Here is a 144,179-nt window from a genome sequence, read left to right as displayed (position 1 = left end):
GAGGTCGACGGTGGATGAACAGTAGCCCGTGGAGGCTGGAGGGTGTCGATGGTGGAGATGAACAGTATCCCGTGGAGTCCCGTTTTGCGGTACGCCACACCCCTCCCGATGAACAGGACCCCCTTTCGACCGTAGCGCTCCAACACAAGTCCGTTTCCTCCATTTTGTGGTACGCCACACCCCTCCCGATCAACAGGACCCCCGTTTCGACCATAGGAGGTCCGTTTCCTCCGTTTTGCGGTACGCTAGACCCCTCCCGATGAACAGGATCCCGTTTCGAACTTGGCCGGTCGAACACAAGGCCGTTTCCTCCGTTCTGCGGTACGCCAGGCCTCGTTTCCATCGGCTGTTCCGTCCAAGCCCTCCCGATGAACACGACGACGCATTCCATTCCGACCAAGCCGGTTGGCTCCCCATGAGCACGACGATGACGCTGTTTCTCCGTTCCGACCCAGCCATGTACACGAGCCCTGGCCGTACGTATGTGCGAGTAGGCGTTCGAGACCCTGCCCGTATGTACGTACGTGGCCATATTTTCTTTCTTGCACACTGGCCGCCGTACGTACGTGTACATGCTACGTGCGCGCCTCTAATACGACACGTGCGCGCCTCTAAATCGACCAGTATGTACGTACACGTTCGCAACCAGAATGACAACGCTACGTACGCTTCGACCAGGTGGGTCCCGACTGTCAGGCACTTCCTTGCCTGCGAAGATGTAGCTGGTGGGTCCCAGCAGTCAGGGGGACGAATCATTTTTTTGCCCGGACGCACTTCCTTGCGTGCGAAGATGTAGCTGGTGGGTCCGAGCTGTCAGCGGCGGTAACATTTTTTCGCGAAATAGAGAGGCCCTTTCGGTGGGTCCCAGATGTCAGGTGGAGGAATCATTATTTTGCGCGTAATAAGGAGGCATTTCCTTGCGTGCAGCCGTGGACCCAGCTGTCAGCCTCTCCACGTACAGTCCACTTCAGATGCATGTCGGTCGTTGACCACGTTGACCAGGCCGCGCCGAGAGCACCAGGGCGGTGGACGATGGCGAGGTGTAGGAAGGGAACGACACGGAGGTAGGGAAGACTCGGCAGTTGTTTCCCACGTGGAGGGGAGTACGACTGTACGAGGGTTTACTGATTCGTCTGCCGTCACCGGAGAATAACAGCAGGTGTGGGTGAGTAGAGGGATGGCTAGGCCAGCGATGGGAGTACGGTGGGGCGGTGAGGCCTGCGCGGCAGCACAGCCAGCCACGGGGAGGAGGGAGCAGGCAGTCCTGCCGGCGCTTGTTTGAGCGGCTGGAGCAGGAAGAGCAGAGATTGAAGAAGCACGACGCCCGTTGGATGGACATCCAACAGTCACTGCTTGTGCATCAACCTTTTTTTTAGGAAAGACTCAAATCTGTGGAAAACAGCATATAGCCCATTTGCCATTATTTCTAATAATTTACAGCCCATTTGCTAATTCTTAAGGATTTTTTGGAGCCCATATTATTTTTGTTAGCATTACAGCCCATATTGTGGCCACGGTTAAAAAATTATACGAAATGTTGCATATTTCGGTGCGGTCCGAACTGTTTTTAATCCCGAAATTTCGAGTCACATTCAAACTGATTTTAAAAATAAATGTATATCAATATAATATCCAACAAATTTTCCATGCATAAAAATTAATGCAATTTAAAATCTCGAAATGAAAAAAAAAGAAATTTGAAAGTAATTGCCGGTTTGATATGTTTTAAAAATGTATAACCCATTTCTCATTACTGATAGGCCATTTTCTCGTCCAGCCGAATGAAGCTCTCCTCGTCTTGAAAGATTTGCAGCCCAACAGGCCTGACAAAGCGACTTACTTGGAAAATCACAAAAAAATTGGGCTAGCCATTTTCAGAAAGAAAAAAAACTACCGGGCTGGTCTGTGGTAAACATAAAAGAGAAGGCTGTCTAGACAAGCCAGAGTGCCCCGCACAGCCCAGTTGACACCCTGCTTCCGTCTCAAAAACAAATTAGATAAATGCCACAACAAATATGGCGATTCATAAAAATGCCACTGCAATTTCCAAACTTTGAAAAATGCCACTGCATTTTTTGCAAACTTTGGAAAACGGCACTGCAATTTGCAAACTTTGAAAAACGCCACTCCAGACTTCGAAAAATGCCACTGGAAATGGCATGAAATGGCATTTTTCAAAGTTTGGAAATTGCAGTGGCATTTCTCAGAAACACCAGATTTGGAGTGGCATTTATCAAATTAACCCAAAACAAAAATAACTGGGCGAGCTGCTGGGTCCCTGGTGTCAGCCGCTCGTTGTGCAACTCTCTCGTTTATTGACTATGTTGACAATGGTATGGGACCCAGATGTCAGAAATCCATTAGGAGGAGCCATTTTTTTTATTGGATTGAAATAAGGAGGCACTTGCTTGCGTACTGCCATGACCTTGGCGGGTCCCTGCTGTCATCCTCTCCATATACAATCATCTCCTGATTGTGTACGCGTCAACTTGGTAGGCCCACAAGTCAGCCTCTAAACCCGTGGAGGACAAATACAACCAATTTTAAAAAATAACAGCCCATTCCATACGTTCAAACGGAAAGTTCAACATTCAGAGCAAAGTAACAGGTCTGATCCACATATAGAGTACTGAACTTCCACATTGACAACCATCATACCCAAGTTAAGTATCTACTCCCACTAATACTCTAATAGCGTACAAGTACTAACTAGACGATGCCGGCCGCCATCTGTGGTACACGCTAAACGCCGGCACCGGCGTCCTCTGCCTCGCCTCGGACATGCCAGAGGTGCGATAGGGCGTGTTGCTCTCGCGCGTTGGCCCTTTCCATGCCGGCGTGGTCCACCGAAGCTTCGGCTTCTAAGCGGGAAATCCACTTGACGAGCTGGTAGTAAAAATCGGCGTCGCGATCGCGTGCGTGCCTGGCAGCCTCTAGGGCTATTTGCCGGGCGCCGGCCTCCACGTAGTCGGCCCAGGTGCGGGCGCTCTGCTCGCGACTCAGAGCATCGGTGCGCTGCTGCTCCATGTCCCGCTGGCGGCGCAAATCGGCGATACGCTGCTCCTCCGCCAAGCGGTCGCGCTCCAACAACTCCTGCTCCTCCGCCAGGCGGTCGCGCTCCAACAAGTCCTCGATCTCCGCATTGCCATCTAAAGACCGATAGAATGCCTCCTCCCTCCATATGCCTTCCGGTGAAAAACCGAACACTAGTTCCGGCAGTGACCGCCTCCGGCCTCGCCTATCGCGGACGGGCGGGGGCATGGCGGATGTGGCGAGAGCGACGTCGGGCCGGTGGGGGTTATGAGGATAGGGTGAGTTGGGTCATGGTGCCACCATAGAAGGCCGGGAAACAGTACTTATAGGCGGAAGGTAGCGCAACAGTCATCGGAATTCAATGCATAATTAAGCAGGCATGGCTTATCGCGCCAGCTTGCCATGGAAAACTAGAAAAACTAAAATTCTGACTGTGCCGTCCCGTCCCGTCCGTGCTGGGTCGCACGCCGGCATGACGGTCAAACGAGTGCACTCGAATCATCTCCCTCCTTGTCAATAATGATTCCATGGATTTAAAAGGCCCGCAACAATTAAAGCGCATCTTTTTCGCATCAGTTAGCTGCCTTAATTACGGCCGGCTGCATGCAGGCACTCAAAATCGCTCGCAGCCAGTACGCGGAGCAGCATGCAACGAGTCGCAGCCGAGGGCATTAGTTGATGAACTTTAGCTGGGAGCTAAGGCATTTGCGAACGTTTTCGCTGGCAGTTTCTTCAGATTCGCATGGCATTTTCTTCAGAGCAGCTTGTCCGTTTCTTCAGAGGTAGGCATTTTTATTCAAAAAACTGCCACTTCGGATCTTGCGTCGCAACTAAAACAGCCAGGAGCGCATTAGTAGGCAAGCTAGTGATCGATCAGTAACTTGTAAACACTGAGCGAACAGATATAAGGAACTATTAATGCATCTCAATGATTCACAGATCATATACAAATATGTAGCTCCAAAAGCAAGGATCAGCCACAACTAAAACCAACTAGTACGATTCCCATACATAAGATCAACATGTTAATGCATCTCAATGATTCACAGATCATATACAAATATGTAGCTCCAAAAGCAAAGATCTAGAAAAAACATAGGTTCTTCCTACTAACATGGATGCTTCTCTTGGCCAACATTCAGTACAGACTGAAAGACAAATTTGTTTGTGAAGTCTACAATTCCTCTTGCAAACGTAACTGGTTTCACCAACAGCTGGAACCATGAGAATGAACCACACATGATGGAGGAACATCCACTGCAATATGATTTGGTCTTCTCTTGATCACACGGCGAGACTATTTTCGGAATACAAACTTTAACTTAGGCAAAATGATGCCCATTGTATAATCAGACCAAAGCAATGAAGCACCTAGTGTTGGCCAATAAATAGTACAGTACTACTTTTCTGTAGTCCATGAAGTGACTATCCAATCTTTCTGTGTCTATTTTCAAATGGCACTGCATGCAGTGATACTATTCTCTTGTGCAGTTCAACCAAAATTGCGGTCACTTTGTGTGTTTGCCAAATAGCAACGGGCAGACATCTCTGTCTGCACAAATATCAAGCAGCTAGTAAACATATATCCCACCTTGTATTTTCGGTTTAAACATGTCTCTTCCGCTTAGCATCTGTCATGTTTTGCACTGGACAATTTGATATAGTCATGTTTTTCCCTGGACAATTTCATACTAAATTGATTTGCTTGTTCAGAGCAGAAATATAGCGCCTATTCTTCATCAGACCAAGGATATCCATGTTCACAGTGATGGAAGAGGTGAAATCGATACAACTGAAATTGAGCATCCAATCATTGAATCATGTCCTGCACCTCCAATGTAGGTCCACCCTGCCAATAAATTCACATGCAAACCACTAGTATTACTATCTAATGACAGTACAAAAAGAGTAGCAAGATAGTAGCAAACCATGTACCTTCTTAATGAACAGCTCATAGTGCCACCAATTGGATATAAAGGTTTGGAAGAAAACATGCTCCTAATGTTGAACCAGTTGGACTTTTTGTGCAGTTCCACTAAAATCGAGCATCCATGTTTGCATAGATATTGAAAGTGTGATTACTATAAAAGTGGCACTAGTTGAAGCATAGAATCACAAATTAAGCATTCCAATTTCTTAATGGGAAAAGGTAGCAAGACTGTTTCTAACCACCTGTTTGAAGGAATAAATAAGGCAACAGAGGCTGATGTTAGAAAGGCATATATAGTTCTTTCTGAAAGAATGATCGATTCCTGATCTTTCCTCTTCTTTTAAGCATATTTTGTGCAGTTCAACTAAAATAAAATGCCATCACCGCCTTCACAATTCAGTGACATTGTACAAAAGGAAATGACTTAACATTACATCATGATGTCAGGTATGTAGTCGACAGGCATTGGAGACAAACTTACAGACCTCCTCCGATAACATAATGAACATTAATTTTAACAAAGGTGTGACTAACTTTATCGGGACAATTTGAGTGAACTCTACACCCTCTGTTCCTTAATATAAGACGTTTTCGCGGTTCAATTTAAAGTACCCAAATGTCTACTAGTATTTAGAAAAACAGGTAGTAGTTTTCTTGAGCACATATCTGGGAAAGCTTGCCACACTTTATTTATGTCCATACGCTAATGCAACACCATTCAAAATTTTGAATACTAAAAATATACACTAATCCAGTGGCTAGTGCAACAGTAGAGTAGTTATTTTATTACAGGGTACAGTACAATGGTTTTACTGAACAGATTTCAATAAACTCTGGCACTGGAAGATTTCTATAAGAATTAACAATACAAAATGTAAAGCTAACACGTTTCAGCATTGGTATACTAGCTGTGCATGAGCATTAAACCAAATACAAAAGTCAGAAGGTAACTACCATTATTAACTAATGACAGTATAAAAAATTTCAAACCATGTACCTCCAAGGTAAATATCATTTCGAACTCGGGGGGGGGGGGACCTTAAAAATTGCTATCCCAATCTTGATAATCGATCAAACATAAAACCTTTATCGAACGAATCAAGAGAACACCCGGAGGAGGAGGTGCCCACTCTTGACCTTTCCTCTTGTCTTCATAATTTTTTGTGCAGTTTAACAAAAATAAAATGACATCAGCGCCTTGGCATTTTGGTGATACTGTAGAAAAAAATTAACTTATCTCATGAAAGTGAGGTATGTAATCTATAAGCATTAACAGTGGAAAAATCTGAAGGTAGTACCAAGTTTCATCGTTGGTATACTGGTTGTGCAACAGCATTAGAATGCCTTAGCTGAAAAATCTTTGATACATCCACAATCAACAGCAAACCCTGAAATAATCCAGTGACATTAAATGGCATTGCTTAAATTTATTGGTGGCATTAGACTAAGTGCGGCATTAGTTAAATGTGGCATCACTTTAGAAGTAGCATTGCTTGACTTGACTGCTGGCGTTATACTAATAGAAAAAAAGTGACACTAAGAGCATGGGAGGCCCATTCGGACAGTGGGCGCACCAGTACGATGTACCTCCATGGACGCATAGAGTGGTGAGGGAGGTATGGTTGCCCAGAGCAACAAATATCCAGGCAGCATATGTGGATTACGTCCCATTTTTTTATGTTTAGCCACCTTTTTCCTATGTGAGGACAACAAACCGATCGACATGGTCATTCTCTATTGTGTTGTCATGCCTTTCTACCCTTCTTCAACCAAGGGACACGAGACTCGTTCCTTAGCTACTGATTTTCCCCTTTTCAACTTAGATGCGGGTTTGATGCCTACTCTCTTGGACAGTACAGTCTCCCTTCCTTTCCTTATACAACCCAGGCATGGATTAGTCTGCATGAAGTAGGGTTTCCTTTAATAGTGCAAATTAAGGTTTTCGTCTGCGTGACCAGCAGAGCAGAGGATAGCAAATTGGGAAGATGGTGGAGTGGAAAAAGATCCACATGCAACGACATGGTAGATGGGGCAATAGAACAAGGGTATGGTTCGAAAAGAGGTAGCATACCTGAGGGTCAGCGGGAAGTGGCTTCGCTCGTGGTCGTCGTCCTCCGCACGCACTACGGTAGCGAGCTTGGGGATGGAGGCCATCCCGCGCGGGCACTAGGTCTGAGAGGACGACCTTGTCGTCAGTGCGTGGCCTCGCTCGCCGATGACGAGTGCGTCAACATTGCACGTCCTTTTCTTCCCCGGCGGATCTGTGACCACCGGTGAGGGAGAGAGAGGTCGTCTTTTTTAGATCTGGAGAGAGGGTGATAGTGTGAGAAGCAAGTGGGCAGCCCTTAGCAAGAAAGCTCTGAAGCTCCAGCCTATATACTACTAGTACTAGAGGTGGACTAGTGGTAGAGTAGTTTATATTTTCTCTAAAACAATACCAGTTAGTCGTGCTTCAAAACTGAACGGCATGCCATTAAAAAAATAAAGTCAAGAAATAATGCGGCACCTCGGGCCAAAGCGGCCAGATCACATTTTGCACGAGAAATTACACACCATGTTTCGTTGTCATGTGGTCCCGTTCCAACATGTCAGTGAGACGACGGCGAGTCCTTTTGTACAATTTCCGAAAGGACGTGTAGGCCGGGGCGCCTCTTTGTGTACCGTGGCAAACTGGCAACCATCCACCGACTCTTCGCCTTTCCTCTCGATTTGGAATTGTTGTCGCACGCTCTTCCTCCCTCCTCCATTTGCCTTCACCCTTCCTTCTGCCACTGTTTGATCGTCTTGTCCATGGAGGGAACAAGCCAGAAACGACCCCGTTATTCTTGCCCCGATCTGAAAGATGATGTGGTGGGGGAACTCATTGATCGGTGCGACGTCATCACCTCGGCTAGCATGGCAGGTTCGTTCAAGAACATTCTCGACTCAACTAATAACATCATTACAAGGAACCCAAGGGTCCAGGAGCGGTTTGATCTCCCCTATCTTCTTCGCTATAAGCCTGTTCGCATGGGCGCGGACGACGGAGGCCTCGCCTTGTGCAAGTTGATGCCGCTTGATAATAATACGTGTGATGTCAAGATGTCGTCGCTTAAGGGTAAGTTCTGGGCTGGCGCAAATGGAGATTGGGTTGTCTATATTGGGTACAATTGCGAGTAGGAACTTGTGAATGTGTACACTCGTCAGCGGATTCCACTTCCATAAATCTCCGAGTGCCCTGAGGTTGAGCACACAGATGATCTACGTGTGTTCAAATACGATCATGGTGACTGTCGTCTACTGAAGATAGCAATTTCTCGAGTTCCCAACCGCTCTTGGAATTACAAGAACTATCAAGTTGTTGCTATCTTCGACAAGCTTGTTGCCGTCCTTCATGGTTCGACTGGATGGATATTGCTCAAAAATCAGTTTCTATACACGGATGTGTACTGTGATGCAATTGAATACAAGGATCTTGTGTTTGCTGCCACCACACATGGCACTGTTTTTGCATGGAATCCTTATGATTTCGGTACATTTGTCTTCCACCGTAATTATAATTGTTTCATCCACATGCATGCGGGTTAGCAAGTTTCCCTTTACTAATTAACCTTCTTCTTGTGTTTCCAAGGTTATGTGAACATTCCACCACCTATACTTGAAAAATTTTATAAGCAAGGGGGAGATGGCGATGGTGATGATCACGACCATGAGGAGGAGCAGAACTTATATACTCAGTGGCGCCTGCAACTATTTCCGATGGATCACCTCTTCTTGTCTGTATACAGTGCACTCAGACTGTTACTACTGAGGAAGCAGGTGTTGTCTCCCATGGTCGCCCTCTCCTGACCTATTCCAACACCCATTGCATGGTATTCAGGATGGATACTAGTGTGCTAGCGCCAACACCTTCTCCCTGGTTCAGTATTGATAGTCTTGGAGCAAACTCGCTCTTCCTTGGACCAAACTATCCAATGATGGTGAAAGGCGATCCAGCTGTTGTTGACACAATGTTACTACCATTTATGATAAGCAAATGTATCTATACCTCGGAAATTTCGGTGGTTCCCTACCCTGGTCCTGATATATGCCGCTTCAGCCTGGATGATCAGTCCTGTGTTGCTCTCGATATTGACAATAGTTGGACCTTCCCAGAGCACCTATGGTTCAAAGCAAGCGTTTCCAACGCCGAGGATTTGGTTGAGTTGAAGTTCATTTCATTGCTTGTTATTTGTTGTGTGATGAAAACTTTAGTATTTGCTAGAATGTTTTGTTGGAAATAATCTATAATCCAACATGTATGCTCGTTGTCGTTGTGTGTTGATGACTTGTTGTATTTAACGAATGGTACATTTCAGTTGCAAATGCATGTCATAGACTCAATTTATGAATGGTTTTCGAGTCACTTCTTGGAGTGTAAGTAACGTAGTAGTATAGCCAGCATCCGGTTAGTATATGAAGTTGCCACATCACATAGAGCCAACCTACTATTGGAGTATGCTAGCCCTCCACCGGCGCGCCGCTTCAAATGGCGGAGGAAGTGAGAGGTCGCGTCACCTTTCGTCCAGATCTGAGATGCCACGTGTACCAGATGAATGACTCCAAGTTCGACCACCGTGATGCTAGGTGCGAGCCAAGGAACACTGTTGGAGAGACCCCCCTCATAATTTTCCTACATTGGTCGTTTGATTCATAGGATAGAATGCTATAGGATTTTCTTTCCTATGTAATCATGTTTTAATTGGCAATCTAGCATCCACTCCAACTTTTGTTTCACTTCCTTTGTTCCTACGAAGAGAGTACTTGCTCTAAATGATGTGCCGCTGCAAGAGCCGCCTATATTTATTAACCATGCTCTAAAACGGTGGACCAGCTTTGGCTATAGTAGTATTGTACTAGGTTAGTAGGTGACCTTGCGGTTGGCTCTTCTCCTCTTCCGGAAGTCGAACAATAATGATGGTACTATAGTAGTACTTCTGTCAATCTGACACCAAATGAACTGATGCACGTCCACCGCTTGTAAGCAAAAGTTTCTCCTCGTGCTGCGAGCCACCGCGCACGCGTTGGCGAGGGAGAAGGCGTAGTAAGCAAGCTTCTCATCATTTTGCGAGTTGACGGGACACATCAAAGTTATTTATTAGTACTCTCTTCAAAAAGGGCCGACCATGTCCATGGCTACCATCCCGTGCTCTGTCATTGGCCCTGTTTGGATCCCTAAGTTAGAGTTAGTTTTAGTTAACTGCGACTCAAATAACCCAACAGTATCCAAACATGATGGGTTAGTTTGGGTTAGTTAGATCTAACCCACCCCCAAAAACTAGCCCACACTAGAGGAGCTTATTTGGGTTAGTTCTCCTTGGCCCACTAGAAAAATTAGTAAAAAAAGTTACCCCTCCCATCCAAACAGGGTTCAAAGTAGTCAAATGATTCAGAAAGAATATTTATTGTCAATCTAACCCTACCATCCAAACAGCTCTTTGGTTAGAGTTAGTTTAGGGTTAGTTCAGGGTTAGAATCTAACTCTAACCTCTAATTGAGTTAGATTATCCAAATAGGGCCATTGAGTATATGCACTATTCACGTGCCATCGAGGAGAAAAAATATTGCGTAGTACTAGGTGCCATCGATGTGCACGACTCACTTACACACTGCATATCTCAATTTTCTTGCATGACACGCCACCTTGATGCTAGATGTCCCATGTGTCATGGAGGCATATAGTATGATTTTGTAAAATGGAGGCATATAGATGTCCCACGTGTCAGCAACAGGATGAACAAAGCTCATGTCTTGGACGAAAGAGTGGAAGAACATAGATTCCCGACGACCGAGAAGGAGCTACAAACCTCGGAGTGGAAGAACATATAAAATCAACCAAATCTCTCCACGTTCCCATACCATTCTATAGTATGAGAATATGTTTGAACGTAAGCCATTGATTCACTCTATCCAATGGTCATAGTTGGAAAATCCAAATAAAACCAAGCATTGGATCAACTCTTTTTTCGAGATCAACTCTTTTAGCACTTAGATTGTTGCCGCCTGCCCACCTAGCCCACCTATATATCCGCTCACATGTGATGACCACAGGAGCTATCCACTCAGATTGTATGTTAAAAAATAAAGGTCGATAACTAATGCGGCACCTCGGGCCAATGCGGCCAGATCGCATTTTGCACGAGAAATTACACACCATGTTTCGTTTACATGTCGCCCCGTTCCAACATGTCAGTGAGAAGACGGCGAGTACTTTTGTACAATTTCCGAAAGGACGTGTAGGCCGGGGCGCCTCTTGGTGTACCGTGGCAAACTGGCAACCGTCCACCGACTCTTCGCCTTTCCCTCTCGATTTGGAACTGCTGTCGCACGCTCTTCCTCCCTCCTCCATTTGCCTTCACCCTTCCTTCTGCCATTGTTCGATCGTCTTCTCCATGGAGGGAACAAGCCGGAAACTACCCCGTTATTCTTGCCCCGACCTGAAAGATGACGTGGTGGGGGTACTCATTGATCGGTGCGACGTCATCACCTTGGCTAGCATGGCAGGTTCGTTCAAGAACATTCTCGACTCAACTAATAACATCACTACAATGAACCCAAGGGTCCAGGAGCGGTTTGATCTCCCATATCTTCTTCGCCGTGACCCTGCTGGCTGGCGCGGGGACGAGGGAAGCCTCGCCTTGTGCAAGTTGATGCCGCTAGATAATGATACGTATGATGTTAACATGCCATCGCTTGAGGGCAAGGCTTGGGAAGGCGCAAATGGAGATTGGGTTGTTTATATTGGGTACAATTGCGAGTGGGAACTTGTGAATGTGTACACTCGTCAGCGGATTCCACTTCCAAAAATCTCCGAGTGCCCTGAGGTTGAGCACACAGATGATCTACGTACGTTCAAATACGATCATGGTGACTGTCATCTAAGGAAGATAGCAATTTCTCGAGTTCCCACCCGCTCTTGGAATTACAAGAACTATCAAGTTGTTGCTATCTTCGACAAGCTTGTTGCCATCCTTCGTGGTTCGACTGGATGGATATTGCTCAAAAATCAGTTTCTATACAGGGATGTGTACTGTGACGCAATTGAATACGAGGGTCTTGTGTTTGCTGCCACCACTCGTGGCACTGTTTTTGCATGGGATCCTCGTAGTTTCGGTACATTTGTCTTCCACCGTAATTATAATTGTTTCATCCACATGCATGCGAGTTAGCAAGTTTCCCTTCTCTACTAATTAACCTTCTTCTTGTGTTTCCAAGGTCCTGTGAACATTCCACCGCCTATACTTGAAAATTTTTATAACCAAGGGGGAGATGAAGATGGTGATGATCATGAGCATGAGGACGAGGAGGGCCCATATACTCAGCGGCGCCTAGCAACTTCCGATGGATCACCCCTTCTTGTCTGTATACATCCCACTGCTGATGTTACTACTGAGGGAGCAGGTGTTGTCTCCCATGGTCGCACTCTCCGGACCTATTCCAACACCCGTTGCATGGTATTCGGGATGGATACTAGTGTGCTAGCGCCAACACCTTCTCCCTGGTACAGTATTGATAGTCTTGGAGCAAACTCGCTCTTCCTTGGACGAAACTATCCAATGATGGTGAAAGGCGATCCAACTGCTATTGACACAACGTTACTACCATTTATGAGAAGCAACTGTATCTATATGTCGGACATTGCGTTGGTTCCCTACCCTGGTCGTGATATAGTAGGCCGCTTCAGCCTGGATGATGAGTCCTGCGTTGGTCTCGAGATTGACAGTAGCTGGCTCTTCCCAGAGAATCGCTTGTGGTTCCAAGCAAGCGTGTCCAACGCTAAGGATTGGTTGAGTTGAAGTTCATTTCATTGCTTGTTATTTGTTGTGTGATGAAAACTTTAGTATTTATAATGTATCCTCGTTGTCGTTGTGGGTTGGTGACCTATTGTATGTAATAAAATGATATGTCTGTGATAAACTTACTAAATTTATGAATGGCTATCGAGTCGCTTCTCTGAGTGGGTGCTGTGACGAGGCAAAAAATATATTTTCCGAATACATAATTGTACATGCATTGCAACAGGTTATCGGATGAGGCCAATCAACAATAGTACACTATTTGTACTAGTTTCACATGCTGCACTATCTCTACGTCTACGTACGTAATACGACAAGTTTTAAACTTGAGACCAGCCACCCATCCTCGCAAAGAACACTTTTTAACCTAGCACAGACTCCAGGAGTAGTAGGAGTAGTAGGGTGGCATGGGCCAAAACAAGCATTCACGTCCAGGAGTACGGCACACGCCACTAGCACGACTTCCATCTGACACCATATTTCTTGGAGTCCGTGCTACAACAATCTCTTCAACCTCGTCGTTTCTCTAACTCAGCCATCGCGCGGCGGGCGAGGTGGGGCTTTGCCGATAGTCGGTTTCCTCAACTGCGGTCCCACTTGTAAGGCCAACTCCAACGCACGACCCCAAACGGACCCCTGTTTTGCCCGGATTCTGTCCATTTGGGTAGGGCAATGGGGTCGTGTCCGGGCCATTTCTCGGATGCGGTGGTCGTGCGCCGAACGCGCAGACGCATCCCGGCCGCGTACATCTTTCTTTGCAAACACATATCTTTTTTCATCATTGATTTTTTGGTACATGGAAATACATCACAAAAATTTTGACTAGAAAAGCAAGACCAAAGAAAACAAGAACCACAACAATACATTTTAGAAGATATCCAACTTTCATAACTGCTCCTGTAAGTTGGATTAGTGCCTTCTCGATGCATTCATTGTTGATCTGCGGAGGCTCGATCTTGCGTGCTTCTTTCTTCTTCGAGAATAAAGAAGTAGACATGTCTAGCCTCTATTCTATCAACAAGTGCACTAGTCTCATCTCTAAGCCTCTATGCTAGCTAAAAGTGCTAGAACATCTACTAAATTGCGTTGTATCAATATATCGTTGTACTCTTCTTCCCAATACCAAAACATGCATCCATTCTACACAATAACATTTTAAGTTAGCACAACTAGTCTAATCCGAGAGCACAACCGAATATTTTGTCGAGTTCATCCTCCTTCTACTGACACGTGGGACATCCAGCATCTAGGTCGTGTCATGCAAGAAAATAGAGTGGTAGTTGAAGCCACGTGATGTGCATCTTGGGTTAAACTGTAAATAGAATCTTACTACTCTTGAGTAACTCCAAAAGCAGCCACAGAACATCTTTATTGGATTTGTTTTTCATCACCAGCACGTCGAGGTGAAAGATGTGCAAGTTCAGTGGGTCCTCTTGCGTTTTCATTGACATGTGGGACCGCATATGAGCAAACAGACGATGGGCTCCGCGCGTCTGCTGGCTGGCTGAGAAGGGAGATAGAGGAGGGCTGAGCACGGACTCCGGGAAATTTGTTCTACGTACTCGATATAGTGGAGTAACCAGCACCTCGATATAGTGGGATGGCATGGGCCATAACTAGCATTCATGTCTAGCAGTATGGCACACGCCACCCACACGAGTCCCATCTGACACCAATTTTCTTGGAGTCCGTGCTAGCTGTAGCCATCTCTTCTCCCTCCTGTTTTCTCAGCCATCGCGCGGTGGGCAGGGTGGGGGTTTGCCGATCGTCGGTTTGCTCAACTGCGGTCCCACTTGTAAGTGAAAATGCAACACAACACGCATTCCCTCTTGAGCGGCGTGCCGGACAAACCGTGTGGGAGTGCGACGCGAACACGTCAGGCTTTTCCTTTTGAACTTGTAACTTGTAAAATTTTGTTCTGCTCCATGGCGCGACCGATAGATAGAAATAACGATTTTCCCTAGAGTAATGAGAAGTTTGGTTCTGGTGCGGTTCATGCATGGAGTACGTAGGAAAATTATGAATTTGATGCGAAAGGTAATATAATTACTAGTAGTACCATATACTACTACATGGATTTGACGGAAAGATAAAGATACATACGGATCCATCAACAACATCCTCACGCCCTAGTGCACTGGGTCACCAACTGACGTGTGAGGAGCAGCGGCGTTGGCGGCAAGCTCAACGTGCTTCTGAACAATGCCATCCAAGGTTGCCCTGCGGTCCAAGAAGGCCAGTGTCCTATTGTCCTCCTCTTGCATGTAGTAGTCCTTGTGGACGATTTGCACGTAGACGTGGGTGATTATGTCGATGGTGTCTTGCTGCGCTAGGCGCTGCACGGCGAGCGCGACCTCGAGGTGGACATTCTCTGGCGCGACGGCAAGCACTCGCAGGGCCACCAGTGCATCGAAGAGGTTGTCACCATAGAGGCCATTGAGGGTGGCAGGCATCGCAGAGCCTGGGCGCGTGGGCTGGAGGCGTACGTCAAGGTCGTCCGCGAGCTTCTTGACGACGGTGAACTTGTCGAGGAAGCCGACGAGGACCTCGTCGAACAAGGAGACGAAGCTGTCGTCCAAGCGGCCCCTTGCCTTGGCGGCCTCAAGCACTACCTGGAGACGTTCCTCGGTGCCGGGCCGCAGCCCGGTGTCGTGGACCATCTGGCACAGCCGGCTGATGCTCGCGCTCATCGCCTCCATGGGTCTAGCTTCTAGTCAACTGATCTTGCGATTGGAGTGATCACTCTTGCCCTTGGGTGCGTAGGTGCGTAGGATTTCGTAGATTGGACTGGCGGGAGCCTTTATATGAGAAGTGCAGACTGCGTTGAATTCACGTGCGTGTTGGCCATCTACTCCTCGCCCCTGTACTGCACCTGCCTTTGGCTGTATGACAGGTTGGCCAGCCACCCGTTGGGCCCACGTGTCATACACCCAAAGGCAGGTGCAGTAAGTCAATGAAGTTGCGTCCCCCTCCGTGCCCGTGCATGCTTTCATTGACTTGAGACTACCAAACATCACATGCAGTGGTTAGTTCATTGCATGTAATCCTATTAAGTAGCAAAAAGACATTAAGTTATCTCGCCGATAGGAATAAAACAATACACCATGTATTTATTTATAGAGGGAGTAGTACAATTTTTGTGACATGCATTACTAGATATTGCTAGTCAAATACTAAATCCAGATGGACGTGGTAGTACTACTAAAGCCAGACGGTGGTGCTAGTACTACTAGTAGTAGTACTACCAATGTAGTAGCATTGTACTACCCGTTGGTCAAATTATTACGTGCTGCTCCTCACAGTGAAGTCACAAGACCCTACGCCGGAGATGACACCTGAGTATAGGCGCTGTGTTTGGCATACCATAGTCAGCCTCACCGTCTACAGTCACTATTATCATGGCTGTAGACCTAGCCTGCTTACAACTAGCCGTGTTCGACATAATTTCCCGTGCGTAGATGCCCGTGCATTGCACGGAACACCAAGATTGGGGGGTGGACGGCGCCGGCAGCGGCCATCGCGCCAGATTTTTCCATGGCCTTCTAGATGTGGTGGGGAGGAGATAAGGCTGATTGTGAGAGACAAGGAGTTGTTTGTAAATAGGGAACAAGTGCAGGCATCTTTTTGCAAAACTGGAGAATTTTGGTTTGTATGCATCAGATCTAGATCCGACGGCTATTGGTGAAAGATGGCAGGCACAACATCATCACCAACTCAGGACCTGTTTGATTCGCAGGATTTTGAAAACGCAGGAATAGGACACGGCAATAGTACAAGTTTCAAACTGATATTACAAATGTTAGGAGTAATGCTGCACCTACAAAGAGGGAATTACTAGGAAGTTTACGTAAGAACTTTCGTTACTTTAGGTGGATGCAGCATTATTGTACAAACTAAAATCCACCGCCCTGACAAGTCACTAATGGGCAAATAAGTTTTCGAGTTTCTGGCCACTTGATGTTTCAAAACCAAATTCAGCTTCTGCGGAGACTTTGTCATTTAGGCTTAGACGCTTGCGGTGATCAGCACGCCATTCATTGTTGTGCCAGAGAACGCTAAACCTCATTACCTTGAGCACACTTGCCTCCAGAACAAAGAACCTGGCCAATTTAATCTCAGATGTGCTGCCTCAGTAGTCGATCAAATCAATTTCTGTAAGATGGAGATCAAGGCATTCGATGAGATTGTTATAGTGCAACACATTTTTCACTTTCGGGTCTTTTTTTATCTGCAAAAGAAGAGAACATATTAGAGCAGCTGGCTGTATAAGATTGCCGTGTCATCAAGAGGTACCAATATCATTCGCCCATACGATAGGGTTGGCTGGCTAGTGATATTTTTTCACTCTCTCTTTCTCTTTCCTCTCATTTACCTAGGAGTACGTGAAGAGCTTGGGCATTTGTTGCCTTCCACTATGTGGCCGATGCCATAATACGCATCGATGTCAAATCAAAAGATTTTGGCACCGCTCTCGCGATGTGAGAGAGTTAGCACCGCTATGCACACAGACCCACATGTATAAACAAATCAATCAAACCAACTACACCAGCCTCTCACTCTCCCAAACAAGTGTTTTTTTATTGCCTCAGTCCTCTCTCTCTCCCACGCAAGTGTTTTTTCATTGCATGAGTTGATTTGGCACCGGAGCAAATTAGGTGATCCAGATTGGGGCACCAGGTGAGCAATGGAGGGGCATCGATGCCAAATGCATCACAAGTGAATTTGGCACGTGTTTTGGCCTACATAGTGGAGGGCCGTTATAGCCCACTTTTGTACTACCTCTTATTTAGTATTAAATTTTGACCATATATTTATGAAAGAAAATGCCAATGCATGTCACTAAAAATTACACCATTTGAAATTATGTTCAAATACGAATCCAACGATATAGTTCTTAGTGACATGCATTAACATTTTGTCAATTAAATCTATGGTCAAATTTTGATACTACAAAATAGGAAGAGTAAACCAGTACGGAGGTAGTACTTGCTCTTAGGGTAACCATGGAGTTACTGGAGTAGTCTAAGTTACTTTCCACTATGACTAGCCTAGGCTACTATAGTAGTACAACAAAAAACGATGCAGGTGATCACTTGAGAAAAAATACTAAAAACATTTCTTTTGGTGCAGTGCGTAGATGCAGTTTTGAACACTACACTTGTCATCGTAATTTGGGAAAATTATGAAAAATTTGAGCTACGTTGTGATTACCGTTTACTAATAGGAAAGAAGTTTCACCTCGATGAGTAGCTTCTCCGTGCACGGAAAGCATGTAAGGAATCCAACAACTTGATCCAGATTGGGGCCGATAGATTTTATTGCCAAGATCTTCACTGTGCGCATAGACTGGCTCAAGCTTGTGGGAATCATTTTCTGGAAGACGGTCGTAAATACATCAAGAAGAAATTTAAAAATGTGAATTTCAAGAAGACGAAGAAGAAGATGAGTGATGTACCTGAACGATTACGGAGCCAATAAAGAGTTCAGAGAATTTGGCAGAAGAGTGCACCAACGCTGTCAATTTCGGCGCGTCAATGACCCTGATTTTTGTTGGACCTTCTAGATCTGATACAAGCTATCTCTCAAGGAAAGGCGCATTCTCAATGACCATAACGTGGAACAGCTGGAGTGATCTCTTCCCAATTGATGTCTTATTGCGGGGCCAGCAAGACACATAAATCCATCGGAGATTCCTCCAGGCGATGTGGAGGCTAATGAACCCGTGGATCTGCTCAAGACGAAGGTACTCGAGCGCAGTACAGCTGCGGAGCAGGTGCTCCATGGACTTCTTCGAGATGATAACATCGAAGAGGTCGAGCTACATGAGTTGAGGGAGAAGAAGGGCGGGCGCGGCATTAATCTGGGAAAGATAGCAGGAGCTGAAGCTGGCGCGGCGCAGCGTTGGCGCGAGGCAGAGCGTGGACGGCGGCAGAGAGCGACATCATCCAGCTTCAAAGCTGAGCTCCTCGAGCTGATCTGGGGCGGGGGATAAGAACAACTCGTCGAACTTGGGTTAGACCTTGCAGTTGGTACTGAACATGCGGATGTCAAGGCGTCTGGCTGGCCCAGGGTGCGATGAAAGGATCTTGGAGACTGCGGCCATGCGTTTGCAATCCCCGTCGTAGAGGCAGCTGTCGACGGTGAGGTTGAGGGGGACGCGGCGCCAGAGGGGGTGCCACCACTGGGAGAGCAGGGCAGTCCGCATGGCAGATTTGGTGGGGAGGAGGCCGATGATGATGAGAAGCATGTCGTTGGGGAGGCTGCTGATGAAGTCCAGGCTCGCCGGATGCGGTTTTGGCTCGAGCCGCCTCTGCTTGTTGGCTGCCTCGCCGTCCATCTCAACCGGCGGCGACGCCGGTGTATACGTGTGCTGGTGTGTGTTGTGTGCTGGGTGTGCGCGAGTGCGTCCTTCTGTGCATGCCGCCGCGTAGTGGTGAATTGTGCGAGAGTGCGTCCTCCACGCGGAAGAAGTGTGTCCTCAATGCGCCCTCAATTTACTAGCGTGCGGGGTGCTACCCCGAGTGGTTTCAACTTTGTTTACTTCACTGCGTGTCAGATGGGCCTCTAGTTTACTTATTTTCACCCACTGCCACATGGGCCAGCACACGAAGATACAGAACACGAGCTGACAAGGCAGCATGTGGACTAGTTGACCGATCAACCAAACAATATACGGAGCTATACACTGACACAGTGAGCGTATAATCCGTCGGTATAGAGTGTTCGTGTGAGAGGGGAGGCCCGTAAGAGATAGCAGAGAGAGAGAGAGAGAGAGAGAGAGAGAGAAAGAGCTACTCCCTCCGTTCGATAATGTAGTTCCAACATTTTTTTAAAGTCAAACTTTTGAAACTTTAACCAAGTTTATAAAGAAATTACTTATATCTACAATACCAAAGATAAATGATAGTATGAAGTAAGTACATGTTGTGATGAATCTAATGATCTTTCCAGATGTAAATGTTTTTCTCCACATATACCTGGTCAAACTTTTCTGAGGTTTGACTTTTCAAAACATCCATATGCTTATGGACGTGAGAGAGTCCCTAACTATAGAGAGAGAGAGAGAGAGAAATAGAAAAGTGAGTGAAAAAAGTGTGTGTGTGTGTGTGTGTGTGTGTGTGTGTGTGTGTGTGTGTGTGAAAGAGACATGGACAACACTCGATAAAAGTTGAGAAAAATGTGTGTGTGTGTGTGTGTGAAAGAGACATGGACAACACTCGATAAAAGTTGAGAAAAATGTGTGTGTCTTGTGCAAACATATCACAGATGCATCTTCGACAACGGAAGCAAGGTGAGGAGATAGTGTGTGGTTGTTTTGAACCGAGAGAGCAAGACCCCTAGCACGTGGCCAAGAGGGGTCTGACAAACAAGGGAGAGAGGTCGAGAGAGACGTACGGAGAAAATGCAGACATGGGGAGGAGCGAGTGTATGTTTGTCATAGAGAGATCCCCTGGAGATCATGATGGGACTACATGGGTGGGAGATCGAGTGACAAGGTGTGTGCGTGATAGAAGATACCTCGAGAGATATCGAGATAGACGTATGGATGGAAGGAGACAATACGTGTGTTCCTGATGGCTAGTGAGAGATAATCATACTTAGGGGGGGAGTGCTTGCGCCTATGATGGAGTGAGGGATTATGGTACTTATTAGGGGGGTGTGTGTCACATAGAGAGAGAACAAGGGCGGAGAGTGTTGGATGGGTCTATATGTATAGCGCGAGCGAGACATGTGTATGTGGGAACCAGGGAGATATAAAGTTTGAGAGAGTTTGAGGAGCCCCGATAAGGCTGAGTGGTGCATCAGATAGCTGAGAGGGGGAAAGAGATATTCCATCCGCTCGATAATGCAGTGCATGTAACTTTTTTAGAAGTCAAACTCTGGAAACTTTGATCAGGTTTACACAAATGTTATTTATATCTTCAATACCAAAGATACATCATACAAAACTACATCTCATGGTGAATCTAATGGTATATGTTTGCCGTTCCATATGTAATTGTTTTTCTCCACATACATGGTCAAACTTTGTGATGTTGGACTTCTCAATTAATCAATATGCTATGGATCGAGGAGAGTGCCTAAGTCGAGAGGGATCAAGTGCGTGTGAAGGAGAATGAGTAAGTGTGCACAAAGAGTATGTGTGTGAAAGAGAAAGTGACAACAAACGATAAATTAGAGAGAGAGTGTGTTTTTTCGTTTCTTAGGCGAACATATCACGCATGCATCTCCGAGATAGAAAAGCGAGGCGAGGAGATACACGAAGATAGCTAGTGTGTGATTGTTTGCAACGGAGAGAGACACCCCTATAGCACATGTCCAATAGAGGTCTGGCCAACAAGGAACAAAGGTCGAGAGGGACACATGGAGAACATGGACGCATGGGGAGGGCGAGAGGGTGTGTTTGTGATAGAGAGACCCCCTCAAGATCGTGAGGGGACTATATGGGTGGGAGATCGAGGGAGGTGCATGCGCGGTAGAAAGATGCCCCGAGAGAAATCGAGATAGACCATGCACATGTTTGTGATGGAGACTAAGATTAGCTAGTCATATACATATAGGGAGGACTGTGTGTGCCTACAATTGAGTGAGAGACCATCATACTTGGCTAGCTAGGCATGAGATTGTGTGTGTGTGCGTGTGAGATGGAGAGAGAACGAGGGAGAGAGATAGAGTTTTAGATGGGCCTATCGAGTGCGAGTGAGATATGCATGTGTATGTGTGACCCAGGTAGATGGAGAGTTTGAGAGAGAGGGGGAAGAGCTCCGAGACGACAGAGTGGTGCGTGAGACGGTTACGGGCAACGAGCCAAGGAATTTGCGTGCGTACGATGAGTGCACCCAAGATATCTAACTTGGACTAGAGAATCATACATAGTGTGTGAGAGAGACCTATAGATGGAGTATATATGCATGCGAACTAGAAAGACCCCCCCACCCACGCACACACACAAAGAGAGAGAGAGATGGAGTGAAAGAGAGAGGACCAACAAGGTTTGTGTGTTGGATGCGTGCGACAGAATTGAAGATTGTCGGCGAGAGAGAGAGAGAGAGAGAGAGAGCAGGAGTCCGGGAGAGGGGGAGGTCACGTATTATGCATCAAAGACTGATATAAACCATGTTTCGATATAAACTTGCATTCAAATATTTAAATTGGAGAACATGTTGTATGCAATCCACACATGAACGGATATATGCGTATATCAAACAAGTTCGTTAATCTGAGTTTCAACATGTTCATGGACTACTATAATACTGTACAACATGCTATTCGATTGAGGTGTTCAATTTTGGATTTACTTCACTATTTTGACCTGGTTAACGAGCTATTTCATTGAATCGAGATATTTCATTTTGGGTTTGATTCCCTTTTTTGAGTGGGTCAACTATTTGTCATATAGTAAATCGCTAGCAACAAGCATGTAAAAACACATTACTCCCGAGCATCATCTCTCCATCTAAAAAAGAAGTGGCAAGCTAATATTTCTAAATTTGATTCGAATCAACTCGGTAAGGTAGATGTGGATGCTCGTTCTCCCAAATTTTGAACGAACCGTTAAACATCCTCTGCTCGGTGGAATTCGCCCGAGCAAATAAATGGGAGACGCGAAATTACCGTCCTATGTGGGAGACGCATTAATTGGCCCGTTGTGCATCGAGGGTAGGTTCGTAACTTCATCCAAGCGCGCCTTCTCCTCGGTCGAAATGACATGTACCGAATAATTCATAAACCATGGTCGGCAAAACACGCTCTCCTCGCCCGAAATAGCTCGAGCCCACTTCTTCAAAACACGCTCTCCTCTCCCGAAATAGCTCGCGCCCACTATATTTCAAAACACGCCCTCCTCGCCCGAAATCGCTCCCGCCCACTATTTGGGGAGAAGCAAAGTTACTCTACTATCCCCGACCCTCAGTACACAGACCCAAGCCGAGAAGCCTAAAGGCAGGCGTAGAACCGTAACTCCCCCTCACATTTCAGACAAATGCGTCCGTAAAACATGGTTCCACTCCCCTCCCAATCCCCCCCCCCCCCCCATTCATACCTCGTGGGCGCCAAATCACCTTCTCCCCGGAAGCTCCCTTCTCCCGAGCCGCGAAACCTCAGCCCCTCCTCCATGGCGCCCCCACCGCACCAATTTCACAGCCGCCCTCCTCCCTAATGTCGGAGACGCTGTCCATTTGCCGTCGTGCATTGGGCCGTGTGCCTCTTACTCCATGCTGCTGGAGCTGCCTCGACGACGGCCGCGTGAACCGTACCGGAGCCGATTCACCCCCGCCGTTGTTCACGGCGCCGGAGCGGCTCCAACTTCGGATCCGTCCAGAGTCCCGGCGCTGCTTCCCCGTAGCCGTCGACCGTCGCGACATCGTTGTTTCCCTGTCGCCGGTGGCCACCGCAACTGCGCCGGCCTCACCGACTCGGCAGCTGGACCTGCCTTCTTCACCATGCTGCCAGATAGGTCGCACCCTCATCTCAAATCAATTTATTTAGGCGTCAGTTGTCTGAATTTTTATTCTGGGCCAATCGATTCCCAATGGGAAGCAGCACCCCTTGAGGCGACGGAGCTCCTAGGCTGCCAGTTGGCTGGTCTCTAACGTAATGGTGCGGGGCCGCAAGTTTGCCGCGGTAGCAGCGCTTAGATGGCTATCTTAGAATTGCGTGGGTTCAAGGTACTGCTGCCGCCGGATCTGGATGACGGGGAGTCTTTGTGGATTGGCCCGGGGGCGGCGCAACCACGACAGTGCGGTGGGGCGGGGAGCGGGGTTTTAGCTGGGGCCACGGACAGCGGAGGCATGCTGCTCTGCCGTTGGTCGCTGGCTCTTCGGGGAAGATTCCTAACAGTGTCAGCCGGGAGGCAAAAGACGGCCATCAAGCCATCCGGCGTAGATCGGACAATACCAAAATAAAATAAAATCGTGTGACCCCAATTTAGTCTCAGTCAACAGACGTGTGACCACTCTCATACCTTGCTGTTGATCTCTTAGTGTATTTCTTCAGATCAAAGAGATGTGTCGTTCTTAACATTATGCGTTATCTCCATCTTCAGCCACACCGTCTACCGACTCACCGCAGCTGCTCCAACAAGGGAAGCATACACCAGAAGGGAGCTATAGTCCCCACTCAACAGTTCCCTGCATCGAATGCGCGTGCCCGACATGGATAGCCACAAAAACTGCAGGGTCATCGACAAGTCAGCACATGATGCTCACTCCTATGGATGGCGGCCAGATATGTTGTACCTTCATCTTACTTGTGTGCAACATTTATGGCTTTGTTATTCATCTAAGCATGGAAAATGGATTATCACATTTCACTGTATATTCATACTGATCTCTTACGGGTCTTGTTCAGGAGTTAACGTTGTTCCATAGTTCAGCTAAGATACTTGTTCTTTAGGTAACGTTGTTCCATAGTTATCATCCATCAGCCAATGCTATCCCACAGGCTGGTGATTATAGTATTATACCACTTCTAGTATTACCTATGTTGTTCTTTAATACTTTTGTGTGCCATCTAGTTAATCTCAAGTACAAACGATACATATTATGTAGCTTTCATCTCTGTTCTCCCTTTAGGTTTTGAGACCTGTTGCTGCTAGTTAACCCCAGTCATACTATTTATGTCATCTCCTACAGGCACTCATTACATAAATCTAACTACTAGTTGTCTTCCATGCATGTCAGATATAATTGCACACACTGATATATCCACAAGAACCTCATGGAGCAATGTAAAGGCCAATAAACTTGATGTCAATGATACCCAATATGATGGAACATGTTAAGGCAGTTCTTCAGAAGACTTGCAGAAAGATGTTGAATCCTCTTCACCTGTAACACCCCGGATGTAACTTTCCATATTTGTAACTCCAACTCTTGCCATTTTCGGCTATGTGTTATGATATTCCCTTCGTGGTCGGGTTTTGTCTTTCGTTTTGCATTTTGTTCATGTCATGCATCTCATATCATGTCATCATGTGCATCTCATTTGCATACGTGTTCGTCTCATGCATCCGAGCATTTTCCCCGTTGTCCGTTTTGCAATCCGACACTCCCACATGCACCGACGCGCCCCTCTTGTCTCTTTTTGTGAGCGGGTGTTATACGTTCTCGGAATGGACCGAGGTTTGCCAAGTGGCCTTGGTACACCACCGATAGACCACCTGTCAAGTTTTGTTCTTTGGAGGTCGTTTGATGCTCCAACGGTTAACCGGGTAACCCCAAAGGCCTTTTGTGTGTTGCAGCCAAACACCCCTCCAAACAGCCCAATAACCCATCTAAGCCCCCTCCATGCTCTCGGTCGTTCGATCACGATCGTGTGGGCGAAAACCGCACTCCATTTGGAGTCTCCTAGCTCCCTCTACCTATAAATATGCCTTCCCCTTCCAAATTCGTGGTCTAACCCTAGCCTCTTCCTCCTCCCGCCGCCGGACACGTCCGCGCCGTCGCCCCCGGCCAATCCCACCTCGCCACGTCACCGCCGCCGGCCCCCTCTCTCCTCCGCCGCCAGGGCCCGCGGGGCCCGAGTCGCCGCCTGCCGCCGCGCCCGTGCGGATCCCGTACGCCGCCGCCCGCGGACCCCGCGCCTCCGCCGCCGCCCGGGTCTCCGCTGGCCGCCGCCGCTCCTCCGCCGACCACCCGCGCCCCGCCGCCGCCGAAGCCCGGCGCCGCCACGGCTTCCCCGCGCGCGCCGTCCCCCGCGCCAAGTCCCGGCGACCCCGCCGCCCATCGCCTCCATCCGCGCCTCGCCGCCCTTCGCCGCCTCTTCTCCGGCCACCGCACGCTCCTACTCCGGTGAGCCGCCCCGCCTCGGCTTCTGTGCCACCAACCCTAGATCTGGAGAGGTTGAACCCCGAAATTTCCTCCAAGTCTTTTCTATCATATTATGTTGCTCTGTTCATCATGGCATATATCTTTGCCTGCTGCTCCGTTTCATGCGTGTGATATATCGGAATGTTCATCACGAGATGCTCTTCATTTTGTTCCATAGTGCCATGCTTGTTTGAGTTCATCTTGATGCCAAAATCTCTAGTGCAAGAGTGATATATGATGTTTACTGCTGTTACTTATCAGAACTTGATGTTTTGTTATTTTTGTTGCATTTGATGTGTGCATCTTATGGTCATGAGCTCTACAGGTGTTTTGATCTATGCCATGCCATCTTTACAGAGTTGTAAGCCTTGAATTTTTGTGGTCTATGTGGTGACTAGCACAAGCATGCAAACTAGGCTTCGTGATATTTCTGTTTTCACGGACTTAGGATTTTGCTGTCTTTTACCTGCTGTTATTTTGTTGCCATGTATCCTTGTGTCTACAGTGAGATCCATGCTTCTTTTGAGTATGTTCAGTAAGGATGTTTTGTACATATGGTTATGCTCTATCCATCTATGCCCCTGTTTGCATTTATGGAGCAGTCTAGCATGTCTCAGTCTTGCTCTACTTTTGCTATAAAATGTTCCTGGCAGAATGTTAACATGATATTCAATTTTGCCAAAGTTGTTGTAGTTGATCCATACATGCTATGAACTTGCTCTTGCCATGGTTAGCTCCATGAACATGCCATATTGGTGTAGGTATGCTTGTTTTGTCATGCATTGCTTTGTAATGAGTGAATCGAGCTCACAAAGATGCCTTCATAATTCTATTAATGCCATGCTCTGTTTTCTGCCAAGTCTGGAACCTGTTAACGAAACTTGCTATGTTTACATGGGTGCCATCATATCTTCTGTGCCTTTTTGGCTCATAATCAGTAAGGGACTTTTGTTCTATGCATTAAGAAGATTCATGCCATGCCTTGTTTTGCTATGTTAAATTCCTATAGCATGTGTTTTGCTTGCTCTGAACATTGCTACCTGATGCCGTTTCAGCCATGTTCAGTATTTTCACCAAGTCTGTGAAGCTGATATCTTTTGCACTTTTGCCATGCTTGTTTGGACCTGTTATTTTGTGATCTAGCCGTAGCTCAATGTTCATCTTTTGTCAAGCATCTCTTGTAGATCACTGCCATATGCTTTGTTGCTATGTTGGGGTGCTGTAGCATAGTTACTTGATGTATTCTAAGTGCTATCCTGCTGTTAATCGCAGATTTATGTCATTCTTGTTTTGCTTGCCATTTGCAAACCGTGCATCCGTTTCCGGTGACCTTTATATCGATTTCGACCAAAATCATCTCATATTTCCAGTGGCATACTTGGTTTTCCAATTTGCTGCCTTGTTCATCCTTTTACTTCCGGAGCGCATACGCATCGCATATCATATCTCGCATATCATGCATGTATTGCGTCATGTTGCTTGTGCATTTCCCGTGATTGATTGTGGTTCCATTGCTTGTGTTCTTGCTGTGGGTAGAGCCGGGAGACAAGTTCGTGAACGAGGAACCTGTTGAGTACGCCTACGAGGATCAAGTTTTCGACAACTCTAAGAACCTTGCAGGCAAGATGACCATACCCTCGAAATCACTTCTATCTTTGCTTTGCTAGTTGTTCGTTCTATTGCCATGCTGCGCTACCTACCACTTGCTATATCATGCCTCCCATATTTCCATGTCAAGCCTCTAACCATCCTTTCCTAGCAAACCATTGTTTGGCTAAGTTACCCCTTTTGCTCAGCCCTTCTTATAGCGTTGCTAGTTGCAGGTGTAGTTGAAGTTGGTTCCATGTTGGAACATCGATATTTTGGCATATCACAATATCTCTTATTTAATTAATGCATCTATATATTTGGTAAAGGGTGGAAGGCTCGGCCTTATACCTGGTGTTTTGTTCCACTCTTGCCGCCCTAGTTTCTGTCATACCGGTGTTATGTTCCTTGAGTTTGCGTTCCTTACGCGGTTGGGTGATTTATGGGACCCCCTTGATAGTTCGCCTTGAATAAAACTCCTCCAGCAAGGCCCAACCTTGGTTTTACATTTTCCTACCTAAGCCTTTTTCCCTTGGGTTTTCGCGAGCCCGAGGGTCATCTTTATTTTAACCCCCGGGCCAGTGCTCCTCCGAGTGTTGGTCCAAACTAGAGCACCGTGCGGGACCGTCCCTTGGCAACTTGGGTTACGTTGGTACCTGTACGCTTAGCTTATCCGGTGTGCCCTGAGAACGAGATATGTGCAGCTCCTATCGGGATTTGTCGGCACAGCGGGTGGTCTTGCTGGTCTTGTTTTACCATTGTCGAAATGTCTTGTAAACCGGGATTCCGAGACTGATCGGGTCTTCCCGGGAGAAGATTTATCCTTCGTTGACTGTGAGAGCTTATAATGGGCTAAGTTGGGACACCCCTGCAGGGTATTATCTTTCGAAAGCCGTGCCCGCGGTTATGAGGCAGATGGGAATTTGTTAATGTCCGGTTGTAGAGAACTTGACACTTGACTTAATTAAAATACATCAACTGTGTGTGTAGCCGTGATGGTCTCTTTTCGGCGGAGTCCGGGAAATGAACACGGTTTGAGTTATGCATGAACGTAAGTAGTTTCAGGATCACTTCTTGATCATTTCTAGCTTCGCGACCGTTGCGTTGCTCCTCTTCTCGCAATTATTTGCGTATGTTAGCCACCATATATGCTTAGTGCTTGCTGCAGCTCCACCTCATTACCCCATCCTTTCCTACAAGCTTAAATAGTCTTGATCTCGCGGGTGTGAGATTGCCGAGTCCTCGTGACTCACAGATTCTACCAAAACAGTTGCAGGTGCCGACGATACCAGTGCAGGTGACGCAACCGAGCTCAAGTGGGAGTTTGACAAGGAACGTGGTCGTTACTATGTTTTGTTTCCTGATGATCAGTAGTGGAGCCTAGTTGGGACGATCGGGGATCTAGCATTTGGGGTTATCTTATTTTCATTTGGATTTGACCGTAGTCGGTCTATGTGTGGATTTTGGATGATGTATGAATTAATTTATGTATTGTGTGAAGTGGCGATTGTAAGCCAACTCTCATTATCCCATTCTTGTTCATTACATGGGATTGTGTGAAGATGACCCTTCTTGTGACAATACCTACAATGCGGTTATGCCTCTAAGTCGTGCCTCGACACGTGGGAGATATAGCCGCATCGTGGGCGTTACATCACCCCACAAGGTCCTTACTCTATCGCAATGCCATCTGCTTAATTTGGACATCATGCTTCTGAATATCTTATGCATTGTTATTCATCAGTATGTACTTCATCTATCTACCATACCATGTTTTTTACATTGAAGTGCTGTTCTAGTGCTCTGTTGCAATGCCATCTTAGTTTCCCAAACATACACGTGTATGTTGCCTTATTTTTTTTTGTATGTATTCCGCTAGCATACAGTTTTACATTCAACTAGTGCTTTTTTTACTGTGTTTTCCTGTCGTATCCATAGCTCTTACACCATACTCCCTCCGTCCGGATTACATGTTGCCGAAATGGATAAAAAAGGATGTATCTAGAACTGAAATACGCCTAGACCCATCCATTTTTTCCGGATGGAGGGAATACATGTCAATATGTCACGCCTTTCTATTCTTCAGTACCTATTCCATCTCTCTATTGTAGCATGTTTTATAATTGAAGCACCATTCTTCTATACAAGGCATGCAAGGGGAAGACGACTATGTTAGGATCTGAAGGGTTACAAACCAGGTCTTTGCAAAAGATCCAAACGCCAGGAGGTAATAAACCAACTCCAGTTTTTATAGATACGGCTCCAGCACAGAGAAACCCAACTCCTACTGATAATAAGCAGATTCCAGTGGCCAAAGAACTAGTCCGCTCTAGTCCAGCAAAAATATGTCAACTCCATTCTAAGAAGCGTGTGCGTATCCTTGCATCATGAAATTTTATAGCATGCTGATCATATTTTCTACATGTTTCTTACCCATCTCTCTTTTAGAAAATAAGCTTAACAGATAGAAGAATTTCTGCACTGGTATCGTCTCTGAGGAAAGATTCTTGCAGGAATTCTCTGTACTCCAATGCAGATGTAAGTACCTGTTGTATATCACTATTTTTTACATCAGCATGTATTTTGTTAATCGGCGTGAATCCAACCTTTATCTAATCTAAATTTAGTTGTAGCAAAATGTATGATTAAAGGCCACAATGTTGATTTTTGTAAGGAAAACTGCCTGGTAGTTTTGCATCCTGAGCTGCATGAGTGTACTATCTCATATCAGTGGGTTTGATTACTTTGGTTCTGCACTGGGTTTTCAGTGTTTTTTTACTGTGTTCTCCTGTCGTATCCCTAGCTCTTACATCATACTCCCTCCGTCCGGATTACATGTCGCAGAAATGGATAAAACTGGATGTATCTAGAATTGAAGTACGCCTAGACCCATCCATTTATTTCCGGATGGAGGGAATACATGTCAATATGTCATGCCTTTCTATTCTTCAGTACCTATTCCATCTCTATTGTAGCATGTTTAATAATTGATGCACCATTCTTCTATATAAGGCATGCAAGGGGAAGACGGCTATGTTAGAATCTGAAGGGTTACAAACCAGGTCTTTGCAAAAGATTCAAACGCCAGGAGATAATAAACCAACTCCAGTTTTCATAGATACTGCTCCAGCACAGAGAAACCCAACTCCCATTGATAATAAGCAGATTCCAGTGACCAAAGAACTAGTCCGCTCCAGTCTGCTCCAGTCCAGCAAAAGAATGTCAACTCCATTCTAAGAAGCGTGTGCGTATCCTCGCATCATGAAATTTTATAGCATTCTGATCATATTCTACATGTTTCTTACCCATCTCTCTTTTAGAAAATAAGGTTAAATGATAGAAGATTTCCTTCATTGGCATTGTATTCGAGGAAAATATCTTGCGGGAATTCTCTGTGCTCCAATGCTGATGTAAGTACCTGTTGTATCTCACTATATTTTTACATCAGCATGTATTTTGTTAATCGGCGTGAATCCAACCTTTTTCTGATCTAAAATTTGTTGTAGCAAAATGTTAAAGGCGCCAATGTTGATTTTTGTAAAGAAAACTGCCTGGTAGTTTTGCATACTGAGCTACATGAGTGTACTATCTCATATCATGCACATTGCTGAATTGTAGTGCTGCTCTGGTTGCCCATTCATTCATTGTGTCAATGTTGCTTTCGTATTACCTTACCTGGCTGATGATAGCTGTGTCATATTGTGTTAATTTGGTGTTGTCTAGTTGCCCAAACGTTCTTTGTGCCAATGTTTCTTTCCTATTATCTGACTTGGCCAATGATAGCAATGCTAAGTCTTAATTTGGTGCACGCTGCTGAAGATAAGAAGACAAATCTGAAAATAGCAAGGCAACCCCATTGTTTCTTTCCAATAAATCTAGGCCAGGTAATATGCCAATAACTCATGATTAATCTGTTTGGTTCCTCTCCTAATTTATGCTATGATGCAGTGGTCGAGACACTCTCCACTATCAATAATACAAGCCTGCCAAAATCGCCATCTGAATCTGTTCAGTATCCTCTGTCTCGAGTGCAACAGAAAAAATGTATGTTTGCGAACCAATTAATGGCTGAAGGAATGATGGAAATGGTGGAGGAATCAGAGGTGCAGAGTCGTGTGACACAACAACTGATCAATGTTTTCAGAGAGAGTGTAGCAAAGCCGCAAGAACTTGCCCACATGCTTATGGGCGTCATCCGTGCTGAGGTTGCAGATTGTGATGTTGTAGATCATTAGGTTATGTTCATTTATTTGCACAGGCATCAATCTTTGATTGCCTAGTGGATGTAATTTCCTGTAATATATGCTGGATGTGCAATGTTTTTCCCTATATGCTGTACCTTTGCTTGATCGGTTTTGGTCATGTGCATAATTGCTCGTCGTAATGGGCTCAAATTTTCTAATTTGGCCTAAAGACATGTACGAACTTTAGTGGTCCCATTAAGTTAATGGGCCGTTACCAGGCCGAAAGTTAATAGTCGGCCCTCTTAACTCCCGGGTCGTTAACAGGCTGACATCGAAGCGGGCAACAGGTGGGCCCAATTGATTTCACGGGTCGTTAACTGGCCGTTACTAAGTTCGGGGTACATATGACCCAACTATACTGTGGGCCTTTAGCAGGCCGAAAGAGACAGCGGGCTTGTACTGGACCATGTAGAGCATGGGCCGCTAAGAGGCCAAAAGTCAGGTCGTATTGTAAATGGCCCAACTGTGTTGTGGGCCTTTAGCAGGCCGAAAGAGAAACCGGGCTGGTATTGGACCATGAAGGGCATGGGCCGTTAAAAGGCCAAAACTCAGGTCCGACTACAAATGGCCCAACTCATTTATGGTCCGTTAACAGGCTGAAAGCCTCATAGGGCCGGGAATTGGCCCAACACTTAAATGGGTCGCTAAAAGGCCAAAACTCAGGTCCGACTACAAATGGCCCAACAGATATATGGGCCGTCACCATGCTGAAAGACACACCGGGCCGGGAATTGGCCCAACACTTAAATGGGTCGCTAAAAGGCCAAAACTCAGGTCCGACTACAAATGGCCCAACAGATATATGGGCCGTCACCATGCTGAAAGACACACCGGGCTGGAAATTGGCCCAACACTTAAATGGGTCGCTAAAAGGCCGAAAGATGTACATCGTGAAAATTGGCCCATCCATTGAATGGGCCGTTAACAGGCCGAAATCTCATCGGGCCAATATTGAGCCCAAATATATAGCGGGCTGTTAACGGGCTCGAACAGACGATGGGCTGCAATGGTGTCAAATCTTTAACGGGCCGTTGACGGGCCGAATTGGCACATCTCGTATGGGCCGTGGGCTTAAATGGACCTGACACAAGTAGGCCTTATATGGGTTGGCCTGCTATTTTTTACTAGGCCGGCCTTTTTCACCAGAATGGGCCACTGTTGGGCTATGCCACATGTCGACCTATCATAGGCGCCTCCTGTCCAATGAGTGGAAGACATCTGTCCCAACGGTGAGGCAACACGTGTTTCCTCCGGCCAGTGATGATTTTACACGTGGAAAATCCCCATTGGTCCGAGCTGCTAACGGGTTATCGGATCCAAAACCGGACCCGATATCTTAACGGCGTTCCGTTACGGCGGATGCCACGTGTCGGTCACCCTTGACGAAAGCACTGACGCGCGATTTATCGTCATGGAAGTGGACACTTCCGTGATCATAATTTTGGTAATGTCATGGAACACTTCTACGACAGCACAGGTATGACTATCTTGATTCTGTCATAAATTTGTCATGGATGTACATGCATGACAGAAAATGTGACCTACTGTGACAAACACGTATCATCAAGGAAGTGTCTTTTTTTGTAGTGAGAACAGTAAGTAAGAAAAAACCAGCGAAGAGCAAAGAAAAAGGAAAGATGCTAACAATGAGTGATCAAGTTGATAAAAGTTTGGGAGAAAAAATTGTTGTATGTTTTTACACTGATATTTCAAATTAGCCCATCAGGTTGTTTCCATACACTGTTGTGAAAAAAAAGTTCATTAATAATATATATGTTCTCCTTGACGTAGGGTGATGATGTTATGCTTGAATTTGACCAATATGTAATGTATCATGAAATGAAGAAGAAAACAGAGGTAAGAAAGTGAAGTTGGTGTGGACAATTTCTAGTGAAGTTCCTCCTTAGGGAGAAGTCATTGTTAAATAAACTTTTTAATATTGACTTGCTTGAATATTTTAGGAAGTACTAAGTAGTCAGGAATTGATGTTAAGTCAAGAAAAATTTAGCTCGCAGGACAAATTGGAATCATTAGCGCAAAAAGTTATTACTTCACAATGTGTTGTAGAACACATGATTGAGCGAGAGGATAATGAAGAATATAGGGATGCATCAAATGGTCAAGACATTGAAGAGGTATTTCGAAGAAGACTAAAACAGGTTGTTTGTAAAATCTGTTCTTTTTATCTACATGGTGTTTAATTGCATGTTTTTCTTCAAAAATTGTAGATAAATTTTGAACAGCAACAAAAGTGTGTTGGAGTTTCTTCAGGTCCTTCTTCTAGTGTCATAAGTGGAAATCAAGATGCTGAACTAGCAGGAGATATTATATCTTCTCTTCAAAATGAAAATGCAGTCAGCGTGGTGCTTGGTTCTGATAAGGTTTGTACTATGTATTTTTTGTTTTCTGTTGTAACTTCCTGAACGTTATTCAAAGAAATTACAGACTTTTTGTTTTTCATTGCTCATGTTGTATTTTTAAAATGTGTAGGATGCACTTTCTTGTGAGAAGGCTGTTGAATACGCAACGCAAGATATTGGTAGTAGTAGTGCGGATTCTGATGAAGATGATGATGATAGTGTTTCCAAAGATTAAGGGTATAAGTTTCCAACGCCATATGAAATAGAGAAGACAAATGTACCTCAAGTTGGGAAGGTGTTCAGTACTCTGGATGATGCTAAAAGGTTTGTTAATGTATATGCTCTGACGAATGGATTCAGAATAGAGAAAGGAAGAAATCACAAGAATAGAAAGATATCTTTTGTTTGCAACAAGAGTAGGAAGATTGTATCAACATATACAGGGGCGAGAAAAAGGAGGAGAATTGTTCTTCAAAGAACAAACTGCCAAATGCATGTTACTGTCAGCTTGGAAGATGGAAAATGGCACATTCAATCCCAATATTTGAAGCATAACCATGATTTGGTTTCTTCTCCATCTCTAACATAGTTCTTCCTTAGTCATAGAAGCATGAATGATGCTGAGAAATTATTGTCTAGGCTGCTACAGGAACACAAAATAAAACCTAGGAAAATCATGAGCATATTTAGGAAGCTGTGTGGTGGGAAATTTAGGAATATAAATTTTGATGTGAATAAACTTGACAATTTGAAGCAAGATGAGCGTTAGAAGAGAAGAAACATAGACATAGAACACACTTTGGATTATATCGAGAAGTTGCAAGTTGATAAGCCTGGTTTCATATACAAAGCACAGAGAGATTTTTCCAATTCCATCCTTAGTTTTTTCTGGACAGATTCAAGGTCAAGGCTGGATTACCTGTTGTATGGAGATATTATTTTGTTTGACACAACGTTCAGCACCAACAAATATAACATGCCTTTTGCGCCAATAATAGGAGTTAATGGCCACTCGAGAACAATTGTCTTTGGGTGGGCACTTTTGCAGGATGAGAAAGCAGATACTTTGAAGTGGCTATTTGAGACATTTGTTGAAGTGATGGGTGGAAAGAAGCCAAGAGTTGTGCTCACTGATCAAAATGCTGCTATGAAAGTAGTAGTTCCAAAGGTGTTTCCAGGTGCATTACACAGATTTTGTATTTGGCATGTTTGGAGGAAAGAAAGGGAGAATCTCAAAGTTTACTTTCATTTGAAGAAAGGGATGGAGAAGGACCTGGATGAATGTATCATGCAGTCATTGACAGTTGAGGAGTTTGAAACAAAATGGCATGAAATGCTGGAGAAGCACAGCTGTGGGAAACACGCTCACATCAAGCGGATGTGGGAGAATAGGGAGTACTATGTTCCTGCTTACTTCCAACGAGTGTTCTGTCCTTTCACTAGATCAACAAGAAGAAGTGAGAGTTTCAACTCTAACTTTAAGGATTATGTTTTGAGGAGAGACACAATTGAAAAATTTATCCATCAATATGAATTGCTCCAGGAGAATGTGATACATATAGAAAACAAAGATTGGTTCTTGTCTAATGAGAAAGTTCCTGTTATGTGGGGATATCAGCGGTTTGAACGGCACACAGCTGAGATATATACTAGAGCCATATACAGCAAGTTCCTGACAGAGATGACGAATGCCACCACTTTTGGAGTGAGAGAGATTGAGAAAGATCAAAAAATATGAACTTAAAAGAAACTTTGAGTATGAGTTCCCAGAATTTGACAGGGAGTTATTCACTGTGTATGTAGATCGAGCTGCTGAGCAATTTGACTGTGAATGTGGAAAGTTTGACAGGGATGGAATTTTGTGCTGCCACATTCTGAGACTGTTTACACAGTTTGATTACCTCAAGATACCAGAAAAGTATATACTGGCAAGATGGACAAGAGAATTCAGAGAGACTGAGCTAAGGAAGCACAAGTTTGATGTTCTTGGTGCACAAAGCCAAGACCAGTCACACAGTGTCGTGCGGTATGCAATTGTTATGAATGTTGCTGGTGAGGTCTGTTCGGACATTAGTCATGATTCTGGGTATTGTCAAGAATTATTAGATGCAGTGAAGACTATGCATAACAAGTATCTTGCTGGGAGAGAAGAAACAGAAGGGAACCAAGAAGTAGATGAGAATGAAGGGAACAGAAATAGTGACAACGGCCTGAAAGATCCTGCTGTTAAAAAGAACAAGTCTATCAAGACAGGGAATAGAATGAAACCTCATTCAGAAATTGAAGCTCAAAAGTGTGATGCGCGAAAGAGAAAAAATTCAATATGAAGGTGTGAGTACTAGTGCATAAAAACAGTTAAGAAAAGAAATTGTTGAAACACTTCATTTTGAAGTTGGTATGCTGGATATAAAAACTATGGCTATTTATGTAGGCTGTAGCATAGATTGTGGTATTACTATTTTTAAGGGAAATATATAACAAAACATTAATTTTTGCTGTAATTGGAAATGGTGTACTTATTCCTTATTGAAAATATTAGTGTGCAACTAGAAATTATTTGGTAGTATGAGGAATAGTAAATGCCTCACTATTTGTGTTTACAAAAATATATTTCTTAGTCGATGCCTTTGTGATGTATGAGATATTATTTCTTCATTTCATACTCAAGATTATGCACTCGAATTTAGACATGAATTTTGTTTTAGGAAAAACAAAATGGAGAAAAATAGTGAGACATGAAGAAGTACAAAAAGGGTAGTAAAAAGACAAGTTTATGTTCAAGGCAAACTTGTACAAATTGTGTTTTGAGTACAAAAAGGGTAGTAAAAAACTGAAAAAACAAATTTTTAGTTTTAGTGAAGTAGTTTTCAAAATTGTATTTTAGTTAACTAAATTTATAACATTATAAAGTAGGATTACTTTGGTTTATAATACAAATAAAAACATTCATTATGCTTATGTGGGCGTACAAATTGTGTTTTCAATACAATTTGAATATTGGATAACTGAATTATAGAATACAAATTTATTTCATCAATTTTCAATGTTGATGAAAAAGGTTTTGAAGTGTAGTGAAATAATTTGGTGTTCCATGAATTGAATTTGATTTTTGTGAACTAAAATTAGAAACAACTGAACTACTTTTAAAAATTAGAAACAACTGAACTACTTTTGATTACAAATTTGATGAATTGAATTTGATTTTTGTGAACTAAACTTTTAATCCAAGCGAACTAATTTTGAAATTTGATGAACTGATTTCAAATTTTGATGATCTGAATTTGAATGTTTGTGAACTAGTTTTGAAATCGATAAAACTAATTTTATGAACTAAATTTTGAATGCAAATTAGCTAAAATTCAAAAATTGATGATTAAGTGAATTAAAAAATAAATTTGATGAGTTGAATTTGTATTTTTATGGACAAAAATTTGAGTGTCGGTGAACTAGTTTTGAATTCAGGTGAATTAATTTGTTTTTGTCATGAACCATATTTTAAAATTTGTGAACTAAAACATGAAATCACATCAACGAAAAACAAATTAGTGAACTTATTTGTATCGAAGTGATCTAAAATATTAATGTTGCAGAACTGAATTTGAATTTGGTTCATTGTAGTTTGAATGTTGGTGAACTATAATTTGATTTTCCATGAACTAGAGTTTGGATTTTAAAAAAAAATTGAACTAACATCGGAAACAATTGAACTAGTTTTCAATACAAATTTGATGAACATAATAAGATTTGCATGAACTAAAATTTGAGTCCAGGTGAACTAATTTTAAAATTTGATGAAACGAACTTGAATTCAGTGAACTAAACTTTGAAAATGAGGAGTATTGAAGTGAACTGAATATGAATGTAGTTCAATAATCAAAACTAATTTTAAAAATTAGACTTTGAATTCAAGTGAACTAATATTATTTTCCATGAACGACTGTTTGGATTTAAAAAATATTGAACTAAAATCGGAAATAATTGAACTAGTTTTCAATACAAATTTGATGAACAGAATTAAGATTGCGTTAACTAAAATTCGAATCCAGATGAACTAATTTTAAAATTTGATGAAATGAATTTGAATTCAGTGAACTAAACTTTGAAAATGATGAGTATTGAATTGAACCGAATATGAATTTAGTTCAATATGCAATATTCAAAACTAGACTTTGAATGTTGGAGAATTGAATATGAATTTTTGTTCACTATAATTTGAATGTTGATGAACTAGTTTTGAATTCGAATGAACTATAATTTGATTTTCCGTGAACTACAGTTTGGATTAAGAAAAAATGAACTAAAATAGGAAACAATTGATCTAGTTGTCAATACAAATTTGATGAACTCAATTGAATATAAATTTAGTGAACTTAAATTGTGATTTGAAGAACCGAATTTCAACTTGGTGAACTAGCCTTGGAATGTGGGACAACTGAATTTGATTTTGGTTCACTATAATTTGAATCTTCATGAGCTGGTTTTGAATAAAAGTGAAAATTATGATTTTTTCCATGAACTATTGTTAGGATTTGAAAAAATGAACTAAAAATGGAAACAACTGAACTAGTTTTGAATACAAATTTGATGAATAGAATTAGATTTGGGTGAACTAAAATTTGAATCCAAGTGAACTAATTTTGAAATTTGATGACATTAGTTTGAATTCAGTGAACTAAACTTTGAAATTATGATGAGTATTGAAGTGAACTGAAAATGAATATAAATTTTGGTTCATTATAATTTGAATGTTGGTGAACTAGTTTTGAATTCGAGTGAACTAATTTTATTTTCCATGAACTATAGTTTGGATTTAAAAAATATTGAACTAAAATCAGAAACAATTGAACTAGTTTTCAATATAAATTTGATGCACAGAATTAGATTTGCGTGAACTAAAATTTGAATCCATGTGAACTAATTTTAAAATTAGACGAAATGAATTTGAATTTCGTGAACTGAACTTTGAAAATGATGAGTATTGAAGTGAACTGAATATTAATTTAGTGAACTAAAATTGTGATTTGATTAAACGAATTTGAACTTGGTGAACTAGACTTTGAATGTTGGAGAACTGAATATGAATTTTGGTTCACTATAATTTGAATGTTGATGAGCTATTTTTGAATTTGATTGAACTTATTTTATTTTCCATGAACTATAGTTTGGATCTTAAAAAAATTGAACTAAAATCTGAAACAATTGAACTAGTTTTGAATACAAATTTCATGAACTGAATTAGATTTGAATGAACTAAAATTTCAATCTAAGTGAACTAATTTTAATAATTGATGAAATGAATTTGAATTCAGTGACCTAAAGTTTGAAAATGATGAGTACTGAAGTGAATTAAATATGAATTTAGTGAACTAAAATTGTGATTTGATGAACCGAATTTGAACTTGGTGAACTAGACTTTGAATGTTGGAGAACTGAATTTGATTTTGGTTCACTATAATTTGAATTAAATTTTGATTTACTTTGTTAGTTTTGAATACAAATTTGATGAACAGAATTAGATTTGGGTGAACTAAAATTTGAATCCAACTGAACTAATTTTGAAATTTGATGAAATTAATTTGAATTCAGTGAACTAAACTTTGAAATTATGGTGACTATTGAAGTGAACTGAATATGAATATGAATTTTGGTTCACTATAATTTGAATATTGGTGAACTACTTGTGAATTCGAGTGAACTAATTTTATTTCCCATGAGTTATAGTTTGAACTTAAAAAAATATTGAACTAAAATCGGAAACAGTTGAACTAGTTTTCAATACAAATTTGATGAACATAATTAGATTTGCGTGAAATAAAATTTGAATACGGGTGAACTAAACTTAAAATTTGATGAAATGAATTAGAATTCAGTGAACTAAACTTTGAAAATGATGAGTATTGAAGTGAACTGAATATGAATTTAGTGAACAAAAATTGTGATTTGATGAACTGAATTTTAACTTGGTGAACTAGACTTTGAATGTTAGAGAACTGAATATGAATTTTGTTCACTATAATTTGAATGCTGATGAACTAGTTTTGAATTCTAGTGAACTAATTTGATTTTCCATGAACTATAGTTTGGATTAAAAAAATTGAACTAAAATCGGAAACAATTGAACTAGTTTTCACTACAAATTTGATGAACAGAATTAGATTTACGTGAACTAAAATTTGAATCCAAGTGAACTAATTTTAAAAATTGATGAAATGAATTTGAAGTGAACTGGATATGAATTTAGTGAACTAAAATTGTGATTTGATGAAACGAATTTGAACTTGGTGAACTAGAGTTTCAATGTTGGAGAACTAAATTTAATTTTGGTTCACTATAATTTGAATGTTGGTGAACTAGTTTTGAATTCTAGTGAACTAATTTGATTTTCGATGAACTATAGTTTGGATTAAAAAAATTGAACTAAAATTGGAAACAAATGAACTAGTTTTGAATACAATTTTGATGAACTGAATTAGAGTTGCGTGAACTAAAATTTGAATCCAAGTGAACTAATTTTGAACTTTGATGAAATTAATTTGAATTTAGTGAACTAAACTTTGAAATTATGATGAGTATTGAAGTGAATTGTAATTTAGTGAACTAAACTTTAAAATAAATTTGAGTCCCACGAACTAAACTAAAATTTAGTGAACTAAACTAGTATTGAAATGAATTTGAATTCAGAGAACTAAAATTTAAAATTTGAATCCAAGTGAGCTAATTTTGAAATTTGAATTTATTAAACTAAAATTTAAAATTGATGAACTGAATATGAATTCACTTGAAAAAAAATTGAATCTTGTTGAACTAGTTTCGAATTCAAGAGAACTAGTTTGGTTTTCCATGAAGTACATTTTAATAGTTGTCAAGTAACAATTGAAAATGTCGTGAAGTAATTTTTAATACAAATTTGACGAAGTGAATTTGAATTTTGTGAACTATACTTTTTAAAAAGTTGAACTAAAATTTGAAATGATGGGAACTACTTTTGAATACAAATTTGATGAACTAAATTTGAATTTTGTGAACTCAATTATGAATCCAAGTAAACAAAATTTGCAATTGATGAGCTGAATTTGGAAAATGATGAATTGATTTTTGATTTAGTGTACCAATATTGAAATTTGATGAATAGAATTTTGTAAACTAAAATTTGAATGTTGGCGAAATAGCTCCAAAATCAATTGAAAATAAATTTTTTTGAATTCAAAATGAAATGAGCGAATTTTATATACTTTTTGAAATAATTTTGAAATTTGATGGTATGGAAAATTAATTATTATGAGATAAAATTTGAATTGTTCTTGAACTAGTTTTGGACTAATTTGCTTTCACGGAGTAAACTATTAATAATGTGAACTAATTTATCTGAATTATTTTTGAATACTAATGAACTGAATTTGGATTTGGCGAGCTCAAGTTTCAATGTTGGTGAACTAGTACTAAATTCAAGTCAATTAATTATAGATGAAGAAAGCACGAACCATGACAAAAACCAAAAAATTGAAAAGTTGGAACCGCTTGTTACTTATCTTTTATAATTTGAGTGCCGATCGAAGAGTAAATTATGAAGGGCAGTCAGTCGACAGAGTTGCACAAAGAAATTGTACATTCGCATTTTCAACACATGCGTAAATCCATGTGTAAAAGTATCGCCAGACCCACGCTTGACCATCACTACCATGCTATTGACAACGAGGGGCACATTCTAAATCAGTTGTGCCGATAATTAAACATATAGATACTATATAGTTCACGAAGAAAATATAGTTCAACTTTTAGCAAAACAAAAGATATGCTTAGTACACCCAATAATTGCAACATAGATACTATATAGTTCATGAAGAAAAAGTAGATATCCAAGAGTATAGCAGTTGCTCGTGGGTCACATATGTTTAAACAAGTAGTACTATCTACTACCATATGATTACAGATGAAACTGTTGCAGACATGAAAATGCATGCTTTTCTCCCGATCAATTACACATTCAAAATGTTTGCAGATGCATCTTGGCAGATCTTCTTCCTTCAGCTTGTTCAAAGTGCTTTGGACTAACTTGAATGCAGATATCATTCTGTACTTCGGAAAGTTGGCCTGGGTATAAAGACAATATAGACAAATTGTGAGAGATAGAAGAACAAAACTTGAGAAAACATTTTAAAGTACTAGAAAAAAGTACTATAGAACTAGATCACTGACTTATTACAGGAAGCTGCAGAGATAGTAAACACTAAAAAAAGCTTGACTAATCATATGAGCATGGTGAAAAAATTACTGCTGGGAGGACATGTGACAACACATAACAAGACCTAAGATATTGTCGGTAAAAGAAGGATCGATAGTAAATGAACTCACACTTCAAAAAAATGAATAATATCAGTTCCAACCATGCATGCAATGTACATAGACAAGTCCTAGCTTTTCAAAAAATGGGCATATGATTGGGACTAGCATTTAGTCTTGCCACATGAAAAAGTACCCAGGAACTGTGCCACGATTGAACAAAATCAAGTCATGTCATTCACTAGTAAGCTAAAGAGAAAGCACATGAAGTTTAACGGACTTCATGGTGTTCATTTGGCAGAAAAATAGGACCAGCAGCTGTCTCCAGCTTGGAACATATCAAATGGCCTAGTTTGTTTTGGATTCAATTTTGCATATACAAAAAAAATTAATAAGGCAAAGAGTTTTCAAGATATACCACACTGTCGGGGTTTAAGAACGACACCTATGGGATCACTGGGAATCCCTACTACGGTTGGCAGGGCGCGGGGCTGTGCAATGAGCGGGTTTAGAAGATCAACACGGGGGAATTTTATCCAGGTTCGGGCCGCAAGCGATGCGTAATACCCTAGTCCTGCTTTGGTGTATATTTGGTGTTCTTGAGATCTTGAACTAGCTGCGGTGCATGCCTAGCCCAAAAAATCAGAATCCTTCCTCAGTACGCCTCGGGCCTCCTTTTATACGTCAAAGTGGTCACCACAATGGCACACAGGAGGTGGAAAGTATGTACAGTGTACAAGTCTATCTCTGACATCATGGGACAAAACGCATTTAATGTGCCGCCGACGTGTCCTCTTGTTTTATCGGGGACGGCAAGGAAGCTTGTCTCGTCCGTCGCCACCTCGCCTCGCGTCGACGCGCGTCCAAGCTGACTAGGCATGCAGCGCCACGCTGGTTGGCTGGCTGTTGCGCTGGTGCGGTGGCAGGGTCTTCACGAAGATCTGCATGCCACCACTCAGGTGCTTGCCTGGTTGGCCTAGAAGCTGCATGCTGCCACGTAGGTGTGTTCCTAGTTGGCAGGCTGGCTGCTGCGTCGGAATGGCCATGGGGCAGCGAAACCTTGGTAAGTGCGGGCCTGGTTGTGGCCCCGCAGATGTTCACGGCAAGGGTCTTGCCGGGGTCTTGTGGGCGTCCCCGGCAAGGGTCTTGCCGGGGGGCCTTTGTCTTCTGGTTCTCATCTAGTCTTGCGGGTCTTCAGTCTTCACAAAGATCTGCATGCCACCATGCATGCGCCTCCCGAGCCCTGGTCCAATGTTGTCGATGGTGTCGAAACTCTCAGGCTCAAGGGCGGCGGTCCTGCTGGTGTTGGGTAAGTTGCCCCGGCAAGGCTCTTGCCGGGGGAAACCCACCTTGCCCCTTCACTCTCTGCGCCTCCGGTTTCAGCGTTGCTCTGGTTATCTTCTTCCTTGCTTCCTCTGCCCCGCCAAGTGTGGCTGCAGGTGTGGCTACAACTGCCCGTGCACAGGTAAAGGGGTACAAAAGGCCCCTACTTTTGTACACCGACAGGAGCCCCCGGGCCTGGGCCACACATAAGCGCGGAGCGTTGTTGGGCCAAGCCCAGAACGGTGCGCGGGCAGGCATGGCAGAGTATCAACCGCAGTAACTCTGTCGCTAGTTGCGCTTCCCCACGACCTACGTTGAATGCGTGACGTGGGGGTCGTGCGTGGGATGACCGCATCATGCTTGCCTCATCCCGTGGTGAATAGTAAAGAGGCGGCCCGCGTCTTCCCCATAAAAAGGAAAAACCGCGGGGGCGCTGCTCATTTACCCTCTGTGCCTTTTCCAATCTTGGAAACCACCATTCCCCTCTTCTTCTTCCTCAGACGCAAGTCGAAGCTCTCGCCTTTGTTCCACCGCCGCGCCCCCATTGCCCTCGATACTTCATCCCCCCCAAGTTGCCATGGCGCCCAAGACAGGCAAGGGCAAGGGAGCGGCTAAAGATGACAAAGGGAAGGAGGCGCCGGAGAGTGAGTTGGTGGCGCTTCAGACGCAGGGCGCCCTCTTCCCCTTGACGGTTGATGAAGTCACCCTAAGGGAGTACTTCAGGCTCCTATGGGGGAGGGAGACGTCGAGGCACCCTGCCACGCATATCGTCCCCGCTGATTTTGCCAAGCCCGGCTCAAATCGGTACCCTTTCTTCGTCGATTACTTCTCCTGTGGGCTCTGCCCTCCTTTCTCTGGTTTCTTCAATGACGTCATGCAGACCTACGGCTTCCATCTTCTGGACCTTATGCCGAATGTCGTGGCGTAAATGGCCTTCTTCGCCCATCTCTGTGAGGGCTTTGCCGGAGTGTTCCCCAGCACGATGCTCTTCCGCCACTACTTCTATCCTTGCATCCAGCCAGGGGCCGCCGTCTCTGGGTGCTTCACCTAGATCCCGAGGACCCAGGAGAGGGGTACGTACCCGGAGGGTGCCCAGAAGGAGAGGTGGAAAGAGTGGCGGGGCCGGTGGTGCTGGATTGAGGAGGCAGATCCGCAGGAGTTCTGTCGGGTCCGTCGGGCGCCGCCGGTCCGCAGAAAAGACAGGGGCGATGTCAACGCCAATGACAAGAAGGTCACGGTCGCCACCACCAGGATCCATCGCCTTACTTCGGCCGGGCTCACCCTCGAGATGATTGGGGCCGACTTCATCCGCCGCCGGATTGCCCCACTTCACAACAAGGGGAGGCCGGCCTTGGACTTCAGGAACGCGGCCGACATCATGAGGCTCCGCCCTGGCTTGAAGCACAATTTCGAGGTGCCGGGGCACGCCCATTTTTGCTAGAGGCTCTTTCAGCTCAAGGTAAGTGAGGACGGCGGGGTCGAGAGGACCGGCAAGGCCGTCAGGGCCGGCCGGTCTCTGTTTGGGCTGCCGATGGGAGTGGTCCCGTTGAGCAACAACTCTTGCCAGACCGACATCGTCACCATGATGCTGGACTTCAACGCGCACTGCCTCAACCCAACCTGGGACGAGCCAGAAGCAGAGCGGGTGCAGGCTTTCTTCGACAACCTGTCAGAGAGGTATGTCCGTGATGAGCCGCTGCTCATCCGCGACACCACCAAGGCAGAGTTGGCATATATTACTGCCAGGGCAGAGGAGGCGGCACTTGCCCAAGAGGCCAGCAGCATCGGCACCGTGGAGGACAAAGCTGACAAGGTCGTAGAAGAGAAAGAGCTTGCCGAGTGGGCGGGGTCTGCCGGGGAAGCCAGCGGCGCCGGCGCCGGGGCTCCCCTTGTTGAAGACGTGGTCGAGGAGACCGAGGAAGATGACTCCTTAGTCCCGGGGAGGAACCGCGTCCTGCGACGGGCTAGCTCTGAAGAGCTGGTCCGGCCCGGCAGGACCATGCAGCGAAAACGGGCCCAGGCGCAGCCCGTGCGCCAAACGAGGGCTGCGGCAGTGAAGAAGAAGGCAGCGGCCGCCGCTTCTTCCTTGTCCAAGCGGTGCAGGACCCCATCCCCTTCTCCCCCCCTTGGGACAGCGACCCAGAGGCCGACTTCGACCTTGGGTCCTTCAGCCCGAAGAGGAAGAGGAGGCCGATGGAGGAGGAGGAGTACGCATCTCGCCCTTCATCATTTCTGACTCCCTAGCCCGTACTGTTTCCGCTAACTTGATCTTGTCTTTGCAGCAACACGGAGACGCTGGCCCAAAGGGTGGTGAAGAGGGCCAAGGCTTCGCCGGTGTCAAGCCCCCGGCGAGCACTTCACGCGCGCCGGTGGTGGTGGAGATCAGCCTAGATGCCAGCCCTCGACGCAGCCCCCGCCTCAGCCCCCAACGTAAGTTAATTACTCACTCCTCGTCGACGAGCGTTGGGGCGTGAATTCTTAGTGCTAACCTTGTCAGGTTCGCAGAAGGAGAGCGCAGTAGGAGGAGCCGCTGAGGGCCGCCCCTGACACGCCACCTCTGTCGACCACGCCGCCCGAAGGAGCGTCCCCGGCAAGGGCGAACACCGCCGAGCCCACGCGCACGGAGAAGGAGGAGGAGGCAGGCACGGGCACTGGTGTTTCCGTCCCGCCAACGGATGTTGGAAGGGAGGGAAGCACTTCTCTGCAGCACGACACGGGTAAGCTATCTGCCTTTCGTCTCTGGTTTTCTTTGCCTTGAGATGTTCTCTCTTTTCTTCGCTCCGAGCCTTAACTTTGGCCTCGATCCATCCTCCTCTTCAGGCTTCCAGACCCTCCCTCGACGGACCAGGATGACATTGACACCGTCATCGAGGAGGTTGCCAAGGACGCCGAGGCCGAGGCCGCCAGGATCACGGCTGGGGAAGACGCCAAGTCCACCGCCGAGGAGGTCGGCAAGGGGTCTGCCGGGGACGCTGGCAAGGGCGCTGTCGGGGAGGCCAGCAAGGCTGCTGCCGAGGAGGCCGCCAAGGCTGCTGCCGAGGAGGCCGCTAAGAAGCCCGCCGAGGAGGAGATGGCCAACGACCAACCTTCCTCCCCTGCAGCCCCCGCGCCGGGAATGTACCTGAAGGTGGGTGACGACTGGTTCGTCCGCCTCCGAGGAACGGCAGAGGCCACAGCCCCTGCCGAGGGGGAGGTCTTCGATGATGAGGCGCTTACCACTGCTGGGATCCAGGTTGTCGATGAACCGAGCGCCAGCAGCGGCGGACCTTAAGAAGAGCAGCTCCTCCGAGCCATGAGCGCCAACTTCCAGAAGCTCCAAGCGCTCCACCGTGCCTACCAAGACAAAGTGAAATCTAGGATGGCGTTGGTGGACAAGGCGGAGGCAGATTTTGAGGCATGCATCGCTGAGACGCATATCTGGTTTGGCGAGGCCCGGGACGAACTGAGGGCTGCCCAGGGTGAGCTAGATGAGCGCAAGCAAGAGCTCATCCTGAAGCAGGCCGATATTGAGAAGGCCCAGGAGGTGGCGAAGGATCAGGCCGCCAAGGATGAGGCTGCTCGGCAGCAGCAGCAAGCTCTGCTGAACAGCCAGGAGGAGGACCTCGTTGCCCGTGAGCAGCCGCTTGCCGCCACGCTCTGTGGCAAGGACGAGGAGATCGGGAAGATCGTTGCGCAGCGGACCCAGGAGCTGGAGCAGAGGCATAAGGACACACTTGATGCTCTGTCCCTGGACCACGCCGGCAAGGTGGAGAAGCTGGAGCTGGAGCGGGAGGAGCTAAAGAAGAAGATCTTGGAGTTGACAGAGGAAAGGGACACAGCCAACCGCGCTCCAGCGGATTCGCAGGTCACCATCTTCGATAAGGCCAAGCTGCTCTCCGAGGCCAATGACTCCATCAACGACCTGAAGGTGAAACTGGACAGCTTGGAGGGGAAGCTTTCGGAGGCCGGGGCTCGTGAGGAGACCCTGAACAAGGCCCTGGAGGACAATAAGCGGCTGCGGAATGATGACGCCGCCGAACACAAGGATTACGCGAAGAGCGTAAACCTCTGGATCAGCCGCCTCGTCGACATCGCCGGGAGGTTCACCGCGAAGCTTGCCGTCATGGGCATGCCGGATGTCAGATACTCCCAGGGGCCGAACGTGATCCCCAATGCCAGGCTGACCTTGTTCTACGAGGGCGTCCTCAACGCCCTGGAGCAGCTCCGCTCCAAGCGAGCGACCCATCTGGCCAACGGGCCCCGGGGGCAATGCCGGGGCACTCTGACCAAGGTGCTTACCAAAGTGGCATTATGGAACCCCAGCGACAACTTCGCCGACGCGCTGGAGAGCTTGCCGGAGGGTACGGACCTCACGGCGCTCGAAGAGCATATCGAGCCCATCATCGGCTGCATTGATGGGGTCAAGAGGGTGGAGGGCCAGCGCCAGGACTAGCCGCCCCATTTCTCCTTGCCGCTGTGAGTTCATGCCCAAGACAATTTATCTTAAGTTAGAACCGCAGCAACTTTTGATGTAATATAACTTTGCAGTACTTTGAAATGAAGCATGCTATCTTCCTGTTCGATCTTTCCTTGTATGTACACACCCTACGCCTAGTTGGATAGGTTTGTCGGCGCGTAAACCCATGCTATGGCGCTTTGAAGGACGGATCCCTAGTAGCCAGCCAGGGGGCGCTTGCTACCGGGAAAGCCACCCTGCCGTTCTCAGCGCAGCCGCTTGAACTGTTGAGCGGACTCGAAACAGAACAAGAGCGTTGCCAATAGCGGAAGGGTTCCATTGCGTACAGGTTTTCCATACAAGGGGCAAGATATTTCGAGGAGAATAACCTTATATTTAAAAAGGAATTCGCTCAAGGTTCTCTGTGACTTAGCTTTTCCGTTGCCACGCGGATTGCTGTTGCGGCTGCGGACAGCATTGCCTCGCCTGGCTAACGGCGTTAGAGTGTGGCTGGTCGACGTAGCCTTCTTCTCTCGAGCCATCGGGATGACGGAGTCGATGAGTTGACCTCAAAACCAGATTTTTCCCAGCCTCCATCCCCTACCTGGCGCGCCAAAGATGTTAGGGTTCAAGAAAGACACCTATGGGATCACTGGGAATCCCTACTACGGTTGGCGGGGCGCGGGGTTGTGCAAAGAGCGGGTTTAGAAGATCAACACGGGGGAATTTTATCCAGGTTTGGGCCGCAAGCAATGCGTAATACCCTAGTCCTGCTTTGGTGTATATTTGGCGTTCTTGAGATCTTGAACTAGCTGCGGTGCATGCCTAGCCCAAAAAGTCCGAATCCTTCCTCAGTACGCCTTGGGCCTCCTTTTATACGTCAAAGGGGTCACCACAGTGGCACACAGGAGGTGGAAAGTATTTACTGTGTACAAGTCTATCTTTGACATCATGGGACAAAACGCATTAAATGCGCCGCTGACGGATCCTCTTGCTTTATTGGGGACGGCAAGGAAACTTGTCTCGTCCGTCGCCGCCTCGCATCACGTCGACGAGCATCCAAGCTGACGAGACATGCAGTGCCATGCTGGATGGCTGGCTGCTGCGCTCGTGCGGTGGCATGGTCTTCTCGAAGATCTGCATGCCACCACGCAGGTGCTTTCCTGGTGGCCTAGAAGTTGCATGCTACCTTGTAGGTGCGTGCCTAGTTGGCAGGCTGGCTGCTGCGTCGGAACGGCCATGGGGCAGTGAAGCCTTGGTAAGTGCGGGCCTGGTTGTGGCCCTGCAGATGTTCACGGAAAGGGTCTTGTTGGGGTCTTGTGGGCATCCCTAGCAAGGGTCTTGCCGGGGGGCCTTTGTCTTCTGGTTCTCATCTAGTCTTGCGGGTCTTCAGTCTTCACAAAGAACTGCATGCCACCATGCAGCCGCCTCCCGAGCCCTGGTTCGAATGTTGTCGATGGTGTCGGAACTATCAGGCTCAAGGGCGGCGGTCTTGCTGGTGTTGGGTAACTTGCCCCGGCAAGGCTCTTGCCGGGGCAGCGTGTCACATCCTAGATAGTTCATCCATTAGAGTGTTGCATCATGTTTACTTTTTCCAGAAACTTGAAATGGGGATGACAGAAACCCCAGCACCCCCTCTGAAAACAACTAGGGTTTAGTAAAATTATTTTCGATGAACGTGATATGCCCTTCTAAAAAGTCCACCCTTTTTGTCTTGGGTTAGGACCTCTGACAAAATGGGTTCACAATTTTCTAGGACACATAGGGTCACTGGATTAATTCTTATCTATTTGCATTTGGGCATTTAAATGCTATAAAATAATTCAAACGCCCAAATAATTCTGGATTTAAGTGAGGGCTGTTAGGAATAATCCCAACAGAGCCCATAATTATTTGCAGGATTTTTGGAAACGTTTTAGTATTTTTAATAAAGCCCTACACTTACAGAAAAATAGGAAAACAAAACCGAATAAAGAGAGGGAGAGAATCTTACCTGGCAGCCCACTGGCCGGCCCAGCACTGTGCTGGCCCGCGCCAGTCAGCTGCTTCCTCCCGCCAGAGCAGGCAGAGAGGTGACGCCGGCGTGCGCGAGCTCGCCACGGCGCCACCTGCTTGCCGCTTCGCCCGTGGACGAGCTGGACAACCTCCACGTCGTGCCCCCGAGCCCCTGGACACCTCCTTTCTCCCCCATCGCCTCTCCCTCGCCTCCCTCCACCATGGCCGACGCAGCCGCTGCCACCTCGCCGACGTAGCCGTAGCCACCGCCGTCTTCGCGTCACCTGACCGTGTCCAGCAGCTCCGCCGTCGCCTTCTCCTTCGAGCAGGTCGGGCCCCAAGCGCTCGCTTGCCCCGAAGCCACTGCTCCGACATCACCTTCACCGCCCACCGCCGGAGATCCCCTTCGCCGTCACCACCGCAGCAGTTCGTCCCCGACAGCACCGCCTAGCTCATCGTCTTTGCCGTGAGCTTCTGCCCCTTCCCCTTCCTCTCATTCTTGCTGCCGCCCTCTGCCTCGACCGCAACAAGCAGCACCGCACGCGCCGCCGCCGAGCTCGTCGCTGACGATGCTCCGGCCACCCAACGGGCACGCCACCATGCCCAACGAGTTCACCTCGTCACGTAGGCCACGTAGGACCTGGCCTTGAGCCTCCAAGAGCACCACAACGACGGGTCCGACCTCACCCGTACCCCGGCAGCCGCACAGCTCGTTGCCGGCGTCATTTCCGGCGACCCCGAGCTTCACCTCCACCACCAATCGACGCGGGTTGCTCTCAGCTACGCGTAGGTGCCCTCCGCCGCCCCTTTGGTCGCCGGAGGAGGAATCCCGCAGCCTCCGCCGCGTCTGGGCGTCGCCGGTGGCTAAACGCTGGCGAGTCAGCGTGGTTTGACCACGGGTTTGACTCCCCAGAGTCACTGACAGTGGGGCCCGCCTACTAATTAACCCGAGTTAGAGTTGAATTAATTCTAATTAGTTTAACTAACTAACAGTGACACTGACACAGGGGACCCACACGTCAGGTTTGACCTGGACCGCCCTGTTGACCGCTGACATCATCATGACACACTGCTGACGTAATAAACAATTTAATTACTGGAATTATTTCTATATAGGAAATTCCAGAAAATATCACAAACTTCAAAAAATCATAGAAAATAATCTATAGCTCAGAATGAAAAGATTTATATATGAAAAATGATCAGAAAAATCCATTCTATCCATCTGTACTGGTTTCATGCATGTTTAAGCAAATTAACCTGCTGTTTAATGCAGAACAAGATAAAGCACTAATCAGGGCCACTTATGAGCTTGGAATTTGAATCTTTGATTCAAAATAGTCCAAACCCATCTGGTCTTAGTTGCATTAGCCCAATACATTCATTTTGCCATGTCTCATGCATGCATCATATTGTTGCACTTTGCTTGGTGTTGATTGTGCTTCGATGTGTTCTTCGTGGTAGGTTCTGCCTCCGAGGATATTAACGAGTATCCAACTGAAGGGCAGTATTCCACCACCACTCCGCCAGGCAAGCAAGCCATTGATCATTTCGATACAAACCCATCTTCTCGCTTCTGCTCTCATTTACTGCATTAAGACAACGCGATTCAAACTGCTGTGTGTTGCGGTAGTTGAACCCACTTTCCTTTGCATGACCTGTCATTGCCACAGTAACTAGATGAAACCCACTAGCATGTGTAGGAGTTGATTGAGCCATGTTGTGTTCCTACAATGCTATGCTTGCTACGCTTAGAGTCATGTCAGGTCTGGCTCATCAGGGTGATGAACTAGAGTGAAAGCATGTGTCAGTAATGAGAGTGAGGTGTTGAATATGTTTTGGTAAAGGTATCGATGAGAGGCCATGTAGGAGTACATGGTGGGTTGTTTCATTGAGACCGTCCCTAAGAACTGAGATCTGTATGCGTGATTTAAGATTCAGCTACTACCACGCATTGGGCCCGAAACCAATGGACCCCCTCGGCTTCTTAATCACCCTTGTCCTCTGTCCAGGAGTTGCACGTAGTTTCTGGTGTTTGTAGTAAGCTGGAGGCCGTGGACAGCGCTGACCCGAGGGGTGGGTTGTGATGCGGTAGGCTCGTGGCACGGTGTACCGAGTCGCCCGTTTGGTGTCCCGGGAACCCTGCACACATCGTTTGGGGCCGTATGTGGAAACCTCGGCCGGACTCCCTGCGGATGGAACTTGAATAGGCGATAAACCTGGACTAGAGACTTGAGTGTTTAGGTAGGCTGTGGCCGACACCCACGTTGGGCTTCCGCATGAAGGTTGCCGAGTACAAGTCGTGTAACGACGGTAAGTGGTGAGAGCGTGTGTGACGAAGTACACCCCTGCAGGGTATAAAACTATGTGAATAGCCGCGTCCGCGGTAAAGGACTACTTGGTCGCTTATGCAGTTCATAGACAAGTAAATGGATACTACTAAAAGCCTCAAGATAAGTGTGAGTACCGCGGATGGCCCTCTCGTAGGTTGAAGAGGGAGGATCCACGGTGGAGTATTGAGATGGTGACTAGTGGACTCGTGTGCGAAAACTTTTTCACAAGTGGTGTCTCGTAGGATAGCTTAGCCAAGAGTCAAAGCTGGCTTGCTGCAATAACCCCACTACCTTCTTGAGAATGTACATGTATAGTAGGATTTGTTGTAAGACTTGCTGAGTACCTTTGTACTCATGTTGCTTCAATTAATTTTTTCAGACGACAACACCGCCCCTTCCGATGGGTTCTATGTAGAACTCGACGTTGACGAGTGACTTGCCACCCAGGTGGTGATCTAAGCTTGTGAAGGGCCTACGTAGATAGATAGGCTTCGTCAAGCCTTCTTTCTTTCTAGTGTCTATACCCAGACAAGTTTGCTTCCGCATGTGCTTGTATGTTTGTATGACTTGAGTGTCGGGTCATGTGACCCCTATCTGTATGAACATGTAATGTATGGCTCTCCGGAGCCCTTTTAAATAAAGTACTTGAGTTGTAGAGTTTTGTTGTGATGCCATGTTGTATTTACACATATCGAGCATATTGTGTGTATGATTGAAATGCTTGGTATGTGTGGGATTCGACAATCTAGTTGTTTATCCTTGGCAGCCTCTCTTATGGGGAAATGTAGTCTAGTGCCTCCATGAGCCATAGTAGTCCGCTATAGCCCGGTTCACCGGAGTCCTGCTAGCCCAGCACTACTGCTCCGGACACTTGACTGGCCGGCATGTGTTTCATTTCGTTCCTGTGTCTGTCCCTTCGGGGAAATGTCACGCGGTGACATCCGGAGTCCTGCCTAGCATGCTACAGCCCGGGTTCCCGGAGTCCTATTAGCCCAGTGCTACAGCCCGGATTCACACGCTGCTGACCGACACGTTCGATGTTGATTCATGTATGCATGTCCCCATACGTTAGTGCCGCTTTGGGTTCACGACTAGCCATGTCGGCCCGGGTTCTCTGTCATATGGATGCTAGCGACATTGTCATATACGTGAGCCAAAAGGCGCAAACGGTCCCGGGCCATGGTAAGGCGACACCCGTGGGAGTACCGTGCGTGAGGCCGCAAAGTGATATGAGGTGTTACAGGCTAGATTGGTGTGACTTAGAATCGGGGTCCTGACAGCGTTGGCATCAGAGCCGGACTGCCTGTAGGTGCGTTAAGCCAAACTGGTCGATGTCGAGTCTAGAATTGCTTAGTTATATGTAGGGGGATTGATTGTGGGAGGGAACGTAAGGCGCTTTTACTCCTTTACCTTATGCCTCTGATCTGAGTCATTCTCCTCTCATTCTACGTGGGTTAAGGACTAGGCTCTCTTCTCTCTATCAGGTTCACGTGTTACTAATCCGTAGTAGCTTATAGGATTGTTGGTTCCATGCTTCAGTTCAGTTTCTACTACCTTTAGTATGTTGTCGGTTGAACCAGAACCTTGATATGATGTTGTTGAGTGGTTTTGCAAACTGTTGTGAATGTCTCAAATCTTTTTTCGAGCATTTACAGCCGTTATGCTGTCCGAATTCTCCTAGAAATTCTAATGCCTTTGCATTATTTCGTGCTTTCAGATGGCCAACCGTTCCCAGAATCAAGTGGTTCGTCTGACCCGGTGCCTCGATGTACCTGGTCACACGACCATGCTGGTCCGAGTGATGGTTGAGACAGGCTATCGATGGTATCCCGAGTAAACCGTCGAGGAGCAGTTTCGAGACTTTAATCAAAGTCAATATCTTTGCACAGTCAGGATTTACCCCTCCTATCCTGGAGCCACTGAACCGCTCCATTGCTCTTATGGACTTGGGGTTACCATCGAGATGTCCGTGCAGGACGCAGCTTACTGGATGATGACTATCATACAAGCCAGAACTGCCTTGCTTCAGAACACTGACTTCTGCTATATGCCAGCATCACTCCCTGGGGCACAAGGGTACTATCAGGCTATTTACTGTGATCCTACCCATGAGGATTCACTACTCCGCACCACCACCGAGATGCTTGAGGACAAGGACCGTGAGAATCGTGCCTTGCGAATGGAGCTCTTTAATGCTCGTTCTGATCACTGGGCCACTCTGACACGGTTTGCACCTGCCGTGCAGGCTGGGTATATGGACATGAGGGACTTGTACCCCGTGCAGTCTGGTCTGCCAGATTGTATGGAATGGCGTGATGTAGGAGGCATCACCCCTCCTCGTGGACCCCGTCTGCCACCGTTTGTTGGACCAAGGCCACACCCGAGTCCTTATGGACCGCAAGCTCCACAGGACCGACTGTTTCCAGATGATCATGTTCAGCTCCCAGGACATGGTGGTGATTTCTATGAAGATTACTACGGAGACGTCTGAGTTGGTAGTAGTTCCACTAGTATTGTAACAGTTGTATTCTCCACAGTCCTGCGTGTCTTGTGGGATACGACTTGGTGTGTATCACGTTTCGGAGGTGTAGAAAAATAATGTATAGGAGCTTGGAATGCCTCTGATGAGATGTATCGTCTTTCATCGTAGCTGTACTCTAGCCTGGGCTTGTACTAAACTATGTATGGTGTGTATGACCGTTGGTATATATATGTCAGTTTATATTACCATCTCATATTGATGATCATCTCTGCATTCCGTGTTATCCATTACATTCCGCATTTCCTTGCCAAGATTTAGCCATCCTTGTCTAAACCGTTGTCTTGTTTCTCCTAGGATGGTCAACACCCGCAACAACCCTGCTGTCCAGGCGCAGGGTGAAGCCAATGTAGTTAGGGGGAGAATTTGCCTCAACCGCCTTCTCTGGCCGAAGTCATGCTGGAGGCGGAAAGAAACAAGCGTGAGACTAACCGCTTGCTAGAGCGAATTGAGCAGAATACTGCACGCCATCAGAGGAACGACTTGGTGTCCATCAATGACTTTATCAAGTTGTACCCACCAAAGTTTAACCATTCCGTCGAGCCCCTCGATGCGGATGATTGGCTTCGCAGCATCACCCATAAGCTACGTTCTGCCAACGTAGCCGAAGCCGATAAGGTTACCTACGCTGCCTATCACCTCGAAGGCCCTGCTAGCCTTTGGTGGGAAAACTTTGAGGCTATGCGCCCAGCCGGCCAAATCACTACTTGGGCTGAATTCAGTGAGGCTTTCCGTGAGCATCACATTCCGGAGGGTCTCATAGATCGTAAGGGGGAAGAATTCTGCAACTTCACCCAAGGCAGACTGACTGTAAATGCATACAGCCGTGAGTTTGGAAATCTAGCACGCTATGCTCCTGAAGAGGTATCCACCGACGCCAAGAAGCAGGCAAGGTTCCGCAAGGGACTTAGCCCCGAGTTTCGTCGTGATCTTCGTCTGCACGAGTGCACCTCCTTCCAGAAGTTGGTCAATAAGGCCATCAGTGCTGAGACAGGTCAGACTGACTATGACGCTTCACGCAAGCACTCTCGCGATTTTGGTTCCTCATCCGACTCCGGATCTCAGAAGCGCCGGGTCTGGATTCCAAACACTGCTCTGCCACCTAGGTTCACTCCGAGGCCATCCTTTGAGGCGCCTCACCCCAACCAGCAGTATGCACCGCCCAAGGTCTATGGTGGCCCCGCTGCTAATGCTGCTCCACGCCCCAATGTTGTGACATGCTTCAAGTGTGGAGAAACGGGTCACTATTTGCGCGAGTGCCCCCGGAACAACCCCAATCAACCTGGACAGTCCGTTGGCCGTGGTAAGCCAGCAGGAAAGACTTACTACGCCAAGCCAGCCACCACTGCACGTGGCCATGTCAACTATGTTTCAGCTGAAGAAACTCATGAGGATCCCAACGTCGTCCTTGGTACGCTCCTTGTTAATTGCCATCCGACAACTGTTCTTTTTGATACTGGAGCATCTCATTCATTTATCTCTAAGAGCTATGCTCGATTGCACAACACCACATTTTGTGACATGCCCACCTCCATGGTAATTCAAACCCCTGGTTCTAAGTGGCAAACCTCTAGGATAAGCCATGGAAATGAAATTCTTGTCGACAGATTGGTCTTCCTTGCATCACTAATAGCTCTCAAGTCCTCGGACATAAATATCATCTTGGGTATGGACTGGATGTCAGCTCATTATGCTAAGATTGATTGCTCTTCTAGAACTATTCAACTCACCCATCCGTCGGGCAAGACAGTCAATGTTTTGACCCGAGTGTCTAAGCGTCAGCTTTACTCATTAAATGCCAACCCTCTTCCAGACCTTGAAGATGTTCCGGTAGTCCGTGACTTCCCGGATGTCTTTCCAGAAGAACTGCCAGGTATTCCACCTGACAGGGATGTCGATTTCGTGATAGACCTTGTTCCAGGAAATGTCCCAATCTCTAGAAGACCCTATAAGATGGCACCCCGAGAGCTAGCCGAGCTTAAGAAACAACTCGATGAGTCCTTGAAAAAGGGTTTCATCCGACCTAGTTCTTCTCTGTGGGCTTGCCCCGTCCTCTTCGTCAAGAAGAAGGATGGTACAGATCGGATGGTTGTAGATTACCGACCTGCCAACCTAGTCACTATCAAGAACAAGTATCCGCTCCCCAGGATCAACGATCTGTATGACCAGCTCGCTGGATCCTCAGTCTTCTCTAAAATGGATTTGAGGTTGGGCTACCATCAAATCAAAATCAAGAACGGGGACATTCCTAAAACGGCCTTTGTCACTCGTTAAGGCCAATACGAGTACACCGTCATGTCTTTCGGTTTAACCAATGCTCCAGCCACCTTCTCTCGGTTAATGAACTCGATCTTCATGGAGTATTTGGATAAATTCGTCGTGGTATACCTCGATGATATACTCATCTACTCCAAGAATGAGGAAGAACATGCCAAGCATCTAAGACTAGTGTTGATGAAACTTCGAGAGCATCGCCTTTATGCTAAATTCTCCAAGTGTGAATTCTGGTTGCCAGAAGTGACCTACCTAGGCCATGTAATCTCTGGTAAGGGTATTGCTGTCAATCCCGAGCGAGTTCAAGCCGTCCTTGACTGGACTCCACCTGAATCGGTCAAGCAAGTTCAGAGTTTCCTTGGCTTAGCGAGCTACTGTCGCCGCTTCGTCGAGAATTTCTCCAAGGTTTCTAAACCTCTAACTGAACTCCTTAAGAAAGATAAAAGGTTCGAGTGGACACCACAGTGCGAGTTCAGCTTCCAGGAACTGAAAATACGCCTGACATCTGCTCCCGTACTCATACCACCAGATTTTTCGAAGGACTTTGTTATCTATTGCGACGCCTCGCGACAAGGACTAGGTTGCATACTCATGCAAGATCGTCATGTGATTGCCTACGCTTCCCGACAGTTGCGTCCACATGAGGATAATTATCCCACACATGATCTAGAGCTTGCAGCCGTAGTCCATGCACTCAAAACATGGCGACATTACCTTCTCGGTAACCGTTGCGAGATTTTCACCGATCACCAAAGTCTGAAATACATTTTCATCCAACCGGATTTGAATCTCAGGCAAACACGTTGGGTCGAGGTGATCACAGATTACGACTTAGGAATAACTTACACCCCGGTGCAAAGCCAACGTCATGGCTGATGCGCTAAGTCGTAAATCTTATTGTAACAACTTGATGTTACACCAAAGTCAACCACTTCTCCACGAGGAATTTCGTAAGCTTAACCTTCACATTATTCCTCAAGGGTTCCTATCCACCCTGGTGGCGAAACCTACCCTTACGGATCAGATCATCAAAGCTCAGAAGGTAGATCCAGGAATCTCCCGTATTAAGAGAAACATCAAGAAAGGAGTTGCGGATGGTTTCTCCGTTGATGACCAAGGTGTTGTGTTCTTTGGAGACCGTCTAGTGATTCCCAAGGTACGCAACCTGAGGCATTTGATCCTTAAGGAAGCTCATGAATCTCCTCTCACCAATCATCCCGGTAGTACTAAAATGTATCAAGACCTACGCCAGAGGTTTTGGTGGACTAGGATGAAGAGAGAAATTGCTCAATACATTGCTAATTGTGACGTCTGTCGTCGTGTTAAAGAAGATCATCAACGGCCTGCTGGCACCCTTCAACCTTTGGCTATTCCTGAATGGAAATGGGATAAAGTCGGTATGGATTTCATTACCGGGTTTCCCAGGACCAAGAGAGGGAATAATGCTATCTTCGTTGTTGTCGATCGTCTTTCCAAAGTAGCCCACTTCCTACCTGTTTGTGAGAGTATAACCGCGAGCCAGCTAGCTGACTTGTACATCTCCCGAATAGTGTCTCTTCATGGTGTTCCATTGGAAATTAATTCAGACCGTGGAAGTCTCTTCACCTCTCGATTTTGGGAAAGTTTCCAAAATGCTATGGGAACTCGTCTCTCCTTTAGCACCGCCTTCCACCCTCAATCAAGTGGTCAGGTAGAACGAGTTAACCAAATTCTGGAGGATATACTCCGAGCTTCTGTCATCTCTTTCGGCATGGATTGGGAGAAATGCCTCCCATTCGCCGAGTTCGCTTATAACAATAGTTATCAAGCTAGCTTGGGCAAAGCTCCTTTCGAGGTTCTCTATGGACGAAAATATCGAACGCCTCTTAACTGGTCAGAAACCGGGGAAAGACAACTCTTTGGCCCGGATATGATTCAGGAAGCAGAAGAGCATGTTCGCATTATTCATGAGAAATTGAAATCAGCCCAATCTCGTCAAAAGAGCCATTATGACCGCAAACATAAGGCTATGACTTTTGAGGTTGACGAGAAGGCTTACCTTCGGGTTACTCCTTTAAAGGGAACCCATCGATTCGGTATCAAAGGCAAATTGGCTCCTCGTTACATTGGACCCTTTCGCATTCTTGCCAAGCGAGGAGAAGTTGCCTACCAATTGGAACTACCTCCGCATCTTTCCAGAGTTCATGACGTCTTCCACGTTTCTGAACCCAGGCGTTGCTTCTCGGATCCTATCCGTGGAGTGGACCACGAAACGCTTGATCTCCAAGATAATCTCACATATCGGGGATATCCCGTTCGAGTCCTTGATCAAGCCGAGCGTACCACTCGACGCCAAAACATCAAGTTTCTCAAGGTTCAATGGTCACACCATTCCGAGAAAGAAGCTACTTGGGAAAGGGAGGGTCGTCTTCGACTTGAGTACCCCACCTTCTTCCCAACGGATCCTAAATCTCGGGACGAGATTCTTTTGAGTGGGGGTGAGTTGTCACATCCTAGCTAGTTCATGCATTAGAGTGTTGCATCATGTTTACTTTTTCCAGAAACTTGAAATGGGGATGACAGAAACCCCAGCACCCCCTCTGAAAACAACTAGGGTTTAGTAAAATTATTTTCAATGAACCTGAAATGCCCTTCTAAAAAGTCCACCCTTTTTGTCTTGGGTTAGGGCCTCTGACAAAATGGGTTCACAATTTTCTAGGACACATAAGGTCACTGGATTAATTCTTCTCTATTTGCATTTGGGCATTTAAATGCTATAAAATAATTCAAATGACCAAATAATTCTGGATTTAAGTGAGGGCTGTTAGGAATAATCCCAACAGAGCCCACAATTATTTGCAGGATTTTTGGAAACGTTTTACTATTTTTAATAAAGCCCTACACTTACAGAAAAATAGGAAAAACAAAACAGAATAAAGAGAGGGAGAGAATCTTACCTGGCAGCCCACTGGCCGGCCCAGCACTGTGCTGGCCCGCGCCAGTCAGCTGCTTCCTCCCGCCAGAGCAGGCAGAGAGGTGACGCCGGCGTGCGCGAGCTCGCCACGGCGCCACCTGCTTGCCGCTTCGCCCGTGGACGAGCTGGACGACCTCCACGTCGCGCCCCCGAGCCCCTGGACACCTCCTTTCTCCCCCATCGCCTCTCCCTCGCCTCCCTCCACCATGGCCGACGCAGCCGCTGCCACCTCCCCGACGTAGCCTTAGCCACCGCCGTCTCCGCGTCACCTGACTGTGTCCAGCAGCTCCGCCATCGCCTTCTCCTTCGAGCAGGTCGGGCCCCGAGCGCTTGCTTGCCCCTAAGCCACTGCTCCGACCTCGCCTTCACCGCCCACCGCCGGAGATCCCCTTTGCCGTCACCACCGCAGCAGTTCGTCCCCGACAGCGCCGCCTAGCTCATCGTCTTTGCCGTGAGCTTCTGCCCCTTCCCCTTCCTCTCATTCTTGCTGCCGCCCTCTGCCTCGACCGCAACAAGCAGCACCGCACGCGCCGCCGCCGAGCTCGTCGCCGACGATGCTCCGGCCACCCAACGGGCACGCCACCATGCCCAACGAGTTCACCTCGTCACGTAGGCCACGTAGGACCTGGCCTTGAGCCTCCAAGAGCACCACAACGACGGGTCCGACCTCACCCGTACCCCGGCAGCCGCACAGCTCGTTGCCGGTGTCATTTCCGGCGACCCCGAGCTTCACCTCCACCACCAATCGACGCGGGTTGCTCCCAGCTACGCGTAGGTGCCCTCCGCCGCCCCTTTGGTCGCCGGAGGAGGAATCCCGCAGCCTCCGCCGCGTCTGGGCGTCGCCGGCGGCTAAACGCCGGCGAGTCAGCGTGGTTTAACCACGGGTTTGACTCCCCAGAGTCACTGACAGTGGGGCCCGCCTGCTAATTAACCTGAGTTAGAGTTGAATTAATTCTAATTAGTTTAACTAACTAACAGTGACACTGACACAGGGGACCCACACGTCAGGTTTGACCTGGACCGCCCCGTTGACCGCTGACATCATCATGACACACTGCTGACGTAATAAACAATTTAATTACTGGAATTATTTCTATATAGGAAATTCCAGAAAATATCACAAACTTCAAAAATCATAGAAAATAATCTATAGCTCAGAATGAAAAGATTTATATATGAAAAATGATCAGAAAAATCCATTCTATCCATCTGTACTGGTTTCATGCATGTTTAAGCAAATTAACCTGCTGTTTAATGCAGGACAAGATAAAGCACTAATCAGGGCCACTTATGAGCTTGGAATTTGAATCTTTGATTCAAAATAGTCCAAACCCATTTGGTCTTAGTTGCATTAGCCTAATACATTCATTTTGCCATGTCTCATGCATGCATCATATTGTTGCACTTTGCTTGGTGTTGATTGTGCTTCAATGTGTTCTTCATGGTAGGTTCTGCCTCCGAGGATATTCACGAGTATCCAACTGAAGGGCAGTATTCCACCACCACTCCGCCAGGCAAGCAACCCATTGATCATTTCGATACAAACCCATCTTCTCGCTTCTGCTCTCATTTACCGCATTAAGACAACGCGATTCAAACTGCTGTGTGTTGCGGTAGTTGAACCCACTTTCCTTTGCATGACCTGTCATTGCCACAGTAACTAGATGAAACCCACTAGCATGTGTAGGAGTTGATTGAGCCATGTTGTGTTCCTACAATGCTATGCTTGCTACGCTTAGAGTCGTGTCAGGTCTGGCTCATCAGGGTGATGAACTAGAGTGAAAGCATGTGTCAGTAATGATAGTGAGGTGTTGAATACGTTTTGGTAAAGGTATCGATGAGAGGCCATGTAGGAGTACATGGTGGGTTGTTTCATTGAGACCGTCCCTAAGAACTGAGATCTGTATGCGTGATTTAAGATTCAGCTACTACCACGCATTGGGCCCGAAACCAATGGACCCCCTCGGCTTCTTAATCACCCTTGTCCTCTGTCCAGGAGTTGCACGTAGTTTCTGGTGTTTGTAGTAAGCTGGAGGCCGTGGACAGCGCTGACCCGAGGGGTGGGCTGTGATGCAGTAGGCTCGTGGCACGGTGTACCGAGTCGCCCGTTTGGTGTCCCGGGAACCCTGCACACATCGTTTGGGGCCGTATGTGGAATCCTCGGCCGGACTCCCTGCGGATGGAACCTGAATAGGCGATAAACCTGGACTAGAGACTTGAGTGTTTAGGTAGGCTGTGGCCGACACCCACGTTGGGCTTCCACTTGAAGGTTGCCGAGTACAAGTCGTGTAACGACGGTAAGTGGTGAGAGCGTGTGTGACGAAGTACACCCCTGCAGGGTATAAAACTATTTGAATAGCCGCGTCCGCGGTAAAGGACTACTTGGTCGCTTATGCAGTTCATAGACAAGTAAATGGATACTACTAAAAGCCTCAAGATAAGTGTGAGTACCGCGGATGGCCCTCTCGTAGGTTGAAGAGGGAGGATCCACGGTGGAGTATTGAGATGGTGACTAGTGGACTCGTGTGCGAAAACTTTTTCACAAGTGGTGTCTCGTAGGATAGCTTAGCCAAGAGTCAAAGCTGGCTTGCTGCAATAACCCCACTACCTTCTTGACAATGTACATGTATAGTAGGATTTGTTGTAAGACTTGCTGAGTACCTTTGTACTCATGTTGCTTCAATTACTGTTTTCAGACGACAACTCCGCCCCTTCCGATGGGTTCTATGTAGAACTCGACGTTGACGAGTGACTTGCCACCCAGGTGGTGATCTAAGCTTGTGAAGGGCCTACGTAGATAGATAGGCTTCGTCAAGCCTTCTTTCTTTCTAGTGTCTGTACCCAGACAAGTTTGCTTCCGCATGTGCTTGTATGTTTGTATGACTTGAGTGTCGGGTCATGTGACCCCTATCTGTATGAACATGTAATGTATGGCTCTCCGGAGCCCTTTTAAATAAAGTACTTGAGTTGTAGAGTTTTGTTGTGATGCCATGTTGTATTTACACATATCGAGCATATTGTGTGTATGATTGAAATGCTTGGTATGTGTGGGATCCGACAATCTAGTTGTTTATCCTTGGCAGCCTCTCTTATGGTGAAATGTAGTCTAGTGCCTCCATGAGCCATAGTAGTCCGCTACAGCCCGGTTCACCGGAGTCCTGCTAGCCCAGCACTACTGCTCTGGACACTTGACTGGCCGGCATGTGTTTCATTTCGTTCCTGTGTCTGTCCCTTCGGGGAAATGTCACGCGGTGACATCCGGAGTCCTTCCTAGCCTGCTACAGCCTGGGTTCCTGGAGTCCTGTTAGCCCAGTGCTACAGCCCGGATTCACACGCTGCTGACCGACACGTTCGATGTTGATTCATGTATGCCTGTCCCCATACGTTAGTGCCGCTTTGGGTTCATGACTAGCCATGTCGGCCCGGGTTCTCTGTCATATGGATGCTAGCAACATTGTCATATACGTGAGCCAAAAGGCGCAAACGGTCCCGGGCCATGGTAAGGCGACACCCGTGGGAGTACCGTGCGTGAGGCCGCAAAGTGATATGAGGTGTTACAGGCTAGATCGGTGTGACTTAGAATCGGGGTCCTGACACAGCGTAGGTCATCCCCGGCAAGGCTCTTGCCGGGGGAAACCCACCTTGCCCCTTCACTCTTCGCGCCTCCGGTTTCAGCGTTGCTCATGTAGTCTTGTTCCTTACTTCCTCTGCCCCGCCAAGTGTGGCCGGAGGTGTGGCTACAACTACCCGTGCACAGGTAAAAGGGTACAAAAATGCCCCTACTTTTGTACACCGACACACACTGAAACTCTTCATAGCTTTTCCTTCGAATTTTTTAATGTACGAAGGCAGATAGTGGCCTGAGTCATGCCTGCATAAAGAATAGCAAACACGGAAAAAAAAAGAATGAGTATCAAGTGTGATAACAGCATGTAGGAGGGAAAAAAGGTAATAAGTATGGAAAAGTATGTTGAATAAAGTTGCAATTGAAAAAATTGAATAAATATACAAACACAAAGAAGAAAAAGGACTTACATTAGACAGTTTGTTGGGTAAGGTCACAGAGGTTCAAGCTTGAAAGAGAATACATTCTTGAATGGCTTTTTACTCAGCTTGCAAAGCATGTTGTAGTTGGAAAGCTGTTTAGTATATATATAAACACAATTAAAGACATTCACAAAGTGGTAGACCAGAAAATAATTTTCTTTGCATTGAAAACAAAGGATATTATGTCTCAATAATTACTTACCAAGTTGTAGACAAGTTCTTCTTGGGTAGTTCCCAGAATGGTGCCACAGGGATCAAAAAAGTGAGATCTCTCAAAGAGAGAGTTGATGGAAAGTATAATCCAGTGGTTTGATTTTATAGTAGGGAAGTAAAACTGTTCAACAAGAAAAAGCAGAATGAGTATAAAAACAAATAGAATAGATCTTGCTTAACATCGACTAAGTTGAAAAAGATTTACCAAGTCTTGCTTCCAGAGCTTTCTTCTGAATTAATCATGTCAAATTCTCATATGCACGAAACTAGATCACATAACTCAGGCCGAAACAACAATTTATTCTGTGAACAACAAAATGCAAATGAGTAAATATCTCAGTTTGAGTGTAAGTAAAAAGAAAAATTGGTCAAAAGTGAACCAAATAGGCAGTTTAGAAGGAAAACTCACAGTGAAGTACGAAGTGAAACAGTACTTCTTGACATAAGGCTTTACTTCAGATGACATCGTTGATTCGTAGTTAAGAACTTGAATAAACGAGTTCATCACTTCATCTCCAATCTCACCCCTCGCTTTAAATGAATTTAAGTAATTATCATAGCTTACAGGAAAACTTCTATGTCAACAAAAAGAGTGCTGGACATAATAAACAAGCATAACTAATGTTAAATTGAGAAAATGGATCATAAGAATATAGTTTAACAATTAATAAAATACATATGCAACACTATGGTGGCCAAAAGAAAAAGTTAAACATCCTTTTATAGGGGTATGAACATTGAGCTGTAAACTAAATTAGTTTGGTATCCATATGATTTCTTTTAGTCTAAAATTGTATGAACTACAAAGTTTTTCATCTCACCTACCTTTGGTTGATCCAGAAAATTGTTCGGATTACATAATACAGATATGAGGAAAAATGTCTACAACTAATTTAGTGCACAAAATTGCTTGCAGATTAGAAAATGTCTACAATTATTTTTCTAGGTAGATGTCTAGACTAAAAAAGTTCTCATAAATTAATGTATAAGAAACGATAAAATAACTAAAGGAATAAGAGAATTAACTATTCTTGGAAGATAGGCTACCTCGGATATTTGGAAAAGAAGATATCCACTTCACAAGAGATTTTGAGTTTCTTGGGTGGATCGGGGGATTGAAGTTTAGCTGCTCTTTTCTTTCTGTTCTTCTTTTCAATTGTATTAGTTCCTGTACTCAGTCCAGCTTCTGGATTATTCATTGTAGAATAGCATGCATATCACAGATGTAAAAAGTTTGAACATTAAATGATGCAATGCGTCCAGACTCATAATACAAGAAAATGGAGAACACAGAAAGGGAAAAAACATAATAGGCAAGAATTATAACCTTGTTGGACAGCAAAGTCCATGTTCATTGGGATTCCTACACTGGTATCACAGTGACAGGTTGGTATGTCTTCATTAGTCGCAGCAGCAGGAGTAACAGGAGAATCATCCCGAATAATGATTGGAGTACCTTGGAAGCGCTTCACTCTTTCATTTGGAGAAGCGGAACTAATCAATATAACTTATTTTTGCATTAACTCCACTAGAAAATTTGATATCAGGTGCTTCAATCGATAGAAAAAATTCTTCCTGCTGAGAAAGGAAGTTGAAATGTTGTTGTAAGTTCAACCAAAATTAGGATTGCAAAAAAATTGAATAACTTCAAGTGGACCTTAGGTTGTGAAGTAGTAGGTTGCTCAACAGGGTTGGTATTCAGAGGTGTAGCATTGACAGGAAAATTTGGTGTTTGGTACACCGAATTCAGGACAGAAATGTTCTGGACAAAAGGAAACACACAGAATTCAGGCAACCAGTTATCTAACCAAACGACAATAAGCTACGTGCAACATTTGTTTCAAATAGAAAGGTTCCACAAAAGTTTACTTGCAAATCCAGTATTATAACTGCTGCTCATGATAAGTCATAAAAAAAGAGTGAATGGTATTATCAAATTACCAAAAAACTGTAGTAAATTCAGATGCAATCAATACTACACTATTTATCCACTTAATCTATAATATATAATATATACTTCTGCCGCATTCAAATCGTCCATTTACAAAACCGACTGGGGATGATGAGCGAAGACGATATGCTTAGAACCAGCGCTACTTAACCGAATATCCATAGCGCACAATATGCTAAGCACCAGTGTTAATCTTAAGCTCTAACAAAAAACCTTAAAGTTATGGTATTCCGGAAAAATTGGTGTTCTGTACACCGAATTCAGGACAGACATGTTTGCGAAAAAAATGAAAAGCATGAGAAAAACAAAAATATCACATAAACATAATGAGCAGTACAAAACAAATACCTCAAATTTCGGTCTGATTGGCTCGTTCTTAACTACATCATCGGAGGGGACCTGGATTATAAAAATATTAGTAAACATGACACTCCTTTCAAGAAAACACTTAGATAGGAACTACAAAAGGCACAACACAAAAAAATACCTCTGATTTCAAATGTGGCTCTGGTCTAAATTTTACATCTGGTTCAACTTTTGCAGTGCAGCGGGGACCTTCTGAAATGATATGAGGACTTTTTGAATAAATTGACGTGTTCTCATGGAGAGCTTCAGGAACACTATTGGCATTGTTGACCTACAATTGACATTACGACTAAATGTTTAGCTATATAAGATAAAAAGACAAGAAAGAATAAAACACATAGAAATGATTGATTGTACTCATAAGAAATACCTCCACAAAAGGAATTGAATTAAACACACCAGCTGCATCAGGAGCATTGTTAACAGGCACCACATTGGCATATGGTGTGCGCGATATGTCTCGCAGCTACAAATTACAGTTGAACAAATGATGAAAACAAATACTGGAACTTAAAAGATAACTCAAGAAACGATATACAGTATATGATACTTACTGGTAAAACCCCGTAATTTTTCCTAGACTCATAATTCCTTTCAACCATTGCGAGATACTTGAAATCTACAGTCTTAACATGAGATATCCGTTGAAGAGAATAATCCACAGTTGACTGATGATTCTCAAGAACATCAAAAACAACAAAATCCAGATAAATGATCTGCCACTTAAAAATAAACAGGTCAGTAAAATAAAAAGTGGAGAGATAAAAATAGTGGAACTGAAGATTGAACTTACTCCCCAAATAGGAAGACATCCCCCAATATATGAAGGCTTGTTCATTTCCTCAACACTTGGTCTGTTCATGATCATTTCAAAATGACGCTCTGACTCCTCACGCATGAAATCCAGTGCCAATTGCCCAAAGTCAAGTGAAGGGATAGCAGAAACATCTCTTAGAGAGTACAAGAACTTCATGTTACCAAAGCAGTATGATGCAGGGCACAGAATAGATGATAGGAAATAAAATGTGAAGCTTCTAATAAATCCATCTTCTGTCTCGTCACTAAGCATCACCTCCTCTATTTTGTTGATCGGCATTTTGTTCCGATGATCAACATACTTGTTCCTTAACTCTGTAACCTCTGCCTTCACTTGGGGATCGTAGCTACTGAATACAAAAGGCTCGGTGCCACCAGGGAAATCGAAGATTTTGTTCACCATATCTTTAGTAATCTTGATAATTTTATTCTTATGCTTGAAACAGGGCTCTTTACTTCCAAACATATGATGATCTATCCATTCAAGCAGATTCATTGGGATTTTAAGTTTCTTTGGCATATGAAGTAGAGGTTCCAATTTGTACTTTCTCACATGGCCTAAATGAATATCACTAAACTGCTTCACAGTTTTGTTCCAACGTTTGAAAGACAGTCTGGTAATGTATGTTGGCTTGCATAACTTCCTAGGGAACACTCGGGCTACGAAAAAAATATAACAGCTGATAAGACGGTGCAAAAACTAGAGACTTAACCAATAAAGATGGAATATGAAAAAAGCATACCCCAATAGAGTATCACAAGAAACGCGAGAGGACCAGCAAAACAAAGCAGCTATATTAAACTATATGAGTACACACATGAAAACAAGCATTTAGATAAAAATGATTAGTTGAGCATGTACTTCAAGAAAAATATGAGAAGGAAACATGTTACTACAAAGAAGGAAAAATATGTGATCTACAAAAATTAAGTAAAAGGCGAAGACTAAACATTCAAACAGCACAACTTACAAATGAATAGACAAAACATCTGGTAAGACCAAAACCTGACATAAAAATAATTTTTCCAGCAATTTGATCTACTTTTGTACTATACCAAATTTGAAAGCTACAAACTGAAAAGAGAAAAACTAACATACCACCTGAGTCATTCCGGAGACCTCGTGGAGGGTATTCCGTTGGTTCGTCCCCTTCTGGTTCTTCAACATGGCCAACCCCACCTCCTTCGTGTGCTGCAAATACAGATTTAACAACAACTATTAACAAATGAGCACTACTTATGAATGTATGACATTGCAGATAATATAGAAAACCATAACATATTAAAGGGATTGGACAAGAAAACATAGAAATACTAAGAGGAAATTTTCTGCAAATTCAATAACCTAGTTGAAAAAAAAATTGTCGGTGTACAAAAGTAGGGGTCCTTTTTTGTACCCCTTTACTTGTGCGCGGGAAGTCGCAGCCACACGCTTACGGCCGCGCTTGGTAGGGCAGAAGAGGAAGCAAAGACACAAGACTACTAGAGAAACGCCAAGACAGAGACGCGACGAGCAAAGGGACAAGGTGGGCTCTCCCTGGCAGGAGCCTTGCCGGGGCGGCTTATGTAGCCCCGGCAAGGGCCTTGCCGGGGCAACTTTCCCAACACCAGCGGAGCCGCCAACCTTGAGACTAAGAGTTCCGACACCATCGACAACATAGGAACCAAGGCTCGGGAGGCGCCTACATGGTGGCATGCAGATCTTTGTAAAGACCAAGAACGTACAAGACTAGATGAGAACCAGAAAACGGAAACCCTGGCAAGGACTCACAAGCCCCCGGCAAGACCCTCGCCGGGGACACCTGCGAGACCCCGGCAAGGCCCTTGCCGGAGACATCTGCGGGGCCGCAGCCAGGCCCCCACCTGCCAAGGCTCCACCGCCATTCCAACACAGAAGTCAACCCGCCAACAAGACAGGCACCTGCATGGCGACGTGCAGCTTCCAGGTCAACTCAGGAGGCACCTGCGTGGTGGCATGCAGATCTTCGTGAAGACTCTGCCACCGCACTAACTCAGCAGCAAGCCAGCCAGCGTGGCGCTGCACGCCTAGTCAGCCTGGACGCGCGTCGGAGCGAGGCGAAGCGGCGGCGGACAGGACGAGTTTCCTTGCCTTCCCTGATAAAGTGAGAGGGCACGTCGGCAGCGCATTAAATGCGTTTGTCCTACAGTGCCAGGCGATAGACTTGTATACAGTACAAACTTTCTACCTCATGTGTGCCACTGTGGCGACCCCCTTTTCCTATAAGAGGAGGCCCGAGGCATACTGGAGGAGGATTCAGACTTTTTGGACCCTGCACGCTTTGTAGCTAGTCCAAGAACACGAGATAAACACAAACCAGCAGGAGTAGGGTATTACGCATCACTTACAACCCGAACCTGGATAAATTCCCCGTGTTGATCTTCTAAACCCACTCTTTCCACAGCCCCACGCCCGCCAACCGTAGAAGGGATTCCCCGCGATCCCATAGGTGTCATTTCCACCGACATCCTCTGGCGCGCCAGGTAGGGACGCAAGCTGTCAAAATCTGGTTTGGAAGTTAGTGCATCGACTTCATCATCAGCATGGCCCCCAAGAAGAAGGGGATCACAGCGATCGGGTCGTCCGGAGCCGGCCCGTCCGCGCCAGTGCGGGCAGGCGACCGGGTGGCCGTGGATGGTGCTGGAGACATGGCCCGCGAGCATCCACGACACTCTGGCAATCTGAGCCAGGCGAGCAGCGTCGTTCGAGTCCAAGACGACGAGTCACACGCCGCTGGGTCCAGGGGCGGGGTCGTGCTGCCCACGGGCGGTGCGGCAACCTCTATGGAAGCCCAGCTGGCGCCCGTGCCACGGCCTTCCCAGGCCACGCGCGATGAGCGACACCGTGATGCCGGAGCTCCCGGGCACCGCCGTGGGAAGAGCCCTGTGCGCCACTCTCAGGACGCACCAGGCCGGCGTGCGCATCCGGATGCCGACGGAAGCGGCGTGCTACCGCGAGACCGTGACAGAGCTCCTTCTAACTTGGTTAGAGGTCGGAGCACGTCACGGTCCACATAGCTTTCGCCACCGCCCACGCCAGCAGAAGCGCTGGCGCGCGTGCAACTGCTCCTCGACATCCCCCTGCTACGGAGAGGCTCGGCGAGTGGAGGGCCACCATCCGAAGCCTCATCAGCTTCGCCAACAAAGACGAGCCGCACCCATCGGGACCCTCATGTCGGCGTTCTATCGAGCCAGTGCATGCCGGCGGTGGGAGGACCGGAGATGCTGCGACCACGGTGCACTCTCCTCCCCCACGGCCGCGACAGCAACCACCGGCTCGTCGGGCCGACGCTAGTGACAACGTTTCCACAGCGTCATCCGACCCGCGAACCCACTACGACCAACGTCGAGTTCTTCCAGAGCGAGCTCAGGAAGACACTCGAACTACCATCGAGCGACGGCGGGAGGCGCGCCATCAGTCGGATCAGCGTGCGGGGCCTGCTATGGACCACCCAGCATCGGGGGGCTCTGGCGACCTGCCTTACGAGGTGGGTTGTCCGGCCTTTACCCGAGAGTTGTGGCAGTTCCAGTGGCCCTCCCTCCGCACGTTCAAGCCTGATGTTGGGCAAACATACAATGGCAAGACTCACCCGTCGGAGTTCCTCAGCATCTACACCATCGCGATGCAAGCCGCCGAGGCTCGCGACGACAAGGTGCTCGCCAACTACTTTCCGTTGGCGCTTAAGCCCAACATCATGTCGTGGTTGATGCACCTGCCAGTGAATTCCATCTCTTCCTGGTCGGATTTGTGCCACGAGTTTGTTGGCACCTTTACCGGAGGCCACCAAGCTCCTGGCCAGGCAAGTGACTTGCATGTCATCCCCCAGAAGGATGGTGAGTCCCTATGTAAGTACATACAAAGATTCAGCCTTGTGTAGTACACCATCCCAGATGTTCATCCCGCCGCTATCATCAGTGCGTTCTATCAGAACGTACGCAATCGTAGGATGTGTGAAGAGCTAGCGATGAACAAGGTCAAGGATGTAGCCGAACTTTATGTTCTGGCTGATAGATGTGCTCGGGCTGAGGAAGGAAGGAAGTACCCCGGCGAGGACGCCGGCCCGGAAACCGACTCCACGGACGAAGACGCTGCCGCCCCGACGAAGAAGGGCCGGCGCCGCAACAGGAAGCCTAAGGGCAATACTGTGCTTGCCGTTGAGGGATCGGTGACCCCGGCGCCGCCAAGAAGGCCAAGACTGATGACCCGGCAAGAAGGTTGCCGGGTGCGCAGACTGTCGGGCCTTGGCGGCCTCCGACAAGCCAGGATGCTCCGACAAGCAGTACTGCAAGATCCACCGCACCAAGGGCCATGACCTCCAGAACTGCCGATAGGTTGAGCTCCTTGCAGAGAAGCAGAAAGCTGAATATGAAAGGCGGGACAAGGAGAAGGGTCAGGATGGTGCTGAGGGGTCCGGCAAGAAGCGTGGCGGCCAAGGAGGTCACCGCGGCAAAGATAATCAACAAGAAAGGCCCGCTCGGGGCCGCGACAAGAAGGAGGAAGATGATGATCAGGATGAGGATGACGAGTCCGGCGAGCACGAATTCCAAAAGCTACAGAGGCCATGTGCGTCGACGGTTGTGCCTCGCTGCACACCTCTCACCGCCAACTGAAGTAGTGGGCGCGTGAGGTCACTATGGTAGAGCCATCGTTCGATGCCCAGAATCCACTGAAGTGGTCTCGCACGCCCATCATTTTTGACACCAAGGATCACCCTGATCACACAACTGCGGTCAGGTGTTTGCCGTTGCTGGTTTCACCAACAATACGCAACCTCAAGGTGACAAAAGTGCTGGTTGATGGTGGGGTCGGTCTGAATTTCATCTCGCCCGCTGTGATCAAGAAGCTACAGATTCCTGATGGAGATCTCGAGGAGACGGGCATCTTTCAACGGGTCAACCAAGGAAGGAGTCAGCCGAAAGGTAAAATCACGATGCCCGTTACATTTGAGGGCGAGCTGAACTATAGGACGGAGAAGATCGTTTTTGATGTCGCTGAGATCCCCTTGCCGTACAACGGGATCCTTGGCTGCCCAGCGATGGCCAAGTTCATGGCGACGTCACACTACGCCTACAACACATTGAAGATGCCGGGCCGCTGACCATCATCACCGTCCCCTCTGACAAGAAAGACATGCTCATCTGCGCCGACCAACTCTACCGAGAGGCAGTTGCAGCAATTGCCGCCAAGGCACTTGCTCCTGCCGCTGAAGCCCCAGGAAGGAAGAAGGCCGGCAAGACCTGTGCCGGCATTACCCCTTCTGGCAAGTTCTCTTCCGGCAAGACCTCTTGCACCCACTCCGGCAAGCGCGCCTCTTCGGAGTGCTGTGCTCCCGGTGAGGACGTGCCAGAGAGCTCCACCGGCTGGAGCAAGAAGTACAAGGCTGCACCACCAGAAACCAAGAAGGTGTCCGTCAAGGAGGATGGCATGGGTGGAGCTTTCACTATAAACTCCAACCTCGACAGTAAATAGGAAAGCGCGCTCGTCGCCTTCCTGCGGGCAAATCTCGATGTGTTTGCATGGCAAGCATCCGACATCCCCGGCATTCCCAGGGAGGTGATTGAGCACCATCTTGCTGTATATCCTCATGCGTGGCCCATCAAGCAGAAGGTCGGGAAGCAAGCTTTGGAGCGACAAGAGTTCATTATCGAGGAGATCAAGAAGTTAGAGGCGGCAGGCGTGGTTAGAGGTGTGCTCCACCCTACATGGACGGCCAATCCAGTGGTGGTGCGTAAGGCAAATGGGAAATGGAGGCTGTGTATTGACTACACAGATATCAATAAAACCTGTCCAGAGGATCCTTTCCCTCTACCACACATCAACCAGATTGTGGACTCCACTGCCGGGTGTGAGCTACTGTCATTCCTCAACGCTTATTCAGGATACCACCAGATCTTCATGATGAAGGAAGACGAAGATAAAACCGCGTTCATCACCCCATGTGGTACGTACTGTTTTGTACGAATGCCTTTCGGGTTGAAGAGCGCTGGTTCAACGTTTGCCCGAGCGGTCCAGATTGGTTTTGGCCCTAGCTACATAGAAATATGGAAGCTTATATGGATGACATAGTGGTCAAAACCAAGGACAGGGCCACACTCGTGCAAGATTTAGAGGAAACATTTGCAAATCTGCGCAAGCTCAACCTCAAGCTCAACCCAGAGAAGTGCGTGTTCGGGGTCCCGTCCAGCAAACTTCTTGGGTTCTTTCTGTCTCAACGCGGAATCGAAGCAAATCCCGACAAGATCAAGGCAATCGAGCAGATTGAGGCGCCAAAACGGGTCAAAGACGTCCGTAGGCTTGCCGGCTGCATTGCTGCCCTGAGTAGGTTCATCTCCAAATCTGCTGAGCACGCCCTCCCCTTTTTCAAAGTTTATAAAAAGGGGGGTCCAGTAAAGTGGACTTCGGGGGCAGAGGTAGCGCTGCAAGATTTGAAGAGGTACCTCTCCTCCACGCCAATACTAGTCGCGCCTGAACCACAAGAGGAGTTGCTGCTGTACTTAGCAGCAACGAATCAAGTGGTCAGTGTTGCACTGGTGGCGCAGAGGGAACTTGAGGAAGAAGCAGCATTAGCAGCAGAGCCATCGGATGGCGGGCCGGGGCCCTCCCCGGCAGAGCCTGACGCCGGCGAGGCGGAACCCCCGGCAAGGCCCGATCCCGGCAAGGCAGAGTCTGAGTAGATGGGCGAAGTGGGACAAAAGAAGAAGGTGGTGCAACACCCCACTTATTTTGTCAGTTCCCTCTTGCAGGGGGCTAGATCAAGATATTCTGGTATGCAGAAGCTACTTTTTGGCCTCCTCATGGCCTCGAGAAAGCTGCATCACTATTTCCAAGCGCATGAGATCACCGTCGTCACCCGCCTCCCTTTGCAACGGATTTTGCACAACCCAGATGCGACAGGGAGGATTGTGGAGTGGGCATTGGAGCTATCAAGCTTTGGCCTCAAGTTTGAAAGTACTTCAACGATCAAGAGCCGAGCCTTGGCAGAATTCATAGCGGAATGGACCGCAACGCCCGACGAAGAGGTTCAAGAAACCACCCTTCCCGGCAATGAGACCTGCCGCGATTGGGTTATGTACTTTGATGGTGCTTTCTCACTGCAAGGTGTTGGTGCTGGCATGCTACTCGTCGCGCCCACCGGAGAGCACCTCAAGTACGTAGTCCAAATGCAGTTTCCCCGGGAAAAATCAATGAACAACACGGCAGAGTACAAGGGATTGCTTGCCGGTCTCAGGATCGCGGCAGACCTCGGAATCAAGAAGCTCATCATCAGAGGTGAATCACAGCTCGTCGTTAAGCAAGTCAACAAGGACTACCAGAGCCCGTTGATGGAGGCCTACATGGATGAAGTGAGGAAGTTGGAAGAGCGTTTTGACGGATTGCAAGCAAAGCATGTTCCCCGAGCGGAGAACGGCATTGTTGACAACCTGTCGAAGCGCGCTGCCCTGAAGTTGCCTGTGGAACCAGGTACCTTTGTGTTTCTGTTAACTCAACCGTCCATCGAACCATCAGTAGGACAGAACAAGCGAAGGAAGGCAGGCCCTGGCAAGTACTTTCCCGCTGAGCTCCCAGGAGCCGCCGGCAAGGACATTGCCGAGTGCCCCAAGCTTGCCGAAGAGCAGCAACCCCTGGCAGAGCCTGTAGCTCTGACCATAGAGGCAGCTGCCCTTGCGGCTGAAGATGTGCCTTTAGTCCTTGCCGTCGAGCCTCAGGCTCCGGCATGGGCATAGCACACCGTCCGTTTCCTTCAAACAGGGGAGTTTCCTGAGGAACAAGAAGAAGCAGAGAAAGTAGCCCGTCGGTCCAGCATGTACCAGTTTGTGGATGATGCCCTATACAGAAAGAGACCAAACGACCTGAAGTTGAAGTGCATTCCTCGGGAAGACGGACTGAGGCTGTTGGCAGAGATACATGGAGGGATGTGTGGCTCCCACATAGGGTCGAGAGCCCTTGCCGGCAAAGCATTCTGGCAAGGCTTCTTCTGGCCGACCACCCTCCAGGATGCAACTGCCCTAGTAACCAAGTGTGAAGCGTGCCAGTTCCATTCATAGAAGCTTCATCAACCAGCCCAAGCTTTTCAGACAATCCCTCTTTCCTGGCCATTTTCTGTGTGGGGACTCGACATACTGGGCCCCTTTCCCCGCGCTGTCGGGGACTTTGAGTACTTGTACGTCGCGATCGACAAGTTCACATAGTGGCCGGAAGTGGAACCAGTGAGAAAGTTGACAGCACAGTCAGCCGTCAAGTTCTTCAAGGGGCTAGTCTGCCGTTTTGGTGTGCCCAACAGAGTCATCACCGACAATGGCACGTAGTTCACGAGGCGCACCTTCATGTAGTACATTGAAAACCTCGGCAGCAAGGTCTGTTTTGCTTCTGTTGCTCATTCCAGAAGTAATGGCCAGGCCGAGAGGGCGAATGCAGAAGTGCTGCGAGGCCTCAAGACTAGGACTTTTGACAAGCTGCACAAGTGCGGAAGGCGCTGGGTTGATGAGTTGCCAACAGTTCTTTGGTCGATCAGAACGACACCAAATCGGGCTACTGGCCAGACACCCTTTGCCCTGGTTTACGGGCAGAAGCAGTTCTCCCCACGGAACTCATATACGGGTTACCTCGAGCGCTCGCTTATGACGAGCTTGAGCAAGAGCAGTTGTCCCAAGAGGATGCAACGCTCCTTGAGGAAGATCGTCTTCGGGCTGCTGTGCGAGCCGCTCGCTACGAGCAGGCCTTGCGCCGCTATCATAGCCGCAAGGTTCACGCCCGAAGCCTTGAGGAAGGTGACCTTGTTCTTCGGCGGATTCAATTCGCCAAGAATTCAAACAAGTTGACGCCAAAGTGGGAAGGCCCTTATCGGGTAATACGAGTCACCAGGCCCGGCGCAGTCCGCCTGGAGACCGAAGATGGCATTCCGGTGAGCAATTCCTGGAATATCGAACATCTTCACAAGTTTTACCCCTAAGGCGCGGTTGCCGGGAGCCCCGGCAACCCCCATTTTGTACTAGCCTTGCCGGCAAGGCATGTAACCCTATGTGCAAAGCCAGAAGCAGACCATGTGCGCAGTCAGGGAAAGGAATCCCTTAGTATGTATAGTTTCCTGTCGATTTCCATGTTTATGTGTATACATATTTGCATGCTTGTCAAGAGTACTGTACTGCTTTTTGATTCCAATAAATGTTAGTGGACCACCGAGGTTCCATGCTCTTGCCTCTCTTCTTTCCAGCCACGGCAAGGGCGCGCGATCCCGCCGAGGACCCAGCTCCGGCAAGAAGTCGAGAAGACCGCCCAGCACGGCGATCCCCAGCAAACCAAACAGATAAAGTTTACCTCATGCCTATTCGTGTTCGTAACCTATGACTTGTGCATTAGAAAACCTCGCCACTCTTCTTTACAAACTCGGGTGCTCCCATCTCCGGCCCGAACGCTGCTTCGGTCGGAGTGGTCTTAGTAGCCCTTGCTAAAAGGAGGTGGATGGGGGGCTAGACCCTTTGTCTGTAACCCGGCAGATATGATTCTCCGGCAGGCGCAAAGGGCGCCGGTAGGGCAGCTTGCTGGGAGGACTCGTTTATTTACATTAAGGAGGTGTTTCGCCTCTACACGAGCATATGCGTGCACGGGTTCCCGACAAGGCTAGACTTTTTCATTAACATGCTGATGCAAGAACAGAGGTTATAGGACACAACCATGGACTTGAGAGATTACACTATCTAGAAATTAAGATTTGGCAAGTGCCTACAATTTAAAAGAAAGATAGGTGCCCCGTGCTCTTCGTTCTTGTCCTTTTCCCCCCAGGTGCGGCAGGTGAAGGCAAAAAGGAAGCGGCGGGGAACACGCTGATGGAGAGCTTGACGAGGAAGACCCTTGGCAGGGCGCGTGGCCGAGGGAGGAGGGTGACACGGTCAGTCAGAGTCGGCGTCGTCCTGCCTGACGCCCTCGTCGTCGCTGTCGATGTCCTCCTCGTCACTCTCGCCCGAGGAGGAGGTTTCGTCGTCAGTGGAGCTCTCCACGCAACACCTTAGGCGAGTTCCTGAGTGCCCAAAGACCTTGACGAAAAGCAGGCAGCTCTCCATGAATGCAAAGTGGAGGACAAGCCCCTCCGACAGGCTATGGGCATGGGCGAAGGTTTTCCACCCGCGGCGGAGATACATGACGTGAGGGGTAGGGAAGTCGACGTCGACCCCCATGCTGCCATTCCTGCAGCCCCTCATATGCAGCCTCAAGGCCTATGGCAGGTCGAGCTCCATCTCCCAAGCGAATGGAGTGGGGAGACGGAGGCGACCGTGCACTAGTTTGTGCAGCCTGATGAAGAATTCACGGGGCTGGTCTCCGACATGGCCCTCCATTGGGGGAGGAGCCGCTGGCGGAGGTGCGGCCGGTGCGCCACCCCGTCCTCCTCTCCCCCGAGCGCCACGGCGGCCTCGACCTCGCCCCCTCCCTCTTCCTCTCGCAGCCTGCTCCGCCACCGCAAGCTCTTGGGGAGGAGGGGCACGTTGTCGAGCAGAGACCCTCGTCGCTGCCTTCGGAACACCGGCGTGCCCTTTCGCCATAGTGAAGGGAAGGTAGGATTCAAGGTGAAGGGAGATGAACAATTGAAGGATGCCATCCCCCTCCCTTCTTATAAAGGGGTGGCGTCGGGGCTAGGCCGCCCCGCTTAACCAATCCGGCCGCCAGGGGCGCGAGCGATCGGGACCGACCCACTGCTCCAATCACCGACGACCTGGTTTCCCGCCTCGCCATTAAGGCCCGTGCCCTCCGCGTCCACCACCTACCCTCCTTGGGGCATGGAGGACACATGGCAAGCAAGCCAGAATCGAGAAGACAAGTGAAGCGACTGTTTTCCACCCCGTGATCGTGGAGCGCGGGCGCCTTGAAGGCCACGACCCGAGTCCACTTAAGTAAATGATCTGCGCCCCTGCGTTTTCCTCTTTTTTATGGGAAAGGTGCGGGCCGCCTCTTTTCCATTTACCACGATGTGACGCAAGTGTGCAGAAACCGCCCCACGCACGACCCCCACGTCACACATTCAATGCAAGTCATGGAGAAGCGCAACTGGCAAGGGAGTTACTGCAGTAAAACTCTTCCACGCGTACCCGCGCACCATTCTGGGCCTGGCCCAATAACGCTCTGTGCTTATATGTGGCCCAGGCCCGGGGGCTCCTGTCGGTGTAAAAAAGTAGGGGTCCTTTTTTGTACCCCTTTACTTGTGCGCGGGCTGTCGCAGCCACACGCTTGGCGGGGCAGAAGAGGAAGCAAAGACACAAGACTACCAGAGCAATGCCAAGACAGAGGCGCGAGGAGCGAAGGGACAAGGTGGGCTCTCCCTAGCAGGAGCCTTGTCGGGGCAGCTTACATAGCCCCGGCAAGGGCCTTGCCGGGGCAACTTGCCAAACACCAGCAGAGCCGCTACCCTTGAGCCTAAGACTTCCGACACCATCGACAACATTGGAACCAAGGCTCGGGAGGCGCCTGCATGGTGGCATGCAGATCTTTGTAAAGACCAAGAACGTACAATACTAGATGAGAACCAGAAGACGCAAACCCCGGCAAGATCCTTGCCGGGGATGCTCACAAGACCCCCGGCAAGACCCTCGCTGGGGACACCTGCGAGACCCCGGCAAGGCCCTTGCCGGGGACATCTGCGGGGCCGCATCCAGGCCCCCACCTGCCAAGGCTCCACCGCCGTTCCAACGCATAAGTCAACCCGCCAACAAGGCAGGCACCTGCGTGGCGACGTGCAGCTTCCAGGCCAACTCAGCAAGCACCTGCGTGGTGGCATGCAGATCTTCGTAAGACTCTACCACCGCACAAACTCAGCAGCCAGCCAGCCAGCGTGGCGCTGCACGCCTAGTCAGCCTGGACGCGCGTCAGAGTGAGGCGAAGCGGCGACGGACGGGACGAGTTTCCTTGCCGTCCCCGATAAAGTGAGAGGGCAAGTCGGCAGCACATTAAATGTGTTTGTCCTATGGTGCCAGGCGATAGATTTGTATATAGTACAAACCGTCCACCTCCTGTGTGCCACTGTGGCGACCCCCTTTTGCTATAAATGTAGGCCCGAGGCATACAGGAGGAGGATTCGGACTTTTTGGACCCTGCACGCTTTGTAGCTAGTCCAAGAACACTAGATAAGCACAAACCAGCAGGAGTAGGGTATTACGCATCACTTGCGGCCCAAACCTGGATAAATTTCCCGTGTTGATCTTCTAAACCCGCACTTTCCACAGCCACGCGCCCGCCGACCGTAGAAGGGATTCCCCGTGATCCCATAGGTGTCGTTTCCACTGACAAAAACATTTGTGTTAAAGCTCATCTACATGTGCCGTAAGTATAGCACATTCTAATTTCTAGGCCACTGATTTTATGTGAAGATTTGAGCGGGCATTTTCCGTTGTCTTTTTCTTTTTTCTTTTTGCTATGATTGAATAACTAAGATATGCAATAACTAGGGCACATCTAGATGTGCCTTAGACAACAACTACTATAGACATAAACGCGAACTAACAAACAATAACGTGCTAAGGAGAATTTGTCAACAAACCATGACAAACTAAATGTCTCAAGTTGAAGTTAACTAACTAAAAAGAAATGCACTATACCCTCAAAATTATTACATTACACTCCACAATCTACTATTGATTTATACTCCAATACATGTATGATCACTCTCCAATCTCACAAGATTCCTACTCAGAGCCAACAACTTCCTAAGTATCACAAAACCCTAGTAAATTTCAACTATGTTATGCATGCCGATGGGCACAAAAACAGACAGAACCACATAAGGGGAGATGAATTCAGATGCAACAAGACAATAAATCAAACAACAGATTCATTTACATAGATGGCAGAGGCACACGCATCAACACACGAGAGATGCCATCCGTCACATGAGATGAATTCACACACATCAACAGTATGCATTTATACACATGCAAACATAAGAGCTAGAAAAGGGGGCGAAATTTTCTACCCCAAACCCTAGATACCAGAGACACCATCCATCATTGCACACGGCTAGATCCACGCTTAAACAACAGCAACACAAAAACGAGCACCAAGAAAACATAAATCATAACTGAAGACCTAAGGGGAATTAGGGTTAGCAGAAGAATGAACCAGACGAATCCATCACGCGACGAAGGAAGAAGAACATGGGAGAAGCAGTCGATGCGCCAGATGTCGGATTAGGGTTCATCGATGCGCTCCCTCATCGATGCGCCTGATTTACCTGACGATCGAAATTAGTCGTCGAGGGAGAAGAGAATTCGTCGGAGGAGAAGGAGAAGAGGAAACAGAGGACGGCCATGGGAAACAGAGGAAATAGGGGGTCGGGGGAAAGAACTGGACGACCACGGGAAGGGGGGCAAATCGGATTCTAAACGGGCCGGCCCACCTAGCACCACTGCAGGCGCCGGTTTGCGGAAAGAACTAAAACCGGCACCTGTGGCGCTAAATATGAAATGCCCTCGGTCAGACCAGTTTCAGTTCGGAAAGCTTGGCTGACAAGCATCATAAAGTCTGCGCAATCATGAGCAACAAGTGCGAGCTTTATATCAGGACACAGTCCTACATGGAATTTCTCCTGCTTGCGAGCGTCAGTGCAGACGTCATCCACATCATAGCGAGATAATTCAAGAAATTTCATCTCATATTCATCCCAAGTCATTGTGCCATGTGTGAGTTTGTGGAACTCCTTCTTCTTCTGGTCCATCAGGCCTTGAGGAATGTGCCATGCACGGAAGGCTAACTGAAATTCCTGCCAAGTGGTTACAGTTTCTGCAGGCAGCATACCCCTGTGGCTTTCTCACCATTGACCAGCTGGACCTTTCAAGTGAAATGTCGCAAAGGTGACATAACTGACAGGTGCTACATTAGCTGACTCCATCTCAAACAAGATGTCACGAAGCCAATCATCAGCATCCATAGGATTGGTGGAGTTGCGGAAAATGGACGGGTTGAGGCACACAAATTCTGGCAGTGTTATTGGGGCAGGCTGTTGATGAGCATTCTGGTTCGGAAACTGGGCCATTAGCCCAGTCATAAACTGACGATTCAGCTCAAACTGCTGCATCATTGCGGCAATATAGGGTGAAGGTGGAGGATCGTCAGCCATCCTACTAAAAACATCAGGGAGCAGTTTAACAATGGGTGGAGCAGGTGTATGGAGTCATTCATGATGTAAACTGAACAATGAGCAAAGGCGCACTATGTACAAAAGAGTAGTCTTTAAAGACATACATATATATATATACGGAGCCAATTACATGTTGTTCATAAGAGTTCGGACAAGAGAAACATACTAGGCGGCACGCATGCACGCGATGGAGGGATACCACAACGGGACGTAGCAAAGGCTACATCAGCGTCGGAGAAACCACTAGAGCGAGGAATCTGCAGGGGACGATGCAGGGTGCCCTCGATAAAAGGATCTTGCGGCCCGTGAACAATGTGAAGCAGATCCTGGCTCCCAATTCAAGAAAGGCGTAATACAAATCTCCAGATGGATGTGATCACGAGAACCTAGGATAGAGTTAGCAAAATCATTTAACACTAATAGAAGAGATATTAGAGTCCCGGAGTATAGATGAGGAATAAAACATCCTAATACCACCCAATGGCAACGTGGGCCCATAAGCCACTCAACTTCGGCGAAGGAATTGGAAAGGGGGTTCCTATAGGCAGTCGGCTCTGATACCAACTTGTGATGCCCCCGATTCAATCGTACACTAGTCATACATGCAAATGTGTACGATCAAGATCAGGGACTCACGGGAAGATATCACAACACAACTCTAGACACAAATCAAAATAATACAAGCTTCATATTACAAGCCAGGGGCCTCGAGAGCTCGAATACAGAAGCTCGAAAGCACAAGAGTCAGTGGAAGCAATAGTATCTGAGTACATACATAAGGTTAGACAGGGATGCCTTAAGAAGGCAAACACAAAAGCATCAATAATCGAAGAGGCAAGGCCTCCTGCTTGGGACCTCCTAACTACTCCTAGTCGGCGTCGGTCTCCACGTACTAGTAGGTTCCCTCTGCGTAGTAATAGTAGTCGACGGGGGTGGCATCTGGCTCCTGGGATCCACCATCTGGTTGCAACAACCGAAAAGAAGGAAGAAGGGGGGAAGGGGTAGCAAAGCAATCGTGAGTACTCATCCAAAGTACTCGCAAGCATCAGATCTATGCTAAGTTTGTGTTGGTATCAAATGGAAGGCTTGTGTCTATGGACTGAACTGTAGAATGCCACAATAGAGGGGAAGGCCTAGCCTATCGAAGACTAGCATCTTCAAGAAGCTCCAAGCATCTTGCAGCATGTAGAAGAGTAAAGAATAGCATTTTAATAATTAACAAGCATTATGTAGCATTAACGCCCAGAGATCCTTCCTCGACTCCCTACGAGAAAGCAATCCCGGAGCCACATATCCATCACATGTCTCAAGTAACCAGTTCTAGTTGTAATAGATCAGGATACAAGTCTGAACGTCGATTACCGTGGACACGGTATTCGAATAGATAACTTCACTGCAGGGGTGCACCACGTTACCCAACACGCCTGATTACTCTAGCCGGACACACCTTTCTGGGTCAATGCCCGGCCTCGCAAGATCAACACGTCGCAGCCCTACCTAGGCTCAGCAGGGAGGTCCCCGTGGGTCTACATCCTAAGAGCACTCCGGGGTCTTGGGCCCATCGCCCGTTGCACTCTGGGTCGTTGCACGCAGGGTGAATACCAGCGCCACCTCGGATGGTCAACGCGGTCCGACCGTGCCGCAATGCTGAACTGGACGTCTGACAAAGCTTCGGCTGATACTGCGACGCCAAGGCCTATAACTATTCCCATGTGGTGGTTAGTGCGTAAAGACCAAAGGCCAACTCAAAACAAATACCCAAACCTATTAGTGCATTGGGGGCTCGCGAAGACGAGCAGAGACTCGCGATAATGTGACCCCGTCGCCCCGTCTCGTGGACTTATGGCAAGGGCCCAGAATGCCCGGGCGTGCCTTGTAGAAAACTCGCGGGTGCTCTATGGGCCCGCCCGACTTTCACATCAACTCACGGGTACCCCTTAGAGCCGACCCGACTTCAATAATGGTCTCAAGTAAAGTCCGGGTAACCGTGTGTCCAAAACATAAAGGGTAAAAACCTGAGGAATCACCCTCAATGGATTCCACTCGATGTAATCATCAAGGTGAACGTGGGAGGAATCACCCTCGAGGTACACACTTGAGAGGTTGCACGACAGAGTCATGTTGGGGACGGTGAAGGAGGAATCACCCTCGTTGACCACGACCGAATAGCTACACTACAGAGTTATCATCAGGGGTGCGTTACGAGGTATCACCCTCGGCACTTGATAGTATCTCTGCAGAGTCGAGCAACAAAGGGGGTGTGGCATGATGTGAGGTGTCGGGCTCTGGTCATCGATCACGTTGATCGAGTCGTTGATGATGAAGCAGGGGCAACAAGGACAAGGTGGGGGTCACTGATGGATGACTAACCAACCTATACTAAGCAGTTTAGGATAAGCAGGTAGGTAACAATAAGCAGGTTACAAAAGCAGGCTATGCATCAGAATAGGAGCAATCAATTACAGTAGCAAAATCTAATGCAAGCATGAGAGAATGGAATGGGCGATACCGGAGTGATCAAGGGGGGTCTTGCCTGGAAGCTCCGCTAAAAGGGAAGAAGGGTCGTCGGTGACATAGTCGATCACAGTGGCATAAGCAGCGGTATCGGGGTCTACCGGAGAGAAGAGGGAGAAGAAACAGTAAATACAAGCAACGGATGCATGAAAAGTCAGTAGGCAGAGCTAGGAGTGTTCTAACGCGGTGCTACACGAAACCGGCGAAGGGGGAAACATCCGGGAATGTTTTCCGAAGTTTGATATTTTTGAATAGACGAACCGGAGGGGGACGGTTGCAGGTTCACTATGCTAGGGACTAGTGGGAGACGAACGGACTGCATATTCGGCTTTGTCTCGTTATTCTGAGCAACTTTCATGTACAAAGTATTTTCATCTGAGTTACGGATTAATTTATATGATTTTCAAAGTTTTAGTTGATTTTCTAATATTATTATTATTTAAGTTAAATCGAAAAATAGCATTATTTCAACAGCATGACGTCAGCAGTCAACAGGGCGTTGACTGGAACAAACTGACATGTGGGGTCGTTTTGTCATATGCCTAACTAAACTAACAGTTTTAATTAACTAAGTTTAGTTGATTAGGCTAATTAACCTAGATAATTACTTTAATTAAGTTTAATTGATTAATTAAATTAATTATTTAGTTTTTTTGTTCTAAACGTTCAAGGAGTGGGCCCCGGTGTTCAGTGGCACGGGGGCCATAGCGGGCGCTCTGGCGCTAGCCGAACGGTGTCGGCGAGGCCATGGCCACGGCTGGTGGCGGCCTCAGGGTGGGTGGCCGCCAGCGAGGAGGAGTGCCGCGGGTCGAGGACGGAGTGGGGCGGCCGGCGAGCGGGCTGTGTGAGGCTGCAGCGGTGTGCGAGCACGCGGGTGGCGCCGCCACAGCGGACCAGGGTAAGGCGGTCGCGGGACGGGGCGGGAGGGAGCAGCGGGGAAGCAACGGTGGCCGCGGGCGGGAGCGGGCCAGGTGGGGTGCGGTCCAGCGCTGGGGTGGCGGGCGGCACTGTGGTTGGACGGCGGGAGCGCGGACGCAGCGTGTGTCTAGGGCGCGGAGAGTGCTCGGGGTCGAGCGGGGAAGGTGGAAAAGAGAAGGGGCAATGTTACTATCCTTTTCCATACTTGTTCTTCAAAGTAGGACCATATTCTTCATGATAGAGAGTCTCCTATGTTGTCGCTTTCATATACTAGTGGGAATTTTCATTATAGAACTTGGCTTGTATATTCCAACGATGGGCTTCCTCAAATTGCCCTAGGTCTTCCTGAGCAAGCAAGTTGGATGCACACCCACTTAGTTTTCTTTTTGAGCTTTCATGAACTTATAGATCTAGTGCATCCGTTGCATGGCAATCCTACTCACTCACATTGATATCTATTGATGGGCATCTCCATAGCCCGTTGATATGCCCAGCTGATGCGAGACTATCTCCTTCTCTTTGTCTTCTCCACGGCCACCTTCTGTTCCACCTATAGTGCTATGTCCATGGCTCACGCTCATGTATTGTGTGAAAGTTGAAAAGGTTTAACAACATCAAAGTCATGAAACAATTTTTTGGCTTGTCATCGGGGTTGTGCATGATATGAATACTTTGTGTGATGAAGATGGAGCATAGCCAGACTATATGATTTTGCAGGGATAAGCTTTCTTTGGCCATGTTATTTTGAGAAGACATAATTATCTTGTTAGTATGCTTGTAGTATTATTGTTTTTATGTCAATATTAAACTTTAGTTTTGAATCATATGGATCTGAACATTCATGCCACAATAAAGAAAATTACATGGATATATATGTTAGGTAGCATTCCACATCAAAAATTCTGTTTTTATCATTTACCTACTCGAGGACGAGCGGGAATTAAGCTTGGGGATGCTTGGTACGTCTCCAACGTATCTATAATTTTTTATTGTTCCATGCTATTATATTATCTATTTTGGATGTTTATATGCATTAATATGCTATTTTATATGATTTTTGGGACTAGCCAATTAACCTAGAGCTCAGTGCCAGTTCCTGTTTTTTTCCTTGTTTCATAGTTTCGCAGAAAAGGAATATCAAACGGAGTCCAAACGGAATGAAACTTCCGTGATGATTTTTCTTGGACCAGAAGACATCCAGAGGACTTGGAGTACATGTCAGGAAAGCCACAAGGCGGCCACAAGGACGGAGGGCGCGCCCCCCACCCTTGTGGGCCCCTCGTGACTCCACCGACCTATTTCTTCCGCCTATATATTCTCAAATATTCCAAAACCTACCAGGAGAGCCACGAAAACACTTTTCCACCGCCGCAACCTTCTGTACACATGAGATCCCATCTAGGGGCCTTTTCCGGCATTCTGACGAAGGGGGATTCGATCACGGAGGGCTTCTACATCAACACCATTGCCTCTCCGATGAAGCGTGAGTAGTTTACCACAAACCTACGGGTCCATAGCTAGTAGCTAGATGGATTCTTCTCTCTCTTTGATTCTCAATACCATGTTCTCCTCGATGTTCTTGGAGATCTATAATGCTTTTTTGCGGTGTGTTTGCCAAGATCCGATGAATTGTGGATTTATGATCAGCTTATCTATGAATATTATTTGAATCTTCTCTGAATTCTTATATGCATGATTTGATATCTTTGCAAGTCTCTTCGAACTATCGGTTTGGTTTGGCCAACTAGATTGGTTTTTCTTGCAATGGGAGAAGTGCTTAGCTTTGGGTTCAATCTTGCGGTGCTTGATCCCAGTGACAGAAGGGGAACCGACACGTATTTTATTGTTGCCATCGAGGATAACAAGATGGGGTTTTCATCATATTGCTTGAGTTTATCCCGCTACATCATGTCATCTTGCTTAATGTGCTACTCTGTTCTATGAACTTAATACTCTAGATGTAGGCAGGAGTTGGTCGATGTGTGGAGTAATAGTAGTAGATGCAAGCAGGAGTCGGTCTACTTGATACGAACGTGATGCCTATATTCATGATCATTGCCTTAGATATCGTCATAACTTTGCCTTTTCTATCAATTGCTCGGCGGTAATTTGTTTACCCACCGTAATATTTTCTATCTTGAGAGAAGCCTCTAGTGAAACCTATGGTCCCGGGGTCTACTTTCCATCATATAAGTTTCCGATCTACAATTTCAGTTTCCTATTTACTTCCTTTGCAATCTTTTACTTTCCGTTCCATAAACCAAAAATACCAAAAAACATTACTTTACCGTTTATCCATCTATATCAGATCTCACTTTGCAAATAACCGTGAAGGGATTGACAACCCCTTTATCGTGTGGTGCAAGTTGGTGTTTGTTTGTGCAGGTATTCGGTGACTTGTGCGTTGTCTCCTACTGGATTGATAGCTTGGTTCTCAAAACTAAGGGAAATACTTACTCTACTTTGCTGCATCACCCTTTCCTCTTCAAGGGAAAAACCAACGCAAGCTCAAGAAGTAGCAGGAAGAATTTTGGCGCCGTTGTCGGGGAGATTTACGCCAAGTTAAGAGTCAAGATTTGTCTCCGGTCAACTTGCCAATTTCTGGCGCCGTTGCCGGGGAGATCTACACCAAGTCAAGACATACCAAGTACCCATCATAAACTCTCATCCCTTGCATTACATTATTTGCCATTCGCCTCTCATTTTCTTCTCCCCCACTTCCAAAACGATTTTCGAAAAGATTTGCCTTTTCTTCGCCCCTCTTCCATTCGTCTTTTTCACTTGCCTTTTGTGTGCTCGTGTGTTGGAATGCTTGCTTGTCACGATGACTCAAGATAATACCAAATTGTGTGACTTTTCCAACACAAATAATAATGTTTTTATTAGTACTCCGATTGCTCCCGCTACTAATGCGGAATCTTGTGAAATCAACACCGCTTTGCTGAATCTTGTTATGAAATATCAATTTTCTGGCCTTCCCAATGAAGATGTCGCATCCCATCTTAATAATATCATTAATTTGTGTGACATGCAAAAGAAAAAAGATGTGGATAATGATATTGTTAAATTGAAGCTCTTTCCGTTCTCACTTCGAGATCGTGCTAAAACTTGGTTTTCATCTTTGCCTAAAAATAGTATTGATTCATGGAATAAGTGTAAAGATGCTTTTATTTCCAAGTATTTTCCTCCCGCTAAGATCATCTCCCTTAGGAACGATATTATGAATTTTAAGCAACTTGATCATGAACATGTTGCACAATCTTGGGAGAGGATGAAATTAATGATACGAAATTGCCCTACGCATGGTTTGAATTTGTGGATGATTATACAAAAAAATTATGCCGAATTGAATTTTGCTTCTAGAAATCTTTTAGATTCGGCCGCGGGAGGTACTTTTATGGAAATTACTTTAGGAGAAGCTATCAAACTCCTAGATTATATTATGGTTAATTATTCTCAATGGCATACCGAAAGATCTTACACTAGTAAAAAAAGTGCATGCAATTGAAGAGATTAATGTTTTGAGTGGAAAGATTGATGAGATTATGAAATTATTTGCTAGCATTTGTCTACTTTGACTGAGAATAATAATGAATCTATGGATGTGAATTTTGTAGGTAGGAACAATTTTGGTAATAACGCGTATAGAGGTAATTTTAATCCTAGACCGTTTCCTAGTAATTCCTAATAATTATGGTAATTCCTACAACAATTCATATGGAAATTATAATAAGATGCCCTCTGAATTTGAGAATAGTGTTAAAAATTTATGAGTTCGCAAAAGAATTTCAATGCTTTGATTGAAGAAAAATTGCTTAAGATTGACATTTGGCTAGGAACGTGGATAGAATTCTCTTGATGTTGATTCTTCGAAACTTGGATCTATTCTACCCAAGCATGATATCAATGAGTCTCACAAAGCTATGGGAATTTCCATTGATGAGTGCAAGGAATGAACCGCTAAAATGCGTGCAAAAAAGGATTGGTTTATAGAAGGCGTGTTCTTCTAGTTTCCGTGAAAATAATGATGAAGATCTTAAAGTAATTGATGTGACTCCTATTGAATATTTGTTATCCAATGTCAATATTGATAAAGATGGGACTGGAGATGAGTCAACTTTAGTTAGAATACGTCCCAATGATTCGGAGTTTTAGATCTTGATGCAAAAACTGACAAAAGTGGGATTGGAGAGGTCAAAAATTTAGGTAGTAATGAACCCACTCCTTTGGATTTCAAGGACTTTAATTATGATAATTGTTCTTTAATAGATTGTATTTCCTTTTTGCAATCCATGTTGAATTCTCCTCGTGCTTATAATCAAAACAAAGCTTTTACTAAACATATCATTGATGCTATGATGCAATCCTTTGAAGAAAAGCTTGATTTGGAAGTTTCTATCCCTAAAAAACTTTATGATGAGTGGGAACCTACCATTAAGATTAAAGATTATGAGTGACATGCCTTGTGTGATTTGGGTGCTAGTGTTTCCACGATTCCAAAAACTCTTTGTGATGTGCTAGGTTTCCGTGAATTTTATGATTGTTCCTTAAATTTGCATCTTGCGGATTCCACTATTAAAAAACCTATGGGAAGGATTAATGATGTTCTTGTTGTTGCAAATAGGAATTATGTGCCCGTAGATTTCATTGTTCTTGATATAGATTGCAATCCTACATGTCCTATTATTCTTGGTAGACCTTTCCTTAGAACGATTGGTGCATTTATTGATATGAAAGAAGGAAACATTAGATTTCAATTTCCGTTAAGGAAAGGCATGGAACACTTCCCAAGAAAGAAAATTAAATTGCCTTATGAATCTATTATTAGTGATACTTATGGATTGCATGCCAAAGATGATAACATCTACATCTATGCGTGTTTTATGCCTAGCTAAGGGCGTTAAACAATAGAGCTTGTTGGGAGGCAACCCAATTTTATTTTTTGTTTTTGCTTTTTAGGTTCTGTTTTGCAATAATTAATTCATCTAGCCTCTGGTTAGATGTCTTTTGGTGTTTTAATTAATGTTTGTGTCAAGTAAGACCTTTGGGATATCTTACGGTGATAGTTGATTTGATCTTGCTGAAAAACAGAAACTTTTGCGCTCAGGAAAATAATTCTCATTTTTAACAGAAGAGTGCTTTTGAGTTGATTCTTTTTGAAGAAGATTAATAAAAAAATTAGGTCTTCCTAATTGTTCAGAATTTTTGGAGTTACAGAAGTATTCGAAATATTCAGATTGCTACAGACTGTTCTATTTTTGACAGATTCCTTTTTCTATGTGTTGTTTGCTTATTTTGATGAATCTATGTATCGTATCCGGGGGTATGAACCATGGAAAAGTTGGAATACAGTAGATATCACACTTATATAAATAAATAATAAGTTCACAACAGTACCAAAAGTGGTGATTTATTTTCTTATACTAACGGAGATTATGAGATTTTCTGTTGAGTTTTGTGTTGTGAAGTTTTCAAGTTTTGGGAAGGATTTGATGGACTATGGAATAAGGAGTGGCAAGAGCCTAAGCTTGGGGATGCCCAAGGCACCCCAAGGTAATACTCAAGTACAACCAAGAGCCTAAGCTTGGGGATGCCCTGGAAGGCATCCTCTCTTTCGTCTTCGTCTATCGGTAACTTCACTTGAGGCTATATTTTTATTCACCACATGATATGTGTTTTGCTCGGAGCGTCTTGTATGATTAGAGTCTTTGCTTTTTAGTTTGCCACAATCATCCTTCCTGTACACACCTTTTGAGAGAGACACGCATGAGTCGTGATTTATTAGAATACTCTATGTGCTTCACTTATATCTTTTGAGCTAGGCAATTTTGCTCTAGTGCTTCACTTATATCTTTTAGAGCACTGCGGTGGTTTTATTTTATAGAAATTAATGAACTCTCATACTTCACTTATATTATTTTGACAGTCTTTAAAATAGCATGGTAATTTGCTTTGGTTATAAATTTAGTCCTAATATGATAGGCATCCAAGAGGGATATAATAAAAACTTGTTGGGGAACGTAGTAATTTCAAAAAAAATCCTACGCACACGCAAGATCATGGTGATGCATAGCAACGAGAGGGGAGAGTGTCGTCCACGTACCCTCGTAGACCATTAAGCGGAAGCATTATAACAACGTGGTTGATGTAGTCATACGTCTTCATGATCGACCGATCCTCAGTACCGAACGTACGGCACCTCCGCGTTCAGCACACGTTCAGCTCGGTGATGTCCCGCGAACCCACGATCCCGTAGAGCTCGAGGGAGAGTTTCGTCAGCATGATGGCGTGGGGACGATGTTGATGAAGCTACCGACGCAGGGCTTCGCCTAAGCACCGCTACGATATGACCGAGGTGGATTATGGTGGAGGGGGGCACCGCACACGGCTGGGAGAGATCAATGATCAACTTGTGTATTCTAGGGTGCCCCCCTGCCCCCGTATATAAAGGAGCAAGGGGGAGGCCGGCCGGCCCTGTAAGGCATGCCAGGAGGAGGAGGAGTCCTCCTAGTAGGAGTAGGACTCCCCTCTTTCCTACTCCTACTTGGAGGGGAAAGGAAGGGGGAGAAGGAGAAGGAAAGGGGGGCGCCGCCCCCACCCCCTTCCTAGTCCAATTTGGACCAGAGGGGGAGGGGCGTGCGGCCTGCCCTGGCTGGCCCCTCTCTCTCTCTCCACTAGGGCCCAACAAGGCCCATTAACCCCCGGGGGGTTCCGGTAACCCCTCCGGCACTCCGGTAAAATCCCGATTTCACCCGGAACTCTTCTGATGTCCAAATGTAGGCTTCCAATATATCAATCTTTATGTCTCGACCATTTCGAGACTCCTCGTCATGTCCGTGATCATATCCGAGACTCCGAACTACCTTCAGTACATCAAAACATATAAACTCATAATACCGATCGTCACAGAACTTTAAGCGTGCAGACCCTACGGGTTCGAGAACTATGTAGACATGACCGAGACACGTCTCCGGTCAATAACCAATAGCAGAACCTGGATGCTCATATTGGTTCCTACATATTCTATGAAGATCTTTATCGGTCAAACCGCATAACAACATACGTTGTTCCCTTTGTCATCGGTATGTTACTTGCTCGAGATTCAATCGTCGGTATCTCAATACCTAGCTCAATATCGTTACCGGCAAGTCTCTTTACTCGTTCCGTAATGCATCATCCCGCAACTAACTCATTAGTCACATTGCTTGCAAGGCTTATAGTGGTGTGCATTACCGAGAGGGCCCAGAGATACCTCTTCAACAATCGGAGTGACAAATCCTATTCTTGATCTATGCCAACTCCATGAACAGCATCGGAGACACCTGCAGTGCACCTTTATAATCACCCAGTTACGTTCTGACGTTTGGTAGCACACAAAGTGTTCCTCCGGTATCCGGGAGTTGCATAATCTCATAGTCATAGGAACATGTATAAGTCATGAAGAAAGCAATAGCAGTAAACTAAACGATCAAGTGCTAAGCTAACGGAATGGGTCAAGTCAATCACATCATTTTCCTAATGATGTGATCTCGTTAATGAAATGACAACTCATGTCTATGGTTAGGAAACTCAACCATCTTTGATCAACGAGCTAGGCAAGTAGAGGCATACTACTAACACTATGTTTGTCTATGTATTCACACATGTATTATGTTTCCGGTTAATACAATTCTAGCATGAATAATAAACATTTATCATGATATGAGGAAATAAATAATAACTTTATTATTGCCTCTAGGGCATATTTCCTTCAAAACTTTCATATAAAGTGCATTGAATACTATGAGAAGTTTGATTCCTTATGATTGTTTTGAGATATGAAGATGGTGATATTAGAGTCATGCTAGTGAGTAGTTGTGAATTTGAGAAATACTTGTTTTAAGGTTTGAGAGTCTCGTAGCATGCACGTATGGTGAACCGTTATGTAACGAAGTTGGAGCATGAAATATGTTTGATTGTCTTCCTTATGAGTGGTGGTCGGGGACGAGCGATGGTCTTTTCCTACCAATCTATCCCCCTAGGAGCATGCGCGTAGTACTTTGTTTTGATGACTAATAGATTTTTGCAATAAGTATGTGAGTCCTTTGTGACTAATGTTGAGTCCATGGATTATACGCACTCTCACCTTCCACCATTGCTAGCCTCTCTTGTGCCGCGCAACTTTCGCCCGTACCATAAACCCACCATATACCTTCCTCAAAACCGCCACCATACCTACCTATTTTGGCATTTCCATATCCATTCCGTGATATATTGCCATGCAACTTTCCACCGTTCCGTTTATTATGACACGCATCATCATTGTCATATTGCTTTGCATGATCATGTAGTTGACATCATATTTGTGGCAAAGCCACCATCCATCATTCTTTATACATGTCGCTCTTGATTCATTGCACATCCCGGTACACCGTCGGAGGCATTCATATAGGGTCATATCTTGTTCTAGTATCGAGTTGTAATTTTTGAGTTGTAAGTAAATAGAATTATGATGATCTTCCTTTTTTTAGAACATTGTCCCATGTGAATAAATAAAAGGAAGAAAAAAAGAAAAAGAAAAATGAAAGAAAGAAAAAAAAAAGAAAAAAAAGGAAAGAAAGAAAAAAAGAAAAAAAGAGAAGAGAAAAAAAGAATGAGAGAAAAAGAGAGAAGGGGCAAAGTTACTATCATTTTCCATACTTGTGCTTCAAAGTGGCACCATAATCTTCATGGTAGAGAGTCTCCTATGTTGTCACTTTCATATACTAGTGGGAATTTTCATTATAGGGCTTGTATATTCCAACAATGGGCTTCCTCAAATTTCCCTAGGTCTTCATGAGCAGGCAAGTTGGATGCACACCCACTTAGTTTTCTTTTTGAGCTTTCATAAACTTATAGCCCTAGTGCATCTGTTGCATGACAATCCCTACTCACTCACATTGATATCTATTTATGGGCATCTCCACAGCCCGTTGATATGCCTAGTTGATGTGAGACTATCTCCTTCTCTTTGTCTTCTCCACAACCACCTTCTATTCCACCTATAGTGCTATGTCCATGGCTCACGCTCATGTATTGCGTGAAAGTTGAAAAGGTTTGAGAACATCAAAAGTATGAAACAATTGCTTGGCTTGTCACCAGGGTTGTGCATGATTTGAATATTTTGTGTGATGAAGATGGAGCATAGCCAGACTATATGATTTTGTAGGGATAAGCTTTCTTTGGCCATGTTATTTTGAGAAGACATAATTATCTTGTTAGTATGCTTGAAGTATTATTGTTTTTATGTCAATATTAAACTTTTGTTTTGAATCATATGGATCTGAACATTCATGTGACAATAAAGAAAATTACATGGATAAATATGTTACGTAGCATTCCACATCAAAAATTCTACTTTTATCATCTACCTACTAGAGGACGAGCAGGAACTAAGCTTAGGGATGCTTGATACGTCTCCAACGTATCTATAATTTTTTATTGTTGCGTGCTATTATATTATCTGTTTTGGATGTTTTATATGCATTGATATGCTATTTTATATGATTTTTGGGACTAACCTATTAACCTAGAGCCCAGTGCCAGTTCCTGTTTTTCCCTGTTTTAGAGTTTCGCATAAATGGAATATCAGATGGAGTCCAAACGAAATGAAACTTCCATGATGATTTTTCTTGGACCAGAAGACATCTAGAGGACTTGGAGTACACGTCAGGAAAGCCACCAGGCGGCCACAAGGACGGAGGGCGCGCCCAGGAGGGTAGGGCGCGCCCCCCACCCTTGTGGGCCCCTCGTGCCTCCACCAACCTATTTCTTCCGCCTATATATTCTCAAATATTCCAGAACCTACCAGGAGAGCCACGAAAACACTTTTCCACCGCCGCAACCTTCTGTACCCGTGAGATCCCATCTAGGGGCCTTTTCCGGCGTCCTGCCAGAGGGCGATTCGATCACGGAGGGCTTCTACATCAACACCATTGCCTCTCCAATGAAGCGTGAGTAGTTTACCACAGACCTACGGGTCCATAGCTAGTAGCTAGATGGCTTCTTCTCTCTCCTTGATTCTCAATACCATGTTCTCCTCGATGTTCTTGGAGATCTATTCGATGTAATACTTTTTGCGGTGTGTTTGCCGAGATCCAGTGAATTGTGGATTTATGATCAGCTTATCTATGAATATTATTTGAATCTTCTCTGAATTCTCATATGCATGATTTGATATCTTTGCAAGTCTCTTCGAACTATCGATTTGGTTTGGCCAACTAGATTTGTTTTTCTTACAATGGGAAAAGTGCTTAGCTTTGGGTTCAATCTTGCGGTGCTCGATCCCAGCAACAGAAGGGGAACCAACACGTATTGTATTGTTGTCATCGAGGATAAGAAGATGGGGGTTTTATCATATTTCTTGAGTTTATCCCGCTACATCATGTCATCTTGCTTAATGCGTTACTCTGTTCTATGAACTTAATACTCTAGATGCAGGCAGGAGTCGGTCGATGTGTGGAGTAATTGTAGTATATGCAGGCAGGAGTCGGTCTACTTGATACAGACATGATGCCTATATTCATGATCATTGCCTTAGATATCGCCATAACTTTGGGCTTTTCTATCAATTGCTCGGCACTAATTTGTTTACCCACGGTAATATTTTCTATCTTGAGAGAAGCCTCTAGTGAAACCTATGGCCCCCGGGTCTACTTTCCATCATATAAGTTTCCGATCTACAATTTTAGCTTCCTATTTACTTCCTTCGCAATCTTTTACTTTCCGTTCCATAAACCAAAAATACCAAAAACATTACTTTACCGTTTATCCATCTCTATCAGATCTCACTTTGCAAATAACCGTGAAGGGATTGACAACCCCGTTATCGCGTTGGGTGCAAGTTGGTGTTTGTTTCTGCACGTATTCGGTGACTTGTGCATTGTCTCCTACTGGATTGATACCTTGGTTCTCAAAACTGAGGGAAATACTTACTCTACTTTGCTGCATCACCCTTTCCTCTTCAAGGGAAAAACCAACGCAGGCTCAAGAAGTACCAGGGAACACCGGCGAGGCTCAGTGAAGCCGTGGTTGAGGAGGAGGTCGAAGACTGCGTGGTGATGCAGACGAGGCGGCAGGGTGACGTTGGGGCGATGTGGTGCCGGCGATCCAGTGACGACGACAATGCACAGCGGCGGGGAGGTGACGGGGCAACGGCAACGGAGACGGGGCGAGGCGGCAGGGTAGGGGCGCGCCAGGGGCGCGATCCAGATCCAGACCGGCGGGGAGGAGTGTGGGGATCGTGGGAATAAGCTAGGTCATGGTGGGGGAGTGGGGATTATGCAGGGGGTGAGGGGCATGCTGGCTGGCCTGGGGTTACCTGGGCTGAGGCCCAGTGAGGGGCGGGGGCCTCTCCCCTTTTTTGTTTTTTTCTTTGTTTGTCTTCGCTTTTTCTTCTATGTACTTTTGCCTTTTCTTTTTACTTATTTTAAACTTGAATTTGGAACCGACTTTGAATCAACGTGAGCTTAACAACAGTAGAAATCGATGACATGGCACCATTAGCATGGGATTACTGTTGCATAATTATCCGGGCATTACACATGGGTGCCAAAACTAACTCTCCACCAGCCGCGAAACCCCAGCGTCCTCCGTCCTCCGTCCACCGTCCTCCGTCCGCCACCCCATCCCACCCATCAACGGTCGCCCTCCTCCATCACCCCGGAGTTGATACCCTAAAGTCGTCGTCCACCAAAACCGCAACCGCAATGCCCTCCATGACTAGTAGTTGAAGCCGAGGCCAAGCTGCCTCCAGGACGCCGACATGCGTCGTACCCGAGCCAGTTCAACCACGCCATGCTGCACCTCGTTGCTGCCGCTCCAACGTCGGCACCGTCCATCGCACCGGAGTTGTTCCCGCTACGCCATCCTTCGCGCCTCGGATCTGCTTCCCCTCCATCGACAGACGGCCACCGCAACACAGTCAACAATTTTGCCATGGGTTCATCCAAGGCTCCACCCTCCTCCAAAACATCTGTTCCCCCAGTAAAAAGAAGAACATTGCCGTGAAATAAGGATGGCACAGAACTGGCAACCGGAACTGGTACTCCTCTTCCCTTATTCGTGCAAATCTTACGTGTCTGCTTGCACGGTATTCATCCCATAGAAGACACTAGCTGACCGCTTCTTCCTACACCTTCTTCCTGATACTAGATGTTCCTGGTATCTCGCGTTGCACAAGGTTTCTCCTCATATACTATTTCACCTTAGCTAAAGGTCCGTCACCCCTGGATTTCAATTCCTGGTTAGTTGATTCCCAACTAAAGGAAGCATTCCCCGGCGTAACAGATGCTAGTCTGCCTATTACGCCGGGGAAGCAGCACCTCGGTGTTTATCTTAGGGGTGTGTGGGGCAAGGAGCTGCTGGCGCCCAATCTGGAGGTCGGCCGGGCTTAAAGGGATGGCCGGGGGGCGCTGCCAAGCACGGTGGTGGTGTGAGGTCGAGGGGAGGGCGGGGCGGCGGAGGCAAGGGTCTGGGACGATGGTTGCTGGCGGTTCGAGAAAGATCGTCAACAGTGACTGGCGGGAGGTAGACGAAGGCCAACTGCCCGTTCCTTATAGATCGGATGGTTCATAAAAAAAGACTGACCTATTTATTTTCAGTCGACTGTTATTTTGATAGGACCACATGTGGTGGTGTGTTGGAGGAGTACCTGCATTTCCCAGCCATCCCTGTACTCATATGTTACAAAATCATACTGAGTAGAATCTAATATTGTTTGCCATGCAATGTTGTACCTGCATTGACTCGGTCTTCTGTTGTCTTCTTAATCATGACGATCCCTTTTTGTCTTCTAAGGCGTTGATGGTACCAGGTAGGTATACCTTCATGCAAGGACATTAACAAAGCATAGTAGAGGTCCAACATGTCGGTTAAGTTGATGACAACATCGACACCAAGAGCAGGGGATGAAGAGAACCGTTTTCCTGCTCACTATAGTGAGGCGGGCCAAATGGCGAGGTTCTCATCCACCGGTGGTTGCCGATACAACAATGGTAAGGACATCGTTGCTCTATTGGCAATGTATATCGTGATATTGCATATCTTACACCCTGATCGTCATAGGACAAGGTTGCATCATCCTGGGGCAAATTCAAAGGTATCACCATCCTCTGGGTCTTCATGTCCTCATTCCTCAAAGACGTATCTTCTGTTGGCATCGTCTTGCTGTGGTGTCGCCAATCTTGTCTTCAGAAGAGGTGGGTGAGTGTTTAGCAAGGTGTACTCCTTCGAGGATTACAAGGAATCCCGTGGTCAGGGGCTTGAGGGTGCTAGCGACCGTTTGCAATAGTTTTGAAGGGGAAGAGATCGATAGGGAAAATATACCTTAGTTTTTCTGAAAAACTCAGAGGGGAAGAGAGTATAGATAGTTTTGAAAACTAGTAATAGTTTGGAAATAGTTTTACCCTAACTAACGACCATGCTAACTAAGGCTTCCTATAGTCAGGATGGCTCTGATACCAGCTCCGTGGGGACCCCGACTCATAAGTCATGATCATCGAATGCACGTGTACAGTGATCCCAGAGATCAATGCTCACTGAACACACAAAAGCTGGATAACAAGAGTCTTACATCCATACATACCGTCTTACATAAATTATGACCATTATGGTCAAGTCTTGAGTATAACTTTGCAGCGGAAATCTTCGTCGATAACTTGGACCCATGCCATTTGCCTTAACCCTACAAGCATTCTGACTGGGAAGCGTCCTCTCGCATGTTCGTCACCAAGGTACTCTTCATTATATCCTGTTCTTTCATGCCTAGCCAATAAAATAACTAGTGGCAAGGCAATGAGTACTTTGAATGTACTTGCAAGCAACCCAAGGGTGATAATAGAATAGTTATGCAAGGCACTACTGCTAAATTGGCATTTTTGTGGAAAGCTAGTTTTTCTCATGCAAGTATGATCAACATTTATCAAGGACATGAATGCGTCTGCAACAAGTATCAGGAGGTTACAGACATTAACATCGAAAAGGAGTTGTGAACAACTCGTGCTCAAGCTCATCGTGACTTCCTCATGAATCACATCAACATATTTACCAAACCGTGTAGTTTGTCAGAAACATATGGACGTAGCCCAAGAGCGGTTACCCAACTGCCCTTGACCGTGGACACGGCTATTCGAATAGTTTTACACTGTGCAGAGGTTGCACACTTTACCCACAAGATCCGGGGAACTTCCGTGTCATCCACGACCCGCGGTACCTCAAGTACCCGGGGTAAGCACCCGATCACTATCTTTCCCTAGACGACACTAACATAGAGTCCACTCGATTGGTAGTAACCCCCGTGCCCAACATTTCACATCTTAAAATTGTGGAGCCTCGCTCCCATATTCATCACATACCACTGGCACGGGGTACCAACGGTGTGTCCGGTGCCCTGTAAAAACAGTCATGGCCGCCCTACCTGGCACGACCCCGTCCAGAGAGTGATCTCGTGTCACCCCCGTCACTAGTAATGCGGGCACCATGATAGTATCGGCCTAGGTAATCAATAATGCCCTTTCCCATATAAGGGTAGAGTGGTTGCGCATGTAAGGTTGGAATAACGGTCGCAACTTAAACCAATCTATTTTGAAAAACAACACACACACTTGCCTCGATACACCACTTCATCATCAAGTGGCTACCCAACTCATCATTTCCCTCAGGCATAAGTGGCACCCGACGGGGTTTTCGAAAAGCCTTTGAGAATGCTTTTGTCTCCATCACCATGCATATACCCTGTCCCGCTTGCGTAGCAACTACTTTAGCATCCTATCTACTCCCACCGGCATAACCCTCATAGGAAGGTAGGGTCATGCATAATGGAAGTATCAACAAGGAAGTAACGAAGGCAACCCACCAAAGTGGTTACCATCTCATCATGATTCCGATGCAACACTAATAAAGTGCTATATGACATGCATAAAAAGGGTTTCAGAGACATGGTCAAAGGGTTGCTTGCCTTGTCCTTCAGAGTCTTCAAACCTTCTGGTCCATCTCCAAGTACTCCGTCTACTTCGCCAACTAACGACGGAAACAATCACAATAAGCAACACAACAAGGCAAAAATAAAAGTGCTCTAAAATGTGAGTTGGACTTTTGTAGGATACCTCTGGTCATTTGAGGAATGACCAAAGTGATTTCAATGAAATTGGATAAGTGGATATTTTGGAACATTTCAATATGAAGGATACAAGGGATTTAATGGATCTGCAAGTTATCTACAGAATGCCTTTATATAAAAATGAGTAAAAGTACCCATTAAATCAGGCATGATTTTAGAAACATTTAGAAATTGGTTTCACTGGATTTGGAGTTGAAATGGATATGATATGGATTTTTGAAGTGGACTTATGTGGCTAAATGACCTTTTTATTTTATCCAGGGGAAACTAGGCAGGGTAAAAATGTTCACTATGGCTCATTAAATAGATCTTGATTTATGGAGTCAGCAGAAATTTGAATCATCGAATTTGGACACTATTTAACTTCTCTAGGTATTTTACAAGCTATCTGCAAAAAAAAGAAACACACAAGGGCTTTACCCTTAAGAGGCGTACAGGGCGAGGTTTAGCGGCAGGACGCCACTGGGTCGTCCCTGCGGCTCGGCCGTGCGCGCGTAGGGGCCACGTCGAAGGCGGCTTCATGTAAATATGCCTTCGCGCGGGTGAGGCGGTTACGGCGGAAGCCGTCTCCACTTAAACGGGCGGGCCCGCCCACTGGGTCGCTGACGCGCGGGCCCTAGCGGCAGGTCGCCTTTAACCTCCCGCGCGGTGCGATGGGAAACAGAGGAGGCGAGGCCGAGCGGCGCCGGCGCTCTACCCGGCGCCACCGTCCACCTCCGTCGACGCCCAGCACACCGGCGTGCTCGAGAGAGCGCGCCGATTCCGTCGAGGTGCGCCACGATCACTGAGGTGGTCGGACGCGAGCAGCGCATCGCCCGCGGCGGACGGCGGCGATGGTGAGGGTGGGACACGACGCTGCAGCTGCGGATAGGAAGAAATGGAGCTTGGGAGATGGCCTTGGGGAGGTTGGTGATGCTCTGGTGGGGTCGAGATGGAAAGGAAGAGGCCATAGGGCTTGAATTTGAGCGCGGGCCGATGGCAAGGTTTCCGGCCGTGGAGGTGAATGGGGGCATGGGAGGAGAAGCGGGTCAGTCTGGGTGGTGTACAGGAGAAAGAGGGAGCAAATGGAGCAGAGAGGGGGCTCGGGTGGCCTTAAATAGAAGGGGGCGAGGTGCACCGTGGGGCCGTGCGCCGGTGAGGCCGTAGCCGTCGCTGGAGGCCACAGAAGGGCTTGGCTTCGAGTCGGGGGTCTTCCTGGGCGTGGTCTATGGCCAGGGAAAGAGAGTGGGAGAGAGGAGCGAGCGTGAGGTGGACCAGGGACGTGGGCAGCGCTCGGGCACGCGTGAGCATGGGCAGGAGGAAGAGAGGAAGGAGGGGGCCGACCAGCTGCCGTGTTGAGGACGTCGAGGCGCCTCGTCGGGCGCACTAGGGAGGCCCGAGGTGGCCAGAGGTGTCGGGCAAAGGGCGGCTACAGTGCCTGGGCGCACTGTAGCGCGCTCTAGAGCATGCAAATGGCTGGCATGGCCTTTTTAAAGGGCTAGGGCATGTCCCCTTGTGCCTTGGGGTTGCCTTGGATGCCCTGGGGTGGAGAGATGCTAGGTGGGGTCCTCAATATTGAAATGGGAGAGAGAGGAGGTGTTGCCATGGGTGAACAAAGAGAGAAAGAGGTGGTTTTACCCCCCCCCCCTAATAACTGATCTGTGGACTTGCAAATGTTACTGGAGGTAGAAGAGGACTAGGAGGGGCTGTGGTAAAAAGTTGAGCTCAAGGAGAATAGTATAAGTGGTCAAAATTGTGATTTTTGAAAAAGGACAGAAGGTGTTTGCTGTAAATTTGGGCAAGCAAATTAATTCCAATTGACATGAGAATTAACAGTATCAAGTGGCATATATAATTGAGGTTTACCACCAAGTTTGAGTCCATTTGAAGAAAGTTGCCAATGTAACTTTAGCAAACCCTAGAAATCAAGAGAAATGGATTTTCCAAGATTTAGTCATGCAAATCTTTTCTCCTTGATGCAGCACTTGGTGTAGTGTCATAATTTGGGCTTTTGAGAATGACCACAAAGTTTGGGATCAAATGGAGAAAGTTGGCAATGTAGAGTTGTTCAAACTTGGATCTGGATAGAGAGGGTTTTGGGGCACTTTTGTGAACCAAAATTATTTTGATTAATATGAAACTTTGCAAGATCATCACATTATGCATATGTGACTTGCTAGAATTTTCCTGGATTTATTTGAAAATATTTCTTATAGAAATATTTCAAATATTTGAAATGTACAGAAATGGTTTTGGAGAATTTTGTCCAATATTTTGAACATGACCATGTGTTGAAACTCATATATAAGGAAAATATATGTCCACTGAGTTTCCATAAATTTTCTTAAATACTTTTGAAACTATAAAATAATTTTAACCTATTAAAGACCATTTCTGGCCTAAAGAAAAATCCTTTAAATTAAAATAGCAAAATAACTTTTAAAATAATATTTTTGTGGTTTTAGGGAGTCCTATATCTAATAGGTTTCAAATATAATTTTTTAAAGATTTTTCACATCCCAAATTAAGTACTTGTAGTTCAAGCCTTAACTCAGGGGTTTTTGGAAAACCTAATTTAGAAAATACTTTCTGGCCAAATTATTTTTGCAAGAAAATAGAATTCTATCCTATACACATGGCATGATCATTGGACAAAGTTTTTGGATCAAGGAGAAGGAGTATAATAGTTGGAGGATTTATTTGATTTTTAGAGCACTTGCAAACAGTAGACAAAAATCAAATCAAGCAAAGTCCAAAACACTCAAAAGTTTTTGTTAAACCAGGGTGTGACACTCGTGGACTGCTGTAAGAAAATTCCTCTTTTAAAGAATGCAGTGTCAGCCTCCCCACATGATTCTCAAGAAACAGCAATGCTAGATGAAGATAGTCAACGTAGCTCTGTAGTTGATGACCGCATTTCCCCTATACCACCATCACAGGTGCTTGCTCTAACTTGGCAGCGTGATATGTGGTTGCATGTTGCATATAGTGTCTAGATTGTAATTCTTCCAATCTGGTTAAATTGCATGTGATATTCTGCTTAGTTTATACATTATACCTGTTAATGTGACATGCCCTCCTATTTTTGGTACATAGTACATCTGTCTATTAAGCATGTCCTTACATAAAACTATTGTTTTCTGTATCCCGCATCAATCAATTATGACGAGACACCTTTAGTATATGCAAAGTGATATTGGTTGCATCTTTCATATGATTTATAGCATGCACTGCTTCTAATTTATTGAAATGCCATTTATGATGGGACACTTTTAACTTGGCGAGTCATATCGGTTACATCTTTCATGTGGTGTCCAGCTTGCATTGCTTCTAATTTGTTGAAATGGCTTCTGCTTAGTTTACAAAAGTAATTGTGAATATGCCATGCCGTCCTGTTTTCGTACATATTCCATCCTCGTATCATGTGTTTGCATTACATCAAAGTAGTGATTGTCAGTATCATCCATGAATGAGTTCTGAAGAGTGAATTTTTTTGCTTTTTCTTGTCGATTTTACTTGACAATGCAAAATCAATAAAAGTAGAAGGAAATTAGAAAGGCAGTGGATAAAGGTGCTCCTTCCAAACAACTAAAATGGAGAGCCTCTACAGATTCTACTCCGCCATCCCCCCAAGAAGATTTGCAAGACAACACATGCATAAACACTCAATGTAGTTGTGTTGATGATGAGGATGTCTCCCCTAGTCCAACATCACAGGTGCTCCCTCTAACTTGGCACTATTATGTGTGGTTGCATGTTATTCCCTCCGTCCGAAAAAACGTGTCCCCAGCTTATCTCTCAAATGGATGTATCTAGCACTAACTTGGTGCTAGATACATCCATTTGAGGGACAAGCTTTTTCGGACGGAGGGAGTATGTATGATGTCTAGCTTGTATTGCTTCTAATTTTGTTGAATTCCATCTGCTTTTACACATTATACTTGTGAATAAGACACGTGTTCCTATTTCTAGAACATACAATATCTGTCTATCACACCATGTTCTTACATCAAAGTACTTCTGTTGTATAACCTGCAACAATCACTTATCAGAAGACACGTTTAACTTGGGAGTGTGATATAGGTCACATCTCGCATTCTTTTTTAGCTTGTGCTACTTCTAATTTGTTGAAATGGCACTTATGACGAGACAGTTTTAACTTGGTAGAGTGATATTCGCTGCATCTTTCATATGGTGTCTATGAAGGAAATATGCCCTAGAGGCAATAATAAAGTTGTTATTTATATTTCCTTATATCATGATAAATGTTTATTATTCATGCTAGAATTGTATTAACCGGAAACTTAGTACATGTGTGAATACATAGACAAACAGAGTGTCACTAGTATGCCTCTACTTGACTAGCTCGTTGAATCAAAGATGGTTAAGTTTCCTAGCCATAGACATGAGTTGTCATTTGATTAACGGGATCACACCATTAGAGAATGATGTGATTGACTTGACCCATTCCGTTAGCTTAGCACTTGATCGTTTAGTATGTTGCTATTGCTTTCTTCATGACTTATACATGTTCCTATGACTATGAGATTATGCAACTCCCAAATACCGGAGGAACACTTTGTGTGCTACCAAACATCACAACGTAACTGGGTGATTACAAAGGTGCTCTACAGGTGTCTCCGATGGTGTTTGTTGAGTTGGCATAGATCGAGATTAGGATTTGTCACTCCGATTGTCGGAGAGGTATCTCTGGGCCCTCTCGCTAATGCACATCACTATAAGCCTTGCAAGCAATGTGACTAATGAGTTAGTTGCAGGAAGATGCATTACGGAACGAGTAAAGAGACTTTCCGGTAACGAGATTGAACTAGGTATTGAGATACCGATGATCGAATCTCGGGCAAGTAACATACCGATGACAAAGGGAACAACGTATGTTGTTATGCGGTTTGACCGATAAAGATCTTCGTAGAATATGTGGGAGCCAATATGAACATCCAGGTTCCACTATTGGTTATTGACCGGAGACGTGTCTCTATCATGTCTACATAGTTCGCGAACCCGTAGGGTCCGCACGCTTAACATTCAGTGACGATCGGTATTATAAGTTTATGTGTTTTGATGTACCGAAGGTTGTTCGGAGTCCCGTATGTGATCACGGGCATCATGAGGAGTCTCGAAATGGTCGAGACGTAAAGATCGATATATTGGAAGCCTATGTTTGGACATCGGAATGGTTCCGGGTGAGTTCGGGCATTTACCAGAGTGCCGGGGGGTTACCGGAACCCCTCGGGGAGTATATGGGCCTTATTGGGCCTTAGTGGAATAGAGGAGAGGAAGGCCAAGGTGGAGGGCGCGCCCCCCTAGCCCAATCCGAATTGGGTGGGGGGCTGGGCCCCCCTTCCTTCCCTCTCTCTCCCCCTTCCTTCTCTCTTACTCCAACAAGGGAAAGGGGGTACCCTACTCCCACTGGGAGTAGGCTCCCCCCTTGGGCGCGCCATAGAGGGCAGGCCCTCCCCCTCCTCCACTCCTTTATATACGGGGGAGGGGGCACCCCATAGACACACAAGTTGATCATTGTCTTAGCCGTGTGTAGTGCCCCCTCCACCATAATCCACCTCGGGCATATCGTCGTAGTGCTTAGGCGAAGCCCTACGCCGGTAGCTTCATCATCACCGTCATCACAACGTCGTGCTGACGAAGCTCTCCCTCGACACTCAGCTGGATCGTGAGTTCGTGGGACATCACCGAGCCGAACGTGTGTAGATCGCGGAGGTGCCGTACTTTCGGTGCTAGGATCGGTCGGATCATGCAGACGTACGACTACATCAAGCGCGTTGTCATAACGCTTCTGCTTACGGTCTATGAGGGTACGTGGACTACACTCTCCCCTCTCGTTGCTATGCATCACCTAGATGGATCTTGCGTGTGCGTAGGAAATTTTTTGAAATTACTGCGTCTCCCAACAGTGGCATCTGAGCCAGGTCTATGCGTAGATGTTATATGCACGAGTAGAACACAAAGAGTTGTGGGCGATAATAGTCATACAGCTTACCAGCATGTCTTTGATTTGGTGGTATTGTTGGATGAAGCGGCTCGGACCGACATTACCCGTACGCTTACGTGAGACTAGTTCTACCGACGTGCTTCGCAGACAGGTGGCTGGCGGGTGTCAGTTTCTCCAACTTTAGTTGAATCGAGTGTGGCTACGCCATTCCTTGTTGAAGGTTAAAACAGCACACTTGACGAAAAATCGTTGTGGTTTTGATGCGTAGGTAAGAACGGTTCTTGCTCAGCCCGTAGCAGCCACGTAAAACTTGCAATAACAAAGTAGAGGACGTCTAACTTGTTTTTGCAGGGCATGTTGTGATGTGATATGGTCAAGACATGATGCTAAATTTTATTGTATGAGATGATCATGTTTTGTAACAGAGTTATCGGCAACTGGCTGGAGCCATATGGTTGTCGCTTTATTGTATGAAATGCAATCGCCATGTAATTGCTTTACTTTGTCACTAAGCGGTAGCGATAGCCGTAGAGTCAATAGTTGGCGAGACGACAATGATGCTTCGATGGAGATCAAGGTGTCAAGCCGGTGACGATGGTGATCATGATGGTGCTTTGGAGATGGAGATCAAAGGCACAAGATGATGATGGCCATATCATATCACTTATATTGATTGCATGTGATGTTTATCCTTTATGCATCTTATTTTGCTTAGTTTGGTGGTAGCATTATAAGATGATCTCTCACTAAATTTCAAGGTACAAGGTTTCTCCCTGAGTATGCACCGTTGCGAAAGTTCGTCATGCCGAGACACCAAGTGATGATCGGGTGTGATAAGCTCTATGTTCACATACAACGGGTGCAAGCCAGTTTTGCACACGCAGAATACTCGGGTTAAACTTGACGAGCCTAGCATATGCAGATATGGCCTCGAAACACTGAGACCGAAAGGTCGAGCGTGAATCATATAGTAGATATTATCAACATAGTGATGTTCACCATTGAAAACTACTCCATCTCACGTGATGATCGGACATGGTTTAGTTGATTTGGATCACGTGATCACTTAGATGATTAGAGGGATGTCTATCTAAGTGGGAGTTCTTAAGTAATATGATTAATTGAACTTTAATTTATCATGAACTTAGTACCTGATAATATTTTGCATGTCTATGTTGTTGTAGATAGATGGCCCGTGTTGTTGTTCCGTTGAATCTTAATGTGTTCCTAGAGAAAGCTAAGTTGAAAGATGATGGTAGCAACTACACGTGATGATCGGACATGGTTTAGTTGATTTGGATCACGTGATCACTTAGATGATTAGAGGGATGTCTATCTAAGTGGGAGTTCTTAAGTAATATGATTAATTGAACTTTAATTTATCATGAACTTAGTACCTGATAGTATTTTGCATGTCTATGTTGTTGTAGATAGATGGCCCGTGTTGTTGTTCCGTTGAATTTTAATGTGTTCCTAGAGAAAGCTAAGTTGAAAGATGATGGTAGCAACTACACGGACTGGGTCCGTAACTTGAGGATTATCCTCATTGCTGCACAGAAGAATTACGTCCTAGAAGCACCGCTAGGTGCCAAACCCGCTGCAGGAGCAACGCCAGATGTTATGAACGTCTGGCAGAGCAAAGCTGATGACTACTCGATAGTTCAGTGTGCCATGCTTTACGGCTTAGAACCGGGACTTCAACGACGTTTTAAACATCATGGAGCATATGAGATGTTCCAGGAGTTGAAGTTAATATTTCAAGCAAATGCCCGGATTGAGAGATATGAAGTCTCCAATAAGTTCTACAGCTGCAAAATGGAGGAGAATAGTTCTGTCAGCGAACATATACTCAAAATGTGTGGGTATAACAATCACTTGATTCAACTGGGAGTTAATCTTCCTGATGATAGTGTCATTGACAGAATTCTTCAATCACTGCCACCAAGCTACAAGAGCTTCGTGATGAACTATAATATGCAAGGTATGGATAAGACAATTCCCGAGCTCTTCGCAATGCTAAAGGCTGCGGAGGTAGAAATCAAGAAAGAGCATCAAGTGTTGATGGTCAACAAGACCACCAGTTTCAAGAAAAAGGGAAAAGGGAAGAAGGGGAACTTCAAGAAGAACGGCAAGCAAGTTGCTGCTCAAGTGAAGAAGCCCAAGTCTGGACCTAAGCCTGAGACTAAGTGCTTCTACTTCAAAGGGACTGGTCACTGGAAGCGGAACTGCCCCAAGTATTTGGCGGATAAGAAGGATGGCAAGGTCAACAAAGGTATATGTGATATACATGTTATTGATGTGTACCTTACTAATGCTCGCAGTAGTGCCTGGGTATTTGATACTGTTTCTGTTGCTAATATTTGCAACTCGAAACAAGGACTACGGATGAAGCGAAGATTGGCTAAGGACGAGGTGACGATGCGCGTGGCAAATGGTTCCAAAGTCGATGTGATCGCCGTCGGCACGCTACCTCTACATCTACCTTCAGGATTAGTTTTAGACCTGAATAATTGTTATTTGGTGCCAGCGTTAAGCATGAACATTATATCTTAATCTTGTTTGATGCGAGACGGTTATTCATTTAAATCAGACAATAATGGTTGTTCTATCTATATGAGTAATATCTTTTATGGTCATGCACCCTTGAGGAGTGGTCTATTTTTGTTGAATCTCGATAGTAGTGACACACATATTCATAATATTGAAGCCAAAAGATACACAGTTGATAATGATAGTGCAACTTATTTGTGGCACTACCGTTTGTGTCATATTGGTGTAAAGCGCATGAAGAAACTCCATTCTGTTGGACTTTTGGAGTCACTTGATTATGAATCACTTGGTACTTGCGAACCATGCCTCATGGGCAAGATGACTAAAACACCGTTCTCCGGAACAATGGAACGAGCAACAGATTTGCTGGAAATCATACATACTGATGTATGTGGTCTGGTGAATATTGAGGCTCGCGACGGGTATAGATATTTTCTCACCTTCACAGATGATTTGAGCATATATGGGTATATCTACTTGATGAAACATAAGTTTGAAACATTTGAAAAGTTCAAAGAATTTCAGAGTGAAGTGGAAAATCATCGTAACAAGAAAATAAAGTTTCTACAATCTAATCGTGGAGGAGAATATTTGAGTTATGAGTTTGGCCTTCATTTGAAACAATGCGGAATAGTTTCGCAACTCATGCCACCCGGAACACCACAATGTAATGGTGCGTCCGAGCACCGTAATCGTACTTTACTAGATATGGTGCGATCTATGATGTCTCTTACTGATTTACCACTATCATTTTGGGGTTATGCTTTAGAGACGGCTGCATTCACGTTAAATAGGGCACCATCTAAATCCGTTGAGACGACGCCTTATGAACTGTGGTTTGGCAAGAAACCCAAGTTGTCGTTTCTTAAAGTTTGGGGCTGCGATGCTTATGTGAAAAAGCTTCAACCTGATAAGCTCGAACCCAAATCGGAGAAATGTGTCTTCATAGGATACCCAAAGGAGACTATTGGGTACACCTTCTATCACAGATCTGAAGGCAAGACATTTGTTGCTAAGAATGGATCCTTTCTAGAGAAGGAGTTTCTCTCGAAAGAAGTGAGTGGGAGGAAAGTAGAACTTGATGAGCTAACTGTACCTGCTCCCTTATTGGAAAAGTAGTTCATCACAGAAATCTTTTCATGTGACTCCTACACCAATTAGTGAGGAAGCTAATGATGATGATCATGTAACTTCATATCAAGTTACTACCAAACCTCGTAGGTCAACCAGAGTAAGATCCGCACCAGATTGGTACGGTAATCCAGTTCTGGAGGTCATGTTACTTGACCATGACGAACCTACGAACTATGAGGAAGCGATGATGAGCCCAGATTCCGCGAAGTGGCTTGAGGCCATGAAATCTGAGATGGGATCTATGTATGAGAACAAAGTGTGGACTTTGGTTGAGTTGCCCGATGATCGGCAAGCCATCGATAATAAATGGATCTTCAAGAAGAAGACTGACGCTGACGGTAATGTTACTGTCTACAAAGCTCGACTTGTTGTGAAAGGTTTTCGACAAGTTCAAGGAGTTGACTACAATGAGACATTCTCACCCGTAGCAATGCTTAAGTCCGTCCGAATCATGTTAGCAATTGCTGCCTTTTATGATTATGAAATTTGGAAAATGAATGTAAAGACTGCATTCCTGAATGGATTTCTGGAAGAAGAGTTGTATATGATGCAACCTGAAGGTTTTATCGATCCAAAGGATGCTAACAAAGTGTGCAAGCTCTAGCGATCCATTTATGGACTGGTGCAAGCATCTCGGAGTTGGAATAAACGTTTTGATAGTGTGATCAAAGCATATGGTTTTATACAGACTTTTGGAGAAGCCTGTATTTACAAGAAAGTGAGTGGGAGCTCTGTAGCATTTCTAATATTATATGTGGATGACATATTGTTGATTGGAAATGATATAGAATTTCTGGATAGCATAAAAGGATACTTGAATAAGAGTTTTTCAATGAAAGACCTCGGTGAAGCTGCTTATATATTGGGCATCGAGATCTATAGAGATAGATCAAGACGCTTAATTGGACTTTCACAAAGCACATACCTTGATAAAGTTTTGAAGAAGTTCAAAATGGATGAAGCTAAGAAAGGGTTCTTGCCTGTGTTACAAGGTGTGAAGTTGAGTCAGACTCAATGCCCGACCAGTGCAGAAGATAGAGAGAAAGTGAAAGTCATTCCCTATGCTTCAGCCATAGGTTCTATCATGTATGCAATGTTGTGTACCAGACCTGATGTGTGCCTTGCTATTAGTTTAGCAGGGAGGTACCAAAGTAATCCAGGAGTGGATCATTGGACAGCGGTCTAGAACATCCTGAAATACCTGAAAAGGACTAAGGATATGTTTCTCGTTTATGCAGGTGACAAAGAGCTCATCGTAAATGGTTACGTCGATGCAACCTTTGACACTGATCCGGATGACTCTAAGTCACAAACCAGATACGTATTTATATTGAACGGTGGAGCTGTCAGTTGGTGCAGTTCTAAGCAAAGCGTCGTGGTGGGATCTACGTGTGAAGCGGAGTACATAGCTGCTTCGAAAGCAGCAAATGAAGGAGTCTGGATGAAGGAGTTCATATCCGATCTAGGTGTGCATCGCGTCCAATGAAAATCTTTTGTGACAATACTGGTGCAATTGCCTTGGCAAAGGAATCCAGATTTCACAAGAGAACCAAGCACATCAAGAGACGCTTCAATTCCATCCGCGATCAAGTCAAGGAGGGAGACATAGAGATTTGCAAGATACATACGGATTTGAATGTTTCAGACCCGTTGACTAAGCCTCTCTCACGAGCAAAACATGATCAGCACCAAGACTCCATGGGTGTTAGAATCATTACCGTGTAATCTAGATTATTGAGTCTAGTGCAAGTGGGAGACTGAAGGAAATATGCCGTAGAGGCAATAATAAAGTTGTTATTTATATTTTCTTATATCATGATAAATGTTTATTATTCATGCTAGAATTGTATTAACCGGAAACTTAGTACATGTGTGAATACATAGACAAACAGAGTGTCACTAGTATGCCTCTACTTGACTAGCTCGTTGAATCAAAGATGGTTAAGTTTCCTAGCCATAGACATGAGTTGTCATTCGATTAACGGGATCACATCATTAGAGAATGATGTGATTGACTTGACCCATTCCGTTAGCTTAGCACTTGATCGTTTAGTATGTTGCTATTGCTTTCTTCATGACTTATACATGTTCCTGTAACTATGAGATTATGCAACTCCCGAATACCGGAGGAACACTTTGTGTGCTACCAAACGTCACAACGTAACTGGGTGATTATAAATGTGCTCTACAGGTGTCTCCGATAGTGTTTGTTGAGTTGGCATAGATCGAGATTAGGATTTCTCGCTCTAATTGTCGGAGAGGTATCTCTGGGCCCTCTCGGTAATGCACATCACTATAAGCCTTGCAAGCAATGTGACTACTGAGTTAGTTGCGGGATGATGCATTACGGAACGAGTAAAGAGACTTGCCGGTAACGAGATTGAACTAGGTATTGAGATACCGACGATCAAATCTCGGGCAAGTAACATACCGATGACAAAGGGAACAATGTATGCTGTTATGCGGTTTGACTGATAAAGATCTTCGTAGAATATGTGGGAGCCAATATGAACATCCAGTTTCCGCTATTGGGTATTGACCGAATACGTGTCTCGATCATGTCTACATAGTTCTCGAACCCGTAGGGTCCGCACGCTTAACGTTCGGTGACGATCGGTATTATGAGTTTATGTGTTTTGATGTACCGAAGGTTGTTCGGAGTCCCGGATGTGATCACGGGCATGACGAGGAGTCTCGAAATGGTTGAGACATAATGATCGATATATTGGAAGCCTATGTTTGGACATCGGAATGGTTCCGGGTGAGTTCGGGCATTTACCGGAGTGCCGGGGGGTTACCGGAACCCCCCGGGGAGTATATGGGCCTTATTGGGCCTTAGTGGAATAGAGGAGAGGAAGGCCAAGGTGGAGGGCGCGCCCCCCTAGCCCAATCTGAATTGGGTGCCCCCCCTTCCTTCCCTCTCTCTCCCCCTTCCTTCTCTCCTACTCCAACAAGGGAAAGGGGGAATCCTACTCCCACCAGGAGTAGGACTCCCCCCTTGGGCGCGCCATAGAGGGCCGGCCCTCCCCCTCCTCCACTCCTTCATATACGGGGGAGGGGGCACCCCATAGACACACAAGTTGATCATTGTCTTATTCGTGTGCGGTGCCCCCCTCCACCATAATCCACCTCGGTCATATCGTCGTAGTGCTTAGGCGAAGCCCTGCACTGGTAGCTTCATCATCACCGTCATTACGCCGTCATGCTGACGAAGCTCTCCCTCGACACTCAACTGGATCGAGAGTTCGTGGGACATCACCGAGCCGAACGTGTGCAGATTGCGGATGTGTCGTACTTTCGGTTCTAGGATCGGTCGGGTCGTGAAGACGTACAACTACATCAACCGCGTTGTCATAACGCTTCCGCTTACGGTCTACAAGGGTACATGGACTACACTCTCCCCTCTCGTTGCTACGCATCACCTAGATGGATCTTGCGTGTGCGTAGGAATTTTTTTGAAATTGCTGCGTCTCCCAACAGTCTAGCTTTCATTGCTTCTAATTTGTTGAAATACCTTATGCTTAGTTTACACATCATAGTTGTGAATATGCAATGATGTCCTTTTTCTTACACATCCAATCGTCCTATCATGGGGTCGCCTTACATTAAAGTAGTGCTCGTCAGCATCCTGCGTCAATGAGTTCTGAAAAGTGAATTTTTATTCATTTTTCTTGTGGTTTTGACTTGACAAGGCAATAAAATTAATTAAGAGGAAGTAAAAAATTAAGGCAGGGACTTATGGCGCTCTTCCGACGAAACCGGCATCCCAGGTGCTTTCTCTAGCTTGGCAGTGTGAAATGCTACCTGACATATTTATACATGTAATCTTCTTTATTGTGGCATGAATATTCAGATCCATAAGATTCAAAACAAAAGTTTAATATTGACATAAAAACAATAGTACTTCAAGCATACTAATAAAGAAACGTGTCTTCTCAAAATAACATGGCAAAAGAAATTTATCCCTACAAAATCATATAGTCTGGCTATACTCCATCTTCATCACACAATGTATTTTATCATGCACAACCCCGATGACAAGCCAAGCAATTGTTTCATACTTTTGGTGTTCTCAAAGTTTTTCAACTTTCACGCAATAGATGAGCGTGAGCCATTGATACAAGAGTGTGAGCCATGGATATAGCACTTTTGGTGACTCAATCCCTTCATGGTCACGAACAAGAGTGAGATCTAAAATAGATAGATATAAAAGATAAATAAAAGAGCAAACTAAAGTAAATATAAATAAATTGCAGCAAGGTATTTTTGGGTTTTTTGGTTTATAGATCTGAAAATATATGATGGAAAATAGACCCGGGGGTCATAGGTTTCACTAGAGGCTTCTCTCTTGAAAGAAAACATATGGTGGGTAAACAAATTACTGTCGAGCAATTGATAGAAAAGCACAAAGTTATGACGATATCCAAGGATATGATTATGAATATAGGCATCACATCCGTGTCAAGTAGACCGACTCCTGCCTGCATCTACTACTATTACTCCACACATCGACCGCTATTTAGCATGCATCTAGAGTATTAAGTTCATAAGAACGGAGTAACGCCTTAAGTAAGATGACATGATGGAGAGGGATAAACTCAAGCAATATGATGAAAACCCCATCTTTTTATCCTTGATGGTAGCAATACAATACGTGCCTCGTTACCCCTACTTTGTCATTGGGCGAGGACACCGCATGATTGAACCCAAAACTAAGCCCCTCTCCCATTACAAGAAGAACCAATCTAGTTGGCCAAACCAAACCAATAATGGGAAGAGAAATACAAAGATATTTAATCATGCATAAAAGAGTTCAGAGAAGACTCAAATAATATTCATAGATAATCTGATCATCAGTCCACAATTCATCGGATCTCGACGCACACACCGCAAAAGAATATTACATCGGATAGAACTCCAAGAACATCGAGGAGAACATTGTATTGAAGATCAAAGAGAGAGAAGAATCCATCTAGCTACTAGCTATGGACCCGTAGGTCTGTGGTAACTACTCGCGCTTCATCGGAAGGGCATCAAGGTTGATGTAGATGCCCTCCGTGATCGAATCCCTCTCCGGTAGGGTGCCGGAAAAGGCCCCAAGATGGGATCTCATGGGAACAGAGGCTTGCGGCGGTGGAAAAGTATTTTGGTGGATGCTTCTCTTGGTTTGGGAATATTTGGGAATTTATAATGCAAAGATTAGGCTTGGAGGACTCCCGAGGGCCCCACAAGCCCTCAGCCCCCCTCCCCCCTGGGGGGCGCGCCTAGGAGGCTTGTGGCCTCCTCGTGAATCTTCTGGCCCCCTCTCCAAGTTCTCTGGATGTCTTCGGGTCCAAGAAAAAGCATCACGAAAGTTTTATTCCGTTTGGACTCCGTTTGATATTCCTTTTCTGTAAAACACAAAAATAAGGAAAAAACAGAAACTAGCACTGGGGTCTAGGTTAATAGGTTAGTCTTAAAACATCCAAAACAGATAATATAATAGCATGGAACAATCAAAAATTATAGATACGTTGGAGACGTATCAGTGTCAAACATGCACCACCAATTCTAGCATTTATCAAGCAATTAGCGATGACTAGGTCATCTATATATGAGTATATTGACTTAGGAGTCAAGTGATAACATTTGATCATAGGTCATACTCATCATTTAAGCACAAGTGGGGTTACCACTTTTACATAAAGCATTAATATGTTCACACCATCAGATTTGCTTTAGCTCGATTTTTAGAGCAAAGCTCCCCCTAGATGTGATATCCCCCCCAAAGAGGGATGAACTAACCTTGGGTTTTGTCGATGATGGCTTCATGTAGACAGTGAAGATGTGGATGCTCAATGTTGATGATAGTCCATCAAGAGTTCAGAGCAATCCTTCGGAGTTTTGCACTTTCAATACTTACATGGGTTAGTCCCACAAGGAACATACAAGGATATCCATAGACATGAAGTGAATTGCAAAAATGATGATGTCCATGAATGCATTAAGTTACCTTGTTCCTTGTCTTACCAACAAGAGGGTTTGTGACTCCTTGAACTAGTGCAAGATGTGAAACTTGGTTGCACAAGTCCTTGCCAAAAGGAATATGAGTGAAGTATGTTGGCGGAGTCACCCTCAAGAACACTCTAGTTCTTACTTGGGACCCACATCAACTTGATGGGAATCCTTGGAGTTGTAGTTGAAATTGATGAAGTAGAGCTTGATGAAGTCTTGGGAGCCCATTTGACCATGGATTTAGGTGCTTCTTCAAATGAGTCAATCTCTTCTTGAAGCTTGTCCTCGCCTTTTAGCTTGTGGTCTTGTGGTGGAAGATCATCTTGAGCTTGTGTTCCCTCAAAAGAAGTGGGTCATACATATCTTCTTGAGGAACAAACTTCATCTTGGGGTATTGATCTTATTCCCATTCAAATCCATTGGCATTGAACTTTCATTCAAAACCAATACCTAGATTCTTCCGGTGTCTTCCTTGCTTGCGTACAATTTCTTCGAATTGCTTACACCCGGCAAGACTCTTGTAAACACCTTTCTCTATAATTCCCTTCAATAAGCTATTTTCTTGCTCAAGTGTAACTTGGATAAGAGAATCATTAGTGGAATCAAGAGAATTACTAGTAGCAACAATATTGGATTTAGCATGGTTATTGTTACTACTGGAAGAAGAATCTTTCTTACTCTTTTTACTAGGTTTAACTTGTGGCATGTAAGTGAACAAGAGAAGACGTTTGGCAATGTAAGAAGAACTCTTCTTTTGAAGATCATCATTGATTGATTTTAGAAACCCATGCTCTTGCTCTAAATTTAGCTTCTCGAAGCGTAGCTTCTCATGAGTTCTTAGGAGCTCTCTATGATTCTCTATGATTCTCTTGAGTTGTTTCATGAGCTAACTTAAGAGTGTTTAGTTTTTTAGTTAGACACTCAATCTCCTTCTTAGCATTGTCATTCGTTTCATCTTGACTGTCATGATTACTAGCAAGTTCATTATAGCTCACATTACTAGCTTTATCAACAAGCAAATCATCATAACCTAGCAAATCATCTTCATCACTATTAAAATCAAGATACTAGGGGTGTGATACCTTGGGGCCTTTTGTCGGATCTCGGGTTCGGGAAAAACCCTCAAGGTTCAAACACTAGGGTGCGCACGAAGATCTCCCCCTACCGATCCATGTCCTAGCTTCGCTAAGATCTCAAGGGCTAACTCGACGAACTCGCAACACAAAGGACACAAGATTTATACTGGTTTGGGCCACCATTGTGGTGTAATACCCTACTCCAGTGTGGTGGTGGTGGATTGCCTTGGAGGCTGAGGATGAACAGTACAAGGGGAAGAACAGCCTCCTGAGGCGAGGTGTTCTTGTGTTTGGTGGGTGTGTGGATGAACTGAATGAGTTCGAGACTAGCTCAGTTCGAGACTAGTTAAGTTCGAGACTCGTTAAGTTGCCTCCTACTGTGGTGGCTAGCCCTATTTATAGAGGCCCTGGTCCTCTTCCCAAATATTGAGCGGGAAGGGAGCCAACAACGGCCAATTCGAAAGGGGACAACTAGTACATCTTATCCTGACAAAAGCAGTCTTCGCCTGCAAAAGGCTCTGGTGGTGACGCCGCCTTGGGCTCCATGGTGACCTCCATCTTGCCGTCCTGCTGGTCTTGGTCTCATTGCACTGACATGGAAACCTTTATTTGATGCCTTGGTACTCCGCGCATGCGCTCGCTTCCTTAGCACCAAAGGGGAAACAAGGACACTGCGCGCGCTGGCACCCGCCTAATCTTGATCGTCATGGCTCACTTCACGAGAACCTCGCGAGGTTTGCCTTGCCTTGATCTCTCCGCCCCTCGTGAGCCAACCTGATGAGGCCACTCCTGAAGGGGTCTTGTGTCGTCCGCCTCGCGAGGCCTGGCCCCTCGCGAGGGTCTTGAGTGCTTGTTGGTGAAGATGGGCCGTACAGGCCCGCTCGCAGAGCCACACCGTGGGCCGCAGGTAGGCAAGTCTGGGGACCCCCGTTCCCAGAACACCGACAGTAGCCCCCGGGCCCAAGCGCGCTCGGGCTTGGCTTCGAGGAGAAGCCAAAGGTCAAGTGCGGACTGCCGTGGGCTCCAATAGCCTGCGGCCTTGGTCGACGCATGGCGGTTGATTGGACGTGGGCGTCTCCGCTTCCCCACGCTGCCTCGGCAACTGCCCGACTGTCAAAAGGCTGGCGTAGACAGCGCTTGCCTTCACTGCTTCCTTTCGCCTTGCTCAGATCCCCTTTCTTGCGCCCTGCCTCCGAAATCCTTAGATCTGCTTCCATCTTCTCCCGCATACGCAAGGTCAAGTCTGCCTTGCCGCCGGCTTGGTACGAGCCAGCCCTCGATGCGCCCAATGTCTCAGAGAAGAACCTCGCCGCCAAGCGCTTTCTGACGGTGGGGAAAGCAACGAGAGGGGGAATACTGAGCTCCGGGTTGGCTCTGCCGTGCCGGAGCCTGAAGGAAACACCTTCTTCCCCTTCACGAGTAGCATCGCCGCAGGACTGGTTCCCCCTTTTTCTGACTTCTTCTACGAGGTCCTCGGCCACTACGGGCTGCAAGCGCTGCATCTTCATCCCAACTCTATCCTTCTCTTGTCCATCTTCGCCTACTACTGCGAGGCGTACCTTGGTGTGATGCCGTCTGTGGCTCTTCTGCGCCACTTCTTCTTCCTTCGCGTCAACGTGGGTCACACCTCTGGGTGTGCCAACTTCATCGCGGTCGGCAAGGCCAACTCGATCTCGAAGACGGGGAAGAAAGCCGAAGGCTTTCGGAGCAAGTGGGCCATGATGGACGCTAAATGCGTCCACCCGTGCTTGACGCTGCCGACGGAGATGCCCCAGTCCGACAAGGGGTGGTCCCGCGCGAAGCTCTCCGACGAGCGGGCGTCGTTAGTGCTGGAGCAGATGAAGACCGACCTCAAGTCGGGCAACACGAAGGCGGCGAAGGTGACAGGGGCCATGCTCCTGAGGGAATTCCTGACGCTGCGCGTGGCCCCGCTTCAAGCCCGTACGCGCCCCTTGTGGGAGCTTGGGGACGAAGAGGACAAGGTTCGCCCTGAGCCCGAAGGCCTTGTCCGGCGAGGAGCTGGCCGCAGTTCTCCGCCTCCTGGTTGGGGATGACCAAGAGTACCCCCGAGCATCTTCACCCCTTGTTTCGCCGTGAGGACGGGGTGCAGGTCGTGGCTTCCAGGCCGACTTTTGACGGGCGCGGGCTAGTGCCGCCGGCGCCTAGCGGGGCCCCTGCGGCGCCGAAGCCGGTGGAGTTATCTTCTGATGAGTCCCACAGAGAGGAAGAGGGGCAGGAGGAAGACTCGGAGGTGACACCCGAAGGGATGGGGGAGACCTCCCCCTTGAGCAAAGCTGACATCCTCCGCGCCTTTCCAGACGACGACGAGGTCGGCACCCGCCAGGAGGAGGGGGAGCTGCCCGTTATCCCGACGAGGGGCAGATCATCGCTGGTCTCTCGAGGTGTTACTCCCGCCTTGACGCCGTCTGAAGCTGCTTCCGGCCCTTCTGCTGCGCCGTTTTCTGCTCCCGGAGTCTGCGCGCCCACTCCTGAGGCCTCGGAGCTCTCAGGCTTCAAGCTCACCAAGCGGAGGGTGGACTACGCTGCTGTGGACCAGTAAGTGCTTGAGCTTCATCTTGTTCTTGCTTATACTGCTGCCTCCTTATGTTCGTCCTTGTTTGACCAGGCCGCCGCCTTCGGCGAAGAAGAGGAAGGAGGATGCAGCGCCCACGCCTAGGGCCGAACCATCTGGAGCGGCCGCAGCCCCCTCCATGGAGAAAGGAAACGACAGCTCTCGAACCTCTCCGGCCCTGTCGCCCTCGCGAAGCTTGGAGGGTCGTCATTCGGAGGAGTCAGCCCCCGAGGCCCCGCTGGCTCCGGAAGCGCCGATGTCCGGTTCGGCTGCTGAGGTCCCGAAGGCTCGGGAGCCCTTGGTCTCCCAAGCCCTTGTGACGACGTTGCCTCCTCCTCCTGCTGCGTCATTACTCCTAGGTTCTACTGCCTCCTCTGTTGTCTTGGAGCGTGCCCTTTCAAAGATGACTCAGCTGCGGGAAGATCTCCTGGGCGTGGATCCGCGCCTGGTAGCCGGGCGCCTGGAGCTGGCCTCCGGCTGGCTTCAGTCTGACGCAGCGGTCCGAGCAACGTTGAGCCAGGCTGCGACGACCTCCGAGAAGGAGAAGCGGGCCGCCGCTCAAGCTGTGGCCGATCGCGAGGCGGCGCTGAAGGACGCCGAAGCCGCCCACGACCACTGTCGGGCGCTGGAGGACGAGCTGAAGAGTCTGCGTGATGAGCGCGCAGAAGAAGCTCGTGGCCGCCAGGCGAAGGAGGAGGAGGTGAGGGCCCGGGAGGACGCCATCAAGAACCGCGACGCCGAGCTGGGGGAGTTGGCGAAGGCGCAGGCCGCCGAATGCAGCCGGCTGGAGGAGCTGGAGCGGAAGGTGGGGGCGAAGGAGGTCGATCTTGACGCCAAGGCGAAGGTCCTGGCTGAGGACCGTGCGGCCTTTGTGCTTCTTGAGAAGAGGTCCCGCGTCGCGCTGAAAGCACTTTACGAGAAGGGCCTGGAGAAGCCGTTGACCACTGACGAGGATGGCCCTGCTCAGCTGCTTCCCTACCTGGTTGCCGCGCTTGAGGAGGTTGTGAGCGGCATCGGTCCTATGGCCGAGGCGGAAGCCCGCGTTCTTTCCTCATCTACACTGGTGCGTGTCTTCATTCACCTCCATCTTCGCGATCCAACTGCCCGCCTGGACGAGCTACTGGAGCCTGTGGACGAGGAGCGTTGTGCGGCTGTTGCCGCAGCCGTGAAGGGCCAGGTGGAGGCCCTGCTGAAGAAGTTCCACGGCTTCGCTCTCGCACCTTCGTCCGGCGGTGCCACCGATCCTGCGGCTCCGGCTGACGGTGCAGGCGAAGGCGACGCCGCCAGGGGAGGAGCACCTCCTGTGGGCGATGACAGTGTCCAGGGGTGACCTGCTCGCGATAGCTTTCCTGTTTCACTCCTGCAATATGCATCATGCCTCGTGGAGGCGTTTAGACTTGTGCTTGACGTTTGAGAGAACAATATGTCTTGTAATATTTGTTTTGAGATTTTGCGATTTTCTTCCTATTTGCTTTATGTTCTGCATCGGCAGAGCCTGGCCCCTCGCATACCTCAACCACCGTTGGGCCGACCGGAGACCAGGACGGAACCAAGGAGTGAGGGACTACGTGACCAGTTAGGCTCCTGAGTCGCGATGCTCAGGAGTCCCCCTTGACGCGCAAACATCTTATAGGAAGGAGAGGCGAAGATGGGATTAGTGTTCTACGTCGGCGGAGCCCGGCCCCGCGCATACCTCAACCGCCGTTGGGCCGACTGGAGACCAGGACGGATCCAAGGAGTGAGGGGCTACGTGACCAATTAGGCTCCTGAGTCGCGATGCTCAGGAGTCCCCCTTGACGTGCAAACACCCTTCATACCTTTTCCCTCGCCGAGGCTCGGCTCGGGAGGGGCGTGCGACGACCAGGTCTGAGGGACCTGGCTTGGGTGGCGTACGCTTGGGCGTGACCCGAGCGCAGCCCCCGTGCCTAGCCCCCTCGCGCGGCTCTCCTGAGGGGAGGCATTGCGGTGAGGCCGGACACTGAGCTCTGGGGCTCCCTGAGGTTGGTACGGCCGTGAGGCCGCCCTCAGTTGTTTATCACCAGCGCGGAGCATAGTGCTTCCGTCTGTGCACCGGCATAGCCGCTCCTCGGCGGTGTCGACGGCTAGAGCGGAGCATGGTGCTTCCACTGGTGCGTGGGAGGGGGACTCCCTACCGCGGAGAGCCCCCGGGGCGTGTACAGCCCGCCCTGACACGTTGCTTGCACGACTGGGCTAGACAAGGTGTGTCTGGGCACTCGTGAGTCAACGCGGGACTCACGAGGCCCTACCTCAAGGCGGGTTGCGCCTGGTCTTGGTTTTTGTTCGCTGCGCTGGTCCTGCGAGGTGGTCAGACAACCTGCGCCGAACGAATCTCCTGAGGTTATCGCGTGAGAAGGCCAAGCACCAACGGCCCCAGGAGGTGACGTCAACGAGGCCGGCCCGCCAGACAGAGCTCAGCCGCTGGATTTATCGACGCTACAGGGACGGGCCCGAGCCCAGACGCCGTGCTTAACCTACTCACGCGAAGGATCCTGAAGAAAGACAGCCAGCGCGCGGCTCCCATGGTGGGTGACGATCGAGCAGGTAGTAGTCATAGGTAGATTAAGCATGGAAAGCATTCTAGCTTAAGTAAATGCATGGAAGATACATGCCACTGGGTCAGGCCCGAGCGGCTTGGGGATGATGCAGCCCGAGGGGCGCCCCAGCAAGGTAAGCTAAAGACATGAAAAGGGATACATGCCACAGGGACGGACCCACGTGGCTTGGGAATGATGCAGCCCGGGGGGCGCTCCCAGCTAAATAAACTTGGAAAATGTCACTTGGTTCTGTTGATGAAGGGATGTTGGGGCAGCTGAAGGTACGCGGTGAAGGGGTCGCTCCTCACGAGCCACCGGGGCCCTGAGCCTCGGGAGGCTTTCGGGGTCCAGGCGGTTCCTTGAGGACCATCTCCATCTCCGTCAGGACGGCGTGGTGCCTGGCCTCCCGAGTCGCCAAGGCGCGCCGCAAGTTGCGCTGATAGGCGGACGCCACACTCGGCAGGCCAAAGGGCATGCGAACGTAGTTGTGCGGTGGGCCCTTGCAGCATCCCACGCGCGAAGGCCAGAAGAGCTCCTGAGATGCAGCCCTGTTGAGCCCTGGGACGTCGATGCAGACGCGCAGCCCGGCATCCTCGCCTAGATGGGGAGCTGTGCCTGGCGAGCGGCGGCCGCCGCGCATGGCCCTTGCGTCTTGCAGTTCCTGAGTGGTCTTGGTGATGAACTCCTGAGCGGTGGGCACTCCTCGCCCTGTGTTCTCCTGAGGGAAACGTGTCGTGAAGCACACCTCCAAGTGGTGCCCAAGCGCCTCCCTCGTGATGTTGGCAAGGTCTGAGGCCCTCCAGAAGAAAGCCCCTGAGCCCAGCCCGAGGAGGGCGCCGGGCGCGCTTTCCTATGCGATGGAGGGAGGCGCCCCAGGTGCGGGCGCTGATCCAGATGTGGTGCCGCTTGCCTGAGGCCCTGCACGGAGCAGTTGCTTCTTATTCTTGGGGGTGGCCTCAGGAGGGCCCTCGCTCTTGTTGTCGGGGTCATCAATTGCTGCAGCTTGGAAGGCACGCTCGAGGGAGCACACCACGTCTCTTTCTTCGCACGGGACTGTGATGATCCCGCCACTTCCTGGCATCTTGAGGACATTGTAGCCGTGATGGGTCACCGCCATGAACTTGGCCAAGTCTGGGTACCCGAGGATCGCATTATATGGCAGGCGGATGTGGGCGACGTCGAAGTCGATGAGCTCGGTACGGTAGTTGTCGCGCTGTCCGAAGGTGACGGGAAGGCGGATCTGCCCGATGGGGGTAGTGGAGCCGTCGGTCACTCCTGAGAAAGGCTTGGTGGGCTGAAGCTGATGTTGTCGAATGTGTCGACGGATAAGACGTTGAGCCCTGCGCCGCCATCGATGAGGGTCTTGGTGACTTGCACGTTGCTGATGACTGGTGAACAAAGCATCGGGAGGGCGCCAGCGGTAGCCGCGCACTTGAGCTGATCTGCCGAGCTGAACGTGATGGCGCACTTGGACCATCTGAGCGGGTGCATGGCCTCGAGCTTGGGGAGGACTGCATTCACTTCACGGGCAAACGTTTGAAGATACGCTGTGAGGCTGGGGCTTGAGCTCCGCCCAAGATGCAGGCGATGGCGCGCGGCTCCTGGAAGCCCCCAGCCTCCTCGTCTTGATGGTGGTCGTCGATCCTTCTAGGTGGTGGCGGCAGTGGAGGAAGACCGGCGTTGCCCTGAGGATGATCCTCACGAGGCTGATCCCTCCAGGCGCCCTCGCGAGGCTGATCCTGCCAGCGGTCCTCACGAGGCCGGTCGCGCCACTCCTGGCGCGGGCCACGGTCATCCCAGCGTCCGCCGCCACGTCCTCCTCCTCGGCCGTAGGCCTGGTCGTTGCGCTCGGGGCGTCGACCGAAGCGTCCTTCTCGAATGGCTCTGAGCTCTTGACAGTCGCTGGTGTTGTGGCTATGCAGGTTATGGAAGGCGCTGAACGGTCGGCTGCTCTTGGATGACTCGGGCTGGTCTCTGCCGCGCTTTGTGTCCGGCTCCGCCGCGAGCATGCCTGCTCCCTTGCGCTTCACGTCTTTGGCCTTGGCTTTATTCTCCTCCGGGTCCGCAGCCGGGAGCTCGAGGAGGGAGAGGCGCCCCTCCTCAGCTCTTGCGCACTTGGTCGCCAGGTTGAACAGCTCCAGAGACGTGCACAGCTCCTCGTGGATGGCGAGCTCCTCCTTCATCTTGACGTTGCAGACGCCATCAGAGAACGCGGAGATGATGGCCTCGTCCGTCACCTTGGGGATCTTGAGGCGAACGTTGTTGAAGCGCTGGATGTACTTCTGGAGGGTCTCTCCTGGTTGTTTCTTGATGCGGTGTAGGTTTACCGCGGCCGGTGGGCGGTCGTGAGTGCCTTGGAAGTTGGCAACGAAACGGTCGCGCATCCCATTCCAGGAGGAGATCGAGCATGGAGGAAGGTTCAGGAGCCAGGAGCGGGCACCATCCTTGAGAGCCATGGGGAACCAGTTCGCCATGACTTTCTCGTCGCCGTTGGCCGCCTCGATGCTCAGCTCGTAGAGCTGCAGGAACTCCGCGGGGTCGAGGGTGCCGTCGTAGCGAGGAGGCAGATCCGGCTTGAACTTGCCCGTCCAGGCGTCGCTACGCAGCTCAGGGGTGAAGGCGCAGCAGCCTGCCTTGGTCATCGGGGCTCTGTGCTGGTGGAGAACTTGTCCTGGATGGGGTCCGTGCACCGCCGCCGCAGGCAGCACGCGGTGTTGCCCTGGTGGCGCAGGGAGCGCGGGGGTGTTTTCTCGTGGTCGAGGGACTTCTTGTCAGCTTCTTTCTTCTTGCGCGGGCGCCGGACGCGGCAGATCGCGCCGTGGGGCCACGCGCCATGGCACCAAGACTCCATCTTGGGGCAGAGGTGGTGGAGGCGCTCCATGGGCCACGCCGCCCGCGGATGGCGAAGGGTGAGGCAGCGAGAGGGACGGTGCTGGGTAGCCCCCTGCGGCGCTGACAAGCTCGGCGATGCGGTCGAGCCAGTCCTCATAGAGGTCGTCGATGGGGCAGTGGCGCAGGAGCTCGCGCGCCATGCATAGAGCAGCCTGCGCGTCCACGGGAGCGCGACCAGCGTGGGATGACGAACTGGCCGGGGTCAGCGATGGAGTGGCGGTGCGGCTGTCCCGCCGCACCGAGGGGTGCAGCGACGATGCTTGCTGCTCGTTCCCCGTCGGGCCAGTGGCGGCGTTGGCGGCAAGCGACAGAGAACGACGGGGTGGCCCGCCGACGAGAGCTGTCTGAGCAACGCGGGCAGTGAGGGCAGCCCGGCGCTCAGCGCGAGCGCGGCGTGCGTCCGCCATGGAGACGATGAAGCAACGGGACGCAGAGTGACGGAAGGGAAGCTTCGGCGCACCCCTACCTGGCGCGCCAAATGTCGGATCTTGGGTTCCGGCAAAACCCTCAAGGTTCGAACACTGGGGTGCGCACAAAGTCTCCCCCTACCGATCCACGTCCTAGCTTCGCTAAGATCTCAAGGGCTAACTCGACGAACTCGCAACACAAAGGACACAAGATTTATACTGGTTCGGGCCACCGTTGTGGTGAAATACCCTACTCCAGTGTGGTGGTGGTGGATTGCCTCTTGGGCTGAGGATGTAAAGTACAAGGGGAAGAACAGCCTCCTGAGGCAAGGTGTTCTTGTGTTTGGTGGGTGTGTGGATGAACTGAATGAGTTCGAGACTAGCTAAGTTCGAGACTAGCTCAGTTCGAGACTAGTTAAGTTCGAGACTCATTAAGTTGCCTCCTACTGTGGTGGCTAGCCCTATTTATAGAGGCCCTGGTCCTCTTCCCAAATATTGAGCGGGAAGGGAGCCAACAACGGCCAATTCGAAAGGGGACAGCTAGTACAGCTTATCCTGACAAAAGCAGTCTTCGCCTGCAAAAGGCTCTGGTGGTGATGCCGCCTTGGGCTCCATGGTGACCTCCGTCTTGCCGTCCTTCTGGTCTTGGTCTCGTTGCACTGACATGGAAACCTTTGCTTCATGCCTCGGTACTCCGCGCCTGCGCTCGCTTCCTTAGCACCAAAGGGGAAACAAGGACACTGCGCGCGCTGGCGCCCGCCTGATCTTGATCGTCATGGCTCATATCATGAGAACCTCATGAGGTTTGCCTTGCCTTGATCTCTCTGCCCCTCGCGAGCCAACCTGATGAGGCCGCTCCCGAAGGGGTTTTGTGTCGCCTGCCTCGCGAGGCCTGGACCCTCGCGAGAGTCTTGAGTGCTTGTTGGTGAAGATGGGCCGTACGGGCCGACACATTTAGCCATGAACATCTTCCAATTCCTTCATTTGGTTAATCAAATATGTCGTGGGAGTTGGATGACACTAGTGCAAGACCGACAACACCTTCATCTTGAGTATAGTCGGAGTCGGAGTGATAGTTTCTCTCGGAGTGAGTGTCGGAGTCGGAGTCGGAAACCCATTCACCAACATGAGCTTGATGTCCTCATGTTGTGTTGCTCTTTGATGAATTGTCTTTCCTTTCCGAATCCTTGCTTCTTCGAGAGGGTCTTCGTTCATAACGATCATCTCTACTCCTTCTCTCTCTATGAGGTGATTCATCTCTTATACTCCTCCATTTAGGTGAGTCTTCTCTTTTCTTGTAAGGTGTCGTACACTCATTAATGTAGTGTCCAGGTCTTTCACAATTGTAGCAACTACGATCACGACTAGAAGATCTTTTCTCATTGTAGGACCATGACTTGGAGCTTCTATCTTTGCTTCTACTCTTGTAGAACTTATTGAAGTTTTTCACCATTAGACTCAATTCCTCATTGGAGACTAGCTTGTCACTTGATATTGTAGGAGCATCACTTGAAGCTTTGTATGCACCACTTGACTTGTTGTGGAGCTCTTCCTTATCCTTGAGTGACATCTGATGAGCAACAATTCTTCCAGTGACTTCCGTGGGCTTGAAATCTTTGTAATTGGGCATCATTTGGATCAAAGTGCACACGGTGTCATATTTACCATCCACGGCTCTAAGGATCTTCTTGATGATGAACTTGTCAGTCATTTCTTCACTTCCTAAGCCGGCAATCTCATTTGTGATGAGAGCAAGCGTAGAGTACATTTTAGCAACTCCTTCACCATCCTTCATCTTGAATTTTTCAAGTTGACTCTGAAGCACATCCGACTTGGATTCCTTGACGGACTCGGTACCTTCGTGCATATCAACCAAAGTATCCCAAATTTTCTTTGCATTCTCAAGGCGGCTGATTTTGTTGAATTGCTTGGGGCACAAACCATTGAAGCAAATGTCACAAGCTTGAGCATTGTATTGCAACAACTTCAATTCTTTCGCGGTTGCTTCACGATCCAGTTCTCTACCATCCTGAAAGAATTCACCTTGCAAGCCAATGAACAATAACCCAAATGGCGGGGTTATGAGCAAGAATAGGCATTTTCATTTTATGCTTCCAACTAGCAAAATTTGTACCATTAAAATATGGACCTCTACGGTGATAATTACCCTCACTAGACGCCATACTCTCCTACATTGTGAAACCAAGGCTATGGTGACCAAAGCAATGGAAACCAAGGCTTACGGAGACCAAAGCTTTGATACCACTTGTAGGATCGAAAGTATGTCTAGAGGTGGGGTGATTAGACTACTTGACCAAATAAAACCTAACCTTTTCCCAAATTTAGTTGTAGGCAGATTTTAGCAATTATGAAAATTCAAGCAACACCCTACACATGCAATTCTAAGAGTATAGTAGCAGAAAGTAAGACATTGCACATGTAAGTAAAGGGAAGGGTTTGGAGAAAGCAAAGGCAATGGGGACACGGTGATTTTTGATGTGTTTCCAATAGGTGGTGCTATCGTACGTCCACGTTGATTGAGACTTCAACACACAAAGGGTAACGGCTGCATGAGTCCATGGAGGGCTCCACCCATGAAGGTTCCACGAAGAAGCAACATTGTCTATCCCACCATGGCCATCGTCCACGAAGGACTTGCCTCACTCGGCTAGATCCTCACGAAGTAGGCGACCTCCTTGCCCTTAAAAACTTCTTGATTCAACTCCACATCATGTCGGAGGCTCCAAAGTGACACCTAACCAATCTAGGAGACAACACTCTCCAAAAGGTAATAGATGGTGTGTTGATGATGAACTCATTACTCTTGTGCTTCAAATGATAGTCTCCCCAACACTCAACTCTCTCTCATAGATTTGGCTATGGTGGAAGAAGGATTTGAGTGGAAAGCAACTTGGAGAAGGCTAGAAATCAACGTTCAAATGGTAGGAATGGAATCTCCTGATCTCAACACATGAGTAGGTGGTTCTCTCTTAGAAAATGAGTAGTGAAAGTGTAGGCACGTTCTGATGGCTCTCTTACTGAGTAAGAGGGGTGGAGGGGTATAAATAGCCTCCACACAAAATTCAACCATTACACACTTTTGACCCAACTCGGTGGTACCGATCAGAAATCTCGGTGGCACCGATCTGTGTAAAAGATATGAACGTTAGGAATCTCGGTGGGACCAACTGGAACAACTTGGATGAACCGATGCGCAATGGTTAGGGCAAGCCTCGTTTTGGTGGCACCGATTGCATCGACTCAGTAGGACCTAACTGAAGAATGAGGCAACAAAAAGGTTGGCACGATGTCTCGATGGGACTGATTGTAATATCGGTGGGACCGAAATAATTGTAACAAGGTTACAAAAGGTTTGCCAAGCATCTCGCTGGGACCGATTTCAAATCACGATGAGACCGAAATAATTGCAACTGGATATAGAAGGTTGGGCAGGCAAAACCGGTGGGACCAAGAACCATATTGGTGGATCCGATTTGTTAGGGTTTGGCTGTGGCTATGTCCAGATGAACTCGGTGGCTCCGGATAAGGAAATTTTGATGGGGCCGAGATGGAATGTAGGGTTCTTGACATATTTGGATCGAGAAGGTGGTTGAGGGTTTTGGAGCAATATCACTAAGCACTTGAGCAAATAGATCATAATCAAAACATCATACCCTTTTAATAGTATTGGCTTTTCTATAGACTCAATGTGATCTTCGATCACTTAACCAAAAATGTAGAGTCTTGAGCTTTTGCCAATCCATGTCCTTAGCATTTTGAGGGGTCCACAATCACTAGTCCTTGCCATGCCAATCATTGAACATCCTGAAATCTTTAACTTGAATGGACATTAGTTCAATGATATATATGTTCTTATGAATTACCAAAACCACCCGAAGATTAGTTGCACTTTCAAAGTCATTGATGATGATCATATCACCGTCCACAATGTCACTTTAATTTGTTGGACCAAGAACTTTGTTTGAGGCAATGCACTTTTAGTTGTAGGATTTCAAACTTTGATTGATATAATGCACTTTTGTTGGTAGAAGTCTAAAATTTATTACTATTTGAATGTTCAAATGTGGTTGTACAGTCAGCCGCGCGACCATCCGCCGATTTCACATCTCCACTTTGCATCATCTACTAGAGTTGCACTTTTACATCACCAATATACATTTGCTGGAGTTCCCCCTTTTTTGGAGATGTAAATTGCACTTTCTCACCTAGTTTTCATCTCCAAATTTGCATCATCTATTAGAGATGCTCTTAGACTTTGACATTGATGCTCGTATTTTCCAAGATTTATTTCAGACCTTCCAGCAATATGCATTAAGTGGGAGGAAACATTCTTGTCGACTACAAAGGCGTCTGTGGCGACTTCATCAATCTAAGATAATGTGCCAGCTCAGTTTCTCGGAGGTGCTCATAGGGGTAGGGTATGTTGGGGATATAACTATTGGGTTAACCGGCCCAGGAGGTGCCGGGTTAAGCCCCTGGCGGTTCATCAAGACAAAGCCCATGAAGATGCTTAAGACGATAGTTCACTACGCAGACTCATCGAAGGCCTGAAGCCCAAAGGCGACTTAAGGCCCAAACAAGTGTAAACCGCCATATGTGTATGACTTGTATTATAAGGCATGTACAGTTAGTCACCGAGCCGGACACGTTGTTTATGAGCCGGCCGGGACTCCGTAAGCCACTGGGCGTCGACCGGTGTATATAAAGGGATGACCCGGCGGCGAGTTAGGGCAAGAGACAACAGATCAAAAGCTAGGTCAAGCGTATTCACTCCCTAGTAATCGAGACATAAGCAATACCACCTCAAACAAGATTAGGCCTTTACCTTCACCGCAAGGGGCCGAACCAGTATAAACTCCTTGTGTCCTTTGTCCCGTTTAACCCATTTAAGATAACCCTGTTGCGATGGCTCCATGACTAAGTCCTTTTGCTAGGACATCTGTCGTGACAATTCCACGACAGTTGGCGCCCACCGTGGGGCTATCGCGTGATGGTTTTGAGTTCTTGAAGGGCAACTTCGAAGGGATCAAGGGATATGCCGTGGGACGGATGACCAAGAGTCGCCGCGGAAAGCTCTACATCGACGACGCAGGCTGGGGTCCTGAGGCCGGCTCAATCGAGTACGGGTACCGGGTCCCCTTTGGCGGAATCCACGTCTTCATCGGCAAGATCGGCGAACCGGGCCCTGAGCCGGACATCTGCATCGACATCATCGAGACGGCTCAGCGTGCACGACCCGCCCGGGTCCAACCCGCCGTGAAGCGCGCCTTCGTTCGATTCATCCATGGGGCAAAATTTGAAGGATCTATGTCTGGTGGTGAGACGGTCATCTATTCTGATGGTGATTCGTCCACAGGCGAGACGACTTAATTGTATCAACTGCAAGATGGCAGGCTTGGGGGCTGTTCCGATGGCGATAGTATTCCGGACCCTTACGAGTCGCCGAACCGAGTCGCGATTTTCATGGCCGGTACACAGCCAGGGCAGAACTCTACGACTGCAGCAGCAATGATTTCCGGATCAGCAACGGCGATGGTGGCCGGGGCAGGAGGCCCTGTGCGCCCGCCGGCTCAGGTCTTGTCCGACTTATTGGACACTTTGACAACATTGTTGACAGCAGAGGTTAATCTGGTAAATCAAGCTTAGCATAATGCGGAAGTTGCAAAACTGCGAGATGAGATAGCCCAAGCCAAGGAAGATCTGGCGGCTGAGGACGCGAGGATGTTGGTAGAGTGAGCCGCTCTTGATGCTCGGGCACAACGGATCCAGGCTGATTCCTTCCAGCTCTCGTTGGATCAGAACCCTTCAAATGAAGTCATGAGGAGAAGCCACCAGAGTCGTCTGCCTCCAGTTTACGAGGTGAGGAACCTCTTCAACACACCTGGTGCAGGGACCAGTGGCCCGCTAGAGGTAAACTGGGTGGTAGCCATGCCTAGGACTGGAGCGACGGCTCAGCCACACACAACGGATCTGCCTCGTCTGAATACTATCCCGCCACAATATGTGCCGACGCCACCGGGTCGTTATTCTAACCCTTTGGATAATATGATTGCTGCGGTGACCCGATTGGCGGCTCTCCCAGTTGAAGGCGAGTCTCCAGCTGTGGTTGAAACGCGGAGGGCTAGAGAGCTTCTTCAGACAGCATTGGTACAACAGGAGGCTTATTCTTACAGTCGTGAGAGGATTCATTCGACCCCTCGCCCAAGCTGGAGTTACAGCAGACACATTAACTCGCCGGCCATTTCAAGCAGTGACAGGCGCCGCAACCAGCCTCGTGAACATGACCCGGCACGTGATGGTGCTCAGGATTTGGTGGACCAGGGCAGAGCACGTCGAGAGGCTAAGTTGGCGGCTCTGCAAGCGGCTCAACAGCATCCTTCGGTATATCTGACAACTTCGGTGGAGATAGATGTGACCTCCAGAACCTTGGGAGTGCCATGTTTAGTGCCATCTCTACGTAACGTACATTTGCCCAAGGATTTCAAGGGTACTCGTAAGGTGCCCAACTACACAGTTGACTTACCCCCTGAAGCGTGGGTCGAGAGTTATGAGATGGCGATGGAGTTGTTGGATGTTGACGATGCTGCATGTGCTAAGTACTTTACCATGATGTTGGAAGGAACGGCCCGTACTTGGTTGAAAGGGCTGCCAGCCAACTCCATTGGGTCATGGGCCGAGTTAAAAGCCTGGTTTATCTAGAATTTTAAAAATACGTGCAAGCAGCCTATGTCAATTGTGAATTTGGCCTCCTGTGTCCAAGAAGAGGGTGAGTCGACAACCCATTGGGTGCGTCGGGTCTCAGCGATCCTGCACTCGTCATATTGCATCAATGCTGATTCGGCAGTCTTAATGTTGGAGAGCAATTGTCGTTCCACACCCCTGAAGCAGAAATTAGGGCGGCTCAAATGCCACTGCAATGACATGGGAACGCTCATGGCGGCTCTGGTTAAATATGCCGACTCTGATAGTACCAAGGACCCCGAGTCTGATGAAGAAAAGCCGGGTAAGGGAAAGAAGAGTAGCAACGCCAAGGGGCAGCATCATAACCCGGCGATTCAAGGGGGCAATGGTAAGCGCAAGGCTGATAACAATTTGGATTTTGTGGCTAATACCAACGTGCAGAATAATGGCCAGCATCGTAAGGGAAAGCCACCTCCTCGAACGGGAGGATCAGGTATCAATCTTGAGCAGATGCTGAATCAGCCCTGCCCGAAGCATGGTACACGGGAAAGGCCGTCCTGTCACCTCTGGAAGGATTGCCACATTATGAGGGAGTATAAAAATTCCAATCTTTTCCAGAACAGTCATGGGCCGGGCGGCGGTTCAGGTTCCGGCTATCATGGTCTGGGTTACGGTGGTGGCACGTCTAATTCCGGTTTCCAAGGCCAAGGTAATCAAGGCAATCAAGGTGGTTACAACCAGCAGAACAATCAGGGGAATTAGCAGCAGCAATCTGGTTATCAGAGTAACCCGAAGCAGTTGAATAGTGGGCAATAGCACGTCTTTACCACAAGTTTATGCAAGCAGGATCAGAAGCTCCATTAAAGGGTTGTGAACACCGTCAAGCCGGCGGTTCCCCGTTACTTGCGATGGTCTGAGCAACGCATTGTGTGGAGTCGTGAGGATCACCCGCCCCGGGTTGATAATCCGGGTCACTTGGCTTTGGTGGTGGCGCCTCAGGTTGGAGGATATAAATTCACTAAGGTACTCATGGACGGGGGTAGCAGCATCAATATCCTTCATTATGAAACTTTCCGTCGCATGGGATTGACTGATAAAAATCTTAAGCCGTCGAACACTGTTTTTCACGGTGTAGTGCCTGGTAAGTCGGCATACCCGGTTGGTAAAATAGCTCTGGAGGTGGCTTTTGGGTATGAGTATGATTCCAGATCTGAGACGTTGGCATTTGAAGTGGTTAAGATCAAGAGCCCTGATCATGCTCTGTTTGGGCGGCAGGCTTATGCTAAGTTTATGGCAAAGCCTTGTTATATTTACTTGCAGCTGAAGATGTCAGCTTACAAGGGCACTATAACAGTGCATGGGAGTCGCAGGATAGCCTTGGAGTGTGAAGAGGGTGACGCTGCATATGCTGAGTCTATCTACGCAACAGAGGAATTGAAGTTCTATAAAGACAATGTTGACCCGGCAGACATGACATGTTTGAAAAAGCCAACTACGTAGCATGATCCGGTCTTGAAGTTTAAGTCGGCGGATGACACTAAGCTAGTTGACTTTGTTCCTGGCGACTCATCCAAGCAGTTCAGCATCAGTGCTAATCTGGATCCGAAATAGGAAAGCGCGCTCATCGAGTTCATCCGTGAGAATCGGGACATCTTTGCATGGAAACCTTCTGACATGCCAGGTGTACCGAGGGAACTCGCTGAGCACACTCTTAATATTGATCCAAAGTTTAAGTCGGTCAAGCAATTTCTCCGTCGTTTTAATGAAGAGAGGCGTAAGGCCATTGGTGAAGAAGTGGCCCGGCTCTTGGCGGCTGGGTTCATTGTTGAAGTTTTTCACCCTGAGTGGTTAGCTAACCCGGTGCTGGTGCTCAAGAAAAACGGCACCTGGCGCATGTGTGTGGATTATATGGACTTAAACAAAGCTTGTCCGGCTGATCCCTTTGCTCTCCCCCATATTGATCAAATTATTCATGCTATGGCGGGTTGTGAGCGGCTGAGTTTTTTGGATGCTTATTCTGGTTATCATCAGATCAAGATGGCAGTTAAGGACCAGGAGAAGACAGCCTTTATCAATCCCTTTGGAGCTTTCTGTTATGTGTCCATGCCTTTTGGGCTCAAGAGCGCCTAGGCGACTTACCAGCGATGTGTGCAGAATTGTCTTCATGATCAGATTGGGCGCAATGTTCATGCCTATGTGGATCATATTGTGGTGAAGTCCAGGAAGAAGGAGACCCTGGTTGATGATTTGAAGGAAACCTTTGACAATCTCCGGGTTTATAAGATGATGCTTAACCCAGCCAAGTGTGTTTTTGGTGTACCAGCCGGTAAGCTTTTGGGTTTTCTGGTTTCAGAACGGGGTATTGAGGCTAACCCGGAGAAGATAAAGGCTATCACCTCTCTGGCTAAGCCGGCGTGTATCAATGATGTTCAGCGTTTGGCGGGTCGTATTGCGGCCTTAAGCCGGTTCATAAGTCGGTTGGGTGAGAAGGCTATCCCTCTATACCAGATGATGAAGAAGACATATCACTTTGTCTGGAGTGATGCTGCTGATCAGGCATTTGAGGCCTTGAAGAAACAATTGGCTGAGCCGTCGGTTCTTGCTGCTCCTATTGTTAAGGAGCCTTTGTTGTTATATGTGGCTGCCAATAGTCGAGCTGTCAGTGTAGCCATTGTGGTGGAAAGGAAGGAGTCAGGGAAAGAGCATCCGGTTCAACGGCCGGTTTACTACATCAGTGAGGTACTTATTGAATCCAGACAGAGGTATCCACATTGGCAGAAGCTTGTGTATGGGGTTTTCATGGCTAGCCGGAAGCTTAAGCAGTATTTTCTGGGCCATCCTATCACTGTGGTTAGTTCTGCCCCTTTAGGGGATATCATTCAAAACAAAGAAGCCACAGGTCGGGTAGCCAAATGGGCCATTGAGCTTGGACCTCATGGTTTAAAGTATGTGCCTCGTACAGCCATCAAGTCTCAAGCACTTGTGGATTTTATCAATGATTGGACAGAGTTACAGATGCTTGAGGAGACGCCGGATAACACATATTGGACTATTCACTTTGATGGATCCAGACAGTTGGAAGGCTCGGGGGCTGGAGTTGTCTTGACTTCCCCATGAGGTGATAAATTTTCTTATGTCCTCAGGCTGATGTTCCCTTGTACTAACAATGTAGCTGAGTATGAGGCCTTGCTCCATGGTCTTCAGATGGCTAAGGAGATGAACTTAAGCCAGGTGAGGTGCTTCGATGACTCAGATCTGGTAGCTCAGCAAGTTTCTGGCACTTGGGATTCTAAGGATCCACTCACCGCGGCTTATCGTCGAGAGGTTGATGCTATTGCGGGTCACTTCAAGGGTTATCAAGTTGAACATGTTGATCGCAGGAAAAATGAGGCGGCTGATGCTCTAAGCCGATTAGGGTCTCAACGTAAGCCGGTGCCACCTAACACTTTCCTGGATATTCTGCATAACCCTTTTGTCAAATTGCCTACAGAGGAGGATCTTGCTATTCCTGACCCGGAAGCACAACTAATGGCGGCTCTTCATGCTATTCCTGATTAGATAGTTCCATATTTGGCTTATATGACCAGGGGCGAGTTACCTGAGGATGAAACTTTGGCCAAGCAGATAACCCGGTGGTCTAAGTCAATGACTATTGTTCATGGAGAGTTGCATCATCGCAGTGTCACGGGGGCGTTTCAACGTTGTGTCTCCCCTGAAGAAGGCTCTGAGATTTTACGAGAGATTCATGAAGGAGATTGTGGTCATCATGCCGGTTCTAAATCTCTTGTAGCCAAGGCTTTCCGTCATGGGTTTTATTGGCTGACGGCTCACGCTGATGCTAAGGATCTAGTCAGTAAATGTGACGGTTGTCAAAAATTCTCACAACGAGCTCATGTGCCGGCTCAAGAATTGAGGATGATTCCAATTACTTGGCCGTTTGCAGTCTGGGGGCTTGATATGGTTGGGCCTTTCAAAAGGTCCAAGTATAAAAATCCACACCTCCTGGTGGCGGTCGACAAGATTACAAAGTGGGTTGAGGCAGAGCCAGTCAGTAAATGTGACGCGGCGACTGCGGTTCAATTCATCAAAAAGGTGATTTTCCGTTTTGGTTTTCCCCACAGTATTATAACTGATAATGGCACCAATCTATCCAAGGGTGCTATGAAAGAATTTTGTCAACGTGAGCATATCCGGCTTGATGTCTCATCGGTGGCTCACTCCCAGTCTAATGGTCAAGCGGAGCGGTCCAATCAAGAGATCCGGAGAGGCATCAAGCCCCGGCTTATGGTTCCTTTGCAGAGGACGCCGGGTTGTTGGGTGGAGGAGTTACGCTCAGTGATATGGAGTATCAATACTACCCCAATAGATCTACGGGTTACACGCCTTTCTTCATGGTTTACGGAGCTGAGGCGGTTCTCCCTAGTGACATCCATCACGACTCGCCCCGGGTGGCGGCTTATGCTGAAGCTGACAATGAAAAAGCACGTCAGGATGCACTTGACCCGTTAGATGAGGAGCGTGACCTTGTGGCGGCTCGTTCGGTGATTTACCAACAAGATCTGCACCGTTATCACAGCCGCCGGGTTAAAACCAGAACCTTTCAAGAAGGTGACTTGGTGCTCCGGCTTATCCAGGATCAATCTGATATGCACAAGCTATCCCCACCTTGGGAAGGGCCCTTTGTGGTCAGCAAAAATCTGAACAATGGGTCATACTACCTTATCGATGTTTGAAACCGCAAGGACTCACGCACGTCGGAGGAGGAGACCCGCGGGCCGTGGAATATTGCTCATCTTCGGCCTTACTATACCTGAGCCACCGGCTCTCCTGATGTACATATTTTGACAATGTATATATTATAATCAATATAATAAAGCCAGCATCCCTGATAAATCAGAGCCTCTGTTGTTTCATTTCTAAGAATAATGAAGTCTTTATCACTACAGATGGTCACTTGGGGGCTTCTTGCTCATTGAGCATAGCTGTGAATATCCCTCTTGATCCGGCTTATACGCCACTCTTCCAGATGGTCACTTGGGGGCTTCCTGCTCATTGAGCATAGCTGTGAATATCCCTCTTGATCCGGCTAATACGCCACTTACAAATCACTTGGGGGCTTCCTGCTCATTGAGCATAGCTGTGAATATCCCTCTTGATTCAGCTAAAACGCCACAAACCACTTGGGGGCTTCCTGCTCATTTGAGCATAGCTGTGAATATCCCTCTTGGTCCGGCTTATACGCCATGTATACAAAGCACTTGGGGGCTTCCTGTTCAAACATAGGTGTATTCACCAAAGAGAACATAGCGTTACTACCCTCGTGAACTGGCTTGGAACACCAGGTGTATTCACCAAAACCTTCTGGGTTATCCTGCTTTGTAGAATCTGCCACTCCGCCCGGGTAATCCCGGAATGACAAGCCGAACTCTTGACAGTCAATCTTACATAAACCCTGAACTTGTCAACGTTAAACCGGCGGTCATGTGAGGCCGGATTCACAAAGTGTAAAAGGTTAACTCAGTGGCTTGGCGGCCCATGAAAGCCTTGGAGCTTTAGGCTTGGCGGCCTATGAAAGCCTCGTTTTCTCGATTTTGATTCATTATCTTTTTCTGAGCATTTTTTGGGAGTCATATATTTACGCCATATTAACATATGGCTTGAGACAATTCAAGCTATGTAGCGTTCATCTCTATGGCTCATATTTGAGCATATCCAGAGTTTATTAACCCGCCATGATGGCAGACAATAAGTCGCCAGTATATGATGCTGGAAGCATTGTATTCTAAGTTTCGGGATATTACCCCTTGCTGCATACGGTGTTGTAAGTCGGCAGTATATGATAGACAGGGCATTATGTGCTCAATCTTTTGGGTTATCACCCTTACTGCGTTGGTATGATAAGCCGGCAGTGTGGTCAAATATCACAGGTATGAATTTTATATATATATATATATGGTTATAGTTAAACCGGCTCTGGTTATGGACTTTTAGTCACCAGTAGGTTTATGTTGGGCATTATGACCCGCCTGGCGGTAAACCGCCAGAGCAATTTTGTGATCTGTTTTTGATGCAGAACAAGAGATGCACAGCTGCTCTATAAAGGATATCATCAAAACAATTGCATATCTTCAACTGATGGATCAGCAGTATCAGACAAAATAAAACATGCACGATGGCATGGCAGATCATGAGTTTAACTAGCCTATTACAAAGGCATCTGATGCCCCACGGGAATAATTGTCTTAGCAGTTTCGCAGAAAGCAGATGCTAAGCCGACCACCGGCTTATGATTCTTGGCCTTGCTGAGTTGAAGGTTGCGGCTCGTCCAGTACCGGTTCATCTGCGTCTTCTTCACGCAATGGCTGGAAGTCAGTGGTCGACCAGTCGATCCCAGTTAAAGCTCTGAATACAGCTTCATCACTTATAAGTGTGGATGGATCAACATCAGGGGCATAAGTGTGCTTACGGATCGGAGGAGTCAGGTCCGGAGCATCATGAGTCGGCGCTTTTACCTTCTTATTGTTGGCATCATAAACCGGTTGGTAATGGGTAAGATCAGTATCTTCAGCCAGTTTACTAGCCAAAGAACGCAATTCCCTCATAAGGGCGGCGAAGTCGTCTGCACTGAAGGGAGACCCATCTTCTTTTATGCTTGCACAGCCGTTTGCCAACTCTGCCGGGACAAGATCAACTAGCCATGCTTTGGCACGGGTTAGCGCGGTAAGTGCACCGGCTCTTGCAGCTGATTTCTTCAACTCTTCAATCCGTGCGGGCAGCATAGATAGTTTATCCAACGTATCCTTGATAAGGGTTGGAGCCGGTTTGTTGTGAGCAGCTGTGCAGATGACCTATTGTGCGCCAGTATATAGCTGTTCTATGAGCGTATAAGCAGCTTTCAGTTTTTTCCGCATGTCTGAGCCAAGATGGGTAACTCGGGATCCTGTATCATCAAGGACGTTTGTAAGCCGGCAGTACATTGGATAATATATGGTCAAAAGACTAAGAGGAAGTTATTTTACCGAAAACGGTAGCAGTCATGGCATTAAATTGCTGTTTTAAGCCAACAAGCTCTACAAATACCGGCTCAAGGGCCGCTTCAGCATCCTCAGCCCTCTTCAGCAGGGTTGTGTTCAGCTTTGAAGCCTTCCTTCAATTTCTCCATTGCTGCTAAGGCACTAGTCAATTCATCCTTGGCCTTGGAGGTTTCTGCTTGTTGAGATTTGATGTTTTCTTGAAGGTCGGCGAGTTGGGATTCTTTACTGCTACGCTCAGTCTACAAAAAGTAAAACAATAAATGAGATGGCAATGAATTTATTTCAAGTCCCAAGCACAATACAAGTATTATACTTGGCACTTGGGGGCTAATGTCTATTGCTTCTTAAAATATTGTGAAGTCCCAAGTACAATACAAGCATTATACTTGGCACTTGGGGGTTAATGCATATTACTCTTCTCAAAGATGACTTTATTTGCTGACCCGGATAAATGGTGGTGCTCCGTTTTACGAAGGCTATGAATGGGATTATGGATTTCTAGAAGATGATTAGTCTCGATTTAACATATTTGTTAAGCTGACCCTTGGGGGCTACGGACGCAATGTTAATTCTTGCTGAGTTAAAGTCCGGATTAACATATTTATTAAGCCGGCCCTTGGGGGCTACAGATGCAAAGTTGAGGCGCTAGTATTATAAAGTCCCAGTTTATATTGCAAGTATAAACCAGCCCTTGGGGGTTACTGGAATTGATTTATGCAGCTATTGAAGTTTACAACACATGTTATTCTATCATGTCCAATAAATTTGGTGGCTAAGGGGAAGAATATTCATGTAACAAGGAGTTGCGGTGTTTACCTCATATAGCTCCTTCGTCAGGTTCACTAAGCCGGCTTCAAAGTCACACCTGGTGTACAGATGGTATAAGTAACCAGAGTGGAGGTCTTGAGCACTGAAATGAGTATAGCTCTCCAAGTCTGCTTTCCACTTGCCTTTATCTTCAGCAGAAATTTCTTCTTTAGCGTTGTGCTTAGATAAGACAGTAGGTTCACCCGGAGCTGTTAATCCAAAGCCGGTGACAACAACGTCATCAATCTTTTCCTCGACGGGTTTGATTGGGCTTGGCGGCTTAGAGATAGCCGGCTCAACATCCACACGGTCCATGGAAGCTTCATGGTCTTCCGGAGGTGAGTTGTCAATGGTGGCTTCTGCAGTTGGATGAGGAGACTCCGGTTGTTTCTCCGGCTCAGACAGATTGAGATCGTTGGCCGGCTTAGTCAGCTTGGCTTTCATGTTGGGCTTGGCTTGGCCCCTGAGAATAAGAAGTGCAAAGAGGTTAGCATAATTATCAAAGCATAAGGTGTGAATGGTTAAAATGTATCCTTACCCAGGTACAGTTTTGAAAGCCGGGATTTGTGTCCCTGATGACTCGCCAGAGGAGGAATGAGAAGTCCCCTGATAGTTTGAATCAGACGGGTTAAGAGGTTGTCAGAAATGACCTGCCTTGGGATAAAATATATCAGAAATTTGAAGGACCTCTGGGCGGCGTTTGCGAACCGGCGTGTTTGGTAAGCCGGAGGAAGTGATCTGCCCACCACTATGCCGGGTGACTCGGCGAGCTTCGCGTTGCTGTTTCTTCAAAATAAAGTTGGGATCCAAGTGAGCTGGAGGGTGAGAAAAGCTTACTTTCCGGTTTGCTTGTCGGGTTTTCTGTGTTGGCAGAGGTGCTGAGCCGGAAGGAAGAATAGTTACCTCTACGTCACCTGCACGGCTGGCCTCTACGTCGTCCTGATAACAATCATTGTCAATGAGTATAAAAAAGGAGCCAAGAGAGTCAAGTTCTACCTCTGACTCATTATCCTCATTCTCATCAGCGGACTCAGTAGTCTTCTTGGTAGACTTCTTGGTGGCCTTGGTTTTGACACAAGCCGGTTTGGATGGTTTATCCTGTGTTTTCTTCTTCCTCAATGGAGAGTCGGCCTGTTGAGGTTGAAAAGATCATAAATAGGCATAATTATTGAAAATATGGATTAAGCAGAAGATGTGCAATTCTTACAGCTGGCAGCTTGTTGAAAGTGCAGAAAGGACTAAGTCCGGTTTTGCTGCACTCCTTCACAGGTTCATTCAGCAGCTTTTTGGTGGCTTCAATAACTTTCGCATCAGACAATTGAATGTCACAATGGCACTGAGGATCTTTTATGTCACCAGTGTATTCGCACATTAAATCGGGGTGACGGCTTAATGGCAAGTTTTATCCCACAGGTACCAATCTGAAGTTTTGAGACAAAGATTGGATACAAGAGATGAACTAGGGTTTGAGAGGAGATGGTGCTGGTGAAGATGTTGATGGAGATTGACCCCCTCCCGATGAGAGGATCGATGGTGATGACAATGTTGATGATTTCCCCCTCCCAGTGGGATGTTTCCCCGACAGAACAGCTCCGCCGGAGCCCTAGATTGGTTCCGCCTCGAGACGGCGGCGCTTCATCCCGAAAGCTTCTTCCTTATTTTTTCCAGGGCGAAAGACTTCATATAGCAAAAGATGGGCACCGGAGGCCTGCCAGGGGGCCCACGAGGCAGGGGCACGCCCAGGGGGGTAGGGCGCGCCCCCCACCCTCGTGGATAGGGTGTGGCCCCCCTCTGGTTCTTTCTTCGCCCAATATTTTGAATATATTCCAAAACTGACTTTTGTGGAGTTTCAGGACTTTTGGAGTTGTGCAGAATAGGTCTCTAATATTTGCTCCTTTTCCAGCCCAGAATTCCAGCTGCCGGCATTCTCCCTCTTCGTGTAAACCTTATAAAATAAGAGAGAATAAGCATAAGTATTGTGACATATTGTGTAGTAACAGCCCATAATGCAATAGATATCGATATAAAAGCATGATGCAAAATGGACGTATCAACTCCCCCAAGCTTAGATCTCGCTTGTCCTCAAGCGGAAGCCGATAACGAAAAATAAGTCCACATGTTTGGAGATAGAGGTGTCGATAAAATAAAATACGGACATGAGGGCATCATGATCATTCTTATAACAGCAACATATATATATTGTCATATGATTTCTTATGCTAAAGTAACAATCCATCACAATGTAAAGTATAAATCGGAAACTTCATTGAAAACTAACAAACTATAATCTCAGCCATTGAAGCAATTGTAATTTATCATAACATCGGAAAGAGTCAATATAAGAGCTTTTCAGCAAGTCCACATACTCAACTATCATTTAGTCTTTCACGATTGCTAACACTCACGCAATACTTATGGGTATGGAGTTTTAATCGGACACAGAGAAAGATAGGGGCTTATAGTATTGCCTCCCAACCTTTTACCTCAAGGGTAATGTCAACAATAATAGTTTATGATAACTTACATCCAATTGGATATATATATATATATATATATATATATATATATATATATATATATATCAGGATCTTTCCAACACAATGTGCTTGCCAAAGGATAATGTGTAAAAAGGAAAGGTGGAGATCACCGCGACTCTTGCATAAGACATAAGACAAAAATAAAAGATAGGCCCTTCGCAGAGGGAAGCAGAGGTTGTCATGTGCTTTTATGGTTGGATGCACGAAATCTTAATGCAAAAGAACATTGCCACTTGTGATAGGGACCTTTATTATGCAGTCCATCGCTTTTATTTCTTCCATATCACAAGATCATATAAAGCATATTTTATCCACACTAAAAGATCATACATATTTAGAGAGCAATTTTTATTGCATGCAACAATGAAAACTTACTTGAAGGATCTTACTCAATCCATAGGTAGGTATGGTGGACACTCATGGAAAAACTAGGTTTAAGGATATTCGGAAGCACAAGTAGTATCTCTACTTGGTGCGAAGAATTTGGCTAGCATGAGGGGGAAAGGCAAGCTCAACATGTTGGATGATCCATGACAATATACTTTATTTCGGATATAAGAAAACATAACCCATTACGTTGTCTTCCTTGTCCAACATCAACTTTTTAGCATGTCATATTCTAATGAGCGCTCACAATCATAAAAGATGTCCAAGATAGTATATTTATATGTGAAAACCTCTCTTTCTTTATTACTTCCTATTAATTGCAATGATGAACAAAACTATGTTTGTCAACTCTCAACAACTTTTATTCATCATACTCTTTATGTGTGAAGTCATTACTCTCCATAAGATCAATATGATCTCTTTATTTCTTTTTATACTTTTCTTTAATTCCCTCAAGATCATAGCAAGATAACCAAGCCCTCGACTCAAAACTAATCTTTATTATATATAGCTCACGGACTCGATTACATAGATAAGGATCAACACAAAAACTCAAAGCTAGATCATACTAAACTTTATTCTACTAGATCAAGATATAACCAAAAGGATCGAACGGAGAAAAACGGTAAAGATAGAAGTGTGATGGTGATACGATACCAGGGCACCTCCCCCAAGCTTGGCAGTTGCCAAGGGGAGTGCCCATACCCATGTATTTATGTCTCTTTCTTCAAAGGTGGTGATGATGGAGTTGTTGATGATGTTTGTGCCTTCAGCTTTTTCATATTGTAGTTGAGGAGAGCAATTTCCTCCTTTAGATCATCGACCTCCAACTCCAGCTTCAAGATCTTGTCACATAAGTCTCCTTTGCTTTTCTGCCAAAAACAAGAAGGAATAGATCGGTTGTTAGACAGTTTAGCCCTCTTAGGGAGACTAGACTTCTTGAACTTCACGTGCATATCCCCAGGTTGAGGTAGAGGAACATCTTCCTCCTCCGAACTTGAATCATTGATCCTCATCAAATGAGCATCCTCCTCATCATCCGTAGTTCGACCACAAGGAGATAGGTCCCCATAGGTCTTTGGGTCAGCAACGAGATGTGAGACATAGCTCTCTCCGTCAGAGTCTTGAGATGACATCTTGCTCTAAATCTGCTATAGAAACAGCTCGAAACAGAAACAGAGGATATTTGCGTGGTACGGTGGTCAAAACCTTCGGGAGATTATATAGTAAATTTTTACCGACCAAAAGAAGTATCGTGCAAGAAAACGGAGTCCGGAGAGCACACGAGGTGCCCACGAGGCAGGGGGGCGCGCCCAGGGGGGTAGGGCGCGCCTTTCACCCTCATGGATGCCTCGTGTCCTTCCCGGACTACTTATTATTTTCCTATTTTCTTAAATATTCCAAAACGGAGAAAAATTGCCATTAGAACTGTTTTGGAGTCGGTTTACTTATCGTACCACATACCTATTCCTTTTCGGAGCTGAAACATTCTGTAAAGTGTCCCTTATGTACTCCTCCGGGGTTACGGTTTCAATAACATTAGTTTCAACATTTATGGGATTACCTGAGATATAATG

Source organism: Aegilops tauschii, chromosome 6 (genome assembly GCF_002575655.3).
Source record: "Aegilops tauschii subsp. strangulata cultivar AL8/78 chromosome 6, Aet v6.0, whole genome shotgun sequence".
NCBI classification, from domain to species: domain Eukaryota; kingdom Viridiplantae; phylum Streptophyta; class Magnoliopsida; order Poales; family Poaceae; genus Aegilops; species Aegilops tauschii.
The sequence above is the reverse complement of the archived record's forward strand: the minus strand, read 5'-3'. Positions refer to the sequence as shown.